Here is a 144,179-nt window from a genome sequence, read left to right as displayed (position 1 = left end):
AATATTACATATGATCACATCTCAATTCAACATCACTTTTGAATCAATAGAACAAATCATGAACAATCCTCATAGCAATATATCATTATTATCAACATAGCACATCAAGAATTCTATATCTATATCTCAATCCTCTGTAAACACCCATCTCATGAGACAAGTCTCGGCCAATTAATTTGTTTTAACATAGCAATTTATACAAGAAAAAGGTTATGAGCACAAGCCTCAATTCAAATATTTAGGAGTGAAATGTTCACCATAACCATCACACTATGATGTCTAGTTGGACTGTAATTGAGATTGACCCTTTACATGAGGTTTACCCAGTATGCCACATGACTTCGAATCAGATTGCATTAAAAATATGTAGAGCAACGAGTTCAAGATTTTGTATGACTGCTTACAGTTCTCATGTTTGAGTAGTCTTTGACTAATAGATTTCATTAGCAAGTAGGCTAATGCTTCTAAGGATCGAGAACTACATGGTAACATGTGGTTTACACTAATCTTCTCTGGTGTTTTCTATATTTTATGATAAATTAAACATAATGTTAGATTTGAGACTTTTGTGATCCATAATGTAGATAAATGTCTTCCGGATTAATCACATTTTCAGGATTTGGTCGATGTTTTGAACCAAATAATGTGGTTCATCATCAGGACAAGGTGGAAAAAATCATACAATCTTCATGAATAAACAATAAGGATGCATCATTGTCTAGGATTAAAAGTAGCTATTGAAAACTAGCCATTGAGAACTAGTCGTTGCATATTAGGTAACTAGAATCCTAGAAAGGAATTATTTAATATTTAATATTTGTAAATTTAATAAAATATTATAAATATAGTTAAAAAATTTGTTATAGGAGAATAAATAATAATAATATAGTTAGGAAAATTAATAAGGGAAATAAGAATAAGTCTTAAATAAAAATAGTTGTGAGGATATAATATTAAATCATAATAAATTATAGTTAAATAATTAAAATTAAAACGAAAAGGGTATAAAGATGTTAAGCGCAAGTGTCAAAATATTCTAAAAGGGAGATTGATATTATAAACTATTATTAAGAATACTTCGTAAATTAATAAGAGAATTTAGGGTAAGCTATAAAAACCTTTGTTAGGAGTTTTTAAATACTATCAAATACTAAAAAAAGAAAAAGAAAAAATTAGTTAAGGAAAACAAAAGCAGCATATAATTTATTAAAGGGGGGTGGGGAGGGGTTCAAAAAATATGACTTAAAACCAAAGAAAAAATGGGGGGTATAATATAAGATAGAAAAATATAAAGTACTAAGAAGCAAGAGAATTAATTAAAATAAAGATAACCAATAGTAAGATAAAAAGAGGGGAGAGGAAGGAAAAAATAAAAAGAAAGGGGGGAAGAGACAAGACAATTGTAAGGAGAGGGCCAGAATCTATCTCCTACTCAGCTTCTAGTGATCATCTCTATTGAGATTTCTAACATGCCTCTCAATTTCAATAGCCTCCCGAAGCTTCCTATGGTGGAAATGATCAACTCTAGCAATGAATTTGGAATCCTCAATACATACATGGTGCTTGGATTTCTCTGCATGCTCAGCTAAGGATGATGAGTGAGAACGATTGTGCCTTATGTCTACAACATGCTCATGGATCCTCTGGTTAATTAATTGACCTGTTTCTCCAATATATGGAATACCGCAAGAACATGGAACTAGGTAAACTCCTTTCATGCCCTTTGGGTTTATAGGGTGGTTAACTAATCTAAGAGAATTTCTAATGGTTCTAAGAGGTTTGAAATAATATGAAACATTATTCCCCCAAAGGATATGGGAAATCCTATCAGTGGTCCCTTGAATAAATGGGAGATGAACCTTGGGGATAGAATCAAAATGAGCAATTTTAACTCTTGGAACTTTACAGGCTTTTTGAAAGGCCTTGAGGCTCCGACTTCTGCTATATGCATTATTATTGAAAACTTCAAGGAGATGAGATTTCTCCTACTCTAGGTGGCTTTCATTAAAGATTCTCAGAGAATGGGTAGCAAGGGTGCTGAGAACACTGAATTTTTGAGCAGGAAAATGATGAGAACTAGCATGAAGATATTGTTCTGTGTGAGTTTTTTTGCGAAAAACTTGGTGAGAAACAAAACCAACATCCATTATAGAGAGGAGAATATCAAGGAAAGGAAGGCGCCCATCCACCTCTACTTCTAGCATCAACTTGATAGATTCCTATTGGGAATTAAGGTGGTTCAGAAACAAGTCTAATTTCTCATGGCCATGGGGCCAAATGACACAAGTGTCATCAACAAACCTCTTCCATTTCTTTGGGCGAAATTGAGCTGAGGCTAAGGCCCTGGTCTTAAAATCTTCCATAAATAAGTTAGCGACAATAGGGGAAAGAGGTGAACCCATCGCAACCCTGTATCTTTTCTCATAGAATTCACCTTAGAAACTGAAAAAAGTGGAGGTGAGGCAAAGGGAAACCAATTTTGTAGTGTCTTGGTCAGTGATCCGACTTATGACATCAATGGCCTCTTGGATGGGAATTTTGGTATATAAGGAGACGATGTCAAAACTAACAAGAAGATCCCTGGGGTCTAACCTTACATCACTCCATTCTTTAACAAAGGATGCAGAGTCCTTAACAAAGGAATCAGTGCAACCCACTAGGGGTTTAAGCTTAAGAGCTAAGAATTTAGAGAAAAGATAAGTAGGCCCACCTATTGTGTTAACAATAGGTGTTTGGGAGGCCCTAGTTTTATGGATCCTAGGAAGACCATAAAATCGAGGGGGGAGGAATTGATTTCAGGAGCTTTATGGAAATAGGATTGAGAGACAAATTCGACTTAATGGCTATCACTATATCCATAGAAATAGACTTCAAGGGATTATTTTTAAGCTTTATGTAACAACCACTATTAGAGAGGTGGTCGATCATTTTGTTGATATAGTCAGATCTATCCAAAATGATGACAACCCCACCTTTGTGTGCTCTTAGAATGACAATGTCAGGGTTCTCCCTTAGGGCTTTAAGGGTAAGAAACTCACCTATGCTAAGGTTTCTTTTAGGAGGCTTAGCCTTCCTATGAATGATAGCACAATCTTGTCTTATTGCCTCCTTGGCAATATTAGGAAGGTCCCTAATACCATACTCGATGTTACAAATAATATCATCGATGGGGATATTCTTAGGGGCAAGGGAAAAATTAAGCCCTTTATTAAGCAGACTAAAGACAGAGGGATTTTAATTTTATAGCTATTGTTTATTATGATTTACGATTATATCCTAACAACTATTTTTATTTAAATCTTATTCTTATTCCCCTTATTAATTTTCCTAACTATATTATTATTATTTATGCTCCTATAACCAATTTTATAACTATATTTATAATATTTTATTAAATTCAAAACTAGTAAATATTAAATAATTCCTTTCTAGGATTTCTAGTTACCTAATCCCCAACGGTTAGTTCTCAACGGCTAGTTTTCAATGGCTAGTTTTAACCCTGGATAATGATGCATCCTTACTATTTATTCACGAAGATTGTATGAATTTTTCCATCTTGTCCTGAGGATGAACCACGTTAGTTAGTTCGAAATGTCGACCAAATCCTAAAAATGTGATTAATATAAAAGACATTTATCTACATAATGGATCACAAAAGTCACACATCTAACATTATTACCCTACACAGAAAGGATATGGCTCATAAGACTCATCAATTTGAACGAGATCGACTGCAAGTGGATAAGAAGAAATTTGATCTTACATTTCTCAAAATATGTAGGAGTGCATCATTCGTTCCAGTGTTTGAGCGTATTGCTCACCATTTGAACCATTCCAAAAGCCAATCCATTTTTCTTAAAACTAGTCTCTCTCTAATTACATCAAAGATTTGTAAATTAAGGAGGCATATGGACTTTCTTTCACATAAGACTCTATTTCTCCATCTAGATCTAGCACATAATATCTCCAATTTTCTTTGGGGAGTCACTGAAGGTGGATCGTTTGCGAGATCTCGAAGAAGAAGAATTCCACCAAGTTCAATAGAATGATGAAGGTCATCCCTTATCCGTCCTATGATCTGGTTTCCTCTACTCTAACGACTAGCAGGATCGGTGATCAACAGATTTCAGCCCTTAAAGCGTGGGTCTTCAAAAACCAGGCTTAATCTCATTAACATTCGACACTGTCCAATTCCGATTCTGATTCGATTTTTGATCCTTCTGATCTCTCTGACCCTTCAAGTCTCCCTTTGGTTCTCTCTTTACACTTAGTCTATGCCTCCTCATCTCATAATCGACTCCATGGAATTCCATCCTCATTCTCTAATCGTGAATCTCACCCATCACATGGATCTCTCTCTAACATGGATCTCTCTCTGAGCATTAATCATCCCACCTCACCTCTTCATCCCGCTATTTGGCTTAACCATGTATACCAGTCTTTGATTTCTCTAACTTATGGCATCTCCTAGCCCTCATCTTCTCAACCTGGCTGTGTATCCTTGTTGTCTATCGCCAGATGCACATCACTCACCTCTCCTTTTCATCCTAGCTTCATCTCACCTTCTCTTTTAGGCAACGTCACTCTATCCTCCATGTAGCTAGTTGAGGAATCCCCCTCTGTGGCCTATCTGTTCTCCCCTGTTCCTAAGTCCTCATTCCTCTCTTCACCCTCATCTAATTTTTGTGCCACCATCTAGCCCCTACCCATCAATCCTAGCTCTGTCTCCTCCTTCTCCTCTTCATTTCTGGGGTTATCACCCTCGCTTCACTGTCTGTTTGCCTCATCAGCTCTTTCCTCTGATCATGCTTTGACCTGCGTCCAATCCATTTCTCCTTTGACCCATTCCTATTCAAATAAAAGTTTTCTTAACAAACATACATTTGATAATAATAATTATAGCATTAACTTGGATACGAATACAATGCCAAATATTATTAATAATAATAAGCTTAGTAGTAACAACAATGATAAGAAGAACAACGTCATCAATGTCTTTAATACTAATAATAATAATAATAATAGCGTTCCGTCTTCTATTTTTACTCTTTTATTCTTTTCTATTCTTATTTTTTTCTTTTTTCCTTTATTAAATTTTTACTCTCTTTCTATAATTTCCTTACTTCTTAGAATGTCATTAACCTCTCGAGTTCTAATTTTGATCCCTCTATTTTTAGTCTACTTAATAAAGGGCTTAATTTTTCCCTTTCCCCTAAGAAGATCCCCATCGATGATATTATTTGTAACATTGAGTATGGTATTAGGGATCTTCCTGATAATGCCAAGGAGGCAATAAGACAAGATTGTGCTATCGTTCTTAGGAAGGCTAAGCCTCCTAAAAGAAACCTTAGTAGAGGTGAGTTTCTCACCCTTAAAGCCCTGAGGGAGAACCCCGACATTGTCATTCTAAGTGATCCAGGTCCGGGTGTGAAGAAGGACCCTTCCAAGACCTTTTTCTTTCATGATGTGTTAAAATTTATTTTTAAAAGAACATTAACAAACACATCTACATGCAGAAAAGAAGAGGAACATAATAATCATCAGCACATGAAAACATAAGCATTGATAACAGATTTCGTCTAAGAGGGACTACGGCTTTGGGCCCCGGTGTCAAGATGGTGTAGGCCGCTGCATTAAGTGCTATCAATAGTGGCTCTAAGAGATGTTCAGCAACTAGAACCCTTAATCAAAAGGCTCCTATCAATATGATACAAAAACATGCGTGATGAACATCCCACCAACATGGCATAAAAGGGATGTCAAAACAAAACATGCATGAATACAACAAGAGTATCCCAACAACATACAACAAGGGGTCTCAAAACATAACATGAAGAGTTATGATAACAAGTACATCACATAGAAGATTCCGCATCAAATCAAGCAAGGAATCATGACAACATGTAATATGCAAGATCCTGCATCAACGTCAATCAAGGATATGTGTAGTATAATGCAGAAATAGGAACTACATGAACACATCATATACCTCAAAACCAAGGGCCATCAGAAGAAGTGGATGTCACAGTTTTGAAGTTGCTCGAACCATCGATCTCAAGGCATTGATGGTATGAAGATGGCTGCTCACACATTAATGTGGACATCTATGTTGGCACTTAGAAATGTGGCTAGAAGAAGAAATGAGAGAATAAGAAATCTAAAGACACCATCAGATTTGTGGCATCGAGTAGTGGTGAATTGACTATCCAAAATCTGAATTCTGAGAAGTTGAGAATTATGGGCTCAAGGAATCTTTTAGATTCCCCTAGGATTCCTCAAAGATTATGCTCCATGGATGGACTCAAAATATGCAACTCGGATGGTGAATTTCATCTCTCCATTCCGATCCCTGTGGAAAACCATGAAGAACAACTATAAACTTGACTATATTATGAAATGTCAAAATTTTACCTCCATGGGAAAATTTCATGGCTTATGGTTCTGCTCCCTGTTTTTGCTAAAATCATTGTTCCACATACATTCTGGAAACGGCAAAAAAATGTAGAACTCTGATGAAGAAACGAGCAACACCATTGTGTTCATGGTGATGAGAGGTGTAAAAACCATATAAAATTTGTCAATTTCTGACAAAGTGAAAAATTTTCCCTCCTGCAAAATTCACGGTTCCTGCATTAAAATATTAATTAATTCACCTCCTTGAAATCCATGCCTGCAGGCTGCCTCAAAATCTATGCCTGCAGTCTCTCTTTGTCTCGAAATCTATGCAGAGGTAAAAATACTGAGTTTAAATAAAAACTCATTAGTGGATTTACCAATGTAAAGTGGTTAGCGCATTGGTTAAAAGAGGCAATATGGTTGAGGAGAGGTCGAGGGATCAAATCCCGCCTTCTCCATATATAAACTTTTATAACCAAAAATGATGTATTAAGGGGGGTTGGGTCCACATTGGGTAGCCTGCCCCTAAAACCCCGCATTAACACTATCACTTTAACTGTTGTCAGCATATAAATATCAGCGCTTTTCCCAAAATATCGGTGATCAGCCTTTGCAATTGGTGATTAACGTGGGATTGGTGCTATTATCGGCACCCAATATAGGGTTTCCGTCGATACATATATATATATATATATATATATATATATATATATATATATATATATATATATATATATATATATATATATATATATATATATATATATATATATATATATATATATATATATATATATATATATATATATATATATATATATATATATATATATATATATATATATATATATATATATATATATATATCAGCGATATTATCAATCGACAATCGGTAGTTGCGGAGGTATCGACGCCTTTATCGTGGGTTTCACCGACATATATGTCGGCGATTTGTTATCACGCATTAAAATAGGTCAGGGCTATATGGTGTGGGCCGAGTCCACCGCTGGTGGCCCATGCCCATCCCAATAATACAATGTAATATGGTTATAATATATGGTTGATATATATATATGCAGAATATGTGGAGGAGGGTTCGGAGGAGGGTTCGGCGGGGGTTGTTGTCGCCGATTCTGAAACCACATCTTTGATTGTTTTATATAGTTATTTTTAATAACTATATATTAAAACAAATCTCATTATATGGTTATTTAATGACCATTTTCCATGAATTTTGTCTCTTATGCAAGTTTAGGAGACAAATGAGAGAACGCCAAGTGTCAATGGCTGATGGGTTGCCCTGTCATGACAAACTTTGAAGAGCTCCATCTTTCACATACGATCTCGGTTTGACAAGCCGTTCACACCTCAGCGATCACGATGACGAGATAGTCAACATGAACCTGTTTCGCTCATAATCTAGACACTTTGATTTTTGAGCCATATTGGTCATGTGTGTTTCTCTAGGGCCACCTGGATCAATCCTCCCTACTGAGGAGCTTTTGGTCCTCCAAAAGCATGAAAAATAATCTACAACTTTCTCTGTACCCTGTCTGTGTCACAAGCATCCTAAAAACGTCTCGCTTCCATCACCTTCACATTTTTCCTTCAGAGCCTTAAGTGACGAGCTAACACCTGCTACCTCTGCAACTTGTAGTACATTGTTTTGCCAATTACATGCTTTGAATGACATGACCAACTAGAGACCCAAACGTCCCACACTTGACATGATTTTAAAACACATACTTGGTGGTCAAGTTTATATCAAGATGGATGTATTACTCCAGCTATGGCAACAAGGCCAACATATCATTGTTGCTTCAAAAGGTGATGGAAATCACCTCATCACCATAACAGATGATTTACGTACATATGGCCAAACATTATTGTTTTGAAAAGCGATGGAAACATAACATCCCTTTCATAGTTTTAACATCCAACTCAAAATATGACTCAAAACATGACCAGACATCATTGTCGCTGACCAAGTGATGGAAACACATCATCACTTTTATACTTTAAAATCCAACAAATGATTTACAAAAGAATGACCATGAAATGAAAACATGTCAAAAAAACCATTTTTCACTTATCAATGTGAATGGGTCACCTCCTTGAGGTGGTTTTGCTTGTTGAACAACTACACTTCCTGGTTCACACACCGATGCTTTGTCTTTAAGGTGCTGCTCTGGATGGAGCTTCCAGTAAGTGGCTTTATGATGGCCATTTATGTTACAATGACTACAGTAGGCTTTCTTCCCCCATATCTGCTTAACCTGTTTCTTTTCATGGTGTTGAGAGGGTCTTTGACACCTCATGAGTGCTGCCATTCTTTTCCAACACTTGGAAAAGGTAAGGTTAGGTAAACCTAAAAAAGTACATGTTTTTCAATGCCTTGATCTTCATTCATTATTAACTACATGATTATAATCAAAATGAACATTCGAAGATCGAAAATGGTTATGCCTTCCTTTGCTGTTTTTGATGTCAGTATGGCGATGAGAGCTTGCCTCAGCTCTCTCCCCATAATGGAAACTACCATGGGATGATGGGGATGTTTTCCCATCATTCTCTTTCCTCAATGATGTCTCGGAGGAATATGACACATTTGAGCACTCTTCTTTAGTGTATCTCGAGCCTAAAAATCGATGTTCATGCACAACCTCCAAAGGTTGAGTGATGCCTTGGTTATTAGCACCAAGTTTTTCTTTCTCCTCATGTCTCATCCTTGTAAGGAGCCTCATGTTTGTCCTTGTAATTAGGATCTCCAAATCTGCAATAGACATCATACTATGAGAAGATGAAATCGAAAGGAAATCAACATCTTTTACCTTCTCTTTCAATCTGGAAAGAACTGATGAGGGCTGCTCATCATCCATCGTTGGTGGTTCACTAACTGTCTTAGCGCATTCCCCAACTTCTTTCCTAACATACCCATGTCTTGCTTGACGAGGTAATTCCTCTACTTTGATGGGGTTGACAATTCCTCGGCTATTAACGCCCAAGCCTTGTCCTTCATACGCCATTCTCTTTAACAGTTCGGAGCCAATTCTTGTGCTGGGATTTTCAAACACAGCGAAATCATCATCAGGAAACATACATTAAGATGGAGAATGACCTTTTACCTCGCATGGGTCATGCTACAACGTTTCCAAGGCCTCGTCCTTTGCTTGCAGCTATTGTAGCAAACTTTGTTTCTCCTCTTTCTCTTCATGTAAGTGCATCTTCAATTCATCATTCTCTATTTCAAGATTATGTTTGTTTTGCTTCAGTTCTTCCATGGCGTCTTCTGTGTCTTGCAACTAAAGCTACAACCGCTCATTTTCCTTTGTCTCTTTCTGTAGAGTTTCATACATGATTTCTGCTCTTTTAGAAATTTCGAGCATGGTCTCGTACATCGCTTTTTCATCCTCTATCATTGTTCACATTGAAATTCACATAAATGCATGGACTGATTCAATACCACTTTATCCAGTTCCAGGTGTGCAGAAGGACCCTTCCAAGACGTTTTACTTTCGTGATGTGTTAAAATTGCTTTTTAAAAGAACATTGACGAATACATCTGCATGTGGAAAAGAAGAGGAACATAACAATCATCAACAAATGAAAACATAAGCATTGATAATGGAGTTCGTCCAAGACGGACTATGTCTCCAAGCCCTGGTGTTAAGATGGTGTAGGCCATTGCATTAAGTGCTATCAATAATGGTGATGTACACAAGAGATGATGTCGCGATCACACAAGGAAAAATGCCCTCAAACAGGAGTGGCTCTAAGAGATGTTCCACAACTAGAACTCTCAATCAAAAGACTCCTATCAGTATGATACAAAAGCATGCCTGATGAACATCTTGCCAACATGGCACAAAAGGGATGTCAAAAGAAAACATGCATGACGACAACAAGAGTACCCCAACAACATACAACAAGGGATCTCAAAACATAACATGAAGAGTTATGACAAAAAGTACATCACATAGAAGATTCCACATCAAATCAAGCAAGGAATCATGACAACATGTAATAAACAAGATCCTAAATCAACATCAATCAAGGATCCATGCAGTATAATGCAGAAAGCAGAAGTACATGAACACATCATATACCTCAAAACCAAGGGCCATCTGAAGAAGTGGATGTCACACTGCTGAAGCTGCTCAGACCATCAATCTCAAGACATCAATGATATGAAGATGGCTACTCGCACATGAATGTGGACATCTGTGCTATCATTTAGAAAGGTTTCTAGAAGAAGAAATGAGAGAATAAGAAATATGAAGACGCCATCAAATTTGTGGCATCGAGTAGTGCTGAATCGACTACCCAAAATTTGAATTTTGAGAAGTTGAGAATTTTGGGCTCAAGGAATCTTTTAGATTCCCCTGGGATTCCTCAAACATTCTGCTCCATGGATGGACTGCAAATCTGAAAATCGGATGGTGAATCTGATCTTTCCATTGCGATCCCTGTGGAAAACCATGAAGAACAAGTATAAACTTGACTATATTCTTAAATGTCAATATTTTACCTCCTTGAGAAAATTTCATGGCTCATGGTTCTGCTCCCTGTTTTCGTTGAAATCATAGTTCCATGTGCATTTCGAAAATGACCAAAAAATGCAAAACTCTGATGAGGAAACGAACAACACCACTGTGTTCATGGCGATGAGAGGTGTAAAATCCATATAAAATTTGTCAATTTCTAACAAAGTGAAAATTTTTCCCTCCTGCAAAATTCATGGTTCTTGCATTAAAATATTAATTAATTCACTGCCTCGAAATTTTTGCCTGCTTGCTACCTCGAAATCTATGCTTTTAATCTCTCTGTCTCGAACTCTGTGTAGAGGTAAAAATATTGAGTTTAAATAAAAACTCATTGGCAGATTTACCAATGTAAAGTGGTTGGCACATTGGTTAAAAGAGGCAATATGGTTGAGGAGAGGTCGGGGGATCAAATCCTTCCTTCTCCATATATAAAATTTTATAACCAAAATGATGTGTTAATGGGGGTCGGTTCTACATTGGGTGGCCGACCCCTAAAAGCCCGCATTAACACTATCGCTTTAACTACTGTCGGCATATAAATATCGACGCTTTCCCCAAAATATCGGTGTTCAGCCTTTGCAATCGATGATTAACGTGGGATCATATATATATATATATATATCAGCAATATTATCAATCAACAATCGACAGTTGTGGAGGTATCAATGCTTTTATTGGGGGTTTCGCCAACATATATCTCGACGATTTGTTATCGCGCATTAAAATAGGTCAGGGTGATAGGGTGTGGGTCGGGTCCACAGCCAGTGGCCTGTGCTTATCCCAATAATATAATGTAATATGGTTATAATATATGGTTGATATATATATGCGGAATATGTGGAGGAGGGTTTGGCAGGGGTTATTGCCACTGACCCTGAAACCATATATTAATGTGACTTTCGAGAAGGTTGTTTAAAGGGTTTGGCGGGGGTTGTTGCCACCGATCCCAAAACCACATGTTTGATTGTTTTATATAGTTATTTTTAATAACTATATATTAAAAAAATCTCGTTATATGGTTATTTAATGACATTTTCCGTGATTTTTGTCTCTTATGAATTCTTAGGAGACAAATGAGAGAATGTTAAGTGTCAATGGCTGATGGGCTACCCTATCATGTCAAAATTTGAAGAGCTCTATCTTTCACATACGAGCTCAGTTTGACGAGCCATTTGCACCTCTGTGATCACGACGATGAGATACTCAACACGAACCTATTTCAGGCATAATCCAAACACCTTGATTTTTGAGCCATCTTTGTCCTGTGTATCTCTCTGGAGCCACCTAGATCACTAAGAGTGGAGAAAGGTGGGGCTGTCATAATTTTGGTTAGATCTGACTATATCAACAAATTGATTGACCACCCCTCTAACAGTGGTTGTTACATAAATCTTAATAAGAATCCATTGAAGTATGTTTCTAGGGATATAACGATAGCCATTAAGTCAGATCTGTCTCTCAATCCTCTTTCCAAAAAGATCCTTGAAAGTAATCCTATCCCCCTAGAATTTATGGCCTTCCTAAGATCCATAAAATTGGGGCCCCCCTATGACCTATTGTTAACACAATAGGTGGGCCTACTTATCTTCTAGATAAATTCTTAGCTCTTAAGCTTAAACCGCTAGTGGGTCGCACTAATTCCTTTGTTAAGGACTTTGCATCCTTCGTTAAAGAATGGAGTGATGTAAGGTTAGACTCCAAGGATCTTCTTGTTAGTTTTGATGTCGTCTCCTTATATACGAATATTTACATCCAAGAGGCCATTGATGTCATAAGTGAGACCACTGACCAAGACACTACAAAATTTGTTGGCCTTTGCCTCACCTTAAATTTTTTCATTTTGCAGGATGAATTCTATGAGAAAACTTGCGGGTTTGTTATTGGTTCACCTCTTTCCCCTATTATCACTAACTTATTTATGGAATATTTTGCGGCCAGGGCCTTAGACTTAACTCAATTTCACCCAAAGAAATGGATGAGGATTGTTGATGACACTTGCATCATCTGGCCCCGTGGCCATGAGAAATTAGACCTATTTCTGAACCACCTTAATTCCCAATCTAAATCTATCAAGTTCATGATGGAAGTTGAGGTGGATGGGCTCCCTCCTTTCCTTGACATTATCCTCTCTAGAATGGATGATCGTTCCATTTCTCACCAAGTTTTTCACAAAAAAAGTCACAGGGAACAATATTTTCATGCTAGTTCTCATCATTTTCCTACTCATAAATATGGTGTTATCAGCACCCTTGCTACCCATGCTCTCATAATATCTTATGAAATCCACCTAGAGTAGGAGAAATCTCATCTCCTTGAAGTTTTCAATAATAATGGATATAGTAGAACTCAGAGACTTGAGGCCTTTCAAAAAGACTGTAAAGGTTGAAGAGTTAAAACTGCTCATTTTGATTCTATTCCCAAGGTTCATCTCTCATTTATTCAACGTACCACTGATAGGATTTCCCATATCCTTCAGAGGAATAATGTTTCATCTTCGTTCAAACCTCTTAGAACCATTAGAAATTCTCTTGGTTCGGTTAAGGAACCTATAGACCCAAAGTAAATGAAAGGTGTTTACGTGGTTCCATGTTCTTGCGGTATTCCATATATTGGAGAAACAAGTTGATCAATTAACTAGAGGATCCATGAGCATGCTACAGACATAAAGCACAATTGTTCCTGCTCATCAACCATAGCTGAGCATGCAGAGAAATCCAAGCACCATGTTTGTATTAATGATTCCAAAGACTTTGCTAGAGTTAACCATTTCCACCATAGGAATCTTCGAGGGGCTATCGAAATTGAGAGGCATGCCAGAAATCTTAACAGAGATGATGGCTGGAAGCTGAGTAGGAGCTGGATTCCGACCCTCTCCTTATGATTCTCTTGTCTCTTCCCCCTTTCTTTTTATTTTTTCCTTCCTCTCCCCTCTTTTTATGTTACTATTGGTTATCTTTATTTTAATTAATTCTCTTGCTTCTTAGTACTTTATATTTTTCTATCTTATATTATCCCACCTGATTTTTCTTTGGTTTTAAGTCATATTTTTTGAGCCCCTCTCCCCCCCCCCCTAATAAATTATGCGCTCCTTTTGTTTTCCTTGACTAAAATTTATTTACTTATTTATTTATTTTTCCCTATTCTTTATAACAAAAAAAAAAAAATTGTTTAATTTTCCTTTTTAGTACTGGATAGTATTTAAAATCTCTTAACAAAGGTTTTTATAACTTACTCTAAACCCACTTACTAATTTATGGAGTATTCTTAATAATAGTTTATAATATCAATCTCCCTTATAGAATATTTGGACACTTGCGCTTAACCTCTTTATACCCTTTACATTTTAATTTTAATTGTATAAGTATAATTTATTATGATTTAATATTATATCCTAATAACTATTTTTATTTAAATCTTATTCTTATTCCCCTTATTAATTTTCCTAACTATATTATTATTATTTATGCTCCTATAAGAAATTTTAAAACTATATTCATAATATTTTATTAAATCTACAATTAATAAATATTAAGTAATTCCTTTCTAGGATTTCTAGTTACCTAATCCCCAATGGATAGTTCTCAATGGCTCATTTTCGATGGCTAGTTTTAACCATGGAAAATTATGCATCCTTACTATTTATTCATGAAGATTGTATGACTTTTTCCACCTTCTCGTGAGGATGAACCACATGAATTGGTTCGAAATGTCGACCAAATAATGAAATGTGATTAATCTAAAAGACATTTATCTAAATTAAACATAAGTTATTTTCCCCACAATTTTAGCCATACTTTCAGTTTTACAATTTTCTTCTACCATAATATCACAGATATTGAGAAGTGTATTTCTCCCATGTTAAGGGATAGTTTTTGGCACACTGAACTTTTTACCCAGATGATTTTACTCAATTAAACTTTCAAATTTCATAAAATTAAACTTGGAAAGGCTAAAAAAAACTTTTCTATCAAACACAAAACCCATTTTCCTTCGAGACCTATGAGCATTTGTCTTCAAAAACAAAAGTGCTTAACGCGTATTGAAAAGAAACAAAACATATATGACTATACCATCATTGAACATTCAAGGATTTCCTTTTTTTTTTTTTTTAACTGCATAATGGTCATGATGAACAATCAATAGTTATACACGGTCATCCCACTCGATTTAACAAACTTGTAGTTAATTAGAGGCATCTGAAGCATGACAATTTTGGGTGCTCCCTTTTGAGCAAAAAAAATGTTTTCAGCCTCCCTCAACCTTCGAATATACAAAACTTTCTTTTAATCTCAATGCTTCAAATCATTTAATAGTATCCCAATTTAGGTTAAACTTTTAGAAGTTAACCAACACGACATCTTGTGGTTATCGTTTTATATTAGCCTTTAAATATTAATTCCTCATTGGAAAGGTAACCAACAATGGAGTTTCCTTAACATAATTTATAACTAAATTTACCAAAATACAAAATATATCATCCTGTTTATCACAAATTTTGTTTCTTTATGTTGTTAATAAAATAATTTTCTTCTCTTTACTTTCTTTCTCCTGTCATGAACAAATACGATGGAATTTGAGAACTATCATAGATGTTTTTCACGTTTTTAACTCGCTTTGAAATCCAGCTTTGGCTAAATTTTTTTTATTTGAATCATGATATAAGAGGTGTCATATTCACATCACTCCTCATCAAATACCACCATCTGCGTAAGGCATCTAAACCAGATAATATGTTGGAATATACCTTTCTAGTCGAGAGGCGGTGATGTGAATCTGGGTGGAGGGGTCAGACTGCATTGCATCGAAGTTCCATAGCCGGTTGAGGTTGAGAAGCTGGAGGTAGATAGATGTTCCTAAGCACCATGTTGCCTCCTTCTCCAGGCCTCCAGCCAACACGGGCGGCATTTCTTAACAACAAGGTCTTTGATGCCTACATGCACCAACCCATCCTCTCAACACATCATCGTAGGCTTCTGGCTTCTGTGCCTCTTCTATACATGATTAGCTCTCCCCACTCGATATGCAGGGCTACCTCCTCACTTGGGAAGCTACGAATCCCTCCGTATTTTCCCCGGAGATCATCAAAACGAAACCTGTGACATTGATATAAACACATCGATTCCATTATCACCGGCATTCATTGCTGCAAAATGATCAGTATAACTATTAGGTCAAATAGAAAATCCGAATTCTAGTTTTTCTCTCTATGTCGGTAGTTATGATTATTTCACTTTCCATAACTATAAAGACATGTATGTCTTTTCTACAAGACAGCAACAAATTTCCCAACAACTTTGATTCAACAAATGTTTCAACAGAACAAGGATAATCGAAAAAAGTAATGACAATCAAGAAAAATTTAGACCATCGTAATTCTAAAAAATTTCAATATGGAATCCTATCAAGAAAAGGAAGAAGATATACTTTCCTTGAGAAACTCAGGGATCCAGATTTTATACCAGATTGTTCTATTGAAAATATTATCCAGCAAATTTTGGTCTAAACTCTCAGGGTATCAGTAACAAGACACCTATTTGATGCATCGTCATGGGCGTGGACAGTTGTTGCACAGAGCTTCCTCACACTAGCAGAGCACAATTCACCCTTAACCAGTCCAACTTAATTAACATAAATTTTCTTATCAAGCACGTAGTGAAATTTTTTTTCTTCTAGTGTACAGAGTTTGTTGATGCAAAATTTATTCTATCTGTAGATCATAACAAGGTCTACAGAGGACCAAGCTTGGTTGCTTATTTATGAGTAAGCTCAATGCATTGAAGGATAGAGTACTTAGTTAAATTTGGGATAAACATTATCTTCAGGATATTATCCTTCCATGGCTGGGTTTATCGATTGGATAAGATGGATAACTTAATCCGACTAAGGGTGAGGATAATCATTATCCCAACCCAACACCTTCAACTCACCATCGACAAGCTGAGCTTTGGCTTTTCTTCAATCCCTTCATGGAAATAGTATCGTTGGCTTTCTGGGCAATTTACATACTTTCAAATCAATGGTAAACAATGCATGGAAAGGGGAAATAACAGTGCTGTGGAATTTTCTCTGACCATTCTATGGAAAAAGGTACAACAACCCAAATGACATCTACAAGGGAAATAGTGCTCGTGATATTTTGCATCCTCCAATTAGAATACATTTTTTCCTTTTCCCACATGTCACTCATCATCCTCTGAGTGTTTTTGGGGATAACAATATCGTCCCACAATCACCTTCAGTTCAACAAACTATCACAAACATCAACTTTCGTAATTTTTGTGCTTTTGAATGCGGTATTGCTAAACACTACCCATAAAACATGGGTCTACAGCCAATCCTTGACCTGTGTACATGTTCTATCGAAAAAACTCTAATGTGTTTGAAAATAATGACAATGCATGCATCACACCAACGCATCCAGTGCCCTACGATAGAGGAGAAGCCATCTTATGGTGAATCACACGTTTTTGGAAATGGATATATGATTAAATTATCTAATTTTCTAGGATTTTCTCCAGAACACAACATCATGCATAGAAACCTCATCCCCATGCCTCGATTGGTTGTTCTAATGATTCTCTATTACCTCTTCTTCTCTTCCATTGGGGATCTTCTCCATATAGTTCTGACCACCATCTTATGCATACATTCTTTTACTACATTACTTATTTCCTATCAGTTTTGTGGCCAAGGTATTAGCAACCTTAGAATTTTTTAGCCACAGAGCAAAACCCTCTTCTGTTTCTACCTCTGATAATGAGGTCACTAGTAAGGTTAACACTTTAAGAGCCCAACCTACCCATGCTTAACATTTTTAACCCACAAATTCCAACATGCGTATTCCACTATACACAACTTGGTTTTTAATTCTAGCAGGTTTATTGTATATGTGATAAATTATACACTACTATGAATATATCTAAATTATCCACCCTTAAAGGTAACAACTCGAGGTAATATTGGTTGAAGTTCTTTGCGACTTCTTTAAGAATTGACTCGATATGAAATTCTTGTCAGTGTACTATCTTCAAAGTTGAATTGTCTCAATGTACACCGAAGATGGGAAAGAAGTCAAGTAATTCCTTAACATTTTCCCATGATGCCACAAGGTAAGACTCTTAATTTACAAGGACCGTGTTGGCCCTTGATTTTGATCAAATTTTGCTTATTAAAATACACCTAATTTCCATAATTCTCAACCATATACCATCCATATACACCTTATTTTGAAATTTTTTTGCATATAGAGGTATATAAATTATGTTTTGCAATTTTTAGATGTTTTTATAAAAATTGGGTTTTAAGTGCATTTTTGGACAAGATCAGAAATTCGTGTAATAGCTCCATTGAAGTCATACTTGTAGGACACCTGGGCATGATCTGAGCACATTTCTAGAAATATTTGGAACTAAGATTGAATGAATTCTTATTGGTTCGGTCAAACAGAGCGTAAAAAAGCATGGTCAACTCTGGTCAAACATGACCTTCTGTCGAGAAAATCCCTAGGAAAAAGGTCAAAATTAGTGATTTTTGGGATTTTTCCAAATTTTGTGTAACTCAATGGGTTGATTCGACCAAGATAGATGGGACTAGGATAGATAAGGTTGTTAGAGACTTTTTATTCAAGTTTGTTTATTTTTTCTCTATTTAGCCAAGACTCTTGAAGGCTTAAGCATGCAGAATTTATGTAATCTGATTTTGAGACACTTTGAAAACAGAAAGTTAATTGAAGAACCTATTTCATTTAAATTTTATGTTCATACTTGGTTGATTTACTTAAGTTGTTGTAGTTGATATTTCTTCAAGTGTGCAAGGCAAGGGTGGAGGGTCCCCGCACCAAGCTAAGTGCACTCCTTGGTTAAATTTTCATAGCTTTCATAAATTAGTTCTTGTTTCAAATTTGTTTAGATGTGTGATGAGTGTTGAATTGATATTGGTTTAATTCTAACATACATATGAAGGGACGCATCGGAATTTTAGTTAAATTCCCCTTGTATTTGATCTTGAACTAAAATTGAATTCCATTCTCCTTTTCTTATTTGAAGTTATTTTTGTATTTCTGGTTTGAAGAAAGAATTGTGAAGAAGGACAACGTGGTCCTCCTTAGTTAGTAGCCTCTTCTTTTACATCTTTTGCATCATAAACCATTGTTAATTAGTGCTTTTGGATTTCTATTCATGAAAGTAGTATTGTAGGGAAGGACAACCTCATTCTCCTAAGTTAGGAGCCTCATCCCTCACATGTTACATGAGTGAATAAGAAATTACTTAATTAGATTTTATATTTGTAATATGAATTTATTTCAATCTATATATTTCATCTTCTAACATTGACTACCATTGGAATCCATAGACTTTGGACATGCTTCTAAGTTCTACAAACCCGGATTGATAATTAAATACTTGTGTTAATTTGCATAGTAAATTGACCCAACATTTTGGCGTCATTGTTGAGGAAGCATACTTCAATATAGTCAATTAGGAAGATTGTTAAAAAAAAAAAAAAAAACCAAAAATACTTTTCATTATGGTCATTTATGTTTAGACATAGAAATTAGAAAAGTAGATTCCCAAAACAAAACCCTAAACAAAAAAAAAAACTACAAAATCCATTTGCAAAACAAGATCTAAGAAAATGATGTTAAAGAAGTCATTTAGAGAAAGAGGGTATAGCACCACAAGGATCTTCTCAAATCCTTGTCCACAATTTAGAATGGTTACTAGGGATGAATTTCCATTTCATAAGTTAGAAGAGGAACAAAGCATCCATGAAGAGGATCCTCAAGAACAAAACATAGAAGCTTCTTCTAGTTATCTTTGTAAGGAGGTGAATGAGTCATGGATCACATGTAATGAAAATCAAACATTAGAACCCAAAATTGAAGAATTTCTAGCATGTATATCACAAGATCCCTTGTGCATTCAAGATTTTGAACAAGTTCCATAAGAAAAACTTTGTGCTATGATAGTTGAGCAAAATAAAAAACTTAAAGATCACATTCAAACTTGGTTTCAACTAGTCATTAGGTCACAACACTACTCCATTTTTCAACATTCTTTACCATCAAATCTTTATGATCAAATAATTTTTCATGATTGAACATTCATTAAAGTATATTTTTCAAATTTGGATGTGAGTTTACTCATGATCTTTTTACAAAAATGGATGCATTTGAAATTCTCTTATACTTTAGAGAATGACTTATGTTTCAACAATAAAGTAGGATAGAATAACATAAATAAATTAATAGGTAGAATGATTTCACAATAAGAATTTTGGTTTAATTCTCATGAATAAAATTTCACATCATTGTACAATACTCATTTGAAAAGATTAGATGGCAAAATGCAGTAAGAACAATCCTATTTTGGGTAACCATATAGGATCATTCTGAAATCATGTTTTTAATATATCTCTTGAAATCTATTCTTTTAATCTATTTTGAAATTTTCAATTTATAACACAAATAAAAATCTGATCAAAATCAAAAGTAGGTCTCAAGTGAAATGTTTCAGGACAGAGTTAGTACAACCTCCATTTGAGGTGTGTAATGGAAATATTTTTACCTAAAATTCATAGGGAAGATATTCCTTGGAATCTAAATTCCAAATAAATTTGAATCACCTCAGTCAGATATCATATGAAAAAAATATTCTTAAAATACTAACTATTTTTCAAAAAATCTACATGGTGACAATTCTAGGTCTTGATTGTTCACTCGAATATGTAACATACCAATTAGTTCTCTTTTCAAAAGCTGTTTATATGGTAGATATATATTCAAGTATAGATCAATACACAATTTTAATCATCCCATTTGGAGTTAAAATGAAAAATATATGCCACATTTAATGACTGCATGCCTTTAAATTTGTATGGTAAAACTTTGCCTCCAAGGGTTGTTCATCACCAATTTTGTGATATCAAGCCTAAGAATTTTTAAAACTTGTTTCTACTGGAAATACACAAACTAATATAATTTAATGTCCAAGTGGAATCACATAAATCTAATCTTTAGTGAAGACGTTACACTTCAAATAGTGACTGTTGGTCTAGTAAAAAAATCATAAGCAACTCTATCAAACATGGTACTTTTGATCATTTTTAGCATATCATTTCAAACCATTTTGAAAACATATTTACACTAGAAGTATCTATATGAATTCAATTTAAATTGGCTTTGGAATCACTCTAATTGGGCATAAAATAAACATTTTGTGAATGAAATACTGCTAGGAGGTCTAGGCTCGCCACCATTCCTCAAGGGGTAAACAAATGCAATTTCTTTGAATATTATCTTTGTACTTGGTTTTAAGCATTTCTTGTAATTATTTTACATATTTCTTGCAAGAAGAAAGACTGTACACATTTCTTCCTCCATCATCTGATATTGTAGTGTAGACAAATGCTATGTTTTTGTAGGTCTCGGGAAGATTTAAAGAGTGAACTCCATGGATGGAAGACTTTATAAAGTCAAAATTAATATTTTATAATATGAATACAAATGTTCAAATCAAAGCAAAGTGAAAATTCACCTCACGTTGATTTCATCCAATGAAACTCAAATTTGTGAAGCTTGCTCTTAGTTGCTGACCTCTGACACCAACAAACCCTACAACATGAATCGAGATCGAGGAAAAAGGCATGAAAATAATCACCAGAAGAAGAATTCAAGTTTTGTACCATGAAAATTCACATCCATTTCCAAAGAAGCCTTTCATAAGCCATATTGTTCATGATTTCATCCATCATCCATATTGTATGTTAAGCTCCATGATCATTCATGTCGAAGTCCAGACTTATTATCTATCCATTTACTACTAAATCATGACTTCAACTTAACCTACTTTTGTAATATTTTCATACTTCCCTGCTCCATTAAACCCCACCTCCATACAAAAAAGAAAAGAATAAAAAAATAGAAAAAGATAGAAAATAATAAAGGAGTTTGATTGTGAAAATCCAGGAAACTGGCACAACAAAAACTTGAATCCATATCGAAAAGCCAACTAGTTTGTCCAATATGAATTCCCAAATTTCTTTTACTTTTTCATCAGTTATTTTGTAGGGTCATTCTCCACAAGACTTGAGGACAAGTCTCAAGATCAGTAAGGGAGAAGATTCATAAAAGGTAAACCATGAAATGGTTTGATAAGGGACCTGAATAAATAACCCACATTCACATTTATCAGTTAAGGGACCTGAATAAAACACCTACATTCACATTTATCAATTAGCGACCTGAATAAAGAACCTACATCCACATTCATCAGTGAGGGACCTGAACAAATACAATATAAAAGGGACCTGAATATTAGATGCAGAAACTAGTGTCTACATTCCATCAAAGAATATCCTTGAAGAACCATCATCATGAGTCAAAAATGAACCAGCAAAGGACATCATCAGTTAGCATTGACATCAAGCTATTATGGAAGTACAATTACAGTAAGTGTAAAAAAAAATTGCTCTTAGGACCTTTGATTTTTTAAAAATTGTCTAAAACTAATTTAGCTTGGATATGCATCTTGTCATTCTACATTGACATCCTATCAACTTCATCATAATCATATCCATTTATATCCATACCTCATTTTATTCATTACCCTACCATACCTATACTCATTATCCTATCCATCATAATCATATTTCATTCATTATATCCCTACATTTTCCTATAAGCATTTTTGATCCAAAATTGAGGACAATAATTTTGCCCTTAAGGAATTCTTTTGTTTCCTACAAAACACAAGGGTTAGAGTCATCACAAAAAAAAAATGATTTCAAAATGACCTATCTAATTGTCATTTTAAAATAAAAATCAGAAAAAATGAATAAAATGGTAAATATATGTATGAAGGAAAATCTATAAGCAATGAAAAGGTGCATATATATATCATTGCAAATACAAATGGAGCCCTGAAATGATTGAAATCAAGATGGGCATACAATAGAATAAGTTAAGGCCTTATGAAACAAATTTTCAAATTACAGCAATGTTGAAATCGACATCAATGGGTCAAATCAAAATGGTCAAATTTTCAAAGAGAAGTTTGTAGTTCTGAAACTCAAAGAAATAGGCAGTTCTGAAACTATGTGAGTTGTGGAGTAGTGCTGATTAGCCATAAAGGATACTCTGGGCTGTAGAAGGATAGTCGTAGTAAAATTTGTGAGACTCTGAGATGTGGAAAGAAGAAAATTGTGTAGGAACATAGTAGAAATAACAATGAAAAATACTTCCTAACAAACACAGAAAGAAACCCTGTGTGGAGGAATCACTGTGCTATGGAGAATAGCATGGAATTGGGTGTAGAAATTAAAGAACTACGTGGAGAAATAAAGGGAAATAAATCGGTTTAAATGATGAAGTTAGAGACCGAGATTTGTTCTACGCCAAGCTGACCATTCTCTCTGGAAAATCCCAAGCATTTCACAAGTGCCAGGAAAGAGTCAATCCATAAATTTATCAACAGTTACAGGATTACAAGGATAGTTCAACTCAAGATTTTATTCAAGAGGATTCATAGTATGGAAAATGCGACTTCAGTTAAGGATTTGTCACCATAGATACATACTGCCACATGCTACCACCTGTAGATTTTGAAATCTTGAGAGAAGAGTTTTAATTGATTTTTTTTGTTTAACATGGTAAAACAAGCATTTCCCAAAAGTTTCTACAAGTTTTCTTGCAGTCAATCAAAGATCAGGTAATCTCACAATTTCCTCATGCATGGTTGTATGTGAAAACACAAAGTTTTTTATTTTGATACATATAGATAGCAGAATTTTTTCTATTTTTATAGACACATAGGGAATAATTTTTCCCTATTCTCATATATATATATATAGTGGAAATTTTTTTCCATCCATGTGCATAGTGAGAATTTTCGATACAGGTGAAGATTTAAATGGAACTATGAGAGAAATGTCTACTCGTGAAAAGTTGTTGCATGATCAACCAGAGCTTTTGTTGCAATTTGGATTAGATCTTTTTCATGTCCTAGTCTAGGTTTATGGCTCAAGCATGAACACTCCTATTCGACACAAGTCTATTGCCATCATTAGGAAGTTGGTATATTTTAGCAATGTTGAAATTCTCATATCTTCTTTTTCACGTGACAAACATATCAAGTTTCTTTTGCCGGTGTTTTAGCATGGAAAGATCCCCATGTTTTTGTCCCTGCTCTACAAATAACATAATTTCTTATAAAAAAAACTTCCTGATACTTTTCCCAATTTGTTTGTAAAAGAAGGGGTTGTTCATGCAATAGATACTTTGGTATAAATAGATCTATCAATTCCATCGTCATTACAGGTCCTTGCCTCGCAGAAAGATTGTCGTTTAGGATCATCTATCCCAAATTCCACATTTAATATTCTACATTCGGATAGGTCAAACGATGAAACAACTAGAGAGGAAGAATCTGGATGTTTAAATACTGGAAGGGTTGGTTCACTATTCACTTCTCGAGATGAAACAACTCATGCATAGTTTTAAAAATTCGAAATTTTAAGAAGCCACTATTTTTCGTTGCTTTTTCTAAGCAAATGACAATGAAATTTGAAAAAGTAAAACATGGGTTTTCTTCAGAATGAGCCCAATCAGGCTCTGCAAGGGCTGTTTTCTCAAATTCATTTATATTTTGGATATTTTCATGGTTTTTTCAACCCTTATAGTGTAAATTGCGTGGGCAAAATTGCTGAAGTCAACTCTGAGCTTAAATAGCTCTCCTGGTTTGGTTAATGGAAGACCATACGATGGTGGATGGATAGAAAAAGTATGCATGAATAATGTTGTAGAAGTGGACTCATTGTTGGATATAGATCAATATATGACATTTTGTGAAAAGGAGGACTCTAGTCATTAAGCAACAACTTCTCTCTTTGATAAACTGTAATGATTTTTGGAAGTCCTTTGATTCATTGTTTCAGGAGGTTAGAGTTGAGAAATTTTTTCTATCCTTTGATTAAACTTTCAAGGAAATGTATTTATTGTTTCTTCCTAGGAGTTCAAATAGTGTCCTTGAATTAAAGAATATTGATCTGAGAATGTTTTTCTTAGAGAAGAGTTTAAAAAAATAAATCAAAGTCGATTTGAAGGATAGAGAGAAGTATATTTTCCAAAATTTGTCTTTAAAGAAACATAAAGGATTGTTTATTTCAGAATTTGAGGATCTCTGAAGGTAGAATAAGATTTGATTTGCAAGTATGGTGTTAATTAAAAGCAGAGAAGGTTAAAATTCGGTTTCTGAAACAAGTATGGTTTTGATTTTAAAAGTTGAAGGCATAGATATCCTTTTACAAGTAGCTCAATAGGAAGATTCATCTTCAGGGGTCAGAGCCACAGGTACATCAATACGTCAGTCAATAGACATGGATAGAATATCAAAAAAATAGAGTAGACAAGCATGAGGACATGCTTGAACATCAACAAGGGGGAGATGTTGGCCCTCAAATTTGATCAAAGTTTTCTTCTTAAGATACACCTAATTTCCATCATTCTCAACCATATACCATCCATATACATCTTTTTTTGACTAGTTTATGCATATAATGGTATATAAAGTAAGTTTTCCAATTTTTAGATGTTTTTATAAAAATTGGGTTTTAAGTGCATTTTTGGACAGGATCAGAAATTCAGGTAATGGTTCCATTGAAGTCATACTTGCAGGACAATTGGGCACGAGTTGAGCACATTTCTAGAAAGATTGGGAAGTAAGATTAAACTAATTCCTATTGGTTTGGTCAAACTAAGCTTAAACAGGCCCGGTCAACTTTGGTTAAACATGACCTGCTGTCCAGAAATCCCCTAGGAAATAGGTCAAAAATAGTGATTTTTGGAATTTTTCAAAATTTTGTGTAACTAAATGGGTGGATTTGACTAGGATAGATGGGATTAGGATAGATAAGGTTGTTAGAGACTTTTTAGTCAAGTTTTTTTATTATTTCTATGTTTAAGCCAAGATTATTGAAGGCTTAAGCATGTAGAATTTATGTAATCTGCTTTGAGACTCTTTGAAGAATGAAAGTTAATTGAAAAACCGGTTTCATTTCAATTTTTTGTTCATGCTTGGTTGATTTACTGAAGTTGTTGTAGCTGAGATTTCTTCAAGTGTGCAAGGCAAGGGCGGAGGGCCCCCTCACCAACCTAAGTGCACTTCTTGGTTAAATTTTCATAGTTTTCATAAATTAGTTCTTCTTTCAAATGTATTTAGATGTGTGATGAATGTTGAATGGACATTCATTTAATTATAATCTACATATGAAGGGACACATAGGAATTTAAGTTAAATTCCTCTTCTATTTGATCTTGAACTAAAACTGAATTTCATTCTCCTTTTCTTATTTGAAGTTATTTCTACATTTCTGTTTTGAAGCAAGAATTGTGAAGAAGGGCAACCTGGTCCTCCTTATTTAGGAGCCTCTTCTTTTACATCTTCTCCATCATAAACCATTTTTAATTAGTCCTTTTGTATTTCTCTTCATGAAGGTAGTATTGTAGGGAAGGACAACCTTGTTCTCTAATTTAGGAGCCTCATCCCTCACATATTACATAAGTGAATAGGAAATTACTTAATTAGATTTTTTATTTGTAATATGCATTTATTTCAATATTTATATTTCATCTTCTAACATTGAATATCATTGGAATCCATAGACTTTCGACATGCTTCTAAGTTCTACAAACTTGGATTGATAATTAAATACTTATGCTAATTTGCATAGTATTTTGATCCAGCAGACCACATTTTTCCTTGAATGCATATAAACCCCTCATCAATTTTAACTACTTAGAAATGTTATATACAATGGAGTAACATATAAATGTTATTGATTCTTCAATAAACCATGTTAATATTTGGATTTAGCCTTAAAGAATCCTAACTTCCCTTAGTGGCGAGAAATCCTTATGAAATTCATGTGCTTAAATTCCCACATTTATCTTTACCATTTATAGATTTTGGGTTATTTTTCTTAGAGAATTTTTTTATAACTAAAACCAAACATCGACCTAAAGCTCATTTATAGTTTGAGGAGGTCGATTGGTCCATAGGTCTCAGTGTTTGAACCTATTCTCTAATACGATTTGTAACATACCTCTTCGACACCCACTTAAATTTACACCAACTACTGGAAGATACTTCTTAGCCACAATATTAAAGGAAACATAATGGGTTCCTTTACTAATTTTAGCTTGTAATAAATTTAGATGTAATGGTTGGAACTTGTGCTCATATACAACTATCTCATAAAAAATCTAACACCGACAATTCTACCCATGCCCACATCACATCACAGAGGAGGGATCAATCCAAATTACTTGAGATCATGTCATCCATACCATATAACTAGATTTCCATATAACATGTTCATGGGTTCCTACTGTCATGGCCGAGAGTAGAACCCTACCACTTCACAACAGAATCATTTATCATAATCCTTCTGCCATAGTTGCATGACATGTTAACATGTGTAACTTAAGGATTATGCTTAGTTGGTCAAAATAGTAATGTTAGATGCATAGCATAAATAACCAGTAACATAGTTTATTTAGTTGAACCTTAACCACAGTTATCAAATTTTCAAAGTGGCTCAAACATGAGTATTCACTATCTTACAAGGACAGGTTAACAATAATACTACATAAGATCCATATGTTGTGACCATTACTAGAATTACATTTACGTGAATCCATAAATTCATCGCATAAACACCATATGAAATTCATTAGAGCTCCAACAATTTCTAAGGAATTTACAATGTCACATGCATAACTATTTTCAAAGTTAAACCAGAGACATCACTCAAGTTAAAGGCATACTATATTCCTTCATTAGATTTAATAAGGATTAAGTTTAGATTCAACAACTATCTCAACATTAACATATGACTATCTCATAAACAAAGTTAGTACCATCTATTCTACTATTGCACAAGGGTTACATGTAGAGTCGATCATGAGTAAACTAACTCCTTGGCATAAGTAGTAACAACTATCTACTATGACTCCACCACTAACTTGGATGCATTAAGAGTCACATGCATAAGACTTCTATTATTTTTGTACATACAGATAACACATCATATATACAACTGAGCTATACTATTTAATGACATATAGGATAAGAGACCAACATACAAAACATCCAACGCATGTTAAACCAAAAAGATCATAAATGAGGACAACATCACCTGGAGAGTGGAGCACCACTACCCAAACATGAACCACCTTTGAATGTCCCCGATCCAAGGCACTTTCCATGGATCAAATGCCTCCAATTGATCTACACAATGTGTATTTAATACCTTCTTTCATGATATAGTTTCCTTTAGCGACATGCCACTTTTAGGTGGGATTTTAATCCAATTTCCTAGGCCTTTTTCAGAAAATATTGCCTTTATATCCTACAAAGCTTTTCCTCATAAAATATTACCTTTAACTCCGAAAAAGAATTTATGTTTTTCTTGATGGATATTTATTTCCAATCCATACAGCTTATCTATAATCACATCTAGAAGCTTTATCATGAAATATTTATCCTATCCCACTCCTCAATGGGATCTGGAAATAATATCATCTCTTGGTGTCTGAGTTTTCCAAGTGATCAATTTATTAATTATTTAGTAATGTATTTTCTTTTCATATTACACATCATACCTAGCTTTCCTCATCTTAGGCTTGCAATAGTTTAACACACAAGGGAGGGGTGTTACACTAACTCATATATAAAAACCCTTCAGAAAAATCAAGAAAATGATAATAGAGGAGATGTTTAACTGTTTTAAGGTGCAAATAATGCTAAATGGGGTTTGTGATTTTCTTCTATAGGAAACTCTTGACCTCATTCAAAAATTCTCCTTTTCTAGCCTACAATATCTACCTAAAACCAAATCAATTAATTTGAGGATTCAAGCGCATGATACAAAGAAGAATTGAGGCATAATGATATAATGTGAAATTGAATAATTACTCTTACCCTTTGGTCATTGGATTGTTAGGAATTTCCTCCTATATTGGACAAGTCAATGTATGGTGAGATTTGAAATAACCATTGTAGTTTAGTGGCAATGTGGTAAGAAATAGCCTTACTTGCACAGTAGGTCTGGGCAACGCTCTAACCGAAAAGACAAAGTGAAAAATGACCAAATTAAATTGAGAATAGGGTTTCTATAGCGTAAGAAAAAATATTCAAATCTCCACTATTGGATTTCTAGATCCAATCAAAACCATCGGCTCAAGATGTGCACCTCTCAGATAGGGCCGTGTGAAGATAGGGGGGTAGCGCCGGGTTATTATGTGGCATCATCATATACAACTACATGTTCCATGGATGGTCCCTACAACCCAAATCATGTGCTACCTAAGGAATATGTGAATACATAACCATAAATGTCGTGGATCAATGAGGTGAGAGTTGGGTTCATAGTGTAATGTTTAACAATTTAACTATACAAGGTAAAATAGGAGTAACGGGCTTGAGACCCTAACTAAATTATATACATAAGTATAAGGGCCAACTATAAATTGTACAAGCCTAGTATTATACATATGGGTTAATATTTTTCACATGAACAATGTCACTAGTACTTGGGGAAGTTAACATGACTATATAAATCATGAATCTAATGAATAACATAATAGAAATTGGGAGTGCTACAAATTAACTCTAAACAAAATATTATAGTATACGTAGGGTTTGATAGTTTAATAAGGGAATTCCTTTCAAATATAAGTAACCATTTGGGTGAGGATGTAAACTCCATATACAAAATAGTATTTCAAGTGAGACTTATGGACATGGTAGAAATGTGTTGAAAATAATACTGAGAGGGGCGGGGGTGAATCAATATTATCAAATTCTTTTGCAATTTATATAAAGATTTGCAGATCTGACTAATGAAACTTGCGTATACCTTCCAGCCTGATAATTCAATTTATTCTTTAGATGTTGATCATTAGCCTATGTGTTAGAACCCTATAACAGTAAGCAGGAACAGAAAACTAGAGCAGACAGTCACACAAAAGAACACAAGATATAAGGTGGAAACTGAATGTGGGTGAAAACCACCTGCTGCAATATGTCTCTATCTTCTTTCAATTAGAAACTTCTTTTTACAATGATTATGTACTGGTACAGTCTTATACCAACACGCAGGCTTCAACATGCAGAAGGCTACAACCTTCTCTCGTTCTCCAGACTCTCCTGGAAGGGAGCTACAACCCCCTTAGCTCTTATACTAGCTGAGGTACTAGTATGTAGGTGTTGACCTACAAAAAAACTTCTCTTTTCTTCCAGGGACCACGTTTCATAAATTTTCAGACTGGATCCATGAATATCAATCAAACATCAAATAGATCTGCAATCAACCAACTTCCTTGTACAAATACTGAATCAATAACTTCTCGGAACACAATACCAGTAACCAAACACCAATTCAGAACCCTGAACACTGCTGTAATAAACGAAAGCAGCTAAAACATATTTCAAGAAAAGTCTGCTACTTCACCAATAGAAATCTGCGCACATACACAGTATTCACTTCCTTAACCTACGGGTATCCGTGCCTTCGTTGTGCCGAACCTGTAGGTATCCACGCCTCTACTGTGTCAATCCTGTAGAATATGTGCCTGTACTGTGTCAAACCTGTAGGTATCTGCGCCTCTGCTGTGTCGAACGTGTGAGTATTCACGCCTCTGTTGTGTAGATCCTGCGGAATACGCATCTGCACTGTGTCAAACCTGTGTATATCTGTGCCTTTACTGTGTTGAACCTACAGGTATCCGTGCCTCCACTGTACCGAACCTGCAGGTATTTGACTTCAATTATACCAAGATTATCAAATTTATAGATCTGATCATGCTCCAAAGAGATCTCGACCCATTAGTAGATCTTAACCATCTTGTAATGCTCAGGTTCCTCCTCGATTCAGGTCTAGCTATAACTCCCAACCGATCACTAGTATTTCAGATGTTTCTCTTCTCAAGATATTCAACACAATAGTCTCCCCCAGCCAAATGATCTCCTTTCCTATTTATAGTCTAGGCTTTACTCAAACCATGGTCCAAAACCATAGAGATCCAATACTAGGGACCCAATACCTAGGTTCAATACTTTAGATACAAAACCACGAACCAAAACCATAGGCTAAAAAATGTCGAACTAGATACCATGGACCAACCATAAGATTTCCCACGTGTGCACTTTTCTCTTCATGAAAGTGCCTGTACTGTACGTACGCACTTTTTGTTCAGTACACCTGCGTATATATACGCACCTTTTGTTTGATGCACCTGCGTATGTCTGCAACTTTGTGAAAAGGAACCTTTGGGTATCTCATTTTCTACCATTCCGAGAGCCTGAACTATGATCTTCTATTTGAGTAAGTTGCCATCAAAGAAAACACTTATGTCATCGAGCCAAACTTGTGCCAAACCTGTGTCATAATGCCAAAAAATTGTGTATTATCCAACTATAGAGTTACAAATTTCTAAATATACCATCAAAGAAAAAAAAATATTGTCTGAAAGAGGTATGTTACATTCAATAAGGTGATCTATTTTATTATGTAAGCAGTTCATAAGAAAGATAGATCAATGACTTCAAAATTATCCTCTTTGAGGGGGTAACCTCCTATACATCACATAAATGAACAGTTCTTAGATGATTCAAATGATAAGACCTCTAGGGTATATATAGCAGTCTAAGGGGTGACAATAAAATCAGAGCCTAGATAATAATAATATAAGGGAACAAAAATAACCATAGTGGGCTTACAGGGGTCATAACAATAGAAACATGGTGGATGCATGAGCACAACAATAACAATAGGGGACTATATTAAAAATAAAAATAAGGGGAATATACTAGTATTATAGGGACCTAGCATGCCCCTCTCCTTCAAAAAAGAGTTTTCCACAATGCTTGAGTAGTTTCAAATATGTTTTTATAAAATTATCATCCTCCCATGTGGAATCTTCAGTAGGTAAGTTGTTCCAGTTAATGAGATAATTTGAAATTAATCGATTCAGTAGCATCAGGTTCTTGTTTTCCATGACTTCTTGAGGATTAAATATGATTTTTTGTTCTTCATTAAGTGATGGAAACACTTTTTGAACTATGATTTTTTCTTTGATAATCGTATTTAAGCATGAAACACGGAAAACTGGGTGTAATCGGGAAGAGGCAAGTAGCTCCAATTTGTATGCCATAGTACCAATATTTTACAACACTTTGTAAGGACCATAGTAATGGGGTGACAATTTGTTTACCTTCTTATCTTGATTGAGTGAAATTGGTTTGGATGGTTGTAGCCATAAAAATACCTAGTCTCCTACATCAAAACTTCATTCATTGTGATGATTATTTGCTTGTTGTTTCATTCAATTATGTGCCATAGTGAGGTTGTCCTTTAGGAGTTGGAGAACTTGTTTTTGATGCTCGATGTGATATTCCACGACTTGAACCTTAGAATTTTCTCTTAAATATGATGTGATGGATGGTGGATGATATCCACAAAGTGCCATAAATGGGGTAATTTTTTTTCAATATGGAAGGAAGTGTTACACGACCATTCCACTAGAGGAAACAAATTTACCCACTCTCTTTGTTTATTGGATACAAAGCAACGAAGATACCCTTCCAAAGCTTTGTGCACAATCTTAGTTTCCCTTTCAGATTGAGGATGATAAGATGAGCTATGAGTTAATTGAGTACCACGACAAGAAAATAATTATGTCTAAAAATTGCCAGGGAAAATGTGATCTCTATCAATTACAATAATCTTTGAGTTTCCATGTAGATTTTAAATTGCTTCCATAAATGGAGTAGAAACTATACTGGATTTAAAAGGACGAGATATTGCACAAAAGTGTGCATACTTGGTAAGTCTATCAACAACCACCATGATGACACTCTTTCCTTTAGACATGGGTAAAACTATCATAAAATCCATTAATGCCTCCTCCCAATGCTAGTTTGGAATGGCTAAAGTTTGTAATAAACCTGGTTTCTTAATCATCTCAACTTTATTTTGCTGACAAACCAAACATTCTACCAAAAAATTCTGAATATTTGATTTAAGGCCATCCAAAAACATTTCCTTCTTGACCTTGTGGTAAGTTTTCAAAATCTTGAGTGCATCCAATGGGGGAGGCGCGTAGTTCCAAAATAATGTTTTTCTTGAGTTGGGAATTTTTACAAATATATAAGCGATCATTGTACCATAATGAATCTGTTTTCCATCTAAATGTATCAGATGTACTAGGATCTTGCTAAAATTTTTTAATGAATGTCTGCACATCTTCATCATTCTTCCTTTCATCCCTTTGTTCGGTTAGCCAATTAGGTTGGATAATAGAAATGGCACAAATAAATGCTTCCACATCCTCATCCTCTGTTAAGAGTGCATCTGCAACAACAATTTTCTTCCCTTTTTTGTAGATGATTTCAAAGTCAAAAACCAACATCTTTGTGACCCATTTTGGTGTTATTCTGAACATAATATTTGTTCCAAAATGTATTTCATACTATCATGATTTTTTTTACCTTGAAGTGTCTCCCATTAAGTAATGTCTCCATTGCTTTAGTGCATGTAGTATTGCCAACATATCATTCTCATAAATAGGTTTGTGGAAATACTTTCCTTTGCTTTGACGAATTTGAAAAGAAATGGGTCTTCCTTCTTTCATTAAGAAAACACCAATTCCATTTGTTGAGGCATCACATTTGTGAAGTCTAGCGTAGCTAATAATGGTGCTTGGCACAATGACTCTTTAAGATGTTCAAAGGACTTAGTTCCTTCTGGAGTCCAAGAAAATGCACCTTTCTTCAGTAATATTGTTAGAGGTGTTGTTATTTTCCCATAATTTTTAGCAAACTTGTGATAATACCATGCCAACCTAAGAAATCCTCAAATACGTTCTATGGTTGTCTGGATTTTACATTCCTTAATGGATTTAATTTTCTTAGGGTCTACCTTAACACCCTCATGAGATACAATATGATGCAAATATAGCACGCCTTGTACTTGGAAGAGACATTTGGAGGTTTTTGCATATAATTGTTTCTCCTCCAATAGTTTGAGCACCCTGTCAACATGTTGAACATGATCCTTTGAAGACTTTTTGTAGATTAGTGCATCATCAAAAAATACAAACACAAATTTTAGATGGGTTTGAAAATGGAATTCATCAAACCTTGAAAATTGGAAGGTGCATTAGTAAGGCCAAAAGGGATGACCAAAAACTCATAATGACCCTCATGAGTTCTGAATGTTGTTTTTAGAATGTCTTCATCATTTATTCTAATTTTATGATATCTTGAACCAAGATCTAGCTTGGTAAAGTAAATTACTCTATGTAATTCATCCAACAATTCATCAATGAAAAGAATGGGAAATTTGTCTTTAATATTGATCTTGTTGATCTCCCTATAATACAGAAACATACGCCATGATGCATCCTTCTTGTGCACCAATACTACTGGAGAAGAGAAAGAAATTTGATTAGGTTGAATTATACAAGCCTCTAGAATTTGTGCAACCATACGTTCAATTTCACTCGTTTGGGTATAAGGATGTTTCTAAGATATAATGTTTTTAGGAGCACTTCCTGGAATCAAATGAATAAAATGATATGGTCGGAGGCCTTTGGGAGTCTCAAGTACCTTGGAATGATTTTCCAAGACTTTTTGGAGATTTGGAGAAATATATGATTGCAATTATGCCCCATTGTTCTTTCTTTAGAAGCTTTGTCATGCCATTAGAGTTTATTATATTTCATGGTTTCCCTATGACACCCTTTAACTCAAATTCTTTTCCTTCCCAAAAAAATTCAACAAAAGTTATAGCAAATTAAAAGCTATCATCCGTAAAGATTGCATCCATTGGACTCCTACTACAACATTAGCACCATCCATTGGAATGGAAATAACTAAACTATTAAATATATATTCCGTCATGGTTAGCTTTACATTATGGGACTTTCCATATCAATTTATAGTTCATCCCTTTGCAACCACCACTTGACACTCTGGTGCTGGATATAGCAAGCACTTAAATTCCTTGGATATCTTACAATGAATAAAATTATGGGTACTACCTGAATCAATCAACACTATTACCTTTTTATTCTTGATATATACTTCTACCTTGAGAGTTTTAGGAGTGGTAATTCCTACCAATGTATTACAATATATGGTCGGATTCATTTCTTCTTTCCCTGGGGTTGGTTCCTGGTGTATATCCTCCTCTTTTGATATTTCTTGTCCCTTTTCTTCCTCCTCTTCACAATCTATCTAGAATATTTTCGTCTCAGCACACGTATGACCTTTAGTTTATTTTCTATCACAACTATAAAAAATCCCTTTTTATTTTTTTTCTCTGATTGTTATGGTGTTAAGCTTGTAGGTTGTGGAAGGCTTAGAGAAACAAGACTTCCTTGATTATAGTTGTGAGTGGTATACTTCCTTGTTGCCATAATGTTTCTTTGAACTTTTCTTGCCACCTTGAATGCCTTATCTAGTGAATCAGGTTCAAAAAGGAGAACCTCATGTTGGATTCTATCGTTTAAATTTCCTATGAAGACATCAATCCTATTCTCCTCTGGAATATCATTTACCTTGATATTCAATATTTGGAAGCCTTAAATGTGCTCTATCATTGAACAATTTTGTTTTAGTTTATTAATTAGCTAAAGAAGGTATTTCTCTTTGTATCCTCACAATGTGCTACCAATTCTTCCACAAAAATTGTGTAAGTGACAATTCATTTACGAGAACAAATCCATTGATACAACACAAATTGATTTTGTTCTAAATATAAATATGCAAATTGTACCATTTTTGTGTTCAACACATTATGTAGATCAAAGAATTATTCTATCTCTAGTACCCATGTTACAAGATTCTTGCCATCAAACCTCCTCATATCAATCTTTGGAATTTTCCTATTCTTCAACCCACTATTGGAGTATCTAAAATCAAAATTTGCATTCCTTTTATTCTCATCATGATTTTCATGGAGTACCTTGTGACCACTACGAACCATTTCTTGTAGAAACTTTGTCAATCCTTCCTTCAAATATTCCATGTCCCTTTTCATTTCTTTTTCTAAATATTCTTCAAACCTTCCATCCTAACATTTATGTCATCCTATTAGGTGGATAAATCCCTCTCCATGACAAGAGAGATCTCCCTAAATCCTAAATGAAACTAGAAATACATAGACAATTGAATAGCTCTTTGCCTAAGCTTACTTCGTTTGAAATATGAGTATAAAAGATAGTGAATAAGCTTCTCACCTATTTGGGAAATTGTTGATGAAGATCCCCACTTGTCTTGATGTACCTTCTCAATGATTGAAAACACCCACAACCACAAACATAAGAAAGATCAAAGGCATATGCAACATAAAAATTCAAACAAGCTTAATCTAATGATCAAGGATATTAGATATTTAAATTGCCTTAATGAATATCTAAAGAACTATAAACCATTCATAATTTAAGTAAGAGAATACAATGGAAAAAGGAATTCATTTGTGTTAATTCACGGATAAAGAAGAGCCCTACAACATTTTCCTTAATGCCATGTGGTTCCTTCCAAATACCTCCAACCCTTTGCTTAGATGATAAGACCTCCAATCTCAATTGAAAAGTAGAACTCTATCTTTTCTAACTTCCTCAATCCCTCTACACTCTAGTCAATTTAGAGGCCAAGAGGAAGAAGTTTTAGATCCAAAAGAGGAGGATGAGATCGCCTAATTAGGGGATTAGGGCTCCTTGTGGAAAGGGAATTAGATCCATCATCTGAGGGGATTGGCTCAAATACATATGACCTGGGAGATTTTAGTTGGGATATAATCCCCCAACAATGCTTATAGATCTTGCTTTTTATTTTTTATTTGCTTTGATTCACCTACACGATCTATAGTGGCAGACAGAGTGTAGTATTGTGCTATTCGGAGGGATAAGTAGAGTGAATGCACAAAACTTCTAGGAAAAGTGCACAGGTCATACTTAACAAGCTATAAAAGCCATTTTTCCCAAAATTATCATCTTCTTCAAGGGATTTTTTATTGTTTGACCTCTAAGGGGGCTCAATGCAACACATTCATGGATGGCGAGAAATACATTTATATCGATCAAGTGTCATGGTGACAAAATGATGTGTAACATATTGGCCCCTAAAGTGTGAAGTCTGAAAATAAGTTTTCAATATTGAAGCGCTTTATGATGCCAAATATTGATTTGGAGACAATGGTTGGAAACATGCAAGAAACATTCAAGGATTACAATGCAAATATATATCATCATCATTGAGGTAGGAATTCCCATACTCATAGTAAATATAACTCAATGAACAAGTATGAAACAACTCAAGAATCATATCGACAGTAGACATAGTATGGATGCAATGATCTCTTATGAATTGGCCTACATGATCATGAATATAAAATTCCTCAAAATCTATATTGATGAAACTATATCCATGGTCTTGATCTTCGTCTCTCAATCCATAGTACAAATCTACCCATGTGATTGAATGTATCAAAGTCGAACATGGTAGAAACCACTTGATTACTAGTCAATGATGTGAACCGTTAATGTTATGCTCTTAACCTGCAAAATGATACCCAAATATAGAATATGCGAAGAAAAGATACCCAGAACATAGAATAGCAATGATTTTATTGTTCAGAGAGTAATGTTCACTTGCCTCTTCGAGGGGGCAACCTCCAATAGAGCAGAGCTTGACTACAAAATAAGACACGATGCTCCTCGTAGGGAGTCTCTATCCTTTATATATGACTCATACATGCAATACCACGGGCCAATACCATGGGTTTTATTAATACCATCTATCTAATACTACGACCCATTTGCAACTAACTGTGGTCCTGTCATTAATTGCAGGTTAACCACTTACAAATATTAATATGGGCTTTATTGACTCTTGACTATGATGTGATCCCATGACATAAATAAGGGGGTTAGGCTGGGACCCTAACATGCCCTCCCCCTTAAGACTAGCCTTGTCCTCAAGGCTGAAGCTGCGGAAACTGCTGAAGAATAGTAGCTGGTTCCCAAGTTGCATCTTCCGGAGAGGTGTCTTTCCATTTGATGAGGACTTCCTTAATCATGCGGCCGCGTAGGTGCTTGTCTCGTGTGTCTAGAACCTGTTCGGGTTGAAGCCAGATTGGCACTTCTTCGTCCAATTCAGGTAGACTGGTTTGAACTCGGCAATTGTTCCCAATCACTTTCTTGAGGCACAATACATGGAAAACTGGATGGATTTTTGTAGTAGGTGGCAAAGCCAACTTGTAAGCCACTTCTCTAATGCACTGAAGTACTTGGTATGGTCTGTAGAATTTTGGAGAGAGCTTTTGACAACCCTTGTCTTTGAGTGATGTTTGATTATATGGTTGCAGCCTCAAAAAGACCTGATCCCCTTCTTGAAATTGGCACTCTGAGCGATGCTGGTCGACCTGTTGCTTCATGTGGTTCTGAGCTTGATGAAGATTCTCTCTAAGATGGGCGAGCATGGTTTCGCGGTGTTGTAGGAGTTGATCCACTGCTTTTACTTTGGACCACCCCTTGAGATAAGAAGTAGGGGAAGGCGGAAGTTGACCATATACTGCTTCATAAGGAGTCATTTTGGTGGTGGCATGATAGTTGGTGTTATACCACCATTCAGCCAAAGGTAACCACTGTACCCAAAGGTGTTGCTTTTCTGAAGTGAAACACCTAAGGTAGGTTTCTAGACATTTGTTGACGGCTTCAGTTTGACCATCCGTTTGTGGATGATAGGAAGTACTGAGTTTTAGTTGAGTGCCTTGTATCCTGAAAAGTTCTTGCCAAAAATTACTGGTAAAGATCGGGTCGCGATCGGACACAATAGAAGTGGGCATGCCATGCAATTTGAAAATCTGATCCATGAAAGATTGAGTGACCAAAGTTGGTGTAAACGGATGGGGTAGGGTGCAGAAATGAGCATACTTCGACAGTCGGTCCACAACCACCATGATGACTGACTTGTTCGCGGACTTTGGAAGACCTATAATGATATCCATAGAAACCTCCATCCAAATTGATGTCGGAATGGGCAATGGTTGTAATGTGCCTGGTGTGTTGACAGTTTCCCCTTTGTGGTGTTGACAGACATCGCATTCTGCTACGAAAGTAAGGATGTCCTTTTTCATGCCTGTCCAAAAAAATGATCTTCTGGTGCGAGCATACGTCTTCTGAAAGCCCGAATGTCCTGCAATGGGAGATGAGTGGAATTCTGCCAAAATGCGACTTTTGAGGCTGGATGTTGGTGCTATTACGACTCTGTCCCTGTAGCGAAGAATATCATCCTGCCACGAGTAGCCCTTGGTGGAATTTGGATCTACCTGCAATTGAGAAATGAGTTGGGATAGCCTGAGGTGTGAAAACCATTCCTTGCGAGCCTCTTCAATCCACTCTGGAATGGGGAGGGAAATTGCTAGCAGAGTACTTTCTTCCTCAAATTGGCGAGATAATGCATCTGCTACACTATTGTCTTTCCCTTTCTTGTAAATGATCTCATAATCATATCCCAACATTTTGGCAAGCCATTTATTTTGTTGTGGGGAGGATAAGCGTTGCTCCAAAAAATATTTAAGACTGTGATGATCTGTGCGGATTTGAAAACGTCGCCCCAATAAGTAAGGTCGCCAGGTCTCGACTGCATGTAAGATGGCCATCATTTCTTTTTCGTAGGTAGATTGGCCCAGATTCCTCCCACTTAGTTGTTGGCTTGTGAAGGCCAAAGGTCGCCCTTCCTGCATTAAGACCGCCCCAATACCTGTCCCCGAAGCATCACATTCAATGACAAAGGATTTGGTGAAGTCAGTTAATGTTAAGAGTGGAGTGGAACACATGGCGTTTTTGAGAGCGGTAAATGCCTGTTGTGCTTCCTCGTTCTAGAAGAAGGAATTTTTCTTTAGGAGTTGTGTGAGGGGCTTCACTATGCGGCCATAGTTGCGGACAAATTTACGATAATAGCCTGTGAGACCCAAAAATCCTCTCAAGCTCTTCAAGGTCTTAGGTTGAGGCCATTCTTGCATTGCCTGGATCTTTTTGGGGTCCACCTTGACACCTTCACGCCCCACAATATGCCCCAAATACTCAACTTCTTCCATGCCAAACGAGCACTTGGACATCTTGACAAATAATTTATGCTTGCGGAGCAGTTGCAAGAGTAGATCTACATGCTGAAGATGTGCAGCCCAAGTGCCACTGTAGATGAGGATGTCATCGAAGAAGACAAGGAAAAATTTCCTGAGATATGGTTTGAGAATGTGATTCATAAGGCTCTGAAAAGTAGAGGGGGCATTACAAAGACCAAATGGCATGACCAGGAACTCATAATGGCCTTCATGAGTTCTAAAAGCAGTCTTGGGAATGTCGACTTCCTTCATGCGAATTTGGTGGTAGCCTGAGCAAAGATCCAACTTAGTGAAGAATTGAGCCCCATTGAGTTCGTCTAGCAAATCGTCAACCACCTGGATGGGAAATTTATCTTTGACTGTCAACTTATTGAGGGCCCTGAAGTCGGGACACATCTGCCACTCCCCATCTTTCTTGAGCACCATGACCACTCGGGATGAATAAGGACTAATGTTGGGACGAATGACACCTGCTTCCAAAAGTTCCTTGATTATTTTTTCTATTTCATTCTTTTGGGTGAACGGATATCTGTATGGCCGCACATTTGGGGGTTGGGCCCCTGGAACCAAGGTGATGCTATGCTCATGTTCCCCTCGTGAGGGTGGAAGCTCATGAGGCTTGTCAAAGACCAGCAGATGGTTATTTAGAATCTGTTGCATCTCAGGATGAATTGGCAGAGACTTGGTTTCGACTACCTGGATGGCATTAAATTGAGCTACCACTCCATGATGGCCCCTTTTTAACAATTTTTCCATCTTATATGAGCTGATGATAGAGGGGGCTCCCACCTGGAGTCCACGGAGGGTATGTGTGGAGTTTTTCTGCTTAAAACTCATATATAACTCCTGGAAATCCATTGTGATTGGCCCAAGAGTGCGGAGCCATTCAGCACCGAGGACAATGTCGCAACCCCCCATGTGTATGGCAAACATGTGGGTTTTCAACTGATAATCCCCCATTTGAAGTTTGACATTTTCACAGCGGCCTTCATATTTCATTGTGCCCCCATCCGCAATTTGGACTTGGAAGTTAGAAACTACTCGTACAAAACAATGCACTGCTTCTGTGACTTTTTAATGGATGAAATTATGTGTACTTCCACTATCAATCAAGACTACTACTGGGCGATGTTTAAGAAAACCTCTGATTTTGAGAGTTTGAGGGGAAGAAATCCCTGCCAATGCATGCAACGAAATAACTGGTTCGTCAGAGACATTGTCCTGTTGGTTGTCTTCTTCTAGCGCCTCATGTTCCTCAAGTGGTGGATCTTCCTCTGTTGAGCTGTAGTCAGTGGCATCTATTTGAAAAAATTTGGGCTCCTTGCATTTATGACCTGGGGAGTATTTTTCATCACAGTAGTAACATAGTCCTTGCTTTCTTCTTTCGGCCATTTCCGCAGGTGACACCTTTTGGACCTTAAGTGTTTGAGTCGTGTTGTGAGCTTGTGGGGGGCGACCTTTAGTGGAGAAATTTGGGCGACTATATTGGGCTGCTAATGCACGTTCCACGTTACGGGCTACCTTGCAAGCCTCTGTCCATGTAGGAGGGTGGCACAGTAAGACTTGAGCTTTGATGGCTTCTTTAAGACCGCTGATAAAACATTCCGTGTAGAACACATCTGAGAGACCCCAAGTGCGGAAGGCTAAGGCTTCAAAAGTTGTAATATATTCATCCACTGTACCCGTCTGTCGGAGCTTAGTAAGACGACCCAAAAAAGAGGTTTCCTGTTCAAAGCGGTCTTGAAGAGCTTTTATAAATTGGATCCAAGTCTTAAAAGGTCCATTGCAACGTTGATGCCATTCCCACCATTGCCACCTTTCATTGTCCAAGTACATGCTCCCCAACATAAGTTGAGTCACATTATCTAAGATGCGATTCAGTTTGAAATACTGCTCCATTTGTGCTATCCATGCCGACAGGTGAGAACCATCAAATTTATGCATATCCAGCTTGGGAGGTCGCTGACTGGGTAGTTGGTGGGTGTGCCAGACGTGAGGAGAGTGGCTAGACTCACCCTCATTGTATTCATTGCCATTATACGCCTCCTCGTGGGCTTGCTCCTTGCCCTTCGAGATTAATTGCTGACCTGGAGACATAGTCCGTTAAGCTTATTGGTGAGGGATTGCATGGATTCTTCAAGTTTGTCCATCCTTTCATTGGCCATCGCTTGGGCTCTAGTTTCTACCATACACCAACCTGATGAACAATTAGGACCGCCTAAACATTTTCACTAATAATTGAATGGTACCACCATGCTCAGCTCGTCGTCCTGATTCTGATGGGCTAGATCACCAATAAGCGCCCCGGAAGATCTTAGACCTTTTTTTTTTTGAAAACTCCTAACGGAGTTTTACTCCTTCCTGATCAATACTGCAGTTGCCAAACCCTCAAAATGTCAATGCGGCCAAAAGTCCTGCAAAAATTATACCCCGATATAGGAACCCTTCACAACAACTCCGATCTGGTGGATCTGAGAGATCTGAATGGCGGATCGGATAGCTCTGGGCGGCGGAATAGACTGCTGCTGCGGATCGGCTAGATCTAATAGATCGGAATGACTGATCTGCGAACTCGAGACTGCGGGACTGATGTCTGCTGCTGCTACTGCACTCCTTTGCACAAGCGGATCTGATATAGATGATGTGCGATCCCCCGATAGAAAAGGGAACTATGGTCTTGAGGAGTGTCAGGTGCTACAGATCGCAATATACATAAGGGTCTGGCAGTAGTACTCGGCCTAATGTTTCAGGGCTCTAACTAAGGAGGATCTACCGTACCCTTAGCCGTACAACCCGAATACCCTATCGTACGGCCGATTAATCTCTCCGAGTGTTGTTCTCGGTGTATTGTAGCCACAAGACGGCCGACGGTTTATCTATGGCGAGGTTTCAAGGGAGCCTAGGGGGCTTCCGATATACCCAGAGGGTACGTGGAAGACAGTCCGTGCGCGGTTATGTCTAATGCCCTACTACTCGAAGGGGTACCCACAGGGGTTACAAGGGAGTCCAACAGACGTGACCACCTCTTGTATTTCCTGCGTTCATGCCTCCCCAAATCCACAGGTTTATGCACTCAACAACTGATCACGTGGTTTAAAGACGCCGGAACACGTCTCTAGCCGATTTTTTTTTTTTACTAAGAATTGGAGATCCCACCGGCCTTGGAAAGTGCTCTGATACCACTTGTTATGCTCTTAACCTGCAAAATGATACCCAAATACAGAATATGCGAAGAAAAGATACCCAGAATACAGAATAGCAATGATTTTATTATTCAGAGAGTAATGTTCACTTGCCCCTTCGAGGGGGAAACCTCCAATAGAGCAGAGCTCGACTACAAAATAAGACACGATGCTCCTCACAGGGAGTCTCTATCCTTTATATATGACTCGTACATGCAATACCACAGGCCAATACCGTGGGTTTTATTAATACCATCTATCTAATACTACGGCCCATTTGCAACTAACTGTGGTCCCATCATTAATTGCGGGTTAACCACTTACAAATATTAATATGGGCTTTATTGACTCTTGACTATGACGTGATCCCATGACATAAATAAGGTGGTTAGGGTGGGACCCTAACAGTTAACAAGTGCAAGAGAAACCACCAATAATGAAAATGGTTCTCAAGGTACTCCCAGTACAATCTATGAAGTGTGAATAAGTGATTTGAGGACAAACACTCATATAATATTTTGATTAAATTCCAATGATGAGAACTTATAATTGAAGGTGAGAGACATGCCTTAAGGCATGCAAGCCTAAAGGTACTAAAGGTTTCTATATCAACTTCCTAGATAATGAGATGAGGTTGATAGGAAGTGACTTGTCACAGGAAAGCCTATGACATGAAACACAATGTCAAGTTTTGGAAAATAGTTTGCAAGGAATGACTAAGGGATGAGCGATGCAATTGAAGGTGAAAATTTGCAAAGGAACATGAACTGAGGTTGAACTTCTCTTGAACAAATAGCGACATTGCAATTTACTTGGCAACATTTGACTCAATGATAATACTCAAAAATAGTTGAAGACTTCCAATGAGGTTCGATTAACTATAAGACAAATGGATTTCCCAACCCAGACATAGGTGTGATGGAGTATCGTGTTCAAGAGAAACATATTTCCTTTAGAACGAATGTAAAATGAATAACTTTTCCCAATTTCCCCCCACCATTACTGGAAACTACCTCTTTATTTTTTACACGCTTGACAAGGGTAACATTTACTTGTCCTGTAAGCTCATCCTTCAGATGAGTCCATTATAGTATTTTTAACGAACCCTAGGAAGGAGTGGTTTGGTCTCATTATGCTTAATGACACTTGGACTATTTAATTTTATGATTCTAGTAAAGGAGTAACTCGATGTTGTTTTATTTTATGAGTTTGAAAAAGACACAAAATAAAACTCATTCAGTTCTTTTACAACAAAATTTTATCGAGCCTAGAGAAAGTAAAGCTCGGTGTTTTTCAGTTTTAGGGAGTCAAAAGAAAAACATGAGAAAACTCCATGACTTTATTTTCAATAAATTTAGTGTCTCGAGCCTGAAAAGGGATAAAATAATGAGTGAGAGAACTCTATTCACCATAATCACTGAATGTATAACTTTTGCGTAAATAGTCTATTTCCGCCTGTAAAAGCGATAAACTTATACTGAGTGGACAGTTGTCCATTTACCTTTACAAGTATGAACAATCAAGTGCTCGACAATGTTTTCACATTTTAAGAGTTAGAAAAAGGCTTAAAAGAGGACTCCATGGTTTCACTTTTATTAATTTTCTAAGAGCATGGAAAGTGATAAAAGTCCACTCATAGTCAATATGATTCCTTTCCACACTATAACCTATTCTACACATCAAACTTAAAAAAATGATCATAAATTCTGAATATTTGGGTAAAAACAATGAAAGTTTTAACTTGTATAAGGTATTAGGTATACAAATAATGTTTTAATCACCCAAACAACTTATAAAAGTTAAAAAAACTAATTTTATTTTCACCATTTGATTTTTACCCAGTTGGAGACCAAAAAGAGGGATTTTTACCACCGAACTTTCGAATCTAATTTTGAGAAAACCCATGGACGAAATGATGATTCCTTTTCTCCAGGTAATATATCTCTTCATTATCTCCATTTTCAAAAATGTGCCCTCGTCCCTCTGCGGGAACTGTCCATCGGGTTTGCACATGCCGATAATTTTTTGTATAATAAAATAGGTCACCTATGGGAAAGTAGCCCAAGTATCTGTGCAACTCCACTCTATTTTCAAAAAGGTGGTTCCGTAGGCACTGAGGGATTTTTAAAAATGTGGAAATTTCGCCCCAAAAAATCCACAACTTGTTTGAATAATTGTTCCAACTACTTCTAATTTTCATTTCAGGACTATTTGATCATTCAATCATAGAATGAATGGAGATAGAACATGAAGCCCAAGATTTAGTTTCTTTGGACAATCCTGCCACTACGCAAGCTTTAACAAATTATGGCCTCTACAAGTATTGGATAATTCTAGGGATGAAAGATGAGGTAGAGGTCATAACATGGTTGGCGTGGATATGGGATGTCTAGGATCAGTGATTTTTAATTGAGGATCATAGCGTCACCATTGATGCCGATGATATGTACTTTTTTAATGGACTTTCTAGTAGAGGAGTTGAGATTTGTTTATTGGGATAGAAGAAGGCTGAAGACACAACTACTAGATACCTGTGATGTTTCCGTGGGAATGCACAACTCATAGATGGCAGGATTGATATCAAGATTATTGGGCACCTGGCTTTGAGGATGATTTATTTCATGGTTAGAAAACTATGTGGAAGTGTAGCCCTTCACTTAGCCATGAAGGCCCAGATGCAGACTCTCGTGGAGTGTTGGGAGTCCACGGTTTTTAATTGGTGCGAGGCAGTGGTTGTCAACATGAAAGGGCAACTGACAAGAGTAAAAAATGGTAGACTGAAGAAGTTCGGCTATGGGGCCATTTTTATTTCTTTTTCTCTAGAGAGGATTCCACTCCATAGGCTAGAAAAGATCATAGTGATGAGGCGGGACCTTAGGATCCGCGAATGCTAAGGTGGGTCTCTCTTATGGCTCATCATGGAAACAATGGTCCAGTGGTATAATATGTCCCTGATTTTTTTGTATGGCTAAGTCAAAAAATAATCTCGATTAAAGACTTTCCATATGCATGGATGGATTATAGAGGAAAACCAAATATCCATTTTTCAATGGGGACACAATGGGGTGACCTAGGTAAGAATTTTTTAGTTTGATGATTTTTCTATTTTTTTTAATTTTGATGTGTTTTTCTTCATTGAAGGATAATTATGTGAAATGCATATTCAGATGTGGTCTGAGTTTGAGTAGTAGGAATGAGGCATTTTGACAGGCATGATGACCACACTATAGCATCTATGTCACCCAACCCCAAGTTGGCAGAGGCACTGGCATGGTTAGAGACAACCTGGAGAGGTTGAGAATTGACATACTAGAGACTAGGACGGATGATTTGCCTCTCCGTTACCAAATGCATGTGACTAGGGTTCCAAGACCACTCAGGCAATTGTTATGCCAAGTTACTCACACAATAGTCTTCTATAATGATCATCATCATGCTTAGCTGCTTAGTCTTTTATGGCTACATTTTTTATTTTTGTATCGGCATATTTGGATAATAGAGGCCTTAGTTTGTTCAATATGTGGATGAATATTGTTTTTTCTTAAAAATGTTGCAAATTTCTATTTAACAAATGGTTTGCTAATGCATCGGTTAATGTGTTTCAAATTCTTGGAATGTGTTGATATTCAATATAATCAAATTTCATTTCCAAAAGATGAACTCGTAAAAACATTCTTAACATTGATGGACCCTTTATTGTGTAGACACTATTTAAATGTAATATTATGAGTTTTGAGTCTAACCTAACAAACAAACATCGAATGCCAAATGAATGGCCTCAAATAATAGTTCAATAACTGCACTATATTTTGTAATGTTATTTGTTGTTTGACCGAGGAATATCCCAAGAATGCAAACTAACTCATCGCTAGGTGAATAAATAATCGTAGCTGCAGAGGAAAAATTACCAGTACCATGGCTAGCACTATCAGCAAAGGCAATTTGAGTTTAAGGAGACTTTGACCTCTACAAATCAAGTGTAAAAAAAGATAAGGAGGAGAAGTAGTAGTGGATTGTAAAAAATGCTAAAACTACCAGACACAAAAATAAAATTTAAATAATGTACATATCTTCATGAAATATTTATGCATAATATTTCTTTAGGTAAAGGCAATTTTTGGGCTTTCACAAAGAAATACCATCATAACCGACCAACTCATAGGCTCCTTTATCTAATACACGTTTTATAATGTAAGGGTCATGCCACATGGGCTCACATTTGCATGCACCTAGTTTATCATGAGCTTGATCATAGACCAAGGCTAGGTGACCTTTTGCATATGAACGAAGGTTCACTCTTTGATCAAAATGACCCCTAAATCATTTCTTATGAGCCTCACTATCCAAAGCGACATCACAACGAGTTTCATCTAGACTTGTTAAGTGTAAAAAATGCTCTTCCTCTACAGAGGTAGTTGGTAATAATTCGATGGCTAGTTTCAAAGATGGAAATTCACATTCAATCAAGAAAACAACCTTCAAACCATAGACAAGTTGGAAGGGAGTAAGACCAGTGGATGTTTTCACACTAGTATGATATTCCCACAAGGCTGGGAAAAACATGGTATGTCAGTTTCCTTTATGAATACCAACTATCCATTTGATCATGTTTGTCAAAACTTTATTGACAACTTCAACTTGGCCATTTTCTTGTGGATAATAAGGTGTAGAGCTATCGTGGTGAAGGTCAAGTTGTACAGATATTTCAGTCATCATAAAATTGCGAAAATGGCTACCATGGTCCATAACTATGGCCTGTGGTACACCGAACCAAGCAATTACATGATTGAAAATGAAAATTGCTACAATTTCATTGTTGTCCTTGTATGTAGGCATCACCTCAGCCCATTTCATGAAATAATCAACTGTAAGAATAATATACCCATGGCCCCCGGACGAGTGAGTGTTTCATGTAATGAAATCTATGCCCCATTTTATAGGAAGGACCAACAACTATAATAGGGTGAAGAGGAGTTGGGGGCGATCGCATCGTGCGATCATAACCCTTATAGTTATGGCATTTTTGAATTGTAACAATTCAATCCTTAAAGATATATGGCTAAAAATAACCAGCGCACAATATCATTTAGGTAGTGGCATACCCATACATATGACCACCACACGCTCCGAAATGGAAATCATTCAATTCCTTTTTAGCCTCTTCAATAGTTAAACATCTTCAAAAAATACAATCGGTGTCACGATGATAAAGAGTGTGTCCAATAATATTGTATTGTTGGGATTGGTAATCAATGCAACGATGATGAGTTCGAGATAATTTAGGCCTAAAATTTTGGGTCTGAAGATATATAATGATATCTCTGTACCAAGGATCAAACATACTGATTAGAAAGAGAGATTCATCGACAAGAGAATCCTCTACCACTATTTCGGTATCAGTATAGGGAAATTCACATAACAACTCAACAAAAACTAATGATTTCTTTGATTTAGATCTTTCGAATTCTAAATCAAATTCTTGTAATATAACTATCCATTTTAATTATTTTTCCCCTAGCAATTGTTTGGTTAGAATATACATCATAATGTTGCAATTTGAAAAAACAATTGTTTTTCGTAAAAGTATATAGTGATGAAAATTGCGTCCTCTTCTAGTCCTGAGTTATAAACTATAGAAAGAGTCTAAAGTTAGCCAGGAAGCCTTCGAAAAGCTCTTGTACTACAATTGCTAAGTAGATAAATGCTACTTTAGTCAATCTCTGGTATAGTTTATCAACATGGCCAATCTGTTATGCTCTTTCTCCTCTATTGATCGCAAAATTATAACTGAAGTCTCTGCTCGCACTCTCGAATCTGATGTAGAATCTAATGAAACACATGAGAAGGTAGAAAATCCTAAGAGTTGGAATCCTCCTGCTCTCCATGCTACAGATGTTTATAAAATGCCTCTGTCTTTTGTGTTTAAGAGAAAATCTTTTCTGAAAGAAGTCGAAGTCACTATAAAAATCTCTGGTCCCGCAGTCCAGATAGTTGCTTTAAATCTCTTTTCTAATGACGAGATAAAAAAGTTTAGACAATATGTTAAAGATCAGAAGTATTCCTATCTTCATTTTGGGGGTATTAGAATTGGTCTTGCTCCTCTGTTCCGACATGGATTAAACACTCCTTGTATTGCTGAAATCTTTGATACCCGTCACCAGACTTATGACCATGCAAGGATAGGAACTATTTTGGGAAATTTATCCACTGGATGTCAATATGGTACAATCTTTCCTGATTACTCAATCAGTCTGAATGATGCCCATCTTAAAGATTGTTGGAAACTTTTGGTAGGAGTTCAAGGTCTTCAAATGATAGAAGATAGTGAGTATCTGTCTACTTTGGTTCAAGCTTCTTTCCAGTTGACAAACACAGCCCATCCTAAACTTAAACAACCTATTTTAAAAGACTGTGTTACTATTGGTTTGTCTAATGCTCAAGTTGAAGGTGTCCTATATGATCAAACTGAGTTACCAAGTAATTGGTATTTTCAATATAAGTCGATTGTAGATGACTGTAAACCTAAGTCAAAACTTAAAAGAGTCTCTATTGACAATGGTCACATCAAGATTATTCCTAAAAAACTAGAGATTCCTCAACCCATCGTCAGGCCACGTCGTTATGTAATCCCTGTACCTTCTACTGAAGCCTCATCTTCAAGAAGCGTAAATCTTCCTCCAGTTGAAGAAGTTGGTCTTTCTGAAGCATGGTTGTAATCAAATGAACTGTATATACCTGAATCTAAACTGTTTATTGCTGTAAATAAAATGCATCGTATTTTCATACCCAGTTTCCTCCTGTTGACAAATGGAAATATGTAAATCATCGTTTTGTGAAAGGTGGGAAATGGCTTCCCAAGACAAAATTTTGCACCACCTCTTCTATGTCAAAATAGCCAGCTACATGAGCTGATTGCGCTCCTCTGATCGAGCACAATGCATTAAACACCATTGATTTATATCAGACTTACCAAATTGATAATTACCTTACAACATGGTGTGCACATGCAGAAGACGTTCTGGATGATCTAGGATCCCAGACTGAATTAGTTTTAGCAAATCTCAAGCTTCTCCAAGATGAACAACAAGAAGAATGAGCAAGAAGAGAAACAAAGGAGAAAAAGAAAAAAGAAAAGGAAAGGAGAGAATCAAAAGTTCCAAAATTTTCTATTTCCATGGATACTCCCAAGTACTGGGATATAGATGAAAAACAAGAAGGCAGTGAAGCTGAATCTAGTGCCCAAGCTGAACACAGATTTGAGCCAACAAAATCACTAAATTTTAACAAATCAAAAAGTGAGATAGCCACTTTAGATAATGCTGCCTCTAAATAACCTTCCTTTATTTTGCCATCTCTCCAAAAGGCCCATGTATTCCATGAAGTGCATAAGCATCCAAGAGTTGAAGAAGACTTGTTTGTAGCCAATGCCACTGGATATGTTCTAGACTTAGACAAATCTTCAAATCCAGCTGAGTCTATCAGAGTTTGGACTGGTTCCTTATACCAGATGCAAGTTGTCTCTATATTAGATAATATCTCTATTTTTGCCTTAGCAGAAAAATGAATGGCTGGAATTGTCTATGATTGGTGGATGGGACCATCAGAAGAAGAAATAATGCATGTAGCTACTGCAAGCCCAGCTACATTAGAATTGCTACTCAAAACTCAATTTGTTCCTGAACCAGCAGGTGAGAAGAAGCAGATTATAATAGATCTTGCAAGAATGGAATTAAAGGATTTAAAGTTTTCAGATCACTTTGGTAATGATTATATGGCTAAGATCTATAAATCTAATCTTACCAATGATTCTACTCAAAATATTTCATTCCTCTCAAAATTACATGGTAATTTAGGTGATTTGATTACGAAAGATCTAGAAGTTCAAGGGAAAAAGATTGACCAGACTTATTGGATAGATCTCTTATTCAGATGTCAAGAAAAAGTTAAATAACTCTATTGGTAAAAGAAAGCTCAAAACTTTTCTCCTGGTCTTGATGTTTATCATTTTGTATTACCATGGATGCCATTTAAAAATAGAAAATCCAAAAGGTATGGCAAATACAGGCCGAAAAGAGTAGCTAATCCCAGAAGGCCATTCAGAAAATTTAAATATTTGAAAAGTGCAGGCAACCAAAAAGAGACATTGCATGTTTTATTTGTAAACAAGAAGGTCACTTCGCCTGAAAATGTCCTAAAATCTCATCCAACAAATTGAAATCTTGTATAGAAATTAATGATTTTGTAGATAATTGGTCTATAGTTGATTCGCAAGATGAAGTATCAGATGTGTACATATTAACCAATGCTTCTGTGTTAGACACTGAGTCAGTTCCTGATACGAGCCAAAAAATGAATATTTGTTATGACTGTTTTGAATCTGAGAATGAAACTAACTTTCATTTCTGTGACGAATATGGCTCAGATGATTATACTGATAAGACCTCTGAAGATGTTTCAGATGAGACAATTTCCTCTGTTTCTACTCTCTCTACAGCTCAAGGTACTAAGAATTCACAATTCGTTTTAAATTCTTTGCCTCCATAATCCACGATGAATTCTTTCTACCCTTATCCAAAGATAGTCTCTTCATCATCTTCATCATTACCTATTCCCACAACTGTTAAAAAGATTGTTAAAACAAACTATCTTCTTTATATTCTTGTTGAAGTCCAAGTAAAAGGAGAATGGATCACTGTGGATGCATTCATTGATATAGGTGGATCCAATAATTTAGCTCACCCATCTTTATTCAAAGGTTTATGGAAGCCTCTGAAAAATATTTTGATTTCTGAGACCATTGGAAGCTCTGTCAATCTCACTCATTATGTTGACAATGTTTCTTTAAAAGTTGGGGGGAGTATTGTGAAATTTTCTGCAATCCAACACTATGATGCCTCTGCAAGTTTGTTTCTTGGAATGCCGTTTATCAATTCTGTGTTGCCTGTTACAATTAGTGAAGACAAAGTCATTCTGAATATAAAAAAGAAAGCAATTTCAGTTCCAAGATTGACTTTGGCTAACTCAGAAGCCAGAAGAGAAAACAACCAAAAGAAGGAAGGTATGAAAAAATCAAAAAATACTTCACATGATTGGCAAGAAGTATTGCAGATTTATGAAGAAAGGAGTCAGAAAAAGCCAAAACAAAAGGAAAATAGAAATCCTAATTGGTCTCCTGAACAAATGGCTATATATGATGAATTGTTGAAAAGTTGTTCTGAAAATCCTCAAGCATTCTGGAGTGTAGAAAGTCCCCAGCAAGAAATAGTAACTCTGCATGACAACGGGGTAAAAGGAAAACTTATACCATACACTCTAGCAGATGAAAAGGAAATAAAACAACAGATTGAAGAACTATTAAATCTCAGGCTGATTGAACCTAGTTCTTCTCATTATTCCTGTTTTGCTTTCCTCGTAAGAAATCACTCTGAAATAGTCAGAGGAAAGGATTGAATGGTGACTAACTATAAGCCATTGAATGCTATCACAAAAGGCTTTAATTATCCTCTACCCCACCAGGAAACAATTATACAGAAAATTCAGAACAACAAGATCTTTAGTAAATTTGATATGAAATCTGGTTAGTACCGGATACAAATCAAAGAAGAATATCATCCCAAAACTGCTTTTACATGTCTCGCAGGATTTTTCCAATGGAAAGTAGTCCCATTTGGTATGAAGAATGCTCCAGATTTATTCAAAAGGAAAATGGACTATATTTTCGATAAATATGATTTTATTTTTGTTTATATTGATAACATTTTGATTCACAGTTAGGATCTTGAATCACATATGAAGCATTTATAGATAATCCTTGAAGAAGTGAAATAGCATGGAATTGTCTTGTCAAAAAAGAAAATGCTTTTGTTTCAAGATAGTACTGATTTTTTGGGTATCCATATTATCAATGGTAAAATTTAGATACAACTGCATGTGTTGACCAAGCTATCTGAATTTCCTGATCAGTTACAAGATCCTAAAATGATTCAGCGATTCCTACGAATACTTAATTATGTGCATAAATACATTCCTAGACTATCAAAAAAAACTGCTCCAATCCGACAACATTTGCATTCTAGATGGTCACCAGAAGCCACAACAACAGTTCAATTGTTAAAAGCTGAATGCAAACATCTCCCAGAGCTCAAACCACCAGGTAATGGATTTCTTATTCTTCAAACTGATGCATCCGATAATTTTTGGGCAGCTATCCTTTTTGAAAGAAAAGAGGATACGGGAGAAGAAATTTTATGTGCATATGCATCTGGAGAATTTTTGATTCACTAGAAAAATTATTTTCCAGCAGAAAAAGAAACTCTGGCCATTTTCAATGGCATACAGAAATTTGAGTTATATTTAGCCCCTGCCAAGTTTTTGATAAGAACAGATTCAATGAATTTCAAGTATTTCTTATCAGCCAAAATCTCAAAACAACTCGCAAGAGGTAGATTATTGGCATGGCAGATATGGTTTCAAATGTATGATTTTGATGTCAAATGGGTTCCAGGTATTTCAAATTTTCTTGCCGACTCTCTTACCAGAGAAATGAACAAAGCCCATGTTCATAACCAAAGAACTGATATTTTTGTTCTTCCGAGTAAGACCCCTACAGATGATAGCTTTGAAACTTTCGTAAAGATATTTCAGATTCTTGAATTAATCCTTGGTGATGTAGTTGAAGAAATTAAAAAGATTATTGGACTGAGAATGAGAAGAAACTAATGGATACATAGATGTCAAGATTGGCAGTCCAAGAATCTTGGTGTTTTGTTGGGTCTAGATGAAGAATTGGTAAAGGTATATCCTCTACCAAACATGAAGGTAAAACTTTATTTCAAGACTCTTGATGATTACTGGTTTAAAGAATATATCGAAACCACGATCAAGGTGTTACAAACTTTGAATTATTATCAGATCATTGGAGGTATAGACTTTTCTTTTGCTGTTTATACTATTGCTAAAATGTTAGACCTGGATGAAATAAATATGATAGAAAGGGTTGAAAGATTTTTAAAGTCTTTAAGAATTCCTGATCTATTCGAAGAACTTGATGCTGCATTTCTGCAAAGAAGTGATGAGAATTTTGTAGGTACAGATTCATTTCCTCAATATGAACTATTTGAACCATTTTCAAACTAGGAAATAAGAGATGGTCATCGCCAAAAGAAGCCACAAACTAGAGCTTCTCAATGTGTTGAAAGGACATTGCAATATCTAAGAACTTTCTCAACACCATGGGACTATCAGAGCTTAGAGTTCAGAAATCCTATTATTCCAAATCCTTTTGCACAATTATATGGACCTGAAAGAGTTGTTGCATCTGTGATAGCCAACATTAGTGAAGAAATAAAAAATATCACTTTTTGGTTCAAGGAATTCCATAGCCTCAAGTTGCCTGAAAAATTTTCTTTGATCAGAACATTAGAAACACTTCAAGGAAGATTTCGAGTAATCAAATTGTTGATTAATCAAAATGCATTAATTATTATTAGTGTTATGGCCAGAAATTGGAGTGATGATGTAGTTTGTTTGATTAATCTCTTATTGACTAAAAAATTATGCTCATCAATGATTTTTGAATTAGGGTGGCAACAACAAGAGAATATCAATCATAATTGCAAGTTGTGGATCCAATGCGCCATAGAAAGTTGATTGAACAGTTGCCAAGGGTATTTTGTCCACATGTGCATAATTGATCTCAATTTTAGTGAGATTTTGACTTAGATAGTAAATAACATGTTCATTTTCAAACTCATCCTCTTGTACTAAAACCATGCCTATGGTTGCATCTAACGCAGCTAGGTATAGAAAGTAATCCAAATTATAATCATGTGGATGCAATAATGGTGCATAGGTCAATGCACATTTTAATGCATCAAAAGCGTTTTCAGCAAGATCATCCCAAATGAAAGGAATTCCTTTTTTCAAAAGGGGTAAAACCATGGGTCAATTCAGCATAGTTATTGATGAATCTACGCAAAAAAATCTTTCCCCTGCAAACTTTGGAGTTGATGAAGTGTAGAAGGAGAAGGCACATTCAGAATTTCCTCTACCTTCAAAGGATAAACATGAATACCTTCTTTTGAAATTATAAAAAGTAGAAGTCAATCGAATTGTACGTAAAAAATGCATATGGGTGAATTCAAACAAATATTGTAATGCCTACATCTAATGAAAATATTTTTGAAATGTGATGGATGATCTCCATTTCATTGAATGAGATAGTAGGTCATCTAGGTAGGGTTGAACAATATGTTTGATATAATGAAACGTGTAAGGCATTTCTCTTTGAAAAGTTGTGCCAACATTCTTCAAACCAAATGGGAATTTTCGACAAGAAAAAGCTCTCCATGGACAAATGAATGCAATTTGATGCTGGTCAGCAGTGAGTATGTTTATTTGATTGTAACCAGAGAATCCATCCATAAAATAGAAAATTTCATTTCAAGCACAATCATCAATGATTTGATCATTATACAAGGTTGGGTAATTCTCCTTTGGACAAGGTTTGTTAATTTCCTTCTAATCGACACATACTCTAATAGTTTCTTTTTTTATTGACTGGTACAATATTCAATACCCAATCAGTTAATGAAACAGGGTAAATGAAACCTACTTTTAACAGTTTCTCAACCTCATCTTTTATAGAAACAACTTTTCGTTCATGAATCAAACACAATTATTGCCTAACGTGTTTGGCATCCGAATAAGTCTTGATTCATGCACTACAATACTACAGTCTATTCCTGTTATTTCATCGTAAGACTTGGGAAAAATGTTGCCAATTTCCTAAAATAGGGCTTTATATGTTAAATTCTTTCGAAGAATGAAAAGCACTTATACAAATATTTTCAGTAATCCCTAGTTTGACAAAGATGTTAAAGGGAATTGTTGTTGATATATTTCTTAGGTTCTTTTCAGATTTAGAATAAAGAATAGAAATCAGACATTCATAATCAATGATAATCTCAGGTGAAAACATAGATGAAAAACCATTCTCGATTTTGTCAAGGCAAGGTAAGGAGGATGAGCGGTGATGGTAATCATCCCATGGCATTTCATCTATTGTCATTACCTCCATAATCCCTTCATCAGTTATAAATTTTCCATCAAAAGGATCGGGCATTGATATTAGTTCTAAACAAGACAAATGAGAATAATCATCGATGATCATATTCACTCGATCATTTTCAGATGCTACGATGGAAAAGGACTAAACTACTTGATAAGTTAATTCACAAGGGCTAAGCGGAATCTCACTGTTGTATAAATTTAATTCTGACTCTAAAGGCACTTTGCAATGATCAGAAGACTCTAAACTGCTTCATGTGATTGTTACAAAATCATATATTATAGAGAAATGGAACACATAAAATATGTTGCAGAAATATAAACACATGAAACACATAAAACAAGAGAAACATCGATATACGTGGTTCATCCAATTTGGGCTACACCCACAGAGAAATAGACAGTACTTCCTTTTATATTATCCAGCAAAATGAAGAGATACAACCTACAATAGATCCACTGTAATACCCTCTTTTCTCTCACACAATCTCCTCTCTCTTTCTCACTCAGAATACAGATCTACATAGACACAATACAATTCCCTCATATATACTGAGGGATTTCCTTCTAGGGAAAAAAACCCTAAATTAAACATAACTTCTACCATCAGATCTCCGCCTAATGAACAGCCCAGATTGACTATGAAATTACAACATTTTACAAGGAAATTTTACATCTATTTTTAGCTTCAGGGGTGCTGCCCCCGATCCCTTGCTGGGGGGGGCTCCCAAAGATCACAGCCCCCCCCTGAAGCCCCTTGCATCTCAAATATTACGAACTGGGGTTTCCTTCACATTACGAACTGGGGTCCAATGCAGTGATACCTCTTAATAAAGAAGATGATAAGGCTCCACACCCAACAATCTCCCACTTGGAGACTGATTATAGAAACTCCACTGTTGCTTCATTTGCTGGATAATGACTCCACTTTGGACTTGGCTTTTTCTCATCTTCTTCATCATACTTGAAGACTAATTGAAACTAAGAAGAATCTCAGTTTCTCCCTGTTTACAACATTTGTTAACATATTTGCAGGATTCTGGTTAGTGTGTAGCTTTTCCATATTCAACTGTCCATCTTCCAATGATAACTGTATGAAATGGTACTTGAGCTGTATATGTTTAGTCTTGGAATGAAATGCATAGATCTTTGCAAGATGTATGGCACTCTAGCTATCACCGTATAACCTGCCCAACTCCTACTTCTTACCCAATTCATCCAAAAACCTTTTTAACTAAATCATTTCTTTACTAGGATTTGTAGCAGCAATAGACTCTGCTTTTGTTGTTGAGAGTGCAACAACACTTTGCAATTTTGAAGCCCAATTGGCAGTTGTTCCACCTACAGTATACAGATACCCTATGGTGCTCCTCATGTTATCTCTATCACCCGCCATATTTGCACCAATATATCCTTGTAGAGCAATGTTTGAACAACCAAAGAATAATGATTTATTTGTGGTACCTCTCAAATACCTGAAAATCCACTTCACCACCATGCAATGTTCCTTTCGTGGATTGTTCATGTACCTGCTTACAACTCCCACTACATGTGCAATATCAAGCCTTGTGCAAACGATTGCATACACTAAGCTTCCAACTGCTGATGCATATGGAACTTTAGACATATAAGCCATTTCTTCCTGAGTCTCGGGACACACCTCCTTACTTAGTTTGAAATGGCTAGCCAAAGGTATGCTAACTGGTTTTGCATTCTACACATTAAATCTTTTCAAAACCTTTTCTATGTACTCACTCTCAGAGAATGTTAATTTTCGATTCTTCGTGTCTCTAGTTATTCTCATACCATGGATTTGTTTTGCAGCAATCAAATCTTTCATTGAAAATGAGTTCACTAGTTTTCTTTTGAGCACATTTATTTCCTGCATGTTAGATCCTGCAACAAGAATGTCATCTACATACAATAACAATATAATATTACAAACATCATTTTGCCTTTTGAAATAAACACAATGATCAGAGTGACATCTAGTATAACCTTCTTCAGACATAAACCTATCAAATTTTAGATACCACTACCTTGGAGCATGTTTTAAGCAATACAATCTCTTCTTCAACCTACACACTAGTTTCTCCTTCCCTTTTACCTCATATCCTTGTGGGTGTTACATATATATCTCTTCCTCCAAATCCCCATGGAGAAAGTCTCTCTTTAAATCTAATTGCTCAAGATCCAAATCTTCAACTACTACTAGACTTAAAATAGTTCTGATTGAAGTCGTTTTAGCAACAGGATAGAATATCTCATCAATGTCTATACCCTTTTTCTATGAAAACCCATTGACTACAAGTCTAACTTTATACCTTTTTCTACCTCCATCTTCTTCCTTCAACCTATAAACCCATTTATTCAGCAATGTTGTTTTACTTGCAGGAAACTTGACTAAGTCCTATGTCTGGTTATGTGCTAAGGAGTCCATCTCTTCTTTCATGGCTTGCTCTGACTTCTTCCTGGTTTCTACCTGCATTGATTCTTCATAACATTCTGGTTCACCAGAATCAGTGAACAATACATAATATAGTGAAGGAGAGTATCGTTAATGGGTCTACTTATCCTGCTAGATCTTCTACACCCAATTTTAGGAGTTTGAGGTGCTACTTGCTATTGCGCTTGTTGTTTTTGTTCTTGCTATTGATCATTACAATTTTCAGGCACCATCACTTTTTATGTGATCTCATCAAGCATCATGTATTCTCTGTTTTCTTTTTCCTATTTCTTTTCTTGCATCTGATCCTTATACAAAACCTTTTCATACAATATGACATCTTTGCTCCTAATGACTTTGAGTTTTTCATAATCATAAAAGCGATAACCAAAATCATTAACACCATATCCAGTAAAGGTACATTTATTTGATTTTGCCTCAATATTTGTTCTATTTTCTTTATTAATGTGGACAAAGGCTTCACAACAAAAAGTCTTTAAAAATTAGTAGTTTACCTTTTTACCTTTCCATGCCTCCTCTGGAATACCACCATCCAACGAACTTGAAGGCCCTCTATTTATTAGATAAACAACAGTATCTACAACATCTGCCCAAAATTATAAAGGCAATCCTACATGCAATCTCATGCACCTTGCATGCTCCATGATTGTCATGTTCATCCTTTTTGACATACTCTTTTCTTGTGGTGTTCCTGGAACTATCTTCTCTCTATGAATTCCATTCTCTGAACAATACCTATCAAAATCTTTGCTGCAATATTCACCTCCATTTTATGATCTGAGACACTTCAACCTTTTTCCTCTCTCATTTTCAACCAAAGCCTTCCATTTTTTGAAAGTATCAAATACATCATATTTATTTCAAATACAATAAATCCATGTCTTTCTGATTGCATCATCAATAAAAGTAACATAATAACGAGAGCCACTGACAGATGATACCTTAGAAGGTCCCCATACATCTGCATGCATAAACTCTAATTTTTTGCTCTTCTTTTCTTTCCCAACTATGAAGAATCTGACTCTCTTATGTTTTCCATAAACACAATTCTCATAGAATTTTTAATTAACATGCTTCAAACCTCACATAAAATTTCTTGAGCAAAGAATTTGCATCCCCTTCTCACTCATGTGCCCAAGACTATGATGCCACAATGTCATATCTTCTCATGTAGAGGTTAAAGCATTAACACAATTAGAAATACCATTGCATAAATACAATGTACCAACCTTTTCTCCTTTTGCTATTACCAAGGATCCTTTAGTGACCTACTAGGTTTTATCTCCAAAGTAGTCACACAGCCTTCACCTCCCAACTGCCCTATTGAAATTAGATTTTTCTTCAGATCTGGAACATGCCTTACCTCCTTCAATATCCATTGATTTCCATTCTGTTGTTTTATGAAAACTATACCCATTCCAATGATTTTACAGGGTTTATTATCACCCAATCTAACCTGTCCAAAATCTTGTTGAACATAATCATGAAAATGTTTCCTATCAGGTCTGGCATGGAATGAGGCTCTTGAATCTACCACCCAGGCATCAATAATATTTTGGAATGAAAGAATCAAAGAATATTGCAACACATCACCTGCCAGATTTGCTTCCTGATTGTTTTCTTGATGCGCATCTCCTTCTTTTCCATTCCAAGACTTGCAGTCTTTCTTCAGGTGTCATTTCTTCCCACATTTCTAGCACACTATCCCTGATCTAGACTTGGATCTACTTTTCCTTGACTTACTGTGATATCCTGGGCTCTTTGCTCTTTCCATTTTTCTTCCCCTAGTCCCTACAATCAAAGCATTACCTGATGTCTCACTAGAGCTTTTTTGTCACAATTCTTAGCCAAGGATTGCACTGATAACATCATCAAACTTTAAAGTACTAGATCCAGAGATAGAGTTACTAATGGGATTAAATAAACCATTCCAACTTTTTGGTAATGAGCATAGAAATAACAGATCCCTAACTTCGTCATCCAAGGTTATCCCTACAGAACTTAACTGACTGACAAATGTATTAAATTCATTTAAATGATCAGCAACAGATCCACCTTCTAACATCCTCATATTAAATAAATGCTTCATAAGAAATACCTTATTTGAGGCCGAGGGTTTCTCATATAGTTTGGCCAATGCCTTCATTAAACCCTCTATTATCATTCCCTTTGAAATATTAAAGGCTACGAACGCCACTAGGCATAGTCGTGTTGTTCCAAGTGCCTTTCTGTCGAGAATATCCCATTCTATGTCTGTCATACTCGTTGGCTTCTTTGTCTTTTCGCTCAATGGTAGGCACAGAACTTTCTGATACAGATAGTCTTCCATCTACATCTTCCATAGTTGGTAGTTTTTTCTATTAAATTTTTCGACCCTAAACCTACCATCTTCTGCCATTGCTCCCACTCAAACCAGGAACCCTTCTCTCCTGTGAGTTTATCAACCAAATAGACCTTTGGCTCTAATACCATTTGTTAGAAAATTATATATTACAGGGAAATGGAACACATAAAATATATTGTAGAAATATAAACACAAAAAACACATAAAATAAGAGAGACACATATATACGTGATTCACCCAATTTGGGCTACATCCATAGAGAAATAGCAAGTCCTTCCTTTTATATTATCCAACAAACTGAAGAGATATAACCTACAACAGCTCCGATGTAATACCCTCTTCGCTCTCAAACAATCTCCTCTCTATTTCTCACTCAGAATACAGATCTATATAGACGCAATACAATTCCCTCATATATAGTGAGGGGTTGCCTTCTAGGGAGAAAAACCCTAAATTAAACATAACTTCTAGCATCAGATCTCCACCTAATGAATGGACCAGATTGACTACGAAATTACAACATTTTACAAGGTAATTTTACATCTATTTTTATCTTCGGGGGTGATGCCCCCAATCCCCCGCCAGGGGAGGACTCCCAAAGATTGCAGCCACCTCCCCCTAGACCCCCCTTATAGTGCAAATATTACAGGTGGTGTTGCCGCCACATTACAAACTGAGGTCCAATGCGGTGATACCTCTGAATAGAGAAGATAATCATGCTCCACACCCAGCAATAATCATATTGACCTGTGCAACATTATGAGGAAAATTTGTTGAAGTGAGTGTGAACGTTCCCATAAGGGATGAGTCTTCAAGAAGACTGACACCAACATCTTCGTACTAGGTAGCCAACTTTCCAGCAAAAGGGATGCTACCAGTAGAGTTAGGGTTTGAAGTATAATCGGATAGTTGGTTAAATTTTATAATTTTTCCTTTATGAGGAAACATAAGCATTCAAAAAAACTAGGAGACCACTACAGACAAGGCATAAGTCCAACTTAGGCCAAGTAAAAGGTTATAATCAAGTTGAGCATCAACAACCTCAACTTCAATCACAATTGTTTTACCCTCTAATTCTATGGGTATATCGTTCAAAATTCCATAAGGTCAAAAAACTCTTCCATCAAAGGCCTTCAAATTCGTGGGAGACTGGTTGATAGAGAACCTAAAGCTTTCCAACAAGAAATAGACATAATGCATGTAAATGCTCCTTCGTCAATTAATATTCGAAAAACTCATCTAGATTTGACAAAAATTGGAAACTGAATTTCTAGTTGATGTGGGAGTTGTGGTACATGAATTTTTAGATAAAAAATAATTTGGGTGGATTCTTGGGGATCTACTACTCCTACAACTAATAATAGTAATTTCCTTTGTGCTGGACAAGTCTGAAGCACTTCAAGAGCGAACATTATTGAAGGTGACATAGTGATATCTTCAACAATGTTGTAATTTTGAGCAGCTCTAGCATGATGATTAAAAGTTGACCTTCAATGAACACCTATAGTGGCTGGTCGAATTATCATATCAGGATTGGGTTTATCAATACGCAAAGGTTTAGATGTAGGAGGAGTGTATGTGGAGTTTATATTAGGTAAACTAGAATAACCTCCATCTACAATAAGACTTTTTCATCCATAGTCTTTAGGTATGTACCATAACTGGTGAAAAATTCTTCATGATGTTTGTCGATGTAGAAGAGGAAGATGGTATGTGGGAGAGCATATTATTGTCTGAAGGAGGAAAAGGATCCTTAGAAACAACAGGAGTGTGTGAACCCTTAATGATTTTTGAAACTTAGGCGCGATGAGGGCACTCCTTGTTGTAATGATCTTCATCATAGATTAAACAAGGATAACAAGGTTTCTTATTTTTGTTAGATGATTCTTTCTTGTTTGATTTCTCCTTAGGGGCAGTGTTTTCTTTCATTTTACCTTTTCCTTTCTTTCTACCTTTAGATTGGTTGTTATTTCTAGTAGATCAATCTATGGCATTAATTTCAAAAGTAATTTCCAGAGAACGATCTTAATCGGGTCAATCAAGTAAAGCCAAAATATGAGTTTCTTAAACCTTTTCATTTTAGGCTTTGATTGTTCGGGAACAGAGCCAATCAAACCATCAGTTGTGTGTGCTCCTGTAAATGTTGGATTGGTTTGGCCATGATGAGGAAGATCTGGAATTTTTTCATACAAAATGCCAGATTGAGTATAAACGAGATCTAAGTACTAGGCATGAGAGATAACTTGTTCTTTAGTTACAAAACTACCCTTGGAAACATCTTTAGTAATTATTGGCAGAGGTAATTTTATGAACCATTTAGCCAAAATCTGTTCTAGAATATAAACTTCAACCAAATGATGTCTCTACCTCCATTCATTAATATGATCTAAAATATGGGTTGGTGTTGACTGTTTTAAACAAGTTAAAAGTTTCGTACCATTATCATAACGAATGGGTAACTGCAAATGTGTCAAGAAGGCAATGGCTATGGCATTGAAAGTACTAAAAGAAGCTCGTGGTAACTCAACATACCACTTGGCTACTGAACCTGTTAAGGTTTGTTGCAAAATATGTAATCTAATGGAATCATCGATTAACGAGTTCGGTGCGCACAAAAGATGATAATTCATGGAATGGTTTGAGGGGTCTTCTCTTGATTAGCCTTCAAATTTTGGAATGTTGTTGGGCCGTGCAAAAGGTATAAATTTACCCTTGATTACATTATATTTTTCCTCCTTTTTATGCATTTCTTCCATGATGTAATAATATTCTGATAGAATTTTGATAGGAAGTGAATGAAGTCTCTTTTGATATGATTTGGCTATAAAAACTAACTTTCGTTGCTTTTTATGTAGAGATTAGTGAATGGGACATTTTTTGTTCAAACTATTGAACAAGAAAGGCTAAACAAGGAGAAAAGAGTGCATCTTGTGCGATCAAGTCGAGAAATGAATCAGAAGGATCAGCACAGGATGGAAGATTGTTTTGATTATAGCATGTGGTTGCGAATTCCTCAGGATATCTTGATCTTGAGGAATCACAATTATCTCTTTTCCTCTTTGACTATTAGAGGGGGAAAACAAATAGAATAGGAAAACTTTTGCCTTTTTACCTCGACTGTAATTTTAATAAATATAGCATTACTTTGAAGAACACATCGTTATTGTAATGACATTCGGAGTTAGTGAGTAATATATAATTTGTGTTTCAGTTTATTCATGATATTCTGAGTAACTAGGCAGTAATCACTGGAAGCTTGGGCCCAGTCACTGGTGGATTTCACTGCTTTTCCCTATGTTATATTTTTACCTTTTTATTGCAAGTCTAATTATTTTTTTCTATAGTTTTACAATTGATATATTTGATATATAAATGACTGGTGTTGAGTTTGTGCATTCCACGCATTATTTCTTATCTTTGTTCATTGGATTCATTTATTTTTATCGTGGAATTATTCAATTATTAGATAAGAGTTGTTTCCTGTTAATCGGGAGCCAGAGTATTATTGGTTAGATCAGGTGCATTACTGTTTCTATTCATCTGAAAGAGCTCTGTTACCGCTACAATGCACTCGGTTGATGTGCTTATGGCTTGTAATTGCAATTAGAGATTTTTGATTAAGATTGAGTTTTGATACTTGAATAGTGTAATTTCTTTGAAGTACAAGTTTGGTAGTTTGTGGTTTGATCCCTTTACTCTTGTATTGAAACCAATAAGTTATTTTAGATCATTACTCTCAATAGATCCAATTATTTCCATCACTTACACATACTGTGTACCCTCTTGAAACAAAAATACTTACCTGGGTTTATAATTAATGTTAGGCATTTAGGAGTTCTAAAAGACATTTTATATGTGCCCAACATTTTGGCACCGTTTTTGGGGAGAGTGTCTCAATTTCATAGAAGGTGATGTATGGGGCTTGGTGGAGGTACCATTACTAACTGGGACCAAATGAAAATAGACTTTCTAAGAAAATACCAAGATTATTGCCGAACTAGAGAACTGAGGATGAAATCTTGTGAATGGTAGCTAAGAATAATGAGACTCTTGAAGAATATGTAGAACATTTTCAATATAATCTACAAGGATCTCCTTATGCAAATTTTCCTCGTGAAGTTCTTAAAACTACGATGATCAAAGGTATGAAAGAACAATCAGTAGAAACACTGAATTTAATGGGGAAGGGTGATATTTATCAAGAGAATTATGATGATATTATACAATTGTGCATCAAGTACTCTAGAGGCAGTACAAGGGTGAAACCAACCAAAAGTGAAGCTATCACTAGAGATAGCAGAGCCTCAGGAGGAAGAATTTCACGGGTTGAAATCGATAATTTGCTAGAAGATTTCAAGACTGATATCTTGGGGACCTTGATGACACAATTGGATATCATGCAAGAAAAACAAAACTAGGTTGAAGAATAACAAAATCTAGCTATTTTTAGTCCACATTCCAGAAAGAAACATAATCATAGAGAATTTTCGTTAGATATGATACAAACATGTGACATTTGCACTAAGGATTATGCTATGGAAAGTTGTCCATCGCCTCCTAGATTAAAATCAGTTTTCAAGGAAGCAAAAGAGGATGTGGAACGAGTATATATACTGAACCAATGTTGTCAATGGAAAACACGTCTGACATGTATGATTATAGAACCATCTTCATTATTTCCTTCTTCAATATTTAATTCTCAACAGTTTTTAGGAGCAACATGGCAGAACCAACCACCTTTCTCTACCTTTCCACCTCAAGCATTTTCTATGCCACCATGGCCCAACCAATCAAATCCAAACAATAATTGGCCAAATTCCTCTTACACTCCACCATTTTGGCAGAACAACCCCTATTCCTCTCAATGGTCTCTTTCTACCTCACAAAATCAAAACTGGCAACCAAATTGGAAACGATTCACAAACCAGCCCATGGGAACAATTCCTCTGCCTCAACCAACCTTACTAGCACCTTACAAATTGTAGCTGAATCCTCAACCTAATATATGGCCACAACTCCTAGCTCAACCAAATCTAAATCCAAACAACAAACCAATCTAGTCAGTACAAATTATTGAGAGTCTGGACCCTGAAGTTGAGTCAAGAGAATGTAATGAACTTAAGTTAAGATCTGGACATGTAATTGCTCCAAATGATGAACAAAATCTGCAACCTGAAGTTAAAGAAACACATCTAAAAAAGCTTGCGACTGTAGATGACCAGCAAATAAAACAGGGAGAAGACACAGTCAGGCAAAAATACCTGAACAAATCATAGCTACTTCTCCCCCATTTCGAGAAAGATTGATAATACCTTGACCAATTGAATATCTTGACTTTGATCTTCTGGGTGAACTTAAAAATCTATGTATAAAAATACCCCTCCTCCAGGCCATTCAAGATATTCTGATATATGTTAAAACCATTAAAGAGTTGTGTGCAAAGAAGTGTGTGAGGAAGACAAAAATAACACCAACTATCCATGTTGTCCGAACTTTATCTATTTATTACTAGGGAAAGAGACACCTGTAAAATAGGAAGACGTGAGGAATCCCATTGTCACAGTGCAAATGAATCGCCACTCCTTTCCGAATGCTTTAGTTGACTTAGGGGCAACCATTAAAATTCTTACAATAGAAACTTGCAAAGTTCTTAGCATCACAACCTTAGAACCAACCACTACCTTTCTTGAACTTGCTAAACCTTCAGTCGTTAGGCCAGAAGAAACATTACAAGATGTGATGGCTTCTGTGGACTCTTGAGAATATCCGGTAGATTTTTTTATTATTAACCCCAGAAATTAGCTAATGGAAATCCCTTAATACTGGGAAGGCCTTGGCTAGCAACAACCGATGCTTATATATGTTGCGAAACAGGCAGTATGACCATAACCAAAGGCAATACTGTTAAGAATCTAGCTTTATATCCTCCTTCTCAGCCAAGCCTGACCATTGTAAAAAGTAGAAAACAACTAGCAACATATTTAAAAGAAAATATTCGTTCACCATTGACTATGGCAGATGCGCTTGAATTCAAAAATCAAACAGAAGATGATGTCATTAACACCTTTATCAATCAACCTACTGTAGTGTCTAATTTGAGATGTCACATGATTGAAGCAGTCCTTGATAATGGGATTGAAGAAGATTCCTTGAGAGACATCAATGACCAACTAATACCGACAACCACTGTCTATAATAGAAAGCATATTGAAATCGAGCAATGGAAAATCTTGAACTTTAACAGTAATCTGAGTAATGACTAGCAATAGAAATTTATCCAAGTCCTTAGGAAATATAAAGGGGCTTTTGCATGGGACTACCCAGACATGAAATGGATTGACTCTCAATTATGCATGCACCACATCTACTCTGAAAAAGATGCAAAACCCATTCAAAAACCACAATGTAGATTAAATCCTCATCTAAAGGATATTGTCAGAGAAGAACTTCAAAAATTGTTAGATGTGAATTTTATTTATCCTATATGTGACAGTAAATGGGTTTCTCCATTAGTAGTTGTCCCCAAAAAGAATGGAAAATGGCAGATATGTGTTGACTACAGAGAAATCAATAAAGCAACGAAAGAATACCATTTTCCCCTTCCATTTATCGACCAGGTCCTTGATAGACTTGTACGAAAGAAATTCTTCTCTTTCCTGGATGGCTTGACTAGCTATAACCAAATTCAAATTGTCCCTGAAGACGAGGATAAAACTACTTTCACCTGCCCCTGGGGAACATTTTCTTACAGAGTATTGCCTTTCGAATTATGCAACACACCTGCTACATTCCAAAGAGCCATATTCAGTATTTTTTCAAACTTAATAAATGAAGGATTGGAGGTATACATGGATGATTTCACACCCTATGGGGATGACTTTGATCAAGAATTACAAACATTGGAGAAAGTCCTAGAATGGTGTATTGCTACTAGGTTATGCTTAAGTCATGAGAAGTGTCATATGATGATGATAGAGGGTCTGATTCTAGGTCATTTCATTTCATCAACTGGAATTCGGGTAGATCCAATGAAGATATAGGTAATCCTCTTATTAGCTACTCCCTACACTGAAACAGAGGTACACAATTTTTTGGGATTTGCCAGATATTATCATAGATTTATAAAGAAATTTTCGCAAACTGTTTCACCTTTATATGCCCAAACAAGAAATTTTGATTTTATATGGACTGATAAATGTGACACTACCTTCACAGATCTGAAACAGTTAGTATCAATAGCACCAGTATTACGAGGCCCAAATTGGGATATACCTTTCCAGATTTCATCAGATACATCAGATACAACCGTTGGAGCTGTTATTGGCTAAGAGGAAGACAATAAACCCTACACTATATATTACATCAACAAAAACCTTACTCCTGCTGAGTTGAATTATACAGTAACAGAAAAGGAGTTTCTAGCTGTTATTTATGCTATAAACAAATTTAGACACTATATAACTAGATATCCTGTATTTTTGTATACAGATCACTCTGCCATTAAATATTTAGCCAACAAACCAATTACAAATGGAAGAGTGACTTGTTGATTACTACTTCTGCAAGAATTTGACATAACTATAAGGGATTGACCAGGGAAGGAGAACCTCATGGCAGACTTCCTCTCCCAAGTACCAAGAACAGATGATACAGTGGCAGTAGATGATCAGTTCCCAGATGGACATTTGTTTGTTGTGGCCATAAAAATGCCATGGTATGCAAATGTAGCAAACTACCTAGTAGTGGGAAAATTACCCAAACATTTGACACCCAAAGAAAGGAAATTGATTGTTCAACGTAGCACTCGTTTCTCCTGGATTGGAGGATATATTTTCCACACAGGATCTGATATGCACATCCGCAGGTGCATCAGGGAGGACAAAATTTATGATATCCTAAAAGCATGCCATGATGGACCTTGTGGTGGAAACTTTGCAGACCGTAGAACTGGACATAAAATTCTACAGATGGGCTACCACTGACCCACTATTTTTAAAGATGTTAAGAAATTTCTCTAGTCATGTGATAGTTGCCAAAGGATGGGCTGCCTTGTCTAATCTGATGAAATGTCCCTACATCCACAGCTAGTGATAGAACCCTTTGAGCATTGGGCATTATATTTCGTTGGGCCATTCAAACCACCATCCAACCAGAAATCATATATATTGGTTTCAACAGATTACGTAACCAAGTGGGTGGAAGTAGTAGCATTGCCAAGAGCAATAAAGGAAACCATTATTAACTTTCTTTTCGAAATTTTTTTGTGGTATGGATTACCCAGAGAAGTAATTATTGAAAGGGGACCATAATTTTTGGGTCACAAGATTGTTGCCACATCGAGAAATCATCATATCGCACACAAAATTACTTCCCCTATCACCCACAGGTGAACGGGAAGGTGGAGAGCACCAACAAAGTTATTGAAGCTATTCTAAAAAAGACAGTTTCTCACATCGACGAGACCGGACTACTCAACTTCTAGAGGCCTTCTGGGCATATCACAATACTTGGAGGAACACTACTCGATACTCTCTACATCAACTGGTGTTTCGTAAATAAACCATTTTCCCCATATAATTTGAAATACAAACACTAAGGGCAGCCCAAGAGGTGGGACTAGATTTAACTGAAGCCAAGGTTAACACGTTATAGCAGACGAATGAATTAGATGAAGTTCAGCTACTAGCTCTACATCATACGACACTTATTCAACAGAAAAGATCCAAATTGCATGATTCCGTAATTAAGAAAAATACATTTCATGAGTGTGACTCGGCACTCCTTTATGATTCCAGGTTTCATGACTTCCATGGCAAACTGTAGACTAAGTGGTTAGGCCCCTATGAAATAAATCAGGTACATGACAATGGCAATCTTACACTAACAATCATTAATGGGTTTGGTTCTTCTGTTAATGTTAATGGGAATTGGGTATGCCTCTACGAAAAACCACTTACCAGAGAATCTCTCTGCCAGCAGATACGTGAGGACCCCACCGTGCAAGTTTTAGCTACAGAAGGCAATCTTTCGGCAGCTTCATCTTTATAAAATTTATTTCTTCTCTGTAAAATATGTAAATATGATTGTTGAATTGATTTGATTTTCTTTTTCTTTTTCTTTGCTTGTTTTGTTGTTCAATCTAATTGAACAACACTTTCTTTTCTGCATGATTTTGTTGTTCAGTTAATTGAGTGGCTGTTGTTCAATCTATTCAATAGCCATTGTTCAATCTATTGAACAGCTGTTGTTCAATCCAATTGAACAACACTACTTTCTTTGTGTGATCTTGTTGTTCAGTTAATTGAACAACTATTGTTCAATCTATTGAATAGTCGTTGTTCAATCCAATTGAACAAAAATACTTTCTTAGCATGATTTTTCCATTCAGATAATTGAACATCACTTTCTTTTTGTATTGTTTTGATGTTCAATCAATTGAACAACTGCTGTTTAATCTGTTGAACAAATGACGTTCAATCTATTGAACAGCCACTGTTCAATCCAATTGAACAAAACATTCTTTTTGCATTATTTTGTTGTTCAATTATTTCAACAGTTGTTGTTCAATCTATTTAACAACCGTTGTTCAATCTATTCAATAGCTACTATTCAATCTATTGAACAGCTGCTGTTCAATCCAAATGAACAACACTTTCTTTTTCATTGTTTTGTTGTTTAGTTAATTGAATAGTTGTTGTTCAATCTATTGAATAGTCGTTGTTCAATCAATTGAACATCACGTTTTTTGACATTGTTTTGTTGTTCAGTTAATTGAATAGCTGTTGTTCAATCTATTGAAGAGCCACTGTTCAATCGAATTGAACAACACTTTTTTTGGGCGTGCTTTTCTGTTCATTCAATTGAACAACTGAAAATCACTTTTTCTCTTTACGGTTATTGATGTTCAAACAATTGAACAAGACTTTTTGTGTATCTCTGTTGTTCACTTCATTGATTAATTGTTGTTCAATTCCAATTGAACAACAAATTTTTCTTTTGTGTGATTGCTCCTTGCTTGTCTGAACGATTGATGTTCACCCAAAATCTCAACCCCATTTTAATTTTGTTTTTCATTTTGTTTTCTTTTCATGGCATGAAGTACACTACTTTTATGAGGACAAGAATTTATGGATTCTATTAAAGGGACTTAATACCATTAACGTTATGATCTTTAACAGGACAACTTCTTAATGATAGATTCTTTTCAAGAAAAGGACATAGTGATCTATATACTGCTTTGTTGCATAGCTTTCTGTTGTGCTTGATACTGATTGTGTTGGAAATAATACTGAGAGGGGGGGGTGAATCAGTATTATCAGATCAATCAAACTTTTTCAATGCTCAGAAACATATACGCTACTTCAGTTAAGTGAACCAGCGTGTACACGCTACTGTGACTAAATAAAACAGCGTATAAGAAGAAAGCTCATAATTTAGTTAGCTTATTCTTCAGTTAAGTTCATCAGGACATGATTCACCACATTAACAGTAAACAGGTGCAGTATAACAGAACAGATCAAAAGCCACACACATGAACACCAAGATATAAGGTGGAAACCCAATGTGGGTGAAAACCACCTGCTGCAAGTTGTCTCTATCTTTCTTTAATATGAAACTTCAGTTTACAATATTTTGTACTGGTGCAGCCTTATACCAGTACGCAGGCTACAACCTGCAGAAGGCTACAACCTTCTCTCGTTCTCCAAACTTCCTTGGAAGGGAGCTCCAACCCCCTTTGCTCTTGTACTAGCCAAGATACTAGTACGTAGGTGCTGACCTACAATCTTCTTTCCTTCAGGTACCACCTTTCATACATTTTCAGACTGGATATTCCTGAAGCACAACATTACAATCTGAAGGCCACAATTCATTCACCTTTCACAACAGATCATTGAAGCATAAAACAACCAAACTTTGAATCACTGAACCACTGAACCCTGTCAATCACCTGTTACCAGAACACAGAACAGACTACAGAACTCTTCAATAACAGTCAGACCCAACTGTAAACCCAAAATCAAGCTTCAAAATATATACGCTACTTCAATGAGCAAAACCCGCGTATACACGCGCTTTTACCGAAGCCAACCTGCGTACAGATCTAAAAATAAACTTTCTCAATTTGCAGCTGTACCAGACATCAGTTAGACCCAGAACATAACATTGCGATAGTATGCAGATCTAGAAATACGCATAATCAACCATATCATGATAGTGCATTTCAAACCATTAGATCCCGATCTATCCTTAGATCTAGTCTTCCATCAACCGATGTGATCTCTCCTTGGCTTAGATCAAGCAACCCAGAACCTGCATATCAGATCTCTTTCCTTTTCAGATATTCAAGCCTTTTCGAAAGATGATATTGCCTAATGATCTTCTTCTCCTTATATAGCCTTAGGCCTTGCTCAATACCAAGAGCCAAAACCATAGAAATCCAAAACCATCAACTGCGAAACTAGAGATCTACACGACTGTCGAGGTACTTTGGTCCAAAGACATGGGCACAAGTACCGAGGACTAACTACCATGGACCAAAAGGAAACTTCCCGACATATACGCACTTTTCTATTCATGCATCTGCGTGTATACGCGCCTTATTATATAGCTCTCCTGCGTATACGCAACTTAGTATGCATATCACCAGCGTGTATACGCAACTTGGACTTAATTAACCTGCGTATATGAGATTTCTCTTCATTCTGTAGACTGAACGGAGATCTGTCATCAAAGAGAGTTGCCATCAAGGACAACACCTGTATCATAGCGCCATACCTGAGCCAAAATGCCAACAATCTCCCCCTTTGGACTTGATGGCAACCTTCAGATCCTTAGAATCATTCTCCCCCTTTGTCATCAAGGGCAAAGGGCTGTGCTCCCCCTGAGAACATGCTGATACCTCTGCTTGGCTGTGTTGAAACATGCTCCCCCTGACTGTAGGCAAGATCTGCAAAAGATGTTCTTCAACAAGAACCAAGACTTATACACCATAAGGGACCTTCCTATCACCAAAAGACTCAATACATACATCCATACTCCCTACCAAGAGGGGACACATCAGAGACAATCAATTATATTACATCATTCATCCCAGGCATAGTGGGGAAACCAACATAGGCCGTTACATGACCTTGACATCATAAAAGAGATATGACATAGGGACAACAGATCTAGACCAAGACTTATGAAAGTCACCAGCAGCATCTGAGAAACATCTTTTTAGATCAGCAACCAAGATTTCTTTCTGAGCTCCTTCTCCTGAACCCAACAACCAAAACATCTGAATGCCAACAATGCTTTATGATACTTTTAAGCTGCTCCCCCTGAACCTGTGCCTGCTGCACCCCCTGAAACTGTGCCTGAAGAATTCTGACATACCCATTGCTGTTCAGAACTCCAGAGATTGCCCTTGCTGTTCAGAACTTCATATACGCGTTTTCTCCTGCATGAAACTGCGTATGTACGCTGATATACTTTCTGCAACAAGCGTCCAACATACACGCGACTTCCTTTTCCGTAACCTGCGTATATACGCGGATAGCCCTTCCGTAACCTACGTATACCAACTTTTCTGTAGAATAAACAAACTTCAACAGCAGGATGAAGCATCAACTACTCCCAGCTTTTGTCTGAGATATTCAAAATTTTCTCTGGGCAGTGGTTTTGTGAGAATATCAGCAACTTGTTCCTTAGAAGGAACATACTCCAACTTGACCTTCTGCTCAAGCACTTGTTCCCGAAGAAAATGGTACTTGATTGGTATGTGCTTGGTCTTTGAGTGCATGACTGGATTCTTTGAAATGCTGATTGCACTTGTATTATCACATAAGATAGAGACGGGTGGAGTGCAAGTGATTTGAAAGTCCTGCAAGGTCTGCATCATCCAAAGAAGTTGTGTGCAACAAGATGCTGCAGCCACATATTCTGCTTCAGCTGTAGATAAGGCAATCGAACTCTGTTTCTTGCTGAACCAAGATACTAATCTGGAACCCATGAAGAAAGCACCACCACTTGTGCTTTTCCTATCATCCACACTTCCAGCCCAATCTGCATCTGTGTAAGCATGAAGAGTGAGATCTGTATTTCTAGGATACCATAAGCCATAGTTTTGGGTCCCTTGAAGATATTTGAAGATTCTTTTGACTGCCTGAAGATGAGTTTCCTTTGCGTTGGCTTGAAATCTTCCAACCATTCCTACTGCATGTGTAATATCTGGTCGAGTACCTGTCAAATAAAGCAAACTCCCAATCATGGATCTATAAGTGGGTTGGTGAACTGCTGCTGATTCATCATTTGCACTGAGGCTGCATCCTGTAACCATGGGTGTACATACTGGCTTTGACTCTTCCATGCCATACTTCTTCAAGATCTGCTTGAGGTATTTGGTTTGAGACAAGAAGATACCTCCTTCATTTTGTTGGATTTGCAATCCAAGAAAATATGTCAATTCTCCAAGAAGTGACATTTCGAATTCTTTCTGCATAACCAAGGCAAAGTTTTGACTCATAGTCTCTTCATTGCTGCCAAAAATAATATCATCTACATAAACAACAAGAATTAGCAATTTGTTATTTTCAACTTTTATATAGAGATTGCTATCTGCTGATCCTTTTGAAAAGCCTTGTTGGTGAAGATATTTGTCCAACCGATAGTACCAAGCCCTTGGAGCTTGTTTGAGTCCATAGAGTGCCTTTTTCAATCTGCATACAAGGTTTGGATCATTCCCAAGAATGAAGCCATCTGGCTGCTCAATATATACTTCTTCTTCTAAGTCTCCATTCAGGAAGGCTGATTTCACGTCCATTTGAAATACCTTGAAGTTTTGAAAGCTTGAGAGAGCAAGGAACATTCGGATGGCCTCAAGTCTTGCCACAGGAGCAAAGGTCTCTTCAAAATCTATTCCTTCTTGCTGTGCATACCCTTTACAAACAAGTCTGGCCTTGTTTCTAATTACTTCTCCATTTTCATTTAATTTATTCTTGAAGACCCATTTTGTTCCTATTACATTCTTATCTTTTGGTCTAGGAACTAATTCCCAAGTGTTGTTCTTTTCGATTTGCTCAAGTTCTTCATCCATTGCTTTGACCCAACATTCATCTTTGCATGCCTCTTTCACATTTTGTGGTTCAGTGGAGGAGAGTAATGCCAAGTAGCTTGAAGCTTCTGCAAGTGTCCTTCTTGTTTGTACTCCTGCTTCTTTCTGCCCCACAATCTGAGTTTCTGGATGATTCTTTTGAACATATCTGGATGGAGTCTTCTCTTCTATTCTTGTCTGCTCCTCTGGTTCTTCTTGAGATTCTTCTTCTTCTTGAGGTTCTTCTTCTTCATCATTTCGCCTTTGAGAGTAACCTTCATCTTCTTCAATGTCTTCATGATGAACTTGCCTAGGAATATATCCCTTCTCATCAACCACTATATCAATACTGTCAACAATTCTGCCAAGTCTTTTATTGTAGCACTTGTATGCTTTGCTATGTGGAGAATAACCAAGAAGAATGCCCTCATCTGCTCTTGGTTCAAGTTTGCCAAGTTGCTCATCAGTATTCTTAATATAACATTTGCTCCCAAAGATTTTGAAGTGCTTCACGGAAGGAGTTTTACCACTCCAAAGCTCATGAGGTGTTTGAGTGTTGTTTACTCGGACATTTGTTTTGTTAAGAATAATAACAGCAGCATGTGCAGCTTCACCCCAGAAGGTTGCAGGAGTACCTGATTCATCGAGCATAGCACGAGCCATTTGTTGGATAGTTCTGTTCATTCTTTCCACAACCCCATTTTGCTGAGGAGTTCTAGCTGTAGAGAATTCTCTTCTTATCCCATGTTCGTCACAGAAATCGAAAAATTCATTTGAGGTGAACTCCCCACCTCTGTCAGATCTGAGGCACTTAATTTTGTGTCCTGATTCATTTTCAACCAATGCTTTGAAGGATTTGAATTTTTCGAATGCTTCATCTTTGTGCTTCATAAGCCCTAACCAAACAAACCTTGAGAAATCATCAATGAATAATATCAGATATTCTTCTCCTCGAGGTGTCCTTTTCCTAAATGGACCACATACATCTGTATGGACTAGCTCAAGAGGCAAGCTAGCTGATCCTTCCTTCTCTGGAAAGTTAGTTCTGGTTTGCTTTCCAAACTGACAAGATTTGCATATGGTGTTGTCTGGAATTTTGATATCTGGAAGATCGCGAACTGCCTGATATTTGCATGCTTTCCTTATTTGTGAGAAGCTTAGATGTCCCAACCTTCGATGCCATAACCAGTGCTCTTCATCCTTGCTAAGATAGCATTGTTGTTGTCCTTCTTCAAATATGTACAGATTATTTGGAGTTCTTTTGCCTTTGAGAACTGTTTTACCTGTATCAAGATCACGAACAAGACATCCATTCGATCTAAAAATAACCTCGGTTTTTTGATCACACATCTGGCTGACACTTAGTAGATTATGCTTCAATCCATCAACATATAAAACATTTCCAGCCTTGACCTTTTCTTTCAAAGGAGCAATACCTTTTCCTTTTATAGTTGCAGGAGTATCATTTCCAAAAGAAACTTTCTTTCCCTTTTCTAAAGTAGAATAAGATTCAAGTTTTTCTTTATCACCTGTCATATGTTTCGAACATCCACTGTCAATGTACCATAGATTTTCCTGTCCTTCTGCATAAAATGCTATCCCACATCTTTCTGTTTGAGGTTCCTTTATTCTCCATGTTTTGGTGCTCGTGGCTTGTTCCTTTTTCTCCTGAAACCTGCTCCTGCATTCAGAGTCTTTATGACCAAAATTATTGCAAATAGAACATTCAACTTCATTTTCAAGAACCGAAAAGTTGTTATAGGTCTTTTTGTAATCCCTGTCATACTTCTTTGTTTTTGAGCTTCCCTAGTCATGATTGTTTTATATGCAACACATTGAGCTGCTTTGTGACCAAAGTTATGGCAAGAAAAGCATTGTCCATTGAAGAAGCTTCTGCGGTTATTGAATCTACCAGCCAACTGATTGTAATTTCTATTTTCATCTATTCTTGAGCCAAACTGAGAAGATTTTACCTGTGGTTGGTTGTAGCTTTTGTTCACCCTTAAGAAGGATTGTCCCTGATAGTTTCTGTTTGTAATTCGTCCCTGCTTTACCTGATTATCTTCATTGTTCTTCTGCTCATTTCTTCTTGCTGCATCAAGATAACTTTTTGAGGTGGATGCTTGAGAGGTTTCTCCATTATAGCCCAAACCTGTCTTGTTTAGAGGAGACCGCTGCACATTGATAATCTCATCCAAAGTTTCAGATCCTTTGACAAACTTAAGATTAATAGCTTTTGTTTTCTCAATTTCTTTTCTGAGACCAACAATTTCACCTTCTAGTTTTTCAAGATGTTTTTCCTTTTCATCAATTTGAAATTGCAAAGTATCAATGATCACATTCTTTTCTTCTATGCATCTCTTGAGTCTAGTAATTTCATTATAGAGATTATCCACATCTATAGCATCCTCATAATCATCATCTTCAAATGCCATTAACAGCTTATATTTATTACCTTGTTCATCTTCATCACTGTTTGATAAGCCATCACTATCTTCATGGGTGTAGTAGCTTTTCTTATTTGCACTTTGTTTCTTGTTCCATCTAGCAGGTTCTTTTCCTTTATCCTTATAAGGACATTTTGCAGCATAATGACCTACTCTTCCACAAGCAAAGCATTTGAAAGGTAGCTTACCTCTGAACCTTCCAAAACCCCTTTGAAGATTTCTGACAAAATTTGATTCTTCTTCCTCTTCTTCTGGAACATGGCTTGCTTCATAGTAATCTTCTTTTCCTGATGCCTTAAAAGCAGCTTCCCTTCTGTCTGATGGACCTCCCTTTCTCATTTCATAAGCAGTTAGAATTCCATGTAGCTGAGACATAGTGAGAACACGGAGATTTTCTTTTTCTTCTATTGCAGATACTTTAGATTCAAACTTGGGGGATAATGATCTTAGAATCTTTTGAACTACTATAGTCTCTTTTATTTCTTCACCCAAATTTTTCATACAATTAACAATCTCATCTACCCGAAGAAAATAATTAGCCACACTTTCATCATTATACATCTTGAGAGTCTCATATTGAATCCTGAGAGTTTGAAGTTTAGCTTGCTTTACCTGTTCATCTCCTTCATAGCTAGTGATCATTTTGTCCCATATCTCTTTTGCTGATTTGAAGTGCATGACCTTCATGAATTCTGTTTGGGATATACTTCCTAATAGAGTACTGACTGCTTTTGCATTTGTTTCATACTGCTTTTTCTCAGCTGGATCTGTAGGAGTAGCTGAAGGAAAAGCATAGCCTGTTTCTACAATGTTCCAAACTTCTGTACCAAGAGATTGAAGATATGTAGTAACTCTTACCTTCCAATAATTGAAATTTGTCCCATCAAAAATCGGTGGCCTGATTGATGCTTCTTTCTCGTAGTTGCTCATGATGAATGATCTACCTTCAAGCGATCAAGCTTCTCTGAAGGACCTGCTCTGATACCAATTGTTGGAAATAATACTGAGAGGGGGGGTGAATCAGTATTATCAGATCAATCAAACTTTTTCAATGCTCAGAAACATATACGCTACTTCAGTTAAGTGAACCAGCGTGTACACGCTACTGTGACTAAATAAAACAGCGTATAAGAAGAAAACTCATAATTTAGTTAGCTTATTATTCAGTTAAGTTCATCAGGACATGATTCACCACATTAACAGTAAATAGGTGCAGTATAACAGAACAGATCAAAAGCCACACACATGAACACCAAGATATAAGGTGGAAACCCAATGTGGGTGAAAACCACCTGCTGCAAGTTGTCTCTATCTTTCTTTAATATGAAACTTCAGTTTAAAATCTTTTGTACTGGTGCAGCCTTATACCAGTACGCAGGCTACAACCTGCAGAAGGCTACAACCTTCTCTCGTTCTCCAAACTTCCTTGGAAGGGAGCTCCAACCCCCTTTGCTCTTGTACTAGCCAAGATACTAGTACGTAGGTGCTGACCTACAATCTTCTTTCCTTCAGGTACCACCTTTCATACATTTTCAGACTGGATATTCCTGAAGCACAACATTACAATCTGAAGGCCACAATTCATTCACCTTTCACAACAGATCATTGAAGCATAAAACAACCAAACTTTGAATCACTGAACCACTGAACCCTGTCAATCACCTGTTACCAGAACACAGAACAGACTACAGAACTCTGCAATAACAGTCAGACCCAACTGTAAACCCAAAATCAAGCTTCAAAAGATATACGCTACTTCAATGAGCAAAACCCGCGTATACACGCGCTTTTACCGAAGCCAACCTGCGTACAGATCTAAAAATAAATTTTCTCAATTTGCAGCTGTACCAGACATCAGTTAGACCTAGAACATAACATTGCGACAGTATGCAGATCTAGAAATACGCATAATCAACCATATCATGATAGTGCATTTCAAACCATTAGATCCCGATCTATCCTTAGGTCTAGTCTTCCATCAACCAATGTGATCTCTCCTTGGCTTAGATCAAGCAACCCAGAACCTGCATATCAGATCTCTTTCCTTTTCAGATATTCAAGCCTTTTCGAAAGATGATATTGCCTAATGATCTTCTTCTCCTTATATAGCCTTAGGCCTTGCTCAATACCAAGAGCCAAAACCATAGAAATCCAAAACCATCAACTGCGAAACTAGAGATCTACACGACTGTCGAGGTACTTTGGTCCAAAGACATGGGCACAAGTACCGAGGACTAACTACCATGGACCAAAAGGAAACTTCCCGACATATACGCACTTTTCTGTTCATGCATCTGCGTGTATACGCGCCTTATTATATAGCTCTCCTGCGTATACGCGACTTAGTATGCATATCACCAGCGTGTATACGCAACTTGGACTTAATTAACCTGCGTATATGAGATTTCTCTTCATTCTGTAGACTGAACAGAGATCTGTCATCAAAGAGAGTTGCCATCAAGGACAACACCTGTATCATAGCGCCATACCTGAGCCAAAATGCCAACAGATTGGTCATCTTAATACCATGCTAGTTCCACTCCCTCCTGGTTATAATATTCTCTGTCTTTAATAAATAAGAATATGGGTATACTTTTTTATTGACATATTAAACTTCTTCCACCATCCCTACTCTTAAGTTGTATTGAGCCTCCCTCTATTTATCATAAAAATTCGTAATAACAACAAAATTTTACTTTCAGATGGAGGATAGGGTGTCTCATTACGAGCCAGCCTACCATGTTCATAAGGTGGAAGAAAAGTGACTTTCCCACTATGGCCACCACACCACGGTTATGATTTATTGGACAGCCAAAATATCCTACGAATAGGAGGTCTCATCACGAGCTAACCTGATCACTTTTACTACATCCCAGTGAATGGCTGTGTGGTCATCTGGTTACCATGCCAACATATTGATCTCTTCTGTAGAACAACACTATAACACTCCATTTATAAATTGAGGATCCTAGCTCATATGGGTTAAAAAGCAACCCTGCCAAGGCTATGGACGCCTGCTAGCAGCAAAGGCTCTACTTATGGTATTGAAGTTATATCTTATCGTCAATTATTACTATATTATCCTCTTCTTATTATTTATTTTTATCGGAGAAGTTATTTCCTTAATTTTTCCCTATTTTTGAACCTTTATGCATGAAATATTGTTTTCTGATCAATCACATCATTCTCAACTAGAATAACCGTTAGAAAAGCATTTTTTTGGGGCATTATTGTCCTTTTCTCTCTTGCATAACTTATCATAAATTCAAGCGTCTTATCTTTTATTCATAAGTAACTTTACACACTCTGCTCTCGTTATAACCATACCTCTTGCCGTCCTATCATTTATATGCGTACTATGTTTCATTCAATGTCGTACTGTTCTTTCCCTTGCCTTACCATCAGAACAACCCTTTCCCTCTCTAGTCGGTCATAGGCAACCTCTCTTTTCAAGGAGGGGGAAGATTCCCATTACACCTTTGCATATTCTATATTTATTTCGCTTACTGGACTTGATATGTTGCTATGATATTCCATGATCAAATGACATGTGGCAGTATGATAGTCTTAGAGTTAATATCATTAATTATCATGGAAATTCTACTTGAAATTATGGAATTTATTCGTTATGTATACTTTTTGTTCTATTTTACCAAAGCAATTGATTTTGTTTGATGTGTTTTTGCTATGTTAACCTTTGAAAATTGTAGAGAAAATATTGGACGAATTCAAGCATTATGGGTGGAAAATTAGTTCGCCGAGAACCCTCAGTGTTGGAAATTTCTGACAAAGCCAGGGAAATTCTGGTGCACGTAGGATGGCTCTCATATTTCACTAGGCTTCAGACCCTTAGCAGTGAAATCACTCTTGAAGTTTTACAGCACTTACAAAATGGGCAATCCATAGTAAAAGGTGTAAGCATAATAGTATCAGAAGCTGTGATAGCTGAGGTTTCTAGGTTGTTGGAAGAAGGAGCGAGATCGCTAGAAAAGAATGTAATGTTACATGACGCAGTGGAGATTTTCAAAGACGTAGGTGAAGAGCTAAACTAAAAAGGCAAGGGCATTCAATCGTCCTCTATGGGAGAACCATGGTGCAAATTGGCGAGTGTCATCCAACAATACATTACCTATGATGGCTGATGGGATGTGGCAAAACCACAACAACTTAAACTTTTAGCGATTTTAAAGCAAAAGCTTACTGCCAATTTGCCATTTTTCTTAAATTCATTGTTGCATGATATAGCTGATAGACTAAGATTGGCTAAACATCCTGATACTGTAATCAGTCATCATGCGTTGATTAGACGAATTGTTAGTTATAGTCTTTCTCAGCAAGATTTAACTTGGGATAATTTTATAACCCCACTAGAGATTAGTCTAGGCTCTGTAGTCGAAAATTATGCAACCTTGGAAATTGAACAACAGAACCCTATTCCGAAGAGGAAAAGAACTGCTCGTACAGTAATAGGATCTACTAAGCACAACCATTTTGTAGAGACAAATCCATTTCAGAGGACTTTCATAGATCCTTAAGGTAGCACCGAGCACCCGGAAGAGCCATCTAGTCTAAATGATTTAGATGACTGTGAACCTGAACATGAGGAGGAATGCAACTTTGAACCTGAACAGGAAGAAGAATGCAATTCTGAACTAGAACAGGATGAAGAACCTAACTCTAAACCTAAATAGGAGGAAGAGCTCCATTTTGAAACATAATAGAAGGAAGAATGTGATTCTGACCCAGAAAAAAGGGAAGCACAATACTTTCTCAAGATGATGGTGAACCAGAAAATGAAGCAAGGCCTTCTCAAACACCACCGATGAGCCCCCGAGACGATTTATGGCAGGAATTCGAGGAAGGGATGGCCCAGGTTCTTGAAAATTTCAGTACATATATATAACCTGAAGGATTACTCGACCAAAGCCTGAACAAGTCTCAATCCACCAAGGATTCTGGTCAAACGAAAATTTTGCCTTCCCCAGAAGCTGCAGATAAGGTCGAGGAAGTGGACACATGAATAATTCATGAATCTGATAACCAGTGTGGTGACATGGTTATAGTGGAACATAGCTAGGATGAGCACCAAGACCCCTCAGACACAAACGGTATCAATAAATATGTTCCTACAAAGGATGGTTCTTAGAAGAAGCAAGTGGCTGAAATAAAGTTAGGAAAGCTAAAGAAGAAATACCAAAAGCTTTAGAAAACGGTTAGGCAGTTGCGTCGGAAATTAAAAGAAGCTGCAAATAAGGAAGCTATGAGCATTATTCTTGAATTAGTCACTATGGCCACACATACAGAGGTATGTGAAAGTAAGGAAATAGGAAACCATACTGAATCTATTTCTACTGAGACGGTAGCCACACAAATAAGCTTTCATATAGATATGATAGATATGGCTATTCAGATGGAGGGTTTACCCTCGCAGAACAAAATCACCCGGACAGAAGAAATATTCAATAATGCTCCATCAAGCAGTGATCCTATTCTTCCAGAGTTATAGGAGGAGCTGGTACAGGCCCAACTTGCTTTAGCACAATGTAAGAAGGAGATGGTTCCTCTACAAAAGTACTAGGAACTGCAGAAGCAATTCAATGATTTGTTCATAACCGAGGATGAAACTTTTGCTAAGTCTAGGCAGGAGGATGAAAAGATGAGGAAAGTAAGTGGAAAGCTAGATAAGGTTGTGGGTCATATTGATGTTATTTGCTCTTTATATTCTGATGTCATATCTTGCAGATCTCCTACTACAAACTATGATCTGTTTTTTTTGGAAAGATATTTACTGTTGAAGATTAAAGCTGTTAAGGCCGAAAAGTCAGTTGAATTGAAGACAACTGAAGAATTCATAAAATGTTGTAAGGATTATGGGATAAAAGTCCAAGGATTTCTCTATGAAATTTATTTGCATAACTTTTTATTAGACATGGAGGTGGATAACGTTACTAGCCCTTTTATTGGGGATATTTAGTTCCAAGCCTTCATTTCCTTCGCAGTGAACCAAATTTAGTGGTCGAGGGCTTATAACACCTTTCAAAGGAAAGAACATGGACTGGATTTGTGGGTAAGGGGTGAGCCTACTCAACCCTTACATCCTTTTGTTAGACACAATAGGTTCATGAAATAGGAGGGAATAATTAAGAATATGGGGCCTATACATAAAGAAATTGTGTAAGCAGGAAGGGTGTATTTCTTATTCCATATAGGAAAGGTCCTTACTTTCATCCAAATAGAGATGGACAATGTCCACCAATAGTATCAGGAATAGAGAACCATTTGGCTACAGGAATTTTAAAGCTTCCGCAGGCCATTTTGTCACATACAGTAATATTATCTTGACGGAAGGACCAGATTGGCTAGGATGTCGATTTAGGAGCCTTATTATTTGGTACCCTCCTGAAGGATACTATTCTGATTACGAGCTGACTGGTGGTCATGAAGGGATAGCCTTTTCACATTTAATACAAAATAACGATTGTAGGTTGTATAGGAAAAAAGTCTTTTCTGCTTACTCCTTAACCGCATTGCATAATAATTACTTATTTTCAAGAAGACATGAAACAAGGCCATGATGTAATAACATTTTTGATAGAATTTCCATAGGAAGTGAATGAAATCACTTTTGATATGATTTGGCTGTCAAAACTAACTTTCGTTGCTTTTTATGTAGAGATTAGCGAATGAGACAATTGTTGTTCAAAGTATTGAACAACAAATGCTAAACAAGGAGAAAAGAGCGCGTCTTGTGCGGTCAAGTTGAGAAATGAATTGGAAGGATTAGCGTAGGATGGAATGTTGTTTTGATTACAGCATGTGGTTTTGAATTCCTCAGGATCTCCTGATCCCGAGGAATCACAGTTATCCCTTTTCCTCTTTGACTATAAGAGGGGGGAATGAATAGAATAGAACAACTTTTGCCTTTTTACTTCGACTGTAATTTTGAGAGACGGAATGTTATTCTAAAGAACACATCGTTATTGTAATGAAATTTAGAGTTAATGAGTAATATATATTTATTTTTTTCAGTTTGTTCGTGATATTCTGAGTAACTAGGTAGTAATCACTGGCGGCTTGGGCCCTGTCACTGGTGGATTTCACTGCTTTTCCCTGTGTTATATTTTTACCTTTTTACTGTAAGTCTAATTACTTTGTTTTATAGTTTTATGATTGATCTATTTGATATATAAATCACCAGTGTTGAGTTTGTGGATTCCACACATTATTTCTTATCTCTATTGATTGGTTTCATTTATTTGTATTGTGGATTGATTCAATTATTAGATAAGAGTTACTTCCTGTTAATCGAGAGCCAGAGTATTATTGGTTAGATCAGGTGCATTACTATTTCTATTTAGCTAAAAGAGCTTTGTTATTGCTACAGTGCACTCGATTGATGTGCTTATGGCTTGTAATTGAAATTAGAGCTTTTTTATTAAGATTGAGTGGTCATGCTTGAATAGTTTAATTTCTTTGAAGTACGAGTTTGGTAGATTATGTTTTGATCCATTTACTCTTGTATTGAAATCAATAAGTTATTTTAGAGCATTACTCTCTGTAGATCCATTGATTTCCATCACTTTCATGTACTGTGTACACTCTTGAAACAAAAAGACTTACCCAGGTCGATAATTTATGTGAGGCATTTAGGAGTTCTAAAAGACATCTTATATGTGCCCAAAAAATGTCACTAGGAAACTTTGTAGGAATTGGCAGTAAAAATGGTAGGTAGAAAATGGGATCATTTGTTAACTGCGATAGGCCTTGTAAATCAAAAGTTGTAATTAATGGTAACTGATGGTTAGGTTCCCGGTACGAGTATTGATAACCTTGAGGGACAAGTCCTATTCCTGGAGGAGGATACCTAAGATATGCTAGAATATCCTGAGAAATTGAAATTTTCATACCTCCTAGATATCCAAGATGAGCCATACCATATTGTGATTAAATAGGTACTTGATAAGTATGACCAGGGTATGGTTGATTCTCGAAAGGAGGACCCTGACCCATTTGACTCTGAATACACTTTCCTTGAAAGGGTTGATTCAGAAAGGGTTGAACTCGGAAGAATTGATTTTGAAAAGGCTGGCCTTGAAAGAATTGACCATGGGGTTGACCTTGCAGAAACTGTCCTTGAAATGGTATTTGCACATACGAGATACAAGACTGCACCATAGGTATTTTGGGTATAGATTGAATTGTAGAAAGATTTTGATAAGAAGATACCTGAGGAATAGTCTAAGTAGTTGGTTGCATCGTTACTTGAGAAGTAATGAGAATAATTACCTATGATACTTTTGGGATGGGAGTTCGTGGTGAACTTGTAATGAGATTTTGAATAGCCATTTGCACAATAGACTAAACCAGGGTTTATGGAGTACTCGAGACAAGTTGATGCAATGGTTGTTGAACATGTGTCGATGGATTACCGTCAATAGGTTGTTAGACTTGAATAAGAATGCCTTGAACATGAATTTGGTTAATAGGTTGTCCAACAAGCCAAACAGGTTGATAGTTAGGCACTTGAGGAGCAACTGAAAATGGTTGTTTGTTATATGAAGAATTCCATATAGTTTTCATCCCAAGGAATGAAGTACGAACAACGAGTCGAGATACAAGAGGTTGACCCAACCCAGCTTGAGAGATCTGACCATAAAGTCGATAATCTTTGGTAGGATGTTTCCCTCAACCTGTATGATAAGTTACAACTAAAGGTTGTCCTCCTGGAGGAGGACATGATGGTTTCCTGCTAGGCGGATAATAACCGCCTGTTGGGTTGGTTTCGAGATTACTTACATTGCCGAAAATCATGTTTATGTATTGATTCGATGTCAAAACTTTAAGTGTATGATCAGTTAAACCAGTTGAAATATTTAAAGGTTGACTTCTGGGAGAATCTCCTAAATATGTCCCAGAAAGAAATATATCCATGAGGCACTGATGGGCTGCCATATAAAGTTGATTCTGGAGGAGTAGAATTTGAAAGAATGTTACGACATGGCTCCAGAAATCATTCTAGAATAACCTGGTATGGTAGAATAAGGAGTAGTGTATCATGGAATTCCTTGACCTAAAAATTTCAAAGGTGTAAAATACCAAGGGTCAGTTTGAAAAGAGGAAAAGAAAAGTTCTTGAAAATCAGTCTAGTCACTAGTAAAAATTGGTGTATCAAGCGATTCTTCCTCTTCGTCAGAAGCAAGTTCTTCGATACTAATAAGATCAGGAGGTATACTATCGGTAATACATATTTTTACTTGTGGTGATCATGGAGGATTTGGGGATAAATCAGCTAAAGGTGGTTCATTTCCATAAAGGTCAGACTCAAGTTGTTCGATATCTACTTCGGTCAATTAAGAGTCTATAGTTTTCCCAATATTTGATTCTGATTGAATAAGTTCGATAACTATTCGACGAGTTACTTCGAAGTGTGATTATAGTGTTTGAGGTTGATAAAATTCATATTTTGTTAGTTCAGGTCCTACAAGAGTAGATGTTTTTGGTTGATTTACTTTAGTACCTGTTACATCAGGTTTTGTAATAGTAGAAGTTTCAGGTTCATCTGTAGTCCCATATCCTTTTGATTTTGATTTTTTAGTTTTAATATTTTCTAGTTGAATCAATTATATTTACGGGATTGACCAAACATTTTACGTGACCATGTTGATAATTTAGCCACGATGAATTTTTTTAATTAAAAAGTCACACAATATCAAAATTACACTTAAATTCTCTAGAATGTGAAAAACAAACAAGGTAACACACGCTAATAAATCTAGGAATTCAAACCATACAAACTCACCTTTCACAGAGATGAATATTTACTAGTTGGTGATGAAATTCAATGTCATAGAGATCAAAGTGAAAATATTTATAGATATTAGTGTTTGGAACTAGTTACCCTGACAACCTACTTAATGAAATAGTCTAGTGCAAGTAACTTCTCTTATGCCATCTTGAGAAAATATTACCCTCCAAAAAGTCCAAGTAAGTCTAGTCAACATCTGTTCCAGGTACAACAAGACCTCCCCTATGTCGTCACCTTAGTTAGAACCATAGGATTATGGTCACTAAGTTTATGAACTACAATAATTTCACATGCGAGGATAGACGTAAATCAAAAGTGCACGCAAGGGAAAAGTAACAAAGCTCAATCTCCTTAAAACATCCTCAACATGGTTAATTGGAGGTTTACTTTCAAGTGACCCCAAGTACCTTTCAGCATTGTAATACGTGAAAATAACTCTATCATATCCAATGAAGTCGGTACGATCACTTCACTGGATCCGACATGATGTCCTTCTTAACTCATGTATAAGAAGAGCTTTTGAGAGCAAAATTGAAATAATTGGATTTCTCTCCATAACTTAAGATTCTATTATTTGTCTTTAGCTTTGGAAAGTTTACTTCCTTCCATATTCCAAAGCCCTACACTTAAGCTATTGTAGGTGGTAAGAGCCCTGAAAAAAATGTAAAATACTAATTGATTTTATTTAACATTGTGTTATTAAGTTGTTATTTACTTAATAGGTAATGAGGGTGAAAATGATAGTATTATGACTGGACTCAAAATTCTAATGCTATCGAGCATGAAATTTGTAATCTATTGTTTAATGAAATCCTATATATGGAAAAGTTAGAGTTTCTTTGATTTTAGTTTTAAATAAAAAAATGCAAAACTCAAAATTTAACTTAAAATTCTTTTCACAAGAAATAAACTAAGCTTTCAAATTCTCCTAAAGAACAAACAAACTCAAAACGTCCTTTATGATTGATCACTCGAAATTTTCAAAACACAAAGGAATCAAACAAGAGTTGGAAAAAATGAAATTTTCCTAATGAATGCTTTTAACTAATGATGCCAAAAGTGCAATTATGAAGGAATTCAAAACTGAAAAGAAACAAATTCTTTTTATCATTCAGAAATGACAACCATTCTTCATAAAACACACTAATTTCTGAGAAACCCTAATTTGCAATTAAACAAAGAATTTCTTCATAAATAAGAAATATTGATAATGGATCTGGTATATTTGACAGAAAAAGATAGGAATATAGTAATCTTGAAGACAACCTATCTCTTTTTTATCAGTCAGCAAACAAGCCAGACAAAACCTTAACCAATTTTGCAAAAGGGACCAATTTCTCAAAAATACTTAATAAAGTACTCAAAGAAGTTCAAAAATATATTGGACAACTGAAACAAATATGATGACACTTTTAGAAAACAAAATTCATATTCTCGATAGAAGAAAACCTTTTTTCAAAAAAGTTCTAGGAACTCTGTAGGTAAGCAGTGTAAACCAATGTTCATGCACAAGTTGCTTAACACATAAATTGTACATATCTACACTCTGTGTATAAACATAAATAACACAGGTATGAGAAATCCAAGAAAAATAAAAAAGAAATCAATCAAACCAAAAGGATATGAAAGATGATAATTTTGCTAAAACTCAAGTCTAGCTAGACAAAGAAGATCAGAAAGCAAATCAAAGAAAAGAGAAGAGAACAATAAGGTTCCCCAGTATGGTCGCCAATTTGTTAGGGAACTATATCCCCCTTTATGGCAAGAGTTATCTCCCTAGACCCTAAAGGAAACTAGAAACAAATAGACAATTGAATAATGCTTTCCCTAAGCTTAATTTGTTTGAATTATAAGTATAAATGACGGTGAATACGCCTCACACCTATTTGTGAAAATCTTGATGAAGGTCCCCACTTGTCTTGATGTAGTTTCTAAATTATTGAAAAGACATACAACCACGAAAATAAGCAAGATCAAAGGCACATGCAACATAACAATTCAAACACGATTCATTTAATGATCAAGGATATTAGATATCGAAAATGCCTTAAAAAATATCTAAGGAGCTATAAACCATTCATCATTTCAATAAACCAATACAATTGGAAAAATGATTCATTTGTATTAATTCAAGGACAAAGAAGAGCCTTACAACTTTTTCTTTCATGTCATCAGTTTCCTCCCAAGTAGCTCCAACCCTTTCCTTAGATGATAAACCTTACGATCTCAATTCAACAGCATAAGTTTATGTTTTCTAACCTCCTCAATCCCTCTACCCTCTAGTTAATTTATAGGCTGATATCAAGAAGTTTTAGCTCCAAAAGAGGAGGATGAGATCCCCTAATTAGGGGATTAGGGATATTTGAGGAAAGGGAACTATGTACATAATCTAAGGGGTTCAGGTTGAATAGATATGACCTCAGGGCTTTCAGTTGGGATATATTCACCCAACAATCCTTCTAGATCTCACTTTTTATTTTTACTTTTCTTTGATTCACCTGCATGGTATATTTTGGCAATCATAGCACAGTTATGCGTTGTTCTCAAGGGTAAGTAAAATGAATGAGCATAAAATTCTAGGAAAAGTGTGCAAGTCATACTTGACAAGGCATACATGCCATTTTCCCAAAAATTATCATCTTCTTCAAGGGATTTCTGATAGTTTGACCTCTAAGGGATTTAAATGAAACATATTCATGGATGGTGAGAAATCCATTTATATCGATCAAGTGTGACGGTGACAAAATGATGTGTAACACATCCTTCAAATCTTCCATATTTTATTTTAAACAATTCTTCAAGCCATCCATCTTAGCTTCCATTTCATTTTTGGATACGCTTTGCGAGAGTGAAATTTGTTGCACTTTGTCTTGTAATTTTGATATATCATGATGCATTTATTCCTCTTCTTAATGCCTCATAGTAGAGCTTTTTGGCTGCTTACTATGTATGTCCATATTTTTTATTTGAGGAATTTTGGAATCAAACAATGATATCTATGCTTCAATTTTCCCTTTAAATGATTTCAAATGGATTTTTCAAATAGAATTTATGCAAATGTTTAAAAAATTGCACACCTTTTTCTTGCATTTTAGGAGGTCAATATTGAAACTGTTGTATCTTTGTAATTTCAAATCTTCAAGGTATGAAATTTTGCCCTCTGGTATCCCTCTAAGTCTTATTTCCAACACCACAATTCTGATCAAAATTGGGTTCATCAAGATAATGCTATGCTAAATCTCCCATGATGACATGATTATGGGCTAGTTTTAGAGAGTGAAATTGTACAAAATTCTACATCTCACTATTTCATATTTCACCCTTAAAAGTGACACAAAAAACACTACAACCTGTTCTATTTATGTCACTTTTTATGAAATTCAATCTGATGCTTCAAGAGAAAGTTATGACAATTTTCCCTTTTAAGACTAAATTTTGGAGCATGCGGAAAACCTACATCCTTTGTCCCATATTTCAGAAAATATAGCGAAGCAGGATCTGAAATTCCTATAAGAAATTCACCAATATTTTGGCTCCATGTGGTTACAATTTATGCTTCCGAAGCTTTTTATAAAACTAGTTATAGATAAAATTCCAAGATGGCTTGTTTGAAGTAGTGAAACCGTAGAATCCAGATCTTATACCAAATGTTATGTAACTAAATAACAATGTAAACTTTGAAATGGGAACTGATACTGTTACCCGTTTCGTAGAGATAGCAAAAAAGTGACCCGATTTTGAAAAGAGGTGATGCAGAACGAACATGTTTTTTTTAGAGCATAGTTTTTGGAAGGAATGTCATGGGAAGGATAGTTTTATGTACATTACGTTTTAGAATGGTAGTGATTTTCACGCTGATTTTAAAAGGTGAGTATTTTGCATCACCCTCTTTTTTTAAAAGACCTATTTTTTGGCTTTAAATTTTCTAATATATAAAATGTAAATAATTATTTTGTAAATTTGATCATTTTTGAAGTGGTTGTTTTCTTCACATTTTCTTGTTTTTTATTTTAATTTTAACTTTCTTTTTAGTGAGGTTTTTATTGTTTTGTATTTTTAAATTAGGAGGTCGATATTTAGAATTTTCGATATTCTACATATTTATACATCCTTAATTAATTTTTCAATCCACATGAAATAATTGTTTCTAAAAAACAATATTTTTTAACAATGGACATAAAAATAACCATTTTTAACATAAATATAACTAAAAAACTACACATTTTGATACTTTTTTGCTAGAATTGACATGTCAAAATCACAATTTTTATACGATAATTTTAACTAAAAATGGTTAAATAATAGCTTTTTTTATAAATTTCATGTCAAAAAATAATAATAATCACTTTTTGTTGATCTTCAATTTCTTGTTCCTAGGTTCGCATACATCTTGATAATCTTTTTTTTAATCTCATTTATAAACTCATAAAATATAGCAGCTATATTAGCAAAAACTTTATGAGTAATGAGATTATACTTTTTGTAGGTCATATGATCCTAGCAAAAATTGTATCCGCTATGAGATTATATGTTTTGTAAACTATATGTTCATTACAATAACTAATGAAATAATCTATCAAAACATATTTGATCAATTGTGTATTAAATTTATTTTTATTTTTATTTGGAATGTTAAAAAATGATTTTCATGTGGAAGGCCACAAAATGATTTAGTCAGAAAAAGTTATCAAAAAATTGACCATTGGCTTATAGTTATAGGAGTGGTTTATAAAAAGTTTTTATGGTCTTAAATTTTCTTCGGAGCTTTATTTTTAGGATACTAATTAAAAATATTACACAAATTTCCTTTTATTTTTATTTGGAAGTTGAAAAAATGATTTTTATTTGGAAAGCCAGAAAATGATATTGACCATTGGCTTATAGCTATAGGAGTGGTTTATAAAGAGTTTTTATAGTCTTAATTTTTCTTTGGCGCTTTATTCTTAGGATAAGAATTAGAAATATTCTTAACTATAATGATATTTGAGTACATTCAACTAGGGTTTTATTTTCCCTCTTAGCCACACCATTCTACTAAGGAGTATGTGAAACTATATATTGTTTTTTAATCCTATTGTCCTTGTAGTATATGATGAAATTCACTAGTGTATTATCCTACTTGAGCTAACCTAAGGATCTACTTTTGAACCAAGTTTTCAAACACTTTGAAATATTTAATCACATAGTTTTGTTTTCTATGAAATAAATCCATAGTAATGGTGTTTCTTCAGGATTGAAAATAAGAAAATAAGATGTTCCCCAAATGGTTTCATTTCTATTGGTTTAGTATTTTTCTTTTATATATTCTTATAGAAAAGTAGTTTCTATGTTGTTTTTCTCGTGTAAAGCCATTACATTTAATAAGTTAATTCTTAAAAATAAGAAGACCTTTCTCATCTAATAAATATTTAAAATTTAAATAATCATATTTTAAGTTTCATAAGTTTTCTATAAATATAATTGTTTATGACAATGATGATGATATTTAAGAATAAAAACAATAATATCATATTGAGTAAAGAAGTAAAACAAATTTATCTTTTTATTTTATTTATTTGTAATTAAAATTTATAGTCTCTTTATGACCAAATTTTATGAGAAAAATGAAAATATATCTTTAACTCCACAATCTAATGATTTAATAAAAATATCAATTAAGAAATATCTCATTAACTAAAAAAAATTGAAATAAGAATTTATATGGTTGCAAAATGAAAAATGAATATTTGACCAATTAAAAAACATTTATGAGATTAAACAGTGATCGTAACATTCACCACCAACTACTAATCCACTAATTTATATATATAACATTCACCACCAACTACTAATCCACTAATTTATATATATTACTGTACTCAAGATTGAAAAATCAGCGAACAGATAAGGAGGAATTTTGTATATATGACGTGGATTTAAAAACTTTAATAATGGAAAAATGAGCCATTTAACATCTATCCCCTGGATTTAAAGGATGTGAAGAATAGATGTAAAGGATGTGAAAATAATAGCAACATAGCTGTTGGAAATAATACTGAGAGGGGGGGGTGAATCAGTATTATCAGATTAATCAAACTTTTTCAATTTCATGCTCAGAAACATATACGCTACTTCAATTAAGTAAACCCGCGTGTACACGCTACTGTGTCTAATGAAACTCGCGTATATCCAGAGATCTTATAATTCAGTCAGCTTAATCTTCAGTAAATGCATCAGATCATTATTAAGCATATTAACAGTAAACGGGTGTAGAATAACAGAACAGAACATCACACAAGAGCCACACACATGAACACCATGATATAAGGTGGAAACCCAATGTGGGTGAAAACCACCTGCTGCAATTCGTCTCTTTCTTCTTTAATAAGAAACTCTTTTTTACAATGCACTGGTGCAGTCATTTACCAGCACGCAGGCTGCAACCTGCAGAGGGCTACAACCCTCATAGCTCTTGTACTAGCCGATCCATTTACTAGTACATAGGTACCAACCCTACAGAAGGCTACAACCTTCATAGCTCTTGTACTAGCCGATCCATTTACTAGTACGTAGGTGCCAACCCTACAATCTTCCCGGGACCACGTTTCATACATTTTCATACTGGATCCATGAAACAATCATCATTGTAGAACAACCTGCATCATCAATCACTGAAACACCCAATTCTGAATCACTGTAACCCTGTCAACAACAACCAGACAACATAACAACGACCAGATCCAACTTCATCTTCAAATATCATACTTCACATTGTATACGCTACTTGGATGAACCCAACCTGCGTGTATACGCTCTTTTACCAAAGCCAACCCGCGTACAGATCTGCAAATTCTAACTTATAACTCTGCAGCTATATCAGACATCAAAACATACCCAGATCATAATAATAAACATGCGTCAGTAGATCTGATCTATCCACAGGCAAACCATATGAAGATAATCATTCCAAGCCTTGAGATCTCGTTCCATCATTCATCATCCTCCACATGAGTGAAACCTTGGTTCGGATCACCAACCCATAACCAGCACTTGGATCACACACTTTCTCAGATCTTCATCACTCACACTTGCTTTCTTTGGCCTAGTGATCTTCTCCTTATATAGCCTTAGGCCTTGCTCAATACCAAGAGCCAAAACCATAGTAACACAATACCATCAACCTCGAAACTAGGGATCGACACGTCCATCGAGACACCATGGTCCAAAACCATAGGCACAACTTCCAAGGACTAACTGCCACTGACCAAAGGTACGTTTTCACATGTACGCGCTTTTACTGAAGCCAACCTGCGTGTACACGCTGATTCTCCTTGCTGAACCTGCGTATATCTCTTTCTTGTCCTGCTGTACTGAGATCTGTCCACTAGTTAAGTTGCCATCACCTGTACCAGTCTCTGAGCACCTGTACCAACCTCTGAGTGAGTTGCCATCAAGGACAACACTTGAATCATAATGCCAACAATCTCCCCCTTTGGACTTGATGGCAACCACCACACCAAGTCACTCTCCCCCTTTGACATCAAGGGCAAAGGGTGGACCAAGATATTCTCTTCTTTGGTATACCTTCTGCTGTCCATACTGCTGTCCATACTCCCCCTGAGTACATGCTGAAATCTCCAAATGTGCTCCCCCTTTGTGTATGCCAAAGTGTACCAATCTATCCATCCTGCTCTTGCTGAATTGTGCTGTTCATGCTCCCCTTGACTGTAGGCAAGATCTGCAAAAGATGTTCTTCAAGAAGAACAAAGACTTATACATTATAGAAGACCTTCCTATCACCAAAAGACTCAATACATACATTCATCACCCAAACTGGTGGGGATATACCAATATTGACTCATCCACCTAACCATGTGGAGATACATTAAGAGTTTACTCATGATAAGACATGAACATTACATCATTCATCCCAGGCATAGTGGGGAAACCAACATAGGCCGTTACATGACCTTGACATCACAACAGAGATACATGCTGAAGTTTCTGAATGGGCTCCAAGTTGTATCAATCCATCCATGCTCCCCCTGAGTAGATGCAAGTTCTAGGACCAGCAATTCATTCAAGACCATGACTATCATTCATCATATATGATCTGTACCATCAGCCTGCAATGCCATTCCTTTGATCAAACAACAAGATGTATCATTTAGCTTCATAGACTTTATAAACAACTTCTAACCATAATGCCAACAATGCATTATTTGAAGTATATGCTCCCCCTGAGCCTGTGCCATCTGTAGTTAGATCTGATCATGCATACATCAGTAATAAGCATCAAGATCTCATCATCAAGTTAGGATTAAACACTTCTAGCATCTTACAAGTATCAAAACATTTCCAAACATCCTCAGCAGACTGTAACTGTTAACCAATAGAGCATATACTGGACTGGATCATATCAGACCCCTTTTCTAAGTCTGTCCCCACTGCTTTTTCACAAACTGACATATACGCGACTTTGCAGTGCGAAACTCGCGTATATACGCGGCTTTCCTTCATGAAACTTGCGTATGAGAATTAGAACACTGAAGTTTTACACCTTCAGCTCCCCCTGAGTCTGTTATGTCTGTGTTGTGCTGAGTACCCTGTGCTGTGCCACATCTTTCTGACTGAACTTCCTTCTTCTTCCATATCTTCAAGCATGTTGATGATTTCCTTTTATCATGAGCTTTGTTCCTGCAATCTTTTGCTTTATGTCCAAACTTGTTACATGCATAGCATCTTACATGTTTCATATTCCTCTTATAGCAATCAGCAGCTTTATGGCCAAATATATTGCAAGAAAAGCAATATCCATTAAAGTACCTTGAATGTGATGATCTTTCTGCATGATGGTCTTGAAACCTTCTTCTTCTACATATGGCTGCAACATGTCCAAGATTATGACATACATAACATTCAACATTATTCATGGGAGGAGTAAAAGATTTTCTTTGAGGAGTCTCTTTCCTTGATTGTTGATGAGGTTGACCTTTCATCTCCTTGTAGAGCCTTTCAGATTTTGCATTAGAGATTCTTGTCTTACTTTGTGAAACAGATTCACCTTCAATAGACTCATGAAAACCAAGACCAGTTTTGATAGCAGGGGACCTTTGACTACTAAGAATATCATCCAAGATCTTAGTACTATCTTGAAATCGTAATAGTTTATCCTTTTCTTCTAATTTACTTTTCAAGATATTTACCTCAACTTGATGTTGTTCTTCTTTGTCTAGACATTGCTTCTTCAAGGTCTCTTCAGCTTTCCTTCCTTCATCCAACTGATGCCTTAGTTTGAGGATCTCGTTTTCTTGCTCTTTATTCAGTGCTAGCAGCATTTCTCGAATTCTGGAGGCACATTCCAACTGATATTCTAATCTGATGATTTCTTCTTTGAGGGCATTCTCCCTTTTGCTAGGTAGATCTTGTTGATCTATGATTTGATCTGATGCTTCATTTGCTTGTCCATCTTCAATCTGAGATGCTTCAGGATCTGAACACTTGCTTCCACTCAACGGCAGGTTGTCATTTTTCCTTTGAGCTGTCTTCTTCTTCTGACGTGCTTTCTTCCCCATTGTTCTACGAATCTCCTTCAAGCGATCAAGCTTCTCTGAAGGACCTGCTCCGATACCAATTGTTGGAAATAATACTGAGAGGGGGGGGGTGAATCAGTATTATCAGATCAATCAAACTTTTTCAATTTCATGCTCAGAAACATATACGCTACTTCAATTAAGTAAACCCGCGTGTACACGCTACTGTGTCTAATGAAACTCGCGTATATCCAGAGATCTTATAATTCAGTTAGCTTAATCTTCAGTAAATGCATCAGATCATTATTAAGCATATTAACAGTAAACGGGTGTAGAATAACATAACAGAACATCACACAAGAGCCACACACATGAACACCATGATATAAGGTGGAAACCCAATGTGGGTGAAAACCACCTGCTGCAATTCGTCTCTTTCTTCTTTAATAAGAAACTCTTTTTTACAATGCACTGGTGCAGTCATTTACCAGCACGCAGGCTGCAACCTGCAGAGGGCTACAACCCTCATAGCTCTTGTACTAGCCGATCCATTTACTAGTACGTAGGTACCAACCCTACAGAAGGCTACAACCTTCATAGCTCTTGTACTAGCCGATCCATTTACTAGTACGTAGGTGCCAACCCTACAATCTTCCCAGGACCACGTTTCATACATTTTCATACTGGATCCATGAAACAATCATCATTGTAGAACAACCTGCATCATCAATCACTGAAACACCCAATTCTGAATCACTGTAACCCTGTCAACAACAACCAGACAACATAACAACGACCAGATCCAACTTCATCTTCAAATATCATACTTCACATTGTATACGCTACTTGGATGAACCCAACCTACGTGTATACGCTCTTTTACCAAAGCCAACCCGCGTACAGATCTGCAAATTCTAACTTATAACTCTGCAGCTATATCAGACATCAAAACATACCCAGATCATAATAATAAACATGCGTCAGTAGATCTGATCTATCCACAGGCAAACCATATGAAGATAATCATTCCAAGCCTTGAGATCTCGTTCCATCATTCATCATCCTCCACATGAGTGAAACCTTGGTTCAGATCACCAACCCATAACCAGCACTTGGATCACACACTTTCTCAGATCTTCATCACTCACACTTGCTTTCTTTGGCCTAGTGATCTTCTCCTTATATAGCCTTAGGCCTTGCTCAATACCAAGAGCCAAAACCATAGTAACACAATACCATCAACCTCGAAACTAGGGATCGACACGTCCGTCGAGACACCATGGTCCAAAACCATAGGCACAACTTCCAAGGACTAACTGCCACTGACCAAAGGTACGTTTTCACATGTACGCGCTTTTACTGAAGCCAACCTGCGTGTACACGCTGATTCTCCTTGCTGAACCTGCGTATATCTCTTTCTTGTCCTGCTGTACTGAGATCTGTCCACTAGTTAAGTTGCCATCACCTGTACCAGTCTCTGAGCACCTGTACCAACCTCTGAGTGAGTTGCCATCAAGGACAACACTTGAATCATAATGCCAACAATAGCATTGATTCGAACACTAAAATCCACTTAATATTTGAACGGTTATCTTTTTATTCATAAATGTAAAATTAGTTAAGTTATATTAGAATTAAAATAGTTCTGAAATATTTAAATTTAATTGATTATCATTTTATTCATAAAGGTAAAATCAATTAAGTTATATTAGAATTAAAATTGTTCAATCAAATATTTAAATTTAATCAAATCATAGTTTGTACATATCTAAGGGTAAACATTTGTTTCATTTAATATTAAAACTAACCTCCACTTAAATTCAAGCTAACTAGAGAAAGAGGTCGATCAATTGGACTAAAAGCATAATGTAACTATGTTTTAAGTCACCTACCTCTTTTCCACTTTTGGTGTGCCCATAGGTTAACTTTACTAGTGCGTACAACTATCAATATCCTTTCCACTTTTGGTCTGCCCTTAAGTTAACTTTCATTGTGGCTCCGTTACCTCCGAAATTATAAAATATGAGAATACTAAAGACGTGAGGATGGACACCTTGTGCCTCGTGCGATTCTTTACCTTATTCAATGCACTTGCAATCTCCTCTTAACTTTTAAATGTGCGTACTTACATTAATCAATTTGTCTTCCCAAATAAAGAAAGGGAATTTGTCTTATTCAATGGCAGTCGCTTTACGAAAGTTAGGTTTGAATGCCCAATAAACCCTGTTTGGGGCGATTCTGAGAATCGCCGGGTGGTGGGGGCGATTCTCAGAATCGCCCCGCCACCAGTTGTGGTATGGAATACAATGATAAAAAAGGTGAAAGCAAATTAGAAAAGATAACCCAAATACTGAATGTGTGCATTGACTGATTATAAGAGATTTGATCTAAAAGTAGAGCAGATTTGATTTAAGAGCAGAAGCAGCGTCGGTATTTCGTGCCTAATTTCAACTCATCATATCTCAAATTTCCAAGATCTTTGCAATGAGTCCTTATCAACGTCGGCCCACACTGTTTGGGGCGATTCTGAGAATCACCGGGTGGTGGGGGCGATTCTCAGAATCGCCCCGCCGCCAGTTGTGGTATGGAATACAATGATAAAAAAGGTGAAAGAAAATTAGAAAAGATAACCCAAATACTGAATGCGTGCATTGACTGATTATAAGAGATTTGATCTAAAAGTCGAACATATTTGATTTAAGAGCAGAAGCAGTGTCGGTATTTCGTGCCTAATTTCAGCTCATCATATCTCAAATTTCCAAGATCTTTGCAATGATTCCTTATCAACGTCGGCCCACACTGTTTGGGACGATTTTGAGAATCGCTGGGTGGTGGGGGCGATTCTCAGAATCGCCCCACCACCAGTTGTGGTAAGGAATACAATGATAATAAATGTGAAAGGAAATTAGAAAGATAACCCAAATACTGAATGCGTGCATTGACTGATTATAAGAGATTTGATCTAAAAGTAGAACAGATTCGATTTAAGAGCAGAAGCAGCGTCGGTATTTCGTGCCTAATTTCAGCTCATCATATCTCAAATTTCCAAGATCTTTGCAATGAGTCCTTATCAACGTCGGCCCACAAATATGGTGGTCCACTAAATTGGCAGAGAGAATTATCTGCTGGGTATGATTCTGCTCCTAGATAAACATTACTACTTCTCCATGTAGTTTTTTCGAGAAGATGCGCTTTCGTCGGAGGAGATGTAAAAACCTCAGTGAAGCTAATTAAGTGGTGGTTGGTGCCGTCAACATCAATAGCACTATCTTGAACATCAAATTACTCAACAGGATAGTGCTGATTTTCTGTAGAGATAACTGCATTAAAGATGTTATTAATTGACTGCATGTAATCGTCAAGCTTAACGCCCAATGGATTGGCAGAGTGGAACGAAATATAAGGATCACGAGCACTCACGCACACTGAATTTGTATTGCGTGTATTATCAAATTGCCAAGGGATATTCCATTTTGTGTTGTTGTTACTGTTGGCTTCAGTCGAGAGAAGGTCCAGTTTCAAGTTGAGCTTTCTCTTGATGCAAGAGTTCCAATAGTTCTTGATCTCATTGTCTGTACGTCCATGCAAATGGGCGTGGGAGGGTGATTCTGAGAATCGCCCAACAAATATGGTGGTCCACTAAATTGGTAGAGGGAATTATCTACTGGGTATGATTCTACTCCTGGATAAACATTACTACTTCTCCATCTAGTTTTTTCGAGAAGATGCGCTTCCGGAGGAGGAGATGTAAAAACCTCAGTGAAGCTGTCATTGGTGTGATCAATCCAGAGCTCAAGACAAGAAATTAATTAAGTGGTGGTTGGTGCGGTCAACATCAATAGCACTATCTTGAACATCAAATTGCCCAACAGGATAGTGCTGATTTTCTGTAGAGATACCTGCATTAAAGATGTTATTAATTGACTGCATGTAACCGTCAAGCTTAACGCCCAATGGATTGGCAGAGTGGAACGAAATATAAGGATCACGAGCACTCGCGCACACTGAATTTGTATTACGTGTATTATCAGATTGCCAAGGGATATTCCATTTTGTGTTGTTGTTACTGTTGGCTTCAGTCGAGGACGAGAGAAGGTCCGGTTTCAAGTTGGGCTTCCTCTTGATGCAAGAGTTCCAATAGTTCTTGATCTCATTGTCTGTACGTCCACGCAAATGGGCGTGGTGGGGCGATTCTGAGAATTGCCCCACTGCCCGACGATTCTCAGAATCGCCCCACAAATATGGTGGTCCACTAAATTGACAGAGGGAATTATCTGATGGGTATGATTCTGCTCCTGGATAAACATTACTACTTCTCCATGTAGTTTTTTCGAGAAGATGCGCTTCCAGAGGAGGAGATGTAAAAACCTTAGTGAAGCTATCATTGGTGCGATCAATCCAGAGCTCAGCGCAAGAAATTAATTAAGTGGTGGTTGGTGCGGTCAACATCAATAGCACTATCTTGAACATCAAATTTCTCAACAGGAAAGTGCTGATTTTCTGTAGAGATACCTGCATTAAATATGTTATTAATTGACTGCATGTAACCGTCAAGCTTAACGCCCAATGGATTAGCAGACTGGAACGAAATATAAGGATCACGAGCACTCGCGCACACTGAATTTGTATTGCGTGTATTATCAGATTGCCAAGGGATATTCCATTTTGTGTTGTTGTTACTGTTGGCTTCAGTCGAGGACGAGAGAAGGTCCGGTTTCAAGTTTAGCTTCCTCTTGATGCAAGAGTTCCAATAGTTCTTGATCTCATTGTCTGTACGTCCACGCAAATGGGCGTGGCGGGGCGATTCTGAGAATCGCCCCACCACCCGGCGATTCTCAGAATCGCCCCAAACAGTGTTCACTGGGCATTCAAACCTAACTTTCGTAAAGCGACTGCCATTGAATAAGACAAATTACCTTTCTTTATTTGGGAAGACAAATTGATTAATGTAAGTACACACATTTTAATCTTCATATACAAACTAATGAAGACAACCAAATACATTTCTTGCAAACAATGAATCTTCATATACTCTTTTTTTCACATTATATTTATTTTTAAGACTGCTACACGCAGCCTATCAATATTTTTCTTTTTCATTTCAAATCGTCTGTCTCTTTACGGAATACGAGCCATAAAAAGGTCACCACTGGTGGGCCAAGTTTTCTAAGGTTGATCTGACATCCATAATCATTGAGCAGAGGTGCTCGCATTCTTCTCAACATTGTAACTTAATATTTCGAACTGCTTTTCAAAGAGACCAAGATCTCCCCCACCTTGTTTTATCAGTACAAAATCATTCAAATGCTCTTCATAGAATATATAATTTTATACATACTTTATGCTTATATTTCTCTTTTTTCTCTCGTGGGATCATCACAAAACTAAGATTATGCCATGATTTTGCATGGGAGGAATAACGTGGTGTCAAAGCACAGGGTATAACGTGGCTGCAATCATAACAAAGCATTAATCAATCAGAAAATACTTTGACTGGTCTCGACTCTCAAGGGCTGCTTGCGAATAAATGATAAATGATAGCAGTCTCATCAATCCAATCCAACTTGAATCCATGTCAACGACTTTCTAAATGCATGCATATTTACTCTTACATTTTTGTAAGAACCGCATTTAAAAGTCTATCTCAACAACTCACTCTACAATGCTTTGTAACGTAATACTTTGTTTGACTAATGGTGTTTGACTAAAGAGACCGGCGTAACATAATACATCTCTGTTTACCATTCTTACTCGTTTTCCATTAGACCATTCAAGTGTGTTTTCTAATCAATTCATCTTTATCTAAGATATTTACATGAAAATTGGTTGAGATTATGGTTTTCACCTTGATTAAGAAGACTTTTAAAATGACCATGTTAAGCATAAAGGAATGGAAATAGGAGTAGTTTTTAAAAGCAAAATCCAAGTGTTCTTTCTAGTGAATTCATGGAAAGACAATAGATGAGTCTAAAATATTTGAAATGTTTTAACAATAAGGTTATAGTTATGGTATAATAATGTATTTTTAGTTAATTTTATTAGGAATTCACAAGAGACTAGATATATTAGTTTAACATTGAAATCTTTTTATCAAGGATTAAGAAATACTTCTTTATTATATTAATTTATCCAATGGGTTTGTGTAGATCTCGAGGTAATAGACTCCTTAAATATGACTCTAGGATTTCTAAAAGTATTCCTCCAATATTAATGAGTTTATATGTCTACAATGTAATCACCACAATGAAATAATAAGCATTTACTACCAGTTAGATGTTCATAGCCCCATAAAAGGTTTTTATATCCCTCGTTACTTCCCCCATTGGGGTGCTTTTCATTTATTTTATTTCTCCCTTTTCTTTTATTTAGATATGAGGATGGGTAACATCTAATTGATAATAGTGGGGAAAGCAACACATTGAATAACCATATTAATAGGGGTGTCTCCTTATATTGGGTGTAAATTCTTGACATAATTGACTTTTTAGAATTGTTTCCAAGGGAGATGTTTTTATGCTGTTGTTAAGATATTCACAGTGAATTTGATAAATGTAATCCTTTCTTAGTGGTAATTGATGTTAATGGAGGTCCAAACTTAGTTTTCTCATTTTGGTTGTGTTTCCCATTGTGGTATTAGCGTCCATGTGCTCCTCATGAGTCACCTGCAACAAAATAAGACAAACACAAAATACCATGTAACTATATTTAAAACGCCATCAAAGTTATTATAGTGGTTCATAAGATGACAATGACAGTGACCTTCCTTTAAAGGTTTGGAAAGAAATTAAAATAGATTATTATTATGGCCTTAGATACTCTAATCAAAGTAAATCAAGTGGTCGTAGGTAGCTCATCGTATTCTCCCTACATGTGGGGTATGATTTCACTGATGACGCATTATTAGGATTGTGATTGACACTAGAGTTATCTTCTAGGAACTTGCTTGTATTTTTCCAATTATTTCATTCTTGGGAGAAAATCCTCTAGCATCTAGGTTTGGGATTTATTGATAGCAAATGAAGTTATGCTACTTTCATTTCTCGGGAACACATTTATGAGGGAGTAACAAGGTTCTTGAGGTGTAATTGAGTTGCTTTAGAACAAATGAAACTTGCTTCTGGGATTCCTTGTGAACTTTTTGTGAACATATTTTATGGAGAGGGTGATCAGTTTAGCGGGGATCATTAGAGGAGATTCACTGCAATCTAACTCCAAATCCTCTTTTTGGTGAAATCCCGGCCTCCTATGAATTTGTCATGCTCAAAATTAAAATAAGGATAATCAGGAAAACGTGCTTGATGTGATATGATAAATTTGTCCATCTATGTTTAGGTGAAATAACCATGGCATGTAATGGTTGAAAACATGTTGAATTTATACTTAGGAAAGAAAAATGATATTCTACCAAAAACATTAATGTGTTTTTTTCCTCATAAACAACTTTGTTTGGCACATAAAAATTTGGTTTTACTAGCATTTTTTAAAAATTTTGAAAATTGACCCTAAAAAAAATAATCATCGTTCTAGTATATCACTTTTTCATTTTGAAGCTATATTTTGCACGAAAATTTCGTAGTCACTGCCATTTTTTAAAACATGTTTAAAATTGACCCCTAAAAAATAAAATCATCGTTCCAGTATAAACACTTTTCGTTTTTAGCACTGTTTTTGATGTTTTTTTCGGGTTTTTTGGCCAGAGTTCTCGTTTTGAGTTTATAGTTCCCGTTTCAAAGTTTACATTGTTAAATGACAAAGAAACTAGATCAATGACTTCAAAATTAGCTTCTTCATAGGGGAAACCTTCTTTACGTTGAATAAATTACCAATTGTTGGATGATTCAAATGATAATACCTCCTTGGTATATAATTGAGTCTAAGGGGTCACAATATAATTACAGCCCACATAACAATAGTAATGTAAGCGCACAACAATAACAATAGTGGGCTTCTATGGGGCACAACAATATAAACATGAGGGATACATGGGTACAAAAATAACAATAGGGTGCTACACTAACAATAACAATAAGAGGAATAAAATAGTATTAGATGGACCTAACATATTGCTCCTCTGTTCACCATTGGGGTGACATAACAAGCTGACAAGGTTAGAGGGAATGTGTAAGGACACAAAGAGTAGTGTATGTGACTTAGTTTATGGTCACAGGAGAATTATGTTACTTAGTAGAATTAATTTTGTCACTCTACTACTATTTAATAGCATGATAGAGGTGCTATAATGAACAAAATTAAGCTCGAGACAAAACAAATTAGCTATGTGTCCATAGATTGATGCTCATTGGAGTGCTCTATCACTATAATAATTCTTAAGAGGGTGATACACTAAGTAAAAGCTACCACATAATAAGTTTCTAGAGATAGTTTAAAGTAATGTCACTAGTTAGTAGCTCACAGGAGAAATGTATCACTCCACCAGGCTTTAACGAAGTGATATACTGAATGGTAAAATACAATTTGTAATGAAAATGTGATTAAATCCCTTTCTAATAAATTTTAGTTTATTGAGATAAGAATTTGCTAAGTTCCTTTATCATTGGACCAAGCAATAGTGCTTCCTATTATTTCCAGTCTAGGACTCAATGGTTGACTGTGTCGCTAGTCTGGGAAACAAAAATCATGATTATTAAACATTATTTATCAAGGGTCTCATGGAAAACAACCAATTTATCTAAGGTAAATAACAAGACGTCATGTTAGCAAGATGACTTATTAGTTGTTTGATTATTTTATACAATCAGTCTCCTCTATGAATGAGGTATTAGCTACAACCTTGTATGAGAATAAGCTTGTATTAGAAACAACACCTATTTATCCTCTAACCTTGAGGACATAAATGAGTTAAGGTCCCAACATTTACCCTCCTAGACAATACGGGGATCAACCTATTAATGAAGTTAAAGGATTTTGAAGGAGAATTTAACCAAACCTTAGGTTAAGGAGAAGAATAATCCAAAGAGGAACTTGAAGCATTCATGCCTCCAAATTCGTTGCTACCATAAAATATTCCATTTAGGATATTTCATTCACCCCATGAATAAGTCATGTATCACATATCCAAGGAGTGTCATCTCTGAAGCCTTGTGCCAAAACTAGAGTTAGCATATTCAAGAGAAGCAGGAGATTTAAGATTAGGATAAGTAAGCTTTATCAAGCTTCTAATACATTTCATTTTCAAAGCCACAATTATCATGTTATGCTAAGAAAATGGAAACTTAGGTTAACATATTAAATACTTTGGACAAATATCTAAATAACAATTCGGGTATGACAAATAAAATTGGAATTTTATTGGTTCTTCTTGAATGTGGCAAAGTTTCAATGACTATAAAAATTCTTATTCAAATGAGTGTGTAGAGGAATATTACCAATCAATTAGCATCATACTCGATGATGTTTTTATAAATATTCATGCATTTACCCAGTTGCAGCTTGATATTTTAGGATGTAGGAATACGGAAAAAATATTTTCCTTTTCTCTTATCTATAATGAAATTCATCATCAAGCCATTTAGAGACTAAAGAAAAATTATTTCTCCACATACATTACGTAAGAGAAGAAATGTAAAACAAAGATAAACTAATATAAGGATCAATTAGAAAAAGCTTATAGCTTGAAAATATATTAATGTGAGGTGGCATTTAAAGCCTTCCTCTATATAGCCCCATGTAGGAAACATGACACATCCGTATATTATTACTGGACCGCCATCATATTAAGGCAATTTGTGGTACTACAACCATAGGTGGTAAGGAATCCTCACGATTATATTTATATGTTTTTCTCTGTCTAATATGAGGATTAAATTTCCCAACAAAAAAATGTACCAACTCAATTTTCTTCTTCACAATAAATTCCCATTGAAATCCGAATATATATGTTGGGGATTCCCAATTTTGAGCCTTATTGTCTTACATCATTGATCAAATTTCATGGATGAAGGACAGTAGTTAATATGCAAATATAGAGTCAGATGCAAGGTTAATCATCAAGGAATAATACCACTTATTATATGATGGATGATTTCAATAGCTTGAAGCAAGGCTTGGGAGATTCTATGACTATCATGTACCAATAGAGCTTTGTTGTAAAAAAATTCAAGAAATCATAAACGAATACTGCCTATAAGCAGTAATGTACTCTAATGACTTATGGGAAAAAATCCCCAATTATTTAAAGAATAGAAACTGTGATACCCTTGATGTGGTCTTTTTTTCAGATATGATTATTTTAAAATTAATTGTAAATATTATTTGAACTTGGTGGTTGTGAAGGCCATGATTTAAGTTGACTGATTTATATAGATGATTTTATGACAAATAAGCATATTTTCTTTTGGAAATTATATTTGAATAACATGTGAGTAATGTGGGCTCATTATTGTCGAATAATTAGTTATGTTTAGAGTAGATTCTTTCGGAATGATCACATCGAATAATTTCTTGGAACCAATGTTTCAAACCCTCTATTGCGGTTCATCATCAAGGCAAAGGTGGAGTATCTGATCTAACCTTAACATTGTATATATAGGTGTAGATGCTTCAAAGAAAATAAGAAAATACATAATGATCCATTAGAAAGTCAAAAAATCAAAAATTAAAAATTAAATAAATAATTTTTATTTTTTTTAGTCAAAAGAAAGTAAAACAAAATGTTTAAAAAATTAAATTTATGGAGAAAAGAAAGGAAGCCAAAAACTAAGATCAATAAAAAATATAAAAATAAATAAATTTAATTAATTTATGATTCGTTAAAAATTCAAACATTATTTTCTTTTAATAAATTAATTAAGTAAATTTATTAGTCAAAATAAAGTGAAACGGAACATTTAAAAAGCTAAATTTATGGAAAAAAATAGGAAGTCAAAAACTAGGATCAATAAAAATTAATATAAAATTAAATTAAATGAATTAAAATAATAAAAACAGGGTCCTTGACATACTTAAGGGAGCTACCGATAGTGCTAAGGGGCTTAAAGGAAGTAAGCACCTTACTCTTACTCAGAATGCATGTGATCTTGTTAGTGGTTCCTTGTATGAACGAAAGTTGCGCGAAGTTCGTAAAACTCAGGGGATCCTTTTTTGGCTTAGTTCCGAGGCTAGCGTTTTGAAAAGCTTTGAGACCTTGGTGTCTATTATAACCATTATCTTCAAAAACTCCAAGCAGATGAGATTTTTCACCTTCAAAGTGACTCTCATCAAAAATCCTCAAAGCTTTAGTTGCTAAGGTTTCCAGGTTTATTGTAAAAATACTCATACTAAGAAATACCTGCATGCTAGCTCCCATCACTATCTTCCTCAGAAATCTGGGGTTCTCAAAACCTTAGCCACTAGAGCTTTGAGGATTTCTGATGAGAGTCACTTTGAAAGTGAAAAATCTCATCTACTTGGAGTTTTTGAAGATAATGGTTAAAATAAACACTGAGGTCTCAAAGATTTTTGAAAAGCTAGCCTAAGAATTAATTCAAAAAGGGATCCCCTTAGTTTTACGAACTTCATACAACTTCCTTTCATACAAGGAACCACTGACAAGATAACATACATTCTGAGTAAGAAGAAGGTGCATACTCCCTTTAAGCCCCTCACCATTATTGATAGCTCCCTTAAGTCTGTCAAGGATCCTGTTGACCCCAAAGATATGAAAGGTGATTACTTAGTCCCTTGCTCATGTGGAACACCCTACATTGGAGAAACAGGTCGCTCTGTCAACCAAAGGATCCAAGAGCATGTGCCGATATTAAGCATAATAGATCCTGCTCATCTGCCTTAACCGAACATGCGTCTAATACTAAACACCACATTTGTATTGAGGACTCCCAGGTTTTAGCCAAAATTTATCACTTCCACCATAGGAAGCTTATGGAAGATTTAGAAATTGAGAAACATGGTAACAATCTGAATAGGGATGAAGGTTGGAGAATTAGCGGCAACTCGATCCCGACTCTCCATTCCTAGTTTTTTTTTCTTAATGAATTAGTTATTAAATTAATATAATAATTATTATTGTTTTCTTTATTTAAATAAAATAATTCATTTAATTTAATTTTATATTAATTTTTATTGATCCTAATTTTTTGACTTCCTGTTTTTTCCATAAATTTAGCTTTTTAAATGTTTTGTTTCACTTTATTTTGACTAATAAATTTATTAAGAAGATTTAATTTTTTATTTTTTAACGAACCATAAATTAATTAAATTTATTTATTTTTATATTTTTTATTAATTTTTATTGATCCTAGTTTTTTACGTCCTTCATTTTCTCCATAAATTTAGCTTTTTAAACGTTTTGTTTTACTTTATTTTCACTATAAAAAAAAAAATATTTATTTATTTATTTAATTTTCAACTTTCGATTTTTGGACTTTCTAATGGATCACTATGTTTTTTCTTATTTTCTCTGAAGCGTCTATACCTATAAATACAATGTTAAGGTTAGATCAGATACTCCACCTTTGCCCTAATGATGAACCACAGTCGAGAATTCAAAACGTTGGCTCCATGAAATTATTCAATGTGATCATTCCGAAAGAATCTACTCTAAACATTATGGATCACAGAAGTCTAAACTCAGAAAAATTAGTTGTGTTGTTAACCCCAAATGGCTTACCTTCCCAAATTATTCGTTCCAAATTTATTCCAAAAGTCGTACAAGACAGATTGCCACAAGGGAAACATGATAAAGGGAAATAAATATTCTTCTAAATGGGAATATATGATTATATGGCTAGGTTTGGTAAAAATATGAGCATAAGCAGAGTGGGAGAGAAAGGGGTGCTTCTGAAGGAAAATTAAGATAATTTTCCTAAAGAATATCCTATGAAACAAGGTGGGAAAACCTTAAAATTAGGAAACTTCTAAAATGATAATGGGAAGATAATTAATAAATATCATTAAGTGGAAACACTTTAGAGATGAATTTGGTTGTCAAGAAATCATTAGGGAACAAAGGAGACTAAGCTTGGGGGGAGTTGTTGGTAGTGAAACTCATTGGTTTGGAGGAATGCGCTTCTCCACATATCACTCCATAAAGAAATTATTGTTGGCTAGATAAGTTGTTAATTGTTTTTATGTACAATGTTAAATATCTTATTTAGTATATGATTGTTTTGATTTCTGTCAATATTTTTATTATCCTCTAAAGTATGCTTCTGCTTAACTAGCAAGTTTATTTTATAATACTTTCAATAGATAAAATTATTGTAGGTATCAGTTCTAAAAGTTATGATTATGAACTGTGGATGTGGAGAATATACAATTAGATTCTAGCAAATTTCTACTATATGGAAATTAACTAAGAGAAAAGTAATTTTTGGATGGATTTTGTAGGAGGTGCATATTAATGATGCCTGAATGTTATATTAGAAGTTATCCATGAATAATGGCTTGGAATGCATGTTTATTCTTATAATGTAATCGAAAGTAACTCTTACTATTAGAAAATATTGTAAGATTATATTCTATGTTGTAGTTGTCTATAACAGTTATAAGAAGTCATAATATATATATAGCTGTGTCTATGTCTAAGATAGTGGAAGAATATATGGAATTACCATATATAGGGAATCAAGAGATTATATATCTATATATATATATATATATATATATCTTAAATCTGTTGAAAAAATCTATTCACTCATACTTCGAAATATACTTTAAATTTATACCTATATTTTTCCTTAAACTCTTTTGCGCATTTGATTGAACTCATGTAATAAATCCTAGAGGTTGGAAATGATAAGAAGTTCAAGAGTTGATAAAAGAAATTGTGTCTTTAATTAAAAACATAAAGGAACTTATTTGGTAAGAAGGTTTGGAAGAGAATATATGTCGGATAATGGAATGAATGGTAAAAATAAGCCTTAAGAGCCTATGAATAGTCTATGTTAACTAGAATCTTATTATGACGAGATATAAACTCGATATTATTCCCATCAAAAAAATCAAGCATGATAAATATACATCTATTAGGAGTCGGAAGGACTATCTAGTAATCACAAAAGTCAAAGGGGAAGAACGAAACATAATGCAAACTTATTGTCAGTTGAAGGTAACAATCCTTTTTATTTACAAATAATTACTACTAAGTCAACAATAGAGATATGTTCTCTTAAATTACAGCCAAATCTAGTAATTAGCTTGATCATTACTAGTATACAAAAGAGTTACTGTAGAAGTTGAACTCAAATCAATAACCTATAGGAAATCCATAAGAGTCATTGGACATACAAAACTTCAGTGACATTTAAATTAGATATTATCAAGAAGGAAAAGAACTACGCAAGTTGGTCCTAGGATAATAACCAAGAATATAAATAGTAAGAGTGAAAGTGACTCAAATTTTTCATTAAAAAATTATATGAGAGACAAAATAATGATTTGTCTATATATCTATATATATATATATATATATATATATATATATATATATATATATATATATATATATATATATATAGTCGTAAGGCATTTCTCAGTCCCATTAAATAAAAATTGTTACAGACAAATGGGTTTCCTCTTGTCTACCCATAAAAGGAACTAATGAGTCTCTATCTAAAGAAATGAAGGAAAAACACTGGGGGCACCCATAAATCACTAAAAATGATCACAATAGCTATAACATGTGAACAAAAAGTGGATTCAAAGGTAGTTCAGGGTTTTAAACCATAACGAGAGGTGGATTTAGTCGGAACAAGGAACCAAAAAGGGTCCAAACAACACTCAAATAGAGAAAGCATATGAAACCATGATAGTTGACTAGGAGGAATCATTATGTTCTTGATAAACCAGGAATAAGTTCATAGAAAATAAAATAACTACCCGTTAGAGCATAAAAGGATATAGGTGACACACTCTACGTGTAACAAAACTACAACAACTACTTAGATCCAGAAATAAATGTACCTTAAGATTGAAATATGATTATCAAAGTCATTGAAATAAAAATGATAAAAGAATCTAGAACATTTTAATTTGCACAAAAAGTATTCTAACGGCATGCTAGTTGGAGGACTAGGACAAGAATAATGATAGAGCAACCTCTCCATAAAATATGACTAAATAAATTTTCTGGGCCAGTGAGAAGAGCAAACTAAGTTCATAATGGAATATGGTTAAATGAAAGTGGGGTTTGAACTTTATGGCATGGGAGACAAACCTCTCCTAGATATTACCCTCTATGGAAGTACAATCGACCTACCATGGGAGAAAGGGTTACTAATAGAGAAAAGGAGAAATATGAGTTAAGGTAACAAATCATGGAAAATAATAGGATGTATCACCATTTGGTGAATTGCAAGATGACAACCTCACCATTTTTTTCTTGATTCAAGTCGATGCTAATTTTTTTTTGTTCAATACCTTAGCATAGAGTATAAAGTATGCCACAAAGAAACTTGAAGGAGGTAAAACTATAAAGAAAAAATAAGTACAAGGCATTATAAAACAAAATTGAATTAAAAAAAGGTAATATGGCAATGGATTACCTACATTGTTTTTGTTTTTGTTTCTATATCATGATAGCCAAATATCTAGTGATTATTTATAAATAAACTAAGGAACAAACATAGAAAATTTGTAGTTGTAGACTAGTGTCCTCTTGCTTCTAGAGAAAAGTAACGGTGAAGTAGAAAAACATAATGAGTGAAATGAATTTAAGGGAAGGGTAATCTACCATATTCCAAAGAAATCCTAATCAATTCTATCGATAAGATAATTTGGTAGAATCGCTATCGACATACTATACAACACATGATGGCCATTATAAGGTAGTGAGGTGGAATCATGTCTATATGGCCAGGTGGAATGGTCATGGACTGTCAATACGTCAACTGATATACTTGTTTTCCCAAAACAGTGGTTGTGGCATACTAACATTATATCAAACTAGGAATGAGATGGGTTTGTATGCATGAGTTTTCGTGTGGTCAGTATCATATCTAAACATTAACTAGAAATTGCACCACGGGTTGCAAAGGAAATGCCGTAAGTTGGCAACATAGGGAAGAGTAGCATTGATGAAACAATATGTGATATGTTATATTATTTATTTGAATAATTTAATATAAATATGAATTATTTTATTGAAAAAGAAATTTTAGGTTTGGAGAATTGTTTGGATAAAGAAATTGGGTTTTTTATAGCCTTAGGTTAGTATAAATAGTATACAAATTATATTCACTTAAGTACACAACAAACTTACTAAATTTTAAAGTTTTAAAATGTGAATTTAGTAGAGTTGAACTTGGGATCACAATGATGTCACCTAACAACCTAAGTTAGATTCAATTGATGAAATTTTGGAGATTTTTATCTTCCTTACTCTGACATCAAAGGCATGAGAGAGGTTAAGCTAAGCATGTCAACTTTCCATAAATTAAACATTAACTATTAGTTATGATATTATTATTAAATAAAAATGAACATTTGTATTATTGAAACCATGTACAAAATGAAATCTCAAAAGGATAAAAGGTGTTTTATTTACTTTAAAGAGAAAACATAAGAATGGATCTTAAAATTGATCCTAGAAGTGGTAATTTGTGAATTGGATGTTCTGTGAAACAAATAGTTTTAAGTTCTACTCACCTCGTCAAGAGATTTCCCCTAACCTAGCTGGTATCACTTGTATATACAAAATCAATGTTGGAGAAATGAAAGAAATGTCATATCTAGCATCAAGATGTTCTCAAATACATATCAATTTCCTTATTGCCTAAAATAAAATTAGTCAATTAATGGACTAAAATGAAAAAAAAGTTTAGAAATATGAGTGAGAAATAATGAAATACTTCAAAATTATAAGCGTTGAAGATTTAAAATTTACGTAGATACTTCCGTGACACCTTATACCATTGATTTGGTGTGGAAGATCCCACAATCAACACTTATGACATTACTTCTTCTAAATCCTCATGATATCATTCTTTCTTATCCATCCCACATTCCTAACCACCATAGACATGAAAATCCTTCATATTGTGAAGGGTCACCTAGCTGCAATAGATGCTTCTGCATCAAATGTCGAGATTTTGGTATGTCGGTTATGCAAAACAGAAAGAGTAAAAGCCTTTGTCACTCAACAAATGTAACTTAAATGCATATAGAGGTATAATAACTTTAAAGCCAATTAATAAAAATAATCACATACAAAATAAAGCATTGTTATCTCTAATATATTTTAATAAATTTTAAACTAGTCAATAAAAATCATTAAATACAAAATCAAACATTGTGATTTATATTCTATTTTAGAATAAAATTTCACAATAGTCAAAGTTTCACTATATACACATCTATTTTAGAAAGTACCAAAAAATGGTGATCATGACTATGCAATTCTTCCAAATGAAAATACGTTTTCTTGCAAAAGTAAATGTAAACCACATAAACACAAAAACATTAAAATCACAAATTCCAACCTTAAATATTTAAAATTATCTCTAATAACATTGATGGGAAAAACTTAAAAATAACTTGAAGTGATACAAAAGGGATTGTCCAAGCCACAATTATCCTATGCCACTTATTTTATTTTCACATTTTCACTTCGACATAATTGATGAGGTCATCATACACAGTAAAGGACTCATGGACCACAATGTAAAATTTGTCATTTGTTTAGCACAATCTCATTGTACAATGGAGTGAGGGCCTGGGGCCTATCCATGACAATAGCAAATGGGAGTCTTCAAATTTTCATACAATCTTATCCAGTCACAAAAACCCCATGGCATGGTTGTGTTGACACTATTTGTACCTATAACTCATAATTAAGTTGACATTCCAAATAACATGTGTTATTGTCAGAGGAGTAACAAAAATGAGACACATAATCAATTAATTGTTGAATTCCAATCATGAGAATCTGATCGGATGGCTGTGGGAGTGGTGCCTATAAATTGTAGTTACACCATCATGCCTAAGAATCATGTACTAATAGCCACTAGACCATCAAAAATGAAGGGAAAAATTCATCACCTACTTAGTGCCTTTGCTAGTCGTTTTGCAACTCAAATTCCCTTCTACAACTCATGGTTTCTCATTCAAACATATTCGTAAAAATCAGCATTCCTCATATGTTGATGATATCTTGAAACATTAAAAATCACTTTTCATAGTTGGAGAATTTATAAGATAAAAATTGTAGCATGTGGTAGCACCATTTACCAACTACTTGTTGATTCTACAACTCATTTCTCTAGGCATTCGAGTGCTATTAGTCCAAATCGAGGGAAAAGTAGCTCAAGGGGTTGCATAAGAAGTGAGACAGTTATACATGATCATCCTGAAGCCTTGAATGCAGGTTTAAAAAATGAGGCAATAGACAAAGATAATCATGTTGAAACATTCCAAATACAAAAGCATACTAAGTGGGATTTTGGGAGGGTATTAGACCCAAGGAGAAACATTGTCTACGAATATAATCACCTATGGCTTTTTGTTTATGGAGTTGGATTAGTAATTGACTAATTATTATTCTATACCATGTTGTTCAGTGACAATTTAATACGTTTCTATGTGGATGGATGATTCACTGTGGCAGCTACAAGTCTATGATCCATGGGGGACATTGTGCATTCGTGGAATACATGGTTATAGGTGAGGTTAGCATATGTTTCAAAACCATATCAAGTGGTTGGTTCTAGAAATATTGTAACAGATTCATGATAAAAAATATTAGTGTGACATTTTCCTCCTCTAATATGATGGTCCTACCCCTTGAGCCACATTAAATTGATGGCCTGACTTGACTTTCATTAATTTTCTCTATCAATGACCCTCCTCGTTTTATGTTAGCAATCAACGAAATAACATAAAATCTTGTGAAATGATGCATGCCACAAAATCAGAATCTTATGGAGGTGGATAATTAATGTATCATAATATTTTGATCATTTAACAAAATGACCCAAGGGCTCACAACTACACACAGTGGCATGGAGGGGAGTTCTTCTCAAAGGGAACACCTTACATTGTAAATATATTAAATTCATAGCAATGTTATATGAAGGTCGTAAGGATAATGGGTGATGTGTCTCCTTGGGATAGAGTCATGTTAGGATATAATATCTTGAGGTCAAGACAAAATATCAATGGGTAGAGATTCACCCTTTGTTCATACCCTAAGAAACATGTAAGGGTACCAATTGAAGGGGAATTAATCCTTATGTCAAAAAAAAATATGAGACCATATACATTGGGTGATAGGATAAAGGGGAAAATGTGAATAAAGGGTAATCCATGTTGAAGCTATAACTAGAGTTGGTCTTGACAATGTAATATAAATTTATTATTGATGTATTTATCATATTATTTTATTTTGGTTAAAGAATAACTAAAAAATAATTTACTATAAGTCGAAATAAAATTAATTGAGTCATGTCAAATTTTGACATGTATGAGAGAAAGAAAATTAAAATTTTCTTGAGTCTTAAAGTACACCAAATGAAAAACATCACCCTCATTTGAACAAGTCAGCTTGGGCATCCTAGAGCCACCTATTTGAAGTACACTCACTCTTCACATGTCTTGTGCACCCAATTAAGGAGGAATAGATTAAGAACAAGATGATGAGCTCATATAAGTGGAGGATAATTTTTGTGAATAAGGCGATGGTATCTGAGGAAGTTGCAAAAACATTTTCAACCATCTTTGTTTTAGGTCCAAATTTCGAAAGCCTAAGTATATCTAAAGAAGTTTAACCTATGTTAACTTTTGATGTGTAGGTGACTTGGAGGAGGGATGGACATTATGTTTTTGGTGGCAGCTTTTTTCTTGGTCCTGGCTATCTCATTTTGGTCTTATTTTATAAAATAAATATTGTCGGGTTTTCCCCCTTATGGCATTTTTCCCTATCTTAGAGCCTAATTTCTGGTGTCTCTTATCTCTTTGTGATCTTTATGACTCGAACAGTTGTATAATTTCTTGATGAAGAGAAGATAACAAATAATAGAAAATATAATAAAATTCAAAAGTAATTATCAGGAAGAGAAGTGAAATCTAATCGACTATACACTTGGTTTCTCAACATGGTATCCAAGCTAGGGAACATCTAAGAAGAAAGAAAATAAACATGAAGTAGTGACACTTGTAGTAGTGATCTGAGAGCTTGATTCGAATCTCTATAACATCAATTAAAATTTTTATGGTGTGCTCTACGTATGAGGCATAAGTCTAAACACTTTGTTGACTTCAACAAGGTTTTCTCTATATAACATATTTGAATCTATGTGGTGGCTTGATCAAGGTTTGTGACTCCCCTTGAAGCTCTATTGTAAGAATCTATTAGATAGATATGAGATTGATACATTGGTACAAAATATGTGGCATATAAGGTATTTTAAGGGGATTTGAAATGAATACAATGTTCTATGTCCATATAAAATACAAATTTATAAGACTAAAATTTGAAAATGAAAGATTTAAGAATGATTTTTTTGATAAAGACAAAGCACAGGTCACCTATATTGTAACAATATTCATGATTAATCTTCGATAGTCTTTTCTCACGTGCTTCAAAAGGAAAAAATTTGCATTTTCTTAAGTTTATAGAAACTTCTTATGGTATGCAAGGTCTCTAATATGGTATCCAAAGCCTCTCTTGCACTATGACATAAAATATCTCTAAGATATTGTGAAATGAAAATCTTGTCTAGAACTATGGTATGAAAAATGCTTGTAAGATTGTGACACTACAATATGCAAGTTTCCTAAAGAATTTTTCTATGGAATCTTATTAACAAACTTGAGACAATAATTCATGTCAACAATTTTTTCTTAGTGAAGAGTCTATTTGGAGCTTAAGTAATAGGTCTACAATGTGTACATATGGATTTATATATCTACAACTTCGATCAAGTCCTATCACACTTCTTTAAGCTTCATGCCAGCCAATTATGGAAATATATATCATGATATCATAGATCAAATATTTTAGGGACTACAAGAGTGAAGTAATTGTAATATGATCTAAATAATTCTAAAGTTTATATCATATTGTGTGTCATTTCTATTAAAGTAATGTTTGAATTCGTAACTAGTTTGATCATATACATGACAACCTCAAGGCATATATAACAACACCAAGTAACAAAAACACATTTCCAAGGTCCAAACTATATAAGGAATCCAAAATTTTCTTGGTACTCAAGTCCAGGAACCCATATAATGAATTTCTCTATTCAAGAATCTGAGACCCCATTCTATGGCAGCTTGAGCGATGATTTGTGGCTCTATATTATGAAAATTTTGTGACAATATATCCTGTATACATTTCTATCATAATGTATTTGATTATATGTGAAATTTGAGACACATTGGTGTATGATTATATGTATCAAGCGACAGAAGACAATTTCTTTTTTATAAAGCTATAAGGATACAGATTCAAGTTGACTTTGTTATAGTGAAGGACATACCTGTGACATTTTGAATAAGATCATTAACATATCACCTTGGCAACAATATACAATGCAACAGACAGAAACTATAACAATTATCTCTGTAATTTTTTGATCACTATGGAAGAATTGATATCTGAAGGGAATAAAGTTTATGGAGAAACTAAAGCATATTCTATAGAAAATGTATATGCAAAGTACATTCTAAAAATCCCAAGGAAATCTCTATGGTCAACCTCCTAGTTCGAAGATCAAAAGTATGAGGTATCTCTGTTGAAGGAAGATAACACATGACAAATTGAAGAAATGTCACTATATCTCTACAATGATGTATAAGTTAAGGTTGAAGAAGGTACATATAATATTTGTTTATTTACAATCAATGACCTATGCTAATTTTTCTAAGTAACAGTAAAATCACATGAAGAATAAGATAATGATCTTACACTCTTATAAAATATAGTGTCGTACTATGAAAAAATACATGTAGATATGTTATAGAAGGTGTGTCACTAATATTTCAAGGGTTTGTAGCTAATAACTTTGAATGTTTTTGGAATATCCAAGTTTAAGTATAGTAGGCCTTCAAAACATTATAACTTGAGGCCTCTATGGTTTATAAACCCTACCAATGTTTTTATTTAAGAAAACCCTTGGAAAAAATTGTTTCCACTATAAGAATAAGATCGAGCTCTTGAAGATGACAATAGTGACATCATACTAATGTGAGGAAAAGTTTGGTGAAATATGTCTAAGGTTAAAAGGGGGTTGACCATTCTCAAAATCCAAGTACTCTACATCTCCTTTAACACTACTATTGCTATTGTCTTTGTAATTTCCTATTTATATTTGTTCTTTCATAGTTTACTAATAAAGCTTGTAGATCAATAATTACCTAAGAGTTCATATATGATTAAAGATTGTAGAAAAGCTCAAAGGCTTTCCTACAAGATGTAAATAAAGAAGAAGAAATAAGTTTGAAGGTTACATTAAACATTTCAACACTGAGCATTTAATGGTAGCATGAAAGAAAATAAAAGGGAAGGAGTTCACTTACCTCAACTCGAAAGAGGGTGTTGCAAGATCTTGGATGGATTGGTCATTACACGAGCTAATTGGATTCTTGATATATTTAATAGAAAGTTTCAACAATTGATTTTTTAGTGTTGTCGACCCATACATGTGCTTCCATTGCTTTATTTTGCTTGCAAGTTGTTACGATTTCCTGATAGATTGTAAAGAAGCACTTTGTTGCACTATGAAGAAAGAAAAGCTTAGAAGTATGTACAATCAACGATGAAGAAATATGGCTCCATGATATGTTTCACGGACTACTTAATTACATGTTGGGTCTAATTATGATATTTGTTAAAGCTATTTTAAGATTGTCATAAATCCATGAAGGTCGAAGCACATTATGATTTGTGACTTAATGGATCGGTGAAGCTACTAGTATATCTCCACTGACAAACAAGTAGTCAATGCATTGATGATGTTCACTTCTAAGGAAAAAGATGAGTAGTTTAGAGACAAGATTAGGCTTACGTATATATCCTTCTCGGTTGAGAGGGAGTGAGGATGGACACCGTTATTCTCTATGTGTCACATATTACTCCTAGGACTAACCACCATAAGCCTAGTGCATGATCACAAACATGAAGAAGGGTGGATTCAATAAGCATTCGGGACTTAAATCCTTGAGTCATGTATTATGGTTGGTTAGGATTAATATCCTAACTTGAATACATGGAGTTATTAAAGAATGGTCCAGAGGATGAACCTTTCCTTGATTTTAGGAAATGTTCATGTGAGGTCATAGCTTTGGAACACCCAGGTGGGGTATGTGCCTTGAGAGGAAGTAGTATCCAAATGAATGCCTCCTAGCATTGTAATATGATCTAGTGGAGAGATAAATCATACTGATCGAGGCCTTGGTAGTTTGACAATTATGATTATGATGATGTAATCATTATTGATTCTTATAAATCCATATCCTTTCTCATATGAATATTTCAACTTGAGATTATCCTGTTGAGTCATCATGAATACCTCCCTAGTTACAAGGGATTGTTGAAGTTGTAACTATCGTACACCTTCATATTGTAGTATAAATTTATTATTGGTGTATTTATGATGTTATTTTATTTGGTTGAATCATGTTCTTCATGATTAAAAGAGTCAAAAGAGTTGAAAATAATTTATTATAAGTAAATAAGAAAATTATTTGAGTCATGCCTCATTTTAACATTTATGAGAAAAATAAAGTTGATTTTTTTATTAAGTCTTGAAGTCCACCAATTGAACAAGTTGGCCCTACTTGCAACAAGTCATCATGGACCTCCTAGAGCCACCTATTTGACCTCTTGAACACACACACACACAAATATATATATATATATATATACATTGTATATATATATATATATATTGTATATATATATATATATATACATATACATATATATATATACATATACATATATAGATATATATATATATATATATAGATATCTATATATATATAGATATATGTATAGATATATATATATATATATATATCTATATATATATATATATATATATATATATATATATATATATATATATATATATATATATAAGCTAGTTCAATCACATTGAAGCACACTTGCTCATCACATGTCTTCTACACCCATTGCAAGAGAAATAGATTAAGAAGAAGAAGAAGAGCTTGCATAAGTGGAGGATAATTTGTGAATAAGACCAAGGTATCTTAGACGGTTGAAAACAAATTTTTGTTGCTCTTTGTCTCAATACTAAATTTCAAACACTTGACCATATCTGAAGTAGTTTGACCTATGTTGAATTTGAATGTGGAGGTGATTAGGAGGAGGGATAGATGTTATGTTTTTGGTGGAAATTCTATCTTTGTCTTGGATATCTCATTTTGATATAATTCTATAAGAGACGACTTGTTGTGTTTTTCCCCTTGAGGGTTTTCCCCTTTGCTTGGAGCCTAATTTTTGTTGTCTCTTGTCTATTTGTGGTCTTTATAATTTGAACATTTGTATAATTCATTGATGAATAGAATATAGCATGTAATAAGGAAGATGATAAAATTCACAAGTAATTATCAAGAAGAGAAATCAAACGTAATCTACTCCACACATTGTTTCCCAACAAGTACGATTATTAATAAAGAACCCTTTGTTTACATAAGAAAGGTCCTCTACAATATTAAACAGTAACTGAAGAGAACCTACAAATATAATTGGTGGTTGTACTAAATAGATTATGTCATGAATAACCAAAAAATATACGCACAAATAAAATACTTATGTTATAATCATATTAATAATAGAAAGAATTGTTATTATCTCTCATATAAGTTCCTTCAAAATGTGAATTAGCAACATACAAATTATTTTTTTAGTGGATTTTTGGACACATTACATCTCATATCAGAGTTTTAGGTTCAACATTGAGGCCAATGGACCAACACACAACTGAAATTTAACAATATTGTTATATGTGTTATAGAGAGATCAGAAGCAGAGAAGACATAAATTGTAGAAGCATATGCTATATCGCCTAGTAAGGAGAGAAGACCTAAGTGCAGTTAAAAGATGTTGTAGAGTCCAAGAACTGCTTTATCTTACCCTCCTTTACATCCACATTTACCTCCTTTTTCCTACCGCTATCATCCAAATAAATCTAGTCAACATAAGTTTTTGACATGATCAACATTCATATGTCTTATTTTTCATATTTTGTCAATATTCCTTATTGCTACATTAAAATTTACATGCAGCTACAAAACTGACTTGATCCTGCAACTAATCCACAGATTTGCAACTGCTTCCATTGTTGACAGGGTTCGAGTGTGCCAACTCAGCAAAGGAGTATATCGGTATATAGGGAATGATCCTCTCACGAATTTCTGCCTATTTACTTGAGCTAATTCATTAGGAGATCTGCACTATAACGTGGTCAACCATGACAGCCAACAACAAGGCAACGTGCTGGAACAGATTCCAAGTTTTGAGAGATTTTATATATTTTCTTTTTAAATAGAAAATCGAAAAATAAGAAATATGATTTAGTTTTGATAAGGATTATAGTGAAGTCCTGTAGTCTTAAATTTCGCATATTGTTAATAAGAATTCTATAAAAAAATTGACAGCTATGTGTAATGGGTGCACCACCATATGTAATTTGAGCATCTCGTAGAACTCTTTTTCGCTTGATACAAAGTTCTTGTTTCATACATTTTATGTGTTGTTGATTTAAGTCGATTGACTGCCTCATGGAGGGCCCCTGAGTGGAGATCAGGTATTTGATTCATAGTAATTAGATTTTCTTTTGTTTCATACATTTAATTCATGGATGCCCTATTTTTATGTCTTTAAGATGTAATTCAATGAAGTTCTTTACTAGGTTCACATGATTGATTTTTGTATCGTTCATTTCTTAATACCTAGCATAAACTTAGTAATTTTGTTTGCTTAATACCTAGTATAAAATCAGTAATTTCATTTCTATTTTTATTTTTGCATTGAAATAAAGTTGCAGTGGATAAGAGTGGCAGTCTTTCTTAGCTTTTGAATTCAATCACATTTCATTTCCAAGTTGATAAATTTGGATTTTCTTTATGACATTTCATGCTTCCATAATTAGCTTTTTTTAGCTGCAGCATAAAAATACAAAAACAATTGATAAGTTGAAAAAGAAGATTAACATTACATATTCATTAAAAAGAGTTAAAATCATTATCCAAGCACTCAAAAAACTCAATTCAATCAGAACTAATTCTAGAGATAACATTTAGGATAACCAATTAACAATAAAATCTTAGAAATAACATCCTAGCATAGATAATATCATCATCTCAATACTAATTCTAGAGTTTGACATTAACTTAGATAACGATAACATAATCAGCTTAATAACATAAAAGACTTCTAGCACATACAAAGCACTTGCACTTCATCAGTTTACCTACCCTGGTTGATAATTTATGATTACAATTTAAGAACATTAAATAGACTAAATATTTTGGTGTCGTTGCTGGGGAAGTGCAAATAGAAGTTAAAAACAATCAAATAAAAACATGATATGTGGAGGGAAAGAGACTCTAGAGGTAGATTTGTAAGATGAGGAAGAAGCTTAATTCCCAAAAATTGGCTCACTCCACCACAACTTTGAAGTTCCACACCACCCACTCAAACTCGAATTCCATTCGTAGGCCAAAAAAGATTGCTTGAAGTCTTAAGATCTAAAATCCATTCCAGAACTTCTCCTACTTCATCTACTAAGGCTATAATCGAAGAAGATCCTACATCCCCAATTATAGGAGTAGTTTTTCTATCTTCCACTGGTGAACAAATTCTAGCAGAAGAGTTAGAAATTCTAAGTGAAGAAGAGAAACAAGAAACTCATCTTGATTATCCATTGATAGAGGAACCGGAAGAATTAGAAGATCCTTACACTAGTTCTAAAGAATCAATCATGGATGAAGAAGGAGAAGGAGAGGTACACAATGTCAATGGTGAACAAAATAGGATTGGAGGAGGAGGTAGAGGTATAGGAGGAGGTGGATATAGAGGCAGAGGAGGAGGTAGAAGTAGAGGAGATCAAGACCCTTTTGGATTTCCTATCTTTTATGAAGATACAACCCTCACAATGAAAAAAATTTCACCTTCTATTCTTCCTAATTTCTATGGAAAGATAAGTGAAGACCCAAAGACATTTCTTTTTGAATTTGAAGTATTATGTAGATCATATGATTATCTACATGATGCTCAAAAATTAAAATTGTTCCTTGATACCTTAAAGGATTCGGCGTTGAAATGGTTCATGAGTCTAGGAACGAATTATATAAGGACATGGGCACAAATGAAAGGAGCATTCTTAGAGAAATATAGGGACTACTGTATGCCTCACAACATTAAGGACAAATTCTCGAAAATGAGACAGAAAGAAGATGAGAATCTTAAAGACTTAGTCGAGAGATTTGTATATAATATTAAAATGGAAAAAATGGATAGTCTAGATGAGGAAACTTTGAAAGCCTTCCTACTCAAATATATTAGAGATGAGTGGATTGATCCCCTTAACTTGACAGGAAAAGTAGATATTTATCAATTACCATTTTCAGATATTTGTGATCTATGTGTAGATATCTCAAGGGGTAAAGCATGAGCTGGAAAAAGTCCTAGAGATCCTCTCTTCTCAAGAATCAATAAATCTATAGCTAGGACAATCAGTAGGGCAGAATTAGGAATTTTTCTTGATACTTTTTAGATAGATATTTTAGGAGTATAAGTGAACAAATTGAAACCCTTAAAATACAAAATAATCAAAAGTCTGAAATTGCTGCACTATCCATCTTTTTTCCTAGGTGTAGAGAGAAACATGCTCTAAGAGAATGTCCCTTAGACATAAAAACCATAGAAACTTGTGTCGTATGTGAAAATAACCATGATACCAAAGAATTTCCTTCTCTATCATGTCTTAAGGCTGTATTTAATGATGAAGAAATACCCTCTTTATTTTATTTCCAAAATACCATGGCAGAACTCTCAAGAAAATCAACCACAAGGCTTTAAGTCACAACAATTTGCTCAGTCTTCAAAAAATAATTGGAATCCATCTTGGCATCCTTGGGCTCAGCCATAATCGAAATCTTGGAATCAAGGATGGAAAAATCATTATGGGGCTTATGCTCAATATCAAAAATATTCACCATCCTATCCTAATTTCCCACCACAAATCTTACCTCAATCTAATCAGATTCCTCAAGATAATCAATTACATAAAGTTCAAAAACAAAATCATAATCCACAGCTCCCCCTACCATTTACAAAAAACCAAAGCAATTACCTGCTCAACCACTTCTAAATCCAACTAATAAAATGTCACAACTTGTTTACAATATGGAATGATAAAATCCTCAAACCTATGTAATAACTCCACTAGATATAAATAATGTTCAATTAAGATATGGTATATTATTACAAATAAAACCACCTGTTGTCATTCAGGAAGAAAGGACAAATCTTCAAAAAGATAAAAATCAATTTAAAGAAGGAGAAACCTCTCTTCCTCAGAAAGAAAATAACGAAATAGAAAATGTTCCTGTAAATTCTAATGATAGTCCTATTATATAACAACCCTCAGTATCCATTGAACCACCTTTTCCTAAATGGTGGAAAATTGATGGAGTAGAAAAAAAATCACATTACCTAATTATAATATGTTGGATGAATTAAGAAATGTTTGTATAAAAATTCCTTTATTGCAAGCTATAAAAGAAATACAATTTTTTGCAAAAACAATCAAGGAATTAAGTACTCAAAGATCAAGAAGAAAAATAAAAGACATAAAAATAATTCAATTAGTTAGGAAAATTGCATACATCATGATGGGGAAAGAAACAATACAAAAATATCTAGATCCATGTAGCCCCATTATGAAAATTCACATCAATGGAATTGAAATACCAAACTCACTAATTGAGTTAGGAGGAGCCATAAACATAATGAGTAAAAAAATCATGGATTCACTAAGGCTTCCTAATCTTCAATACATACCAAAATTGTTGCAATTAGTAGAAAGGATTGTAATTAAACCTGATGGTGTGTTAGAAGATGTTTGTCTATCCTTGAATTCTTGGCAATATCCTGTTGACTTCATGGTTTTAACACCCAAGAATAATTTAGGAGGACATCCATTAATCCTAGGAAGACCTTGGTTAGCTATGTCTAATGCTTCCATGGGTTGTAGATCAAGTGACATGTTTATCTCAGATGGAATTTCTACAAAGAAATTTACATTGTATCCACCTATAAAAACAACAATAGAAATAGAGAGTGAAGAATGGATAGATGATGATGATATACAACCTGTTTTCACTACTAAACAAGTAAGTGAGGAGGACCAAATTTTAAATCTAATGGAAAATAATGAACCCTCCTCACATTAAAAACATAGTCAAATTGAATATCTATCATCTAGACAAGTGTCTTTACACTCTATCAAAAATTTGGAAATTCTTCAATAGGAATTTTTCGAGGCAAAACTTTGAACATTAATGAAAACCTTGAAGAATTACAGGAAAATCAACTAGTAGAAATTTTACAGAAGCACTTCTCTACTTATGCATGGGAATACACTAATATGAGAGGAATTAATCCTAAAAATTACATGCATCATATCTACATTGAAGAGAGTGCGAGACCTGTTAGACAACCACACAAAAAATGAATCCAAATATGAAATAAATTGTTGAGGAATTACAAAGCCTGTTAAATGTAAACTTCATCTATCCAATATCAGAGGGTCAGTGGGTCTCACCCCCAGTAATTGTTCCTAAGAAAAATGGGAAATGGAGAGTATGTATAGATTACATGGAATTGAATAAAGAAATATTAAAAGACCACTTTCCACTTCCTTTCAAGACGAAGTCCTAGACACATTAGCAGGGAAAAAGTATTTTTCATTTTTGGATTGTTTTAGTGGATACAATCAGATTCAGGTAGCACCTGAGGATCAAGATAAAACCACATTTACTTCTCCATGGGGAAATTATTCTTAGCGAGTACTTCCTTTTGGATTATGCAATGCTTTGGCAACATTCAAAAGTGGAGTCCTCGAAATTTTCTCTGATCTTATTCATGATTATGTGGAAGTATATATGGATGATTTCATAGTTTATGGAGATTGTTTTGAAGAAGTGCTTGAAAATTTATACAAATTTGTAATAAGATGTAAAGAAATAAATATCTCGTTAAGTCATGAGAAATGTTTTATGATGTTTAATGAAGGAATTGTTTTAGGTCATCATATTTCAGGAGAAGGAATTAAGGTAGACTCATCTAAAGTAGAGGTCATTTCTAAATTATCAGTGCCAAATTGTCAACGAGATGTCAGGATTTTTCTTGGTTTTATTGGATACTATAGAAGATTCATAGAAAACTTCACAACAATTGCATCTCCACTCTTCAAACTACTTACAAAAGACTGTGAATTCAGTTGGGATTTTTATTGTCAAAATGGCTTTGAAACTTTGAAAAAGAAAATCTCTCAAACACCTGTTTTAAAAGGACCTAGTTGGAAATTTCCTGTCCATATATCAACTAATGCTTTAGACACATCCTTAGGAGTTGTGTTAGGAAAAAAATACCTTAGACCTTATGAAATCTATTATACCAATAGAAATTTAACTCCAACAGAGCTAAATTATACTGTAACTGATAAGGAGTTTTTAGTTGTAGTTCATGCTATTAATAAATTCAGACATTCTATAACTGCCTATGAAACTTTCATTCAAGCATAACATTTTGCCATTAGAAATATAATGAATAAACCAATCACTAATGGCAAAATAACCAGATGGCTCTTAATGTTGCAAGAATTCAACATCCCCATTCTAGGTTGACTGGGAAAACATAATACAATTGCTGACTTTTTATCTATAATTCAGAATGATAACAATGATAAACTAGTAGAGGATAGGTTTCGTGATGAATATATTTTTTCACTATCTACTAAATCACTTTGGTATGCAGATATTGCTAATTACCTAGCTACAGGGAAATTACCATTTCATTTTTCTCCTAGAGAAAAGAGGAGGATAATTCACAATAACACATCTTACTCATGGATAAATGAAGAATTGTACAAAACAGGACCAGATCTCATCATCAGAAGATGTGTTCAAGAAGACGAGATACCAAAAATACTTAAAGCATGCCATGATGAACCATGTGGAGGACATTTCTCTGACAGAAGAACTGCTTATAAGATCCTTCTCTTAGGATATTACTGGACTTCCATTTTGAAGGATACCAAGGAATATGTTAAGAGATGTGACAGTTGTCAAATGATGGGGAAACCTACTCTTTCAAATGAAATGCCATTACAACTTTAGGTACCCATTGAACCTTTTGAGAAATGGGCGCTAGATTTTGTTGGTCCAATCAATCCACCTTCAAAATAAAAAAGGTATATTCTGGTATGTACTGATTATGTCACTAAGTGGGTAGAAGCTAAATCACTTCCTTTTTCTACTGAAAATGTTGTAGTTTCATTTCCTTTTTAGGATATTTTCACTTGTTTTGGTGTCTAAAGAGAAATTGTAGCAGATCAAGGAACATAGTTTACATCTATATTTGTGAAAAATCTCATGGAACAATACAAAATCAATCATTGGAAATCTACTCCATACCACCCACAAGCCCATGGACAAGATGAGTCTACAAACAAGGTGATTGAAGAAATGCTCACTAAGATTGTACACTTATATAAGAAGGACTGGGCAAAAAAGATTCTAAAAGATTTAGGGGCTTATAGAACTACATGGAGAAGCAATATAGTACATAATCCCTATGAATTTTTTTATGGGAAGCAAGTCTTGCTTCCAATAGAGTTCCAGATCCAGACCTATAAAACAACAATCTAGTTGGATCTTGACTTATCGGAAGCAAAAAAAAAGGATGGGACAACCCAATGAGCTTGATGAAATAGGACAAGATGCCTTCCAAAACACCAGCCTAGTTCAACAACAAAGATCCAGATGGCATGATAAATACATCAAAGAAAGAAAATTCCATCTAGGAGATTGGGCATTACTTTTTGATTCAAAGTTCAAGAAATTCCAAGGTAAATTCCAAAGCCACTAGCTTGGACCTTATGAAGTTGAAAATGTCTTTGACAATGGTGCAGTCAGAATCAGGAATATTTACTAAGATAAAATTCCTCTTTTAGTGAATGGATAGTGACTTGGACTTTATCAGAAGCCATTGAAAAAAGAAGAATTTGTCAAAATTTTCCAAGATAACTCAGAATTGAAGATGGTTGAGAGGAATTCTTCTTCCTTTCACCTTAGAAATTTTATTTTTCTTGTTTCATATATATATATATATATATATATATATATATATATATATATATATATATATATATATATATATATATATATATATATATATATATATATATATATATATATATATGAAAACCAACAAGTTTTTGGCATGGTTATACAGAAAATTTAAAGTGAAAACCAACTCTTGTTGGCACCTTAAATTTTCTCTTAATAATTTTCCTAAAATTCCCTTTTTCTAAACCTCCCTTTCTTGAAAAAAAAATAGCTACAGAATTAGTGACCTTCTACAACTCTGACAAATTTCTGCAACACTGATAAGGTTTCTGCAACCAATCTGACAGGGACACTTGGTGGCTCAAATTGAAGAAATGATTAACTCCCTTAGAAGTGCAAAGTACCTACAAATGACATCAAAGGACAAATAAATGCCATCAAATAAATCGAAGGTATGTAACACTTTAGTTTTACAATAGGGTTTAACATATTGCATATATGAATTAAGCGGTCATAAAATTACCTAAAAACAAAAATCATTGTAGTTCATGGATGATAGTCCCTTGTCAAATCCATTGTAATTTGCCACCATTTTAACTCCTATCCCATACTCATTTTGGATCCATCGATTTGATCATTGAATCATTGAATTAAATGCATTCAAATGGTTAACTCATCCCCGTGAACCTTCATTATACTTTCCCATTCTCTCATTCTTTCAATTCATACAGTCTCTCCATCCTAGAGCGAAACCCTACTAAGACTATTTTCTGTGTCAAGTAAAACAGTTCTTGAGATGAAACATCTCTCACCATGGGCGTTGTTGCTCGAACATAACCAAGAGGAAGGAAATTTTTGGAGGGATACCCCGAGACCAGAGAACTGTTACAAAAATCTTAGTGGTAAAATTTCATAAAAAAATTTGAAGGTTTCCACAGGGAGGTAACAAAAACCTTTGCATGATATTTGATGGAGCAGAAGTTCAAATAGGAGATATTACGTTCGTAGTGACAGAGTTCTTGATTGAAGAAGCCACCGGACTACTTAGAGTTGGAGAAGAGTGGTTCATGAAGAGAGGAATCAAAGGGGAAGAATGGAAAATATTCTTTAAAAACCCAAGCATGGATACTACTGTCTTCAAAAAAGGTATTCCTAGCTCTTCCCTCAAAAGTAAATTGAAAAATTTGCTTTGTATCCTTTAGAAATTTGTTACTTGTGAAGGTAGATTTGGCTTTATGTTTTTCTATCACGTTACGCTATTAATGAATATCCTTGAAGAACATCAAATGAATTTTCCATATTTTTTGTTGCACAACCTTAAGAAAATGTTATTAAATGTTCAGAAGAAAATCTAGCTTATAGACAACACAATGTACCATCATGGGTTAGTAAAAATTTTGATTGAGTTTCATCTTCAAAGCATAGGTGATAATTGGGAATATTTTCTAGTGAGAAATCACTTTGAAGAGAAAACCCCTGAACAACCAAGTGGTAGAAAAACCCTAAGGGGAATAAAGAGAAAAATTGAGACAGTAATAGAACAAGAACCACAACATCAACAAGATTTGTCAGAGGATGATCTACCAATTGTAGAAATTTTGCAGAAAATGAACATAGAAACTTTTAGAAGAAAGAAAGCCAACAAGAAAAGAGAGGTTTTATCCCAAGTAAAAAACCTGACTCAGAAATAAATTCCAAAAGCCAAGGACAAGAAGATTCAAAGGTTTCCGACCACAGGTATGAGAAGAAGCACTAGATTGAACACAGTGAAAGATGCAGCCTCAGAGTTTGCAGAGCATGTTGATCTTCAGTCAAAAGAGCAATCTGAAGATCTTTAGGACTCTCCAAGAGAATCACTAATATTTTCACCAAGGGTATCACCACCTCCCTTCATTTCACCTCCAAGGAGTCTAGTACAAAGCCTAGGTATTGGTCCTATACAACAAGAAATCTATGATTACATAGAAGGGAAGAAATAACTAAAGAATCAATTTAGAGCCCAGAAGAAGAAATCAACCAGCCACAAAAACATCTAGTATCTCATGTCTTGAAACAAGAAATCTTTGAGCTGGAGACATTAAATAGGTAGCTCAAAACTGAAAATCAAGTGCTAAAGGAACAAAATGGAATTCAAATCGCCAAAAGTGATAACCTCATTCTTCACTTAATTTTATGGTTTAAAAAGAACAAGAAATTGAAAAAAGAAAACAAGGCCATGAAAAGAGAAATCATTAACCTGAATTACAAGATCCTTATGCGGAAACCAAGGATGGAAATAATTTCCAAGAAGACGAAGAAAATGAAACTTGAATGTGTTGGAAAAGGTATCTAAAGACATACAGAAAAATGACAATTTTTTGTTATATGAGGTCATACAAAACCTCCAATGTGGGGGAATGTAGAGTCCAAGAACTACTTTACCTTGACCTCCCTTTTGCCCACATTTACCTCCTTTTTCCTACTGTTATTATCCTAATAAACATAAGGTTTTGGAAAGATAAATAGTAATATGTCATCTTTCTCACATTTTGTCAGTATGCCTTATTGTTCTATTAAATTTTACATCCAGCTAATCCACAGATCTCCAACTACTTCAATTGTTGATAGGTTTCGAGTGTGCCAGCTCAGCAAAAGAGTATATGGTTAGATAGGGAATGATCCTCTCATGGATTTCTTCCTATTTACTCGAGATAATTCATGAGGAGATCCACACTATAACATGGTCAACCATGATAGCCAACAACAGGACATCACGTTGGAATGAAGGTTGATTTTTAAGAGAATTTATCGATTTCCTCTTTCAATAAAAAATCGACAAATAAGCGATATGATTTAGTTTTGATAAGGATTATAGTGAAGTCCTGTAGGCTTAAATTTCACATATGGTTCATAAGAATTCTATAGAAACACTAGTAGCTCTATGTAATGGGTGCACCATCATATGTAATTTGAGCATCCTGTAGAACTCTTCTTTGCTTAATACAAATTTCACATTTCATACATTTTATGTGTTGTTTATTTAAGGTGACTGAATACCTCGTGGAGGGCCCCTGTGCATAGATCAGGTATTTGATTTATAGTAATTGGATGTTCTTTTGTTTCATAGATTTAATTCATCGATACCCTGGTTTTATGTTTTTAAGATGCAGTTTAATGAATTTCGTGACTAGGTTCACTTGATCGACTTTTGTATCATTCATTTCATTGCTTAATACCTAGCATAAACTCAGTAATTTCATTTTCTTAATACCTAGCATAAACTCAGTAATTTCGTTTTCTTAATACCTCGCATAAACTCAATAATTTTGTTTCTGTTTTTCTTTCTTGCATTGAAATAAAGCTAGAATGGATAAGAGTGGTAGTCTTTCTCAGCTTGTGAATTCAAGCACATTTCATTTCGATGTTGATAAATTAGGATTTCCTTTATGACATTTCATACTTCCATATTTAGCTTTATTTAAATGCACCATAAAAATCAAAAAACAATTGATAAGTTGAAAAGAATATTAACGTTACATATTCTTTAAAAAGAGTTAAAATCGTTATCCAACCATTCTAAAAACTCAATTAAATCAGAACCAATTCTAGAGATAACATTTAGGATAATCAATTAACAATAAAATCTTAGAAATAACATCCTAGTATATATAATAACATCATCTCAACACTAATTCTAAAGTTTGACATTAACTTAGATAATGATAACATAATCACATTAACGACATAAAAGACTTCTAACACATACAATGCACTTGCAATTCATCAATTTACCTGCTCTGGTCAATAATTTATGCTTACAATTTAAGAACATTAAATTGACTAAACAGAATTGCTACCTCCTACAACAAAATTGCTAGTATGGAAATGATTGATTCATAATTACGAATAGAGAATAGTATGTTTATTGGATGGTAAAAATATATACTTATATCAAAATGCATGGATGTATGTGGAAACTAATTATAAAATGATAAAGTTTACTTTAATAGGTAGTCAGACAAATAGGTTATATATATATATGTATATATATATATATATATATATATATATATATATATATATATATATATATATATATATATATATATATATATATATATATATATATATAAGTACATTTGTGTACTATTTTAACTATATGACAATAGTATAAAAGAGAATGGAGGGATGAAATTTAAAGATTTTACAGCTAGAGAATTTTGCAACTTAAGGAAAAAACTTAGTATGGATAGAATATTTGAGTATACGGTTTGGAAAAGTAATTGGAGAAAAAATAATGAAGAAAAAAAGTATTTAATCTATGTCTATATCTATATCTATATATATATATATATGTATATATATATATATATATATATATATATATATATATATATATATATATATATATATATATATATATATATATATATATATATATATATATGTTTTTCTGCATAAAATATATACATGTAGATTGTATGGAAGTAGGAACCCAAAAATAAATGCTAGGTGAACTTAATATAACAATTCATACAAATGATTGACGAAATTGGGTGGTTATAATAGTTGAAATATCAAGACAAAAGTTGGGAAATGAGGAGATTTAATCCGAAAGAGATTTATATCTCGAGTTGGACTACTCAAACTATACTCTGAGGGAGGAGGAATATGCTATTCAATGGAAATAATAATGTCAACAACTCAGAATACAGATAGTAATGGCATTAGCACCATCCTCAATATGTACTAGATGTAAATAAATATATTTAACAAGCTATTGTCATTGTTGGAAAATGACAACATCCTTTGTTTTCATGCAAGTATCTATGAGAAACACCAATAACATGTTAAGGTCATACCTGAAGAAGGAAGTTTTGTTAATGTAGAAATACTTTGGGATGGGGTTTAAAATGCAAACCTTCCATAAAATAATTAAAATATATGTACGTGCATGTGTGTGTAATTATGTTACAACTTGATTCAACACATTGAGTATCAAACATGTTTCAAGCTAAAATTCCAATAAGTAAATATACCTTGATGGTTTTTGCTGTTGGACTCCACAAAAGACCTGTAGTGGACATAAAATTGGTCAAAAATCTTGGTGATGCTAATAGAAATAGAAATATACCAAGGTTAAAATATACTTTCATGATAAAGATTACATATCATTACAGGACCTATGTTCCAATGTTAAATTGTTTGGGGCATACTAGGAAGGCTTTAATGGATAACATAGTAGAATGTTAAGCTCAAATAAATAGTAACAAATAATTATAAGACACCAAGTGAATGAAAATGTTGTGACCTAGATTCACTAAAAGGAATGAAATATGGTAATTGTTTGTCATAGTGTAAGGTGATATTCTCATCTAGAGAGCAACCTCCTAGATGAAAAATGAATAGAATTAAAAAAGAGTAAATCTAACTCTATATAGATTTTCAAGAGTAAGACTTTATTTGTAAGAGAAATGGAACTCTTATACTAGCACAAATTCCTAGATTGGGTTGTATAGAATATAATTTATGTAAATTAGAAAGAACAAAGGAACTTTCAATATTTTGATTAAGTGAAACATGAGTGAATTAGAGGAAAATGTTGAAGTATTTAAGTCTAGCAGTTAGAAAACCTCCATGTACTTTATGATTTATTCCTTCCTACTTGTTCTCATTAATTAACAAGTTATTTACCAACTAAATACTGAAAATAAACACAAGTACATGCTCAACACATTATAGGTCATCAACTAAAGGAAACAGAAAAAATCTCGGTACTAGTACCTCTCCCTCGGAGACATATGCTCTGGCTGAAACCCTGGGTAAACACTCTGGCAACTCCTCAGCTCCAATATACCCCAAGAAAAACCCCAGCGTCAGTGTCTAGGGACTGCGTCAGCCTCTTCTTCCCTCTACATAAGCTTTCGTGACAGTTCCGATTGTTCCCGAAAGTTCGGGCTTCTGCCCTCTACGTCACCTTTCCCGGCAATTCTGGTAGTTCCCGGTAGCTCTGGTTGTTCCTGGAAGTTCCGTCTTTTGCCCATTGTGTTAGAATTCTCAGCAGTTTTAGTTGTTCCTGGCAGTTCTGGCTTCTGCCGTCTGCATTAGCTTTCCCAACTTTTCTGGCAGTTCTAGTTGTTCCTGACAGTTCTAACTTTTGCCCTCTGCATCAGCTTTCTCCGTTGTTGTACTTATCCTCCCACCACTATCTCTACCTCTCTGATTCTATATTCACTACCCCTCAACTACAACACTAGATCACTCTCAACTTTCTCAACAAAACCAGCCCTAGAAAGTCGAAATCTTGATCTCTTGGTGTGTTCTCCAAGTGACCCTCAAGCCTCCTCTTATACGTTTCTTGTTGACAAATAAACGACCGTGATTAAGTCCCTAATCAATGGCTAATATTAGATCTAGCTTGATCCATGACATTTGGACCATTCTAATAGAGTTTTATATTAATTCACATTAATATTTTAATTTCCCTAAGTTTAGACTTAGGGACCCCATTAAAAAAATTCATTATTTTAATATCTCCCAAACTGTTTAGAATCTACACAAACCCTTTCTAGGTATTGGATATCTCATGTGCCTTAGTCCCTCCACCAAATTTCGTTGTTAGAGCACATCCGATGCTACCGCAAATCAACATTCCCTGTTGTTGAGGACTGTGCTCTAGCAATACTCCTTACTGAGTATTACTCTGATCATTTGGCATCGGTCCCTGATGCTATGCCTGTTTCCCATCATCTGTACTAATGCATCTCATACTTCCACCCATGGCTCTCCCACTGCCACTATTTTGTCTGTACGACAACTCCCTCTGCATCTGTGTTGATGCCCATGGCGCTGCCACTACCACTGTTGCGTTTGCACTGCATCCCCTCTCATCATGCTACATCGTGCTACCCATAGCACGGTCACTACTAACTGCTGCACTAAAACTTAGTTACTGAGAAGTAAGTAACTAATCTCCCAAATCTGGCATCTTTGTCATGCTAGAGAAACTCCTGATGCTGAAGCTCCCTCTGTCACTGACAAGTGCTCCCTCTCTAACCTCAGTGCTACTGCAACAACTCCCTGCATCTATCACCATTGCACACCTATTTGTGCCATCCTGCACTAGTGCAACACTCCCTTGCCGCTGCAACTGTTGCAGCCTACTAGCCTTGCACTATCTTCGAAGTCTTGTACTGTAGCTCTCTCAACCGCTCCATCCTCATCTATCTCTACCGACATCCGCCAGTCCTACTACTCTTCTTCGGGGCTCCCATAGCTAGGTATAATATAATAGGTTGGGTACCTCAAGGATCTTGTCCCTCATCTTTTATAGTCCTCTTGACTACAGGTCAATGTCTCCCCACTTTCACTCAAGTGGCGTGTGTGCACTCAGGGCATAGTCATCGTCTATCTCCTCTTACTTCTCTACCCTTGTTGCGGCTGCCTTGATCTCGAAAGCCTCTCCCTTACTCTTCCTCCTTGGACAATGGGTTGTATAATGGCCCAACTACCCACAGTGGAAGGATTTGACCTTATAGAGGTCCTTCTTCTTCCGTTTTTCTTGCATACCCTCAGATGCTAGGGCAGCATCCACCTCCTCCTCCTTCATGATTCTGATCCACTAGCTCTTCTCGTCTTGCTTACCCTCCTCATCTCTTCTTGGTGAAGAGCTGCCCACATTTCCTCCCAATTTGGAAGGGTCGCCCTGCCTAGTATGCTTTGGACAAGCACCTCCCAATGTTCTGAGACTGCATTCAGTGCTGTTCTCACCATCAACTATGGATCTAGTGTGGCCCCTTTGGAAGTCAAATGATCTCGGATCTCCTTCAATCGGCTGAAGAAGGTGTCGATCTGTTCTCCCTTCTTCATCCGGTACAACTGCAACTAATTTTCTAGGAGCATCTTCCTCTGCACATAAGTATGTTGATATAACTTGGTCAGGGCCTCCCACATCTCCCGTGCTATATTCTTTGTGGCAATATGTGGTACTATATGATCCTTGACCCTGTCAAAAATAATATTCTTGGCCCTCACCATTTCATCCTCATACCTATCATTTTCATCTTAGGCAATTGGGATTGCTATCGTCTTCAAGGTGAAGTGCTTGACACGACTTTTGTCAAGTACGGATAAGATTTTGGCCTTCCAAACTATGAAGTTTGAGGCTCCGTCCAGTTTGTCTAGGTCTCTTACTCCATGTAGTGCCATTCTGCTGCTCTTCTACTTCCCTCCTAGAAGTTCTCAATGTAACTCCCTCGGAGCCTTAATTTCCCTCCTAGAAATCCTTTTGCCAATGTCGAGATGCCCCCTACTATGATTTTATGTGCAACTGCTCCACTGATCTGAATTTCTCGGCTAGAAACCCTTGGTAGAAACTCCTACCTCCTTGGCCTTGCCCTATTAAGTACTATTCTGAAAACAGTACACCACCAGCTCCACTCTACAACTTACCCACAACGTCCTAAACCCCAACAACCTGAAGCTAAGAGCTCGTAAGCTCTGTGCAGTCCCAACACCAGCAGACTAACTACCTAAGCCAACCGTGTCAGCCCTCCTGGCCTGTGTGTGGCTCTGCGTGACCCAGTCTTTGCCTCCCTCAGCCTATGCCCAGCCACTTCTTGGCCCGAACTTGATGATGCAGGCACAACATCACCCCTTCCTTACTGTTTTGCTGTTAGGAACAACTTTTGTCACTTGGGATAGTTGTTTTCTACTGCTACTAATATGTTCAGTTGATGTCCTCAGTTCTCCTATGATCTGCAACCACCCTCTGGTACCATGTTGAAGTTTCTAAGTCTATCAGTTAGAAACCCTCCATGTACTTTCTGATTTATTCCTTCCTACTTTTTTTGATTAATTAACAAGTTATTTACCATGTAAGTATTAAAAATAAACACAAGTACATGCTCAACACATTACAGATCATCAACTGAAGGAAACCGAAACAAGCACACAAATGACATCATTATTTTTGGACCAATGTCCCTAGAAAAAAGCCAATGCGAGAAAACCTGTGCATCTACTTGAGGGTTTGGTTTATTAAGCAGTTTTAGAATATAATTTCGGTGCCAAATCCGATTCACCCAATAGAGAAAAATCTTGGCAGTAGTACCTCTCCTTCCATCTGAAACCCTGGATAAACACTTTGGCAACTCCTCAGCTCCAATCTGCCCCACGAAAAACCTCAGTGTCAGTCTCTAGGGACTGCGTTAGCTTTCCTGGCAATTCCCACAGTTCCTAGCAGTTCAAGATGTCCCTGGTAGTTCTGGCTTCTACCCCCAACGTTAGCTTTCGCGGTTGTTCTGGTAGTTCCCCATAGTTCTGGCTATTCCTAATAGTTCTGGCTTCTTCCCTCTACTTCAAATTTCCCAGTAGTTCCATTAGTTCCTAGTAGTTCTAGGTAGTTATGGTTGTTCCAAGTAGTTCCAGCTATTCCCAGTAGTTTCGGCTATTCCCAGCAATTCTGATAGTTCCCAGTAGTTTTGGTTGTTCCTGGTAGTTTTGGCAGTTCCCAGTAGGTCCAGTTGTTCCCAGCAGTTCCAACTTCTACCCTTTGCATCAACTTTTCGAGCTGTTCCAACAGTTTCTGGAAGTTATAGCTTCTGCCCTCCGCGTCAGTTTTCCCAGCTGTTGCGCTAATCCTCCAAGCACTATCTCTACCTCTTTTCTTCTATATTCACTGCCCCTTAGCTACAACTCCATATCACTCTCTCAACTTTCTCAGCAAACCTAGCCTGACAAAGTTGAAATCTCGATCTCTTGGTGTGTTCTCTAAGTGACCCTCAAGCCTCCTCTTATACTTTTATTGTTGACAAATCAAAGGTCGAGATTAAGTCCCTAATGAACGGATAAGGTTAGATCTAGCTTGATCCATGACTTTTGGACCATTCTAACACAGTTTTATATTAATTCACATTAATATTTTAATTTCCCTAAGTTTAGACTTAGGGAATCCATTAAAAATATTAATTATTTTAATATCTCCCAAACTGTCTAGAATCTGCCCAAACTCTTTCTAGGTATTGTACATCTCGTGTGCCTTAGCCTCTCCACCAAATTTTGTGGCTACAACACATCCGGTGCTACCCCAAACCAACAAAAAATAGAGTATATACGTAGAACAAGGTGTATAAAAGAAATTCTAAGGTATGTAAATACTAACATAAAATGGCTTAACAGAGGACTTAAAAAACTAGAAGCACACCAATAAAGTGTAGCACAAAACATCATCTACTCAAAAAGAGTCTTCTGGAGAATATTTAATGTCAATATTGGCATAACTTCAACAATTTTATTGTGAAAATATATACTGCAACACAAGCGTGAGTATGATAAGTGTTGTAGCTTATGGATTTGAATAAAATCAACATGCATGTCATGTGTAGTCATATTTTATAGGACTAATAATATTTGTGGAACTATTAATAAAAATCTTACCTAGTAAATAGATAAATATATGTGGAAATTTCAAAAGAAATCTTTGGTGACCTTATTCATTAAGGAATATCAAATATTGAATTCTTGTAGTATAATTTTTTGTGTTCATATATATGAATAACCTAAATAATTTGGGGTACAAAGATGCAATGGTAATATTTTTAAGAAAAATCAAGTGAAAGGAAACATGTAATTTGGTGATACAAAATAATTACAAGAAAATGGAGATTACTTGTGTTGTTGTTGGTCATGTTTTGATATCAGTGTAGCCCAATAGCCAACAATTAGGTATAGGGAAACTAAGGATTGAACTCAGGGAAGTTGTAGCTATACAACAACATTCTCTTGGTTGCAGAGAAAAGCACTAATGAACTACAAGAATCAAATGAGAGGAATTAATTTGAGGGAAGGGTAAAATAACTCATGCCAAGAAAATCCAAATCAATTCTACCCATCAAATCATTTAGGAGGATCCATACCATCCTGCCATACATCTTGTGATGGAAATTTGAAGGAATTGAGGTGGAATCACATCTATATGACCACATCGAATTGACATGGACTTCTAGTATGTTAACTCATATACCTATTTTCTGAAATAATGGTTGTAACATACTAACATTATGTCAAACTAGGAGCAAGTTGGGTTTGTATGCACGTGTTTTTGCATGTTCAGTGTTGGATCTCAACATTGACTATATAAAATTCTGAATGATGTTATATCAAGGTCCTTGGGATAATTGGTGAGGTATCTCCTTGGGCTAGATTAATGTTAGGATATAATATCATGAAGTCAAGAATAAATATTAATAGGTACAACATCACATTATATTCAAACCCTAAGAAAAAGGTAAAGGTACCAAGTGAAGGGGCATTAAGCCTTGTGTCAGAAAAATATGAGACTTAATGCAATAGCTAATAATAGGAAACTAAACATGTGAATAAGGGGTAAATAGGACTATTGATAAAAACCCTTTTTTTCTTACATAGGAAAGGCCCTTTATGAGATTAAAGAGTAACTAGAGAGAACTTGCAAATATATTTGGTGGTTGTAAGAAATAAGTTATGTCATGAATAACCAATAAACAAATATAGAAAGAAAATAAATATTTTATAATCGCCTTAATAATGGGAGGAAGTTTTATTGTTTTTCTTAGAAGTTCCCTCAAAATGTGAATCAAGAACATATAAAGAAATATTTTAGGGTATTTTAGGGTTAAATTATAGAAACCAAGTTTGGTATCTCCATTTTAGTCCAACTCTCAATATACCATAATTATATGCTAACTCCTTGATGAGACATCGGGTAAGGTGGATAGGACTAAGGTTCAATTACCATATCATCTAGTGCCCAAATTGACTCTTTACAATTCCTATGATGTGGGTCAATTGTTATTCAATACAATTCCTACGATGTAGGTCAATTGTTATTCAATAATATACTATAGATATAGGTGGATAAGACACTGGGATAGTAATATTGAGGAGAATTTTGCTATCTAGCCTTCATTTGCAGATAAATGCATGTATGGATGGAAAAACAAGAGTAGCTACAGCTGCATCAAGGATATCGAGCCATAACACCTAGGGGGAGAAAATGAGATAAATATTTGACACCATTTAACATTTCAATGTACATTCGTGATATTTACCATATAATTAATTCCCTCCTTTACTACAAATAATTCCATTACCATGTTTACTTTTAGATCTAGTCAAAGGTAACAATGGCTTGATATTTAACCAAATTTTTCTTATTTTCATGGTTAATTTAGGATGATACGAACTTAATTTTGTTATCATAATAAAATAGGATGAATCCATAAGTTTGATTTTAATAAATATTATTGAGCTCAACCATGACATGGATCAACATATTTCAAGTCATCACAAAAGTTTTATCATAATATAGTTAAGTATTGTTCACATGGCCACCAAAAGGTAACTCAGATGAAATGCATATAGCATAATTCCAAGTAATTTGCACATGCACAAATATTATAATATACCATCATAATGGTATCTATACACATGATAAAAGAAACTAGCGTCCTCAAAAATTGAGTGTACGCTTTCCTGCAATGAAATATTGAGAGCATAAAAATCTTCAATTAATGAAATTACTAACTCATTGCTCTAATATATGTATTTTAATCATTCATGATAGAATTGTGGATCACATACATTTCTTGTGTGTTATACTAGAAAATTGTAAGCTACAAATTCAATGTTTCATTTCCTTCCGTATTTGGAACTAGAATATGCGCGACTTGAGTCTAATTGTGAAGTCATTCTCACTATCAATATGGAGGGAATTATGTGTGGAAATTATTTATTAGTAATCACCTACCAATACATCAATACAAAGTTTTTCATGCATGATTTTGTGTTAGCTTCGATCTAGCGATCTTGTAGCTAGCACACAAATTGAGACTTGAGGCGAAACACCTAAGGAATGGTGGTGTACCACAATGTATGTGTACAATGCTTTACCTTTTCTATATTATCTTGTTTTGGTATTTTTTTTACTTTGTAAACTTATCATATTTATTTCCTATAGATTATAATTGTTCTAAAATTGTGGTGCTATAAAACTGGAATTGTTCTCATATTTAAGCTTAATATATAATATTTGAGATGTAAAAGAATAAGGCCTAGTCCTTTATGGTAAAGGTGGTTCCATTCAATGTTTAAAATTAAGAGTCATATTGGTTTATTTTTTGTTATAAATTTCACTCACGTTTGGGATTTTACTTACAATAGATTACTTCATTTTGAATTACTATGTAGGGATAAAATTAATCATCGCATCATTTAACCTATATCATTCACAGAATCAATTATTTTAACCACTAGAAGGGTTTATAGAATTGAACTCATCTACAACAAAAATATAATTTACATTTCAAATACCAAACAAATATATAACACACCTACAAGGATCAAATTTATTTAAATTACAAAAAGAGATGATGTGAAATATAACTTAATAAATGAAATGGTGATGTCCCATTACAAGTAGCATTGCTACAAAAGGAAAAAGAATCTACCTTATGGACGAAAATGAGAAAGAATTAGAAATTGAGGTCCTTATCATGGTTAGAGCTAAGGTGATGCTTACATCAAATATATAGATTGAACAAATCCATATCAATGGTTCTATTGAAGTTTTGGAACAAATTATAAGTTAATATAGGTTCTAGAATATGAATTAATTTTAGTGTATTTAAATCAACAATATGCATTGATTTTAACATATGCCAATTTCACATGGAGTTTAATTGTATACTAAAATATTTATATGAAATATATACATTTCTTTGAGAGTTTCAATATCCAATCGACATTTCTCTATTTTATTTCAATGTTTCGTTTCTTTCGTATATGGTTGCAATCATGTGTCTGATTCCTTTAAGGGTTTTATCTTTCAGTATATTTGTAACACCAGCCTTTCATGTACTTCAAATACTAATTAATGATATAACATGTCTATAAACACCATGTTTAATTCATTTACAGGACGAGTTGAAGCATGTGGAATACACCCCAATAGATGAAATTGGTCCCTTCTATTACAACTTGTGTTGTTACAAGTAAAAGCGATCATCGATTATTAAAATAGGTGAGAAAAACATGGAACATCAGTTAATTATCATAGTTCGAGTTAAGTTGATGTCTACATCAAATGTATGGACTAATGCAGGAATAATCAATGGTAGCTAGATTAACGAGATATGTTTATTTCAATATATAACAAGTTAAGATTGATTTTAATTGTATATTGTGATATTTAAATGAGATTCAAGAATTAATTTTATTATTTCAACACCATATTTGATGATTATTGAATTTATTTTAATATTTCCTTCCTACCACATAGGGCTACAATTACACCTTTCAACTTCTATAAGTATTGCAAATTTTCACATATTTAAAATAACATTTAAATTTTCACTTTAAGTGTTGATTATATAAGTAAAACATCTATAATCGTCATTTTTAATTACCTTAAAAGAAGAGATGAATCATTTGAAGTATTCCCTGATAAATTCAATATGTTTGTCCCATTCTAATTGATGTTGTTGTAAGAGAAAACTCAAAACCACTTTTTGAAAGCACACGAGAAGTCTTATCCCAAGTTAGTTATCACAATTGGAGTTAGGGTAATGTTTACATCAAACATATGGGGTTATGTAAGACTAATGAATAGTTTTCTTAAAATTGTGGAACAAATTATGTATAGTTCTAGAATTGTAATCCTAAAATGATGGACATATGTTTTGAAAATATTTAATAATTATGATATATTTCTATGGGATGAATAATTGTTTTAGTCAATGAGTGAAAGGTAATAAAAAATTATTTCTTTGTAAAATTTATGAGGGCTTAATAATCCATAAATAATGGGGAGTGATATTGGAGAAAGCCATAATTAATATTGGGAAGCAAGAGATAGT

This window comes from Pinus tabuliformis, chromosome 5_1 (assembly GCF_031772625.1).
Source record: "Pinus tabuliformis cultivar Carrire ecotype Pingquan chromosome 5_1, CPIR1, whole genome shotgun sequence".
In the NCBI taxonomy this organism is placed as follows: Eukaryota; Viridiplantae; Streptophyta; class Pinopsida; order Pinales; family Pinaceae; genus Pinus; species Pinus tabuliformis.
The sequence above is the reverse complement of the archived record's forward strand: the minus strand, read 5'-3'. Positions refer to the sequence as shown.